Source organism: Platalea leucorodia, assembly GCF_965183815.1.
Source record: "Platalea leucorodia genome assembly, chromosome: Z".
Lineage (NCBI taxonomy): Eukaryota > Metazoa > Chordata > Aves > Pelecaniformes > Threskiornithidae > Platalea > Platalea leucorodia.
In genome coordinates this window covers 71617474-71740122 of record NC_138858.1, presented here as the reverse complement: position 1 = coordinate 71740122, position 122649 = coordinate 71617474, and the positions used below count along the sequence as shown (strand labels likewise).

Below are 122649 nucleotides of genomic sequence, written 5' to 3'. Positions count from 1 at the left end.
AGGGAACATGACCAAAATATCTCATCAGTGTTTAGTAAATAGATTTTCAGTGGTTGTGGTCAGTTAAGATACTGCATTAAAAAAAAAGGTGAATGGGATTTCACTGATGGAAATGAAGCAGAGAGCCTGGTGGCATTCAAATCAACATTTTATAGTAGGTCCCATTGGGTAGATTGCCCTTGGCACAACCACAGCTTTTGATTAATGTCTGTGGTGAATGAGGCAGTCTGTTCACTGAAAGAGAGCTCAACAACGGAGGTACTATTTGCACACAGAGCAGCAGTAGAGGATTACCCACTCTCGTGGTATCTAAATGTTGTGCTAAGAAACAGGATAAAAAGAAACGCCAACCTCTGCCTTATTCACTATGCTGTCCTCAGCTGCTGTGATCAGTGGGTGTCCTGTTGGCTCGTGGGGCCACTGAGGTAGATCCTTAATGAAGGCTAAGTTGTGTGGAAAGATTTGGACTACTTGCAAAAGACAACTTTTTAAACAGAAATAGTATGTGCCTGGTGTGAGATGTGATTTAGCTCCGTGCTCTCACTTTCACTAGGGGTCAGGGTATATGCTTCAAGATGCATTATTCTCTGCCCTCAGAGGCAGGAAAATATGTCAGAGAAACATCCATCCTGACTGTGCCACATCACAAGTGATCTGGTCTGGTCAGGAAGACTTGGAAGAAACTAAGTGGAAGTTTCTTGAATTGTGACTGCTGTTTTTATTCAGAATGTTAACTTTCTGCAGGAAAACTGAGAAATCAAAAAGCAAAGTACTAGTACATACATTTTGGGAAAAAATAGGCAATATCCAGCTTTTCATTGAAAAGTAGTTAAGAACAGTTATTGAGTCATGTTCAGGCATAAAGATAAGTGAGATTTTATGGACAAACATAGCCTACCATTAGGGTGCAGCAAAGGAATTTCTATTGCTTTTCTTTGCATCTTTAATGCTCCTTGAACAAAACAAGCATGTACAGGGAGTATAAAATATGGACTTCTTTTCAAGAAGCACATTCTCTATTGCTTTCTATAATGCGCCAGCTGTTCTTTCTTTACCACTATAATTAAGTGTTTACTTTTGATGCAGCTGTCAAATACTTAATTTCAAAGTGACAGAAGAATGTTCCCATTTTCACACTTTGGAGAAATTATTAGAACTTACATCAGAAGTTCTTCTGACATGAATATGGAAATGGGTAATAACAGGAGAGAAAGCCTGGAAAATGATGAATTTCAGATTGAAAACAAGGTTTTCTATCACCCCCCATACTTTAGAGAGATTAGTGAGATTTATTTCCAGATGCTTCCTTCTCCTCCTCCTCCTCCACCTCCATCTACGTAGAAAGCAGAAAAGAATAGTGAGCCTCAGCTCTTAGTTTTTACACTGAACCTGGCTCTGCTTTCCTCTCAGTTCCAAAAGAAAAAGTTTGGTACAACCTTCTACTATGACTGAATGAGTTGTCCAAGGGTAAAAATGGTATTTTGCAAAAAAGGCTTAAATAAGCACTGAAATTAATGTCAGCAGGTGGATTAAATATGCACATAGATGAATGACACCTAAGTAAAGTGAAATATTCCCCGCTGCTGTTCTTGTATCTTTTATTAGCAATGTAGTAGCTTCTGTTTGTTATTAGAGCAAGACTGTTAACTGCTCCATTTAAGTACAATTATTATCCACAGGGACTCGAGAGAATGTATGTTAATGCAGAGCCTTCGCTAAGGTTATAAGGTATGTCCGGGTGTTTTTTCCCCCTCAGATATTAGCAACCAGGGGTACAGGGAGAAGAACACTCTCTTTTCTGCTTACCGAAGTCTTGTGCTGTTTGACCACTGCTAGTGTGCGGACGCAGTGGGAAAGACAGCTCAGTGCCTCCTGATTTACAGCCCAGGCGCTGTTCCCTTCCCAGAGGCTTACAGTGAGTTTTGCACATTATTTTGCATGTGAAGTCCCGCACTGCAGGGCTAAAGTGTTGTCTGAGCAGTCTATAAAAGTGAAAAGTGACACTATGCCTCGAGTGGTGTAAGCTCCACTAAAAGCTGAGCAGCTACAGCAGCATGGATCTGTCAAGTCAAACTCCAGACTTCGAGCTTTTAGCCAGCACAAAAATAGTTCAATATTTACTGAATGAATTACTCTGAGCCTTTTCCATCATTTATGGCCAGTATATTAACCCTTGCAGAATCTATCCAGAAGTTACCCTGTATTTTTATGATAATAGTATTATTTACTTAGGAATGGTTTCCTACTCATTTTACTAACAGTGCCTGTCTTGAATTTCGACACATTTTCTTTTTGGCCCAGTTTCGTCTTTTTCTAACCTGCCTTTGTTCTCACACCATTCCTTGTGACTTGTTTTCACACTCTTCATTTTGAGGATCATTACATGATGTTTATTTTCTAAACAGTCTTACTGCAATTGACTTCAAAATTATCTTAATTTGACTGCAAATGACCACAGCTGTTCTGACATCATCCTTGTGTTCTATGTAATACCTTCATACTTTATGTCAAACTGCTTTTATGTTATTTCTACCAGTGACAGCTTTAAAACTTCCATCCCAGTTGATTCAAAAGACTGCACAGTGATAGTTAATGCATCCAAGAAATTTAGATTTTATATTAACGCTTCTCTGCAAAGTAGAAATTATTTTGAAATTTGAGGTGTGGCCACCACCTCTGTTTGCAAAAATTATCTCAGTTACACTCAAGTCAGCATAACAATGACAACTGGCTCCACATCTTAACTCACAAAATGCTTCATGGGACTCAGAAGGGCAGAATCAGCAATTGTTTTCCTCTGTCTGGAGCTGCAGAAAGACACATTTAATGAAACATCTAGGCCTCCACCAACCTGGGTTAATACAGGAGACGAGATTACTACCTGGAGACCACTCTGATTTCAGCTTCAGTGCTAAACGTAGGTGACAAAGGTTCTCTCTTCTCCCTGACTTTGGGAGTAACTGATGCTTGAAAATGACTGTTTCTTAAGGGGAAACGGCAGAGGATTTTTCAAGTTTGTATGCTTTTACTCACTTGTGAAAACAGCACATCACTTCAGCTAAATCCACACAATTACACCATTATCGAGTCCAGAATTTTGAATGTGAAGTTGCTCCCACATTGCAGGAAAAATGTAAATGAAAGCAAAGACAGAGTTATTGTTTCTCCTTCCTATTCTTGTAAGAAATGTCCCTGCTATTTAAGTGGAGTAACTCCTGAATTGTAAGCTATAAAAAAGAAATTCACCATCCACTTACTTCTTAGAAGCGAGAGAACTCCCTGGAATAGGCCTTGCGGAAGTGGGTAAAGCAAATTCTGGGTGTCAGGGCAAGTACAAACAATTACTAGTCAGTACAGGGAACAGAAGGGTAGTACTCTAGTGAATGCTCAAGGCTGTACCATTTACCAGTCACCAAATGCACAGCAGCAAGCATGTAGTAGGAAACAGATGCTTCTCAGGTAGGGGTTAGTGACGGTGTGCAAGTTCTTCAGGCTGGTACAGCTGCAAAGTGAAAACAGGTAGCTTAGACTGGCCACATGACATATAGTATAGCAGCCCGGGCTCCAGTGTTTGCTGCTTCTCCCAACTTGCTGCATTAGTTTATTCCCCACCTTCATCCCCTTTCAGCTGTATCAGATGAATAACATATTCTGTCAGAGTCATAGAATCATAGAATCATAGAATCGTCAAGGTTGGAAAAGACCCTTAAGGTCATCGAGTCCAACCGTTAACCTAGCACTGCCAAGCCCATCTATACCATGTCCTCGAGCACCACATCTATCCGTTCTTTAAATACCTCCAGGGATGGAGACTCAACCACTTCCCTGGGCAGCCCGGTCCAATGCTTGACCACCCTTTTGGTGAAGAAGTTTTTCCTAATGTCTAACCTAAAATTCCCCTGGTGCAGCTTGAGGCCATTTCCTCTTGTCCTATCACTTGTTACTTGGGAGAAGAGACCGACCCCCACCTCACTACAGCCTCCTTTCAGGTACTTGTAGAGAGCAATAAGGTGTCCTCTCAGCCTCCTCTTCTCCAGGCTAAACAACCCCAGCTCCCTCAGCTGCTCCTCACAAGACTTGTGCTCCAGACCCTTCACCAGCTTCACTGCCCTTCTCTGGACACGCTCCAGCACCTCGATGTCCTTCTTGTAGTGAGGGACCCAAAACTGAACACAGGACTCGAGGTGCGGCCTCACCAGTGCCGAGTACAGGGGCACGATCACCTCCCTGGTCCTGCTGGCCACACTATTCTTGATACAGGCCAGGATGCCATTGGCCTTCTTGGCCACCTGAGCACGCTGCTGGCTCATGTTCAGACGGCTGTCAACCAACACCCCAAGCTCCTTTTCTGCCAGGCAGCTCTCCAGCCACTCCTCCCCCAGCCTGTAGCGTTGCCTGGGGTTGTTGTGACCCAAGGGCAGGACTCGGCACTGAGCCTTGTTGAATCTCATGCAGTTGGCCCCAGCCCAACGATCCAGCCTGTCCAGGTCCCTCTGCAGGGCCTTCCTACCTAAGGGGAGGAAGGTAGAGTCCTGAGCTCCGTAGGGAGTATTACTGCAACTGCGATGATACAAACTATGAACAGCACGGATCAAGCCTAACTGTGTGCAAGGGTATTGTATGTTGCATATACACCAACAGTTTAAAGAATATTTTGAACGTGGGTTGTTTCAGGGTGAGCATGCCCAAGAATCTAGTCCAGGTTAAAGTCCTCTACACCGTTCCAGCTATGCAGGGAAATACACTGGTAGCCAGCAAAGACTTCTGCATTTACTGCAAGTTACATCATTACTCTCAATAGAGACAGAACTCCCACTTCTATGGTGCACACAGTTTGTCTTTCTGATGCATCAGTACAGCGACTGTAAGATGACAGGAGATAATCGACTTCTGAAAAAATTCTGCAAAAGCGTTATGTAGTCTGGTGGTGAAGGCGCAGTGCTGACAGTCAAGTGACAGCAGTTTTACTTGACTCAGTCTCAATTTATGCTTTGATCTTTGATACATAATCCCATTCTCAACTCCCTTTTCTTCAGTTCATGTCGCAGAGTTGAAGAAGTGCTTTTACTCTGCAAGAGAACTGTATGGTTCCTTGACAGTACACCTGGGTGAATTTCGACTCGGGAGCAAAATCGGGATCTGCACTCCCAAGTCAATGCCCTCTTACTGGTGGTGATTGACACCAAGCCTCCGCTAAACCCCATTTAACCAGTAGATGGCAGAACGGGAATCTTCATTTTGGTACTGAATCTAGACTATGAAGTTCAATTAGCGTTACTGCAATTATATGAATTGAAGACTCATTTAAAGAAGGGCATTTAAGTAAATCAGTGCTAAGACCAGAAGCCGATTATAATATATTTATTAAAATATGCTGACCACATAATTTTCTTTAGAGGATGCATAATCATCTCATTAAAGAAGAGAAGCAGCAGGCCATCACTTATTTAAATAACCAGAACCCACTTTGGTATTTCTAACTGGTCTTCTGTGCTAGATTCTCTCTTTTCAGACTTGTACTACTGTTGCAGAGTGACAGTTCCAACAGCTTAAAACAGCTGGGTGTATATGACTGACAATGAAATCTGCGCATGAACTCCTTTGTGAGCTGCCAAACAAATTTATTTTCCTGTACTCAGGACAAGCTGTAGCCCATCACCTGCAAGTTACCACCTCACCAGTTCCCAAACTCGTTCACCGATGGCTTCCTGGTGTGAAACACTTTTACTGAGTGGTGAATTCGTTTGAAAATATGAATTCATATCATGCTCTGCAAAACATAGTATGTTATGTGATGTACCCTTAGGTGCTGCTTGTGGGGACACAGCACTCCAGAGCAAACCTCATCAGGGGATTTCATTATACTGCCAATAGCCAGGAAAAGCAGGAGGACACATGCAGATAGTGCTGCTGAGGGACACTTCTTTGGGAGGGCAAACAGCTCTCCGTCCCCTAGGCTGACAGCTCTAGTTTATTGTCTTCCCCCCATCCCAATCCTAGCCCAGTTCGAGACTGATTGCAGCAATCCTGTGATTGCTGCAACCTCAGTGACCAGCTGAGCCTTCATGGAGGATTACCACAACACAGAAATCTACTAACTGCTGTAGGTTGAGGCTTTGTAGGCTGTAATGAGCTGAAAGCTGCCCCTTGGGAATCCCAAGTATTTGTAACTTCTTGGTAGGATTAGAATGAGTGAAATAGTTGCGACAGTGAAGTCAGCTAGGGATTGAACAGACATGACCCACTCCCTCGACTTCTAGTACGCTGCTTGGTGAATAACCTTAAAAAACACTCTAGAAGGAATCTGAGGTTAGACCAAGCCTCTTGTAAATGGATCGCTCCAGTAAGACAGAAAGGACAAAGGACTGACACAAGTTCCTCCTCTGCTGTGAAATAATTTAATGAAAAACCCTAAAAAACAGGAAGTCACAAGCACTGGGACACTCATGACTGCAACATGAAAGGCACTGTTGTTCCGATTTGCCTCCATCTTTTTGTGCAAGAACTGAAAGTCATTTCCTTTAACGCTGATTCAGCACAATGCGTGATTGCCCAAGAAAACTGTTGGACGTCCTTGCAATCGGATCTTGAAACCAAGAACCCATTTCAGTAAACATCTTCCTTACAAACAACAGATCCAAGGTAGTACTCACCTCCTACCAGTCTTGGGAGAGAGACAAACCCACAAACTTTTAATCATCTGCTAAATAAGCCATATTATTGTAAACTTAGCCCCGCTGCGAAGAATGACAGCCTCAAATACTCGTGCTGCAAGCGCCAGCCTGTGATAACCTTCAGACAGCATTACCATAAACCCTTGAACGAACAGCCCATCTTCCAATCCCATCGTGGCCTGTGTGTCCTTACATACAACCAGCAGATGCTGCAGCAGTGCTGCCCCTCTTTCTGTGGTAAGACATCTTCCCTCCCACCCCCCCAGCCTCGGGGGCCTCCCCTCCACACAGAACAGAAAATACAAACCTTGCAGATACTCCCTGGGAGAAGTCGGAGCTGGCAAATGGATTTCCCATTTCTGTTGCTGACCTCCTATTTCACTAGTCTTTGCTCTTTGCCCAAGAGATTTTAGGTCAATCAGATTTTGCAGCAATTGCCTTGGTATCTACGTATGAAGGATTTTATTCATGATTCAAAACTCAGTGGCGCACATGGGCCTTGGAAGTCTGTTCTGTTAGACAAAACAACAAAATCACAACCCTTGTTTTTAAAAGGAAGTGACCCCAAGAGTTATTGCAGGACTTTATCTCACCAAGAGGAACATACTGAAATGCTTTTATTAACTAAACATATACAAAAATAAAAAATTCTATCAATTAATGACACATTTAAAACTCTAAGGAAAGCACTAAGAGGTTTTAGAAATTCTCTGACTTCTTATAACACCAGAGTCATCTACTGTGTTGTGGTGTCCTGAAGAAAACGTGGGCCTTCTCCTTCCACTGCCAAACAACAAATATGACTTTGTTCTGAAAATCTCAGTCTTGGGAACCTCTCTGGCAAAAGGTTTGAAAAGAACATTATGAATTAATGTCTAGTTTCATGTCCAAGTTAACCATCTGTTAAAGCAAATCATATGTTCTAAAACCTCATGCAATTCTAAAAAGAGAACTTAGTGCATGTGAATTATTCCATGACATATATATGCTGAACAGAAAACAGGCCAACCTGGAAAAGATTTTGAATGATAACTCAAAAGTACTATATTTTGTAGATGCCAGGACATTTAGAGGTATCAACTCAGAGAATAGTAGGTTAAACTACAGAGGGGCCCTAGAAGTCTTAGCTGTACCAGTAAAATCAGTAGCAGCTATGCCAAAGCCAGGATTTCAGTATTTAGTTACAAAAAAACTCTACACAATGTATCTTGTTTGCTAGACCCTGAGATCCTACCACTGATTTTCTGGGGTCTGCAAATTCCAGCGGGACAGCGTGTAGGCAGGAGGATCTGCCAGCACAGGTCAGTGTGCAGGAATCCAACCCGCAAACAACCAGGAGAGCCATCTTGGGCATTTCCTAGGTTTCATCCTTCTTCCTGAGCACAGCAAAGCACTTTCATTTACACTCTTCACATCAGCTTGCTCATCTGAGACCTGCTCCTCTGCAGCAAAGCCAGCAAGTAGCCCTGTTTGCTCTTAGCCTCTGCTTTCTTTGGGGAAAAAAACAAAACATTACTGGTCTTCTCTTCCTCCAGCTCTGACTCTCAGTGGGTAGCAAGTTTCCTAGCCACTCTCCAGGCCTCCGAGACCTTCTTCAGACTTGTAAGACACATCTGCTCTCTTTCCACACAACCCCCATGTATCTTTAACTCCCCCTTTCCTATCTATCTAATGATTTTCCTAGAATTAGATGCTTTTTAATTTACTTTATTCAGGCCCAAACCACATGCTGTTCTGTCGTGAGCATCCTGGACACTGAAAAACACTTGGCTGTGGGGGTGATGTTAATTAGGTCCTCTAGGACGCCCTGTACTCTGACATTCTTCTTCAATATTGGCGTCACGATATTGATCGTGACCAGTTTATACGTAACAGGCCGTTTTTGCCAACTGGCAGGCCAACAGCTGGGTCAGCGAGCTCTCCCCCCGGCCCCAAGAAGCAACCTGAGGTCCCTCTCCTGTGGCGCTGCCACAAGGAAGCAGTCCCGCGTGTCAGGCCGTATCCCGAGGGAGACCCCTTTTACCATGGTTCCAGGTCCCGGCCGCAGTGAGGGGGCTCTCGGACCCGCTCGGAGCCCTGCTCGGGCAGGGAGCGTGCAGGGGACTCACGGCGCCTGCAAAGCACACCACGGCCCGCGCCCCGCCTTTGGCAGTGCCCGTCCCTGCCATGGCTCGGCCCGCAGCAGCGGCCTGACCTGATCCGGCCTCGGCCCCGGTGCCGCCACCCTGCCCGCCCGGGGGCCACCCCTCCACGCAGCACGGCGCTCCCTCGCCTCGTCCCCCCCGGGGAGAGGCGCTGCCCCAGAAAGGCAGCGGCTCCCTGAGGCGCCAGCCCGGGCCAGGCCTGCGGGCAGGAACGGGAAGCCCGGCCCGCTCCGCGCCCCCGCCGGCTGCCCGCCTGCCCTCCCTGCCCCGCCGGCCGGCCGGCTGCCCTCCCTCGCTTCCCGCCTCCCCGCTCGGGCGGCCGGCCATGGCGGCCGGCCCTCAGGGCGGCGGGGCGGAGCCAGCCCACCCCCTCCCTGCCTGCGCCCGGCGGCCCCTGACGGCCAGCGGCGGCGGTCTGTTCCTCCTCGCTCCCCGGTGAGTGCGGGCCCCGGCCGCCCTGCTTCCCCCCCCGCCCCGCTGGCGGCGGCTCGGGTGCCTTGAAGGCGCTTCCCCCGCCGCGGCGCACCCTTTCCCGGGCGCCGCCGGGCCCCGTCGGCCGCGGGGGAAGGTGGCGGGGGTTGCGGGGCGCCGCTCGGGGGAGAGCTGAGGCGGGTGTGGGCCCGGGCGGAGGGCGGGGATCGGCGGCCAGGCCAGGCCAGGCCAGGCCAGGCCAGGCCAGGCCAGGCTGGCCCGGCGGCGGGGCCCGCCGGCCGCGGCTCCCGGGGTGGAGGCTGGGAGCGAGCGTTGGAGCGGCTGGGTGCTGCGGGGGGAAGGCGGCTCTGGCAGAGCAGCCCTGCGGGCGGCTTGGTGGCACCGTCCCCGGGCAGCAGCGGCAGCAGCAGCGCTGCAAGGCGGCGGGGAGCGGAGCGGAGCGGCCCGGCCGGGCCCCGGCTCTGAAACGCGGTCTGTCCGAGAGCCGGCTTTGAACCTGCTCGCACCAGGCACGGGAGTCCGCTCTTGCAGAGCTGGGAGAGGAGAACAGGTCTAGCGAGAGAAGAGCGGGAATGGAAGAGAAGTTGTGCTGCCCTGTCCTCGTCCAGGCAGAGCTTTTTCGTTAGTTTTCCTACAGGAACAGCCTTGTCTATTGGTATTTCAGTAGGATCGAAATAGTAGAGCATAGTGTGCATAGTGTAGGTAGCAGGCACACGGCAACCCTGCTGTGTTGCAAAAACAACAATAAAACTGCGGCATAAGTAGGTAAGACAGAGAAGGGATGGAAGAAAAGCATTATAAGGCGAAGCCTATATTAAGGTACCGTGACAGGTTTTAATAGTTTTGCGTTTTTGTTTTGGGTGACAAAATAATTTGTTTTGCGTTCGTGGCACAGACAGCAGATGCAGGTGCTCTGTAGCAGTAACAGTCACGGGGGTTGTAGCACAGAGGCAGGTGTTCGCCATGTAGTCTAACCTGGCTGAGGACTGTGGCTGTGGAGAAGCCTGATACCAGAATCTGGATTAGGTGTATCTATAGATTAGTCCCCGTGTATCCATCTGTTCAGCGCATTGCCACGTTTCATAACACCACCACAGTTCCCTCTTATTTTTTAACTGGAGGTTGTACTTTGATACTTGGTTTCCACCTCTAAAGCTGGGGGGGGGAGACGGAGAGGTCTGGACTTTAGTATTCTTTAGTATCAGCAGGAAACTTGGTCTAAAACAGAGGATTCTCTCTCCAAACAATTGGAATTGAATTAATATCTCTGAGCACTCAGTGCTGTTGCTATTGTTCAGACTGGCTCATTATCAATCCACAATACTGAAGTAAAGGAAGACCACCCTAGAGAAATATTAACACTGGAATGTTTATTTAGTATTGCGTTGCTTAAAAGCAATTGTGCTCCATCAGAATGTCCTAATAAACTTCTGGGGATTGTTACTTCTTCAAAGACAGTAAGAGGAATTCAGTGTGCATAGAGTAGGAAGTGCAGCTGACTCTTGTGCCCTCCAGGATCTGTGGTGCGTGTGAGGAGTTATTCGGAAAACTGTCAATACTTTACTCATCCTGGACTTTGTAAGATAGAGGGAATTCCTGGAGAGGTTTTCGGTGTATGAAGGAGTCTGCTTACTTCACAGTGCTTTGCAGAGTATGTCATGCAGACTGCTGCTGCATTGAAGACTGTAGGACTCTCAAACTGCATTTTTTTGTCATCTCACATTTGTAATTTGGCACCTTTCTTTCTCTCTGGTTCCCTTTAGCCAGAGGATAATACACTCCCACTTTGATATTATTCAGTGAAGTTTTTATAGTAATGGTGGAAAAGCTGAAACAATAATTGCAGAAAACCACGGAAGGAACGTTATTAATATTTAAATAGTAAGAATAGCAGCAAATCTCTTTTGCTAGTGTTTTCCAACATAGACTCTCACTGCAGGATTTCACCACATAATAGCTGGAAATTTTCTCCCTACTCAGAGTAATGATCCACTTAAGATCACTGGAAGGTTATGAATTGAAGAGTGGTCCCTTTCCTTCTTTTGAAACAGAGAGAAGGTAGAGAGGAGTCTTAACTTCCAGGAGTCTGCTCTGTTTGTGTGAATAGGAGGTAAGAATTTTTCAGGGTTCTTGCCCTTAGTGCTGCCTTAGGGAGTGGTTAGTTCAGAAGATTTCCTCTAGGTATTTGGCACTTCCTTGCAGGAACTGGGACATCCCACAGTTCTAGGGTCGGGGCTCCAGAAGCTTTTGAAAGAGGGTGTTTAGTTTTGGTTGGGGTTCTTTGGTTGTTTGGTTTTTTGTTTTGTTTTGTTTTGTTTTTTTTCCCCCGTAGCCTTTTTGTGGAAAACTGTTCTGAAAAAGCCAGTTGAATTAAAAACGTTTTGTGGAAATTTAATTTGCCTCCCCAGGGAGCTTGGCTAGTAAACTCTTGTAACAGCTAGTTGGAAGTGGTGAAATCTTATCAGATACACACTTGTTCTGCTTACAGACTGAAGCCATGGGTGTTTGCAAGCTGGATTCATCTACATGAAGGTTGAATAGCTGCTGAGATTGTAGGCAGCAATTTTTCTTGTGAGAAAATTAACTTTCATTATTTCCAGAGCACAAATTCAGGATTTGTCTTGAAATGGCACGAAAAGTTAGGACTTTTTCCCCACCATGCCAGATTTATTTCACAACTGTAGTAATCCTCTCATCAGTTCTTCGTCCTGAAAGGACTCCTTCCACTTACGTATCTTGGATAACTCTGAAAGAGTTCAGATGGCAAGTTGCACAAAAGGAGTTTTAGCGGTGCAGAGACAGCAGTTTACAGAGCTGGTACAACCGTAATGGCGTGAGTAGAAGGCTGATTCACAGTAATCCCATTTTGTTTCCCCTTCCCATGCACCTCTGCAGTGTTCCTTCCCCTCTTCACATGAGCCTTTTGAAATAAACAGACCAATAGTGAGATGTCTTTTAATCCTGCCTGCTGAAATTGAAACCAAATTTCAGACCAAACCTTTGTACACACTTAGAGCGCTCTCTGTATTCCAGACTTCTTGCAGCGCTTCTGTGTTAACTTATCAGTGGGAACGTGTTTCTGTGTGTTATACTGGATTTTATTTTTTTTACTAACGCTGAAAGCTGGTTCTTTGTTAAAACTGGTCCATGCTGCATATTTGTTAAGGAACAGTCTGAGACTGCTAACATAGGGGAAATGAGCAGCAAGTTTGTACAGAGATAGGAAGTAGGTTAAAGTTCAGAATTGCTCTTTCAGGGGAAAAAGAAAAAAATTCAAGGCTTTGTTTTTCAGTGTTCTGTAGCATCTGAATAAGCTTCCCTGTATGCTTGGGCAGAATACTGCTCTTTTGCTGCAGCAAAAAGAAAACTAGTCTCTACTTTTTAACTAGGACACTCTGCTGACACAGCATTCCCTTAGCACTTGTGCCTGCTTTATTAGGATCCGGATTTTGTTAACTGTAAGGCTGCGTTGCATTCCAGAGGCTGTCTGAGGATACTAGATACGTGTGCTTGCCTGGGTCACCAAAAGCTGGCGAGATGTATACGAGAGAAGTGTTTTGACTGTGCCTTAAGCAGTAAGTGAACTAACTGTGTTGAAGTGAGGGAGGAGGTAGCATTTGGCTTTCCAGAGGGATGACTTGAGGGAGTTTAATATCCACATCTTGGAACTGGGCACGCATCTAAACTTCACTTGGAGCTGGAGTTACTTTAAGACCTAAAGGTTTGATTTCACAAGCTTGATCTCTGAACTAAACCTTCGGTTCCTATATGTGCAATACAATGCTGCTAACAAAGTGAAATCATCAGAATGCTTATGACAGCCTGTGAAATATACAGGTTATAGGAATATGCACTTAGTAACCTGCCCAGTGCACTGAAAGTGTAGCACATTACGGCTCTGAATAAATAAATATTTTAGCATTGCAGTCAAAGTTTGAGGCATCAGGATAAAGCAGTAAAGTCTGCAGTCTGGAGTCCTGTTTGTGTTCCAGTGCAGAGTTCCTCTTCAGCGTTATAAAGCTGAAAGGAGCTCCCTGAACCTTTTCTTAGAGAGTGTTTAAAAATAAAACTCCTTTATGTATTACTGCATTTTCTTCCCATGTGCAATAATGGTGTAGTTTATACCAGCAGAATAGTTGCTGAGTCATCAAATTGTTAGTGGATTTGTCTTTAAAGATCTATATGTAAAGATGGACTTCTCTGTGTAACAGAGCAACACAAAGATTCTTTCTTAAATCTCTGTTAGCACTGAAATCTTGTCCCTGACTGGTTACAGTAATGCAGCACTGTATATTTTTTATATAGTGGCCTTATCTGTCACAGGTACAGTAAGTGTTAAATAGTAAGAGCTTCTATTAATCAAAACAAGAAACCTGTATTTATTGCAACAGTAGTTGTAATCATCTGTTCTGTGTGCATCCAAAAGTAATTATAGCTAGATACATTATAAAACAAGACTCTGCTTGTTCTAGTAGCAGTGTTGAACACTGTCCAAATGCTGGGGGCATTTGTGGGGGTTTTTTTGGTTTTTGGTTGTTTTTTTGCCAGGTTTTTTTTTGTTGTGGTGGTGGTGTTTTTTTCCCGGGGTAACAAAAACATTTTTCTTAGGCAACGTGGATATTTGAACTAAATTTTTTTTCTACCACACAAATATCTGTATTCAGTTTTTTTCTAAACTGACTTGAATTATGGAGAGATTTACTCACCAAAGTTTTATTATTGCAGACACCTGACTAATATTGGAGAGGTTGTCTTTCCGTATCAAAAATGCAGACTTCTGGCAGCATGCTTAACATGGATACTTTCCTACCTTGCTAGGTATACACAGAGCATGCTGCAATTCCAATAGGACTGAAGTTCCTACATGCTGGACCTGCTAAGAGATCTTTGTTCATGGCGAAGTGATCTATAACTTAGGTAAACTGGAAGTAGTCCTCAACATTTTTAATTAAAGCCCATTGCTGAGCAGAACGTAAAGCGATGAGAAGAGCTATCTAAGTTGCAGAGACTCATTTTCTGTTGGAGAACTGAGCAATAGCCCTCAGTTTAAGAAGTGCTGTTCAGCTATATATAATTCTAAGTAATGTCAGAAAATGCATGCTCAATATTGTCTTGATGGATTTAGAACTCAGTAGCCCGCTGCTCTGCTGCAGCTCCCCTTATTTCTTTTTTAGTTACTTGCTTTTGCTATTTAGAGATGCTTGTCACATACTTAGCTAAGTACAGATACACACGCATACTTACACACACAATGTCAATCGGTTGAGTGGACAAAACTAGGGGAAATAACTTGGAGGAGTAGGAGAAGGAATGATAATTGCAACGGAAGGTGGTAAGATCAGATTCAACATGGGTGGAAAATGCTGTATTTTCCAAGCAAGGCCATGAGTGTTCCCTATGTCCTCTGCCTTGTCACCGGGCAAGGGCTTTTATCATAGCAGTCCTGCCAGCTCACCTCTCCTTTTGCCAGTTTTCAGCTGGAAGTTTCTTCACAGATTTCCTGCAAGTACCGACAAGTCTGAGCCTTCCCCCTTTTCTTGATGGCTGATAAAATACCGTCTTTACTTTGGCTGACTGTAGCCTTTTCTAGCATTTCTAGCATCTGCTGGAGTGTTCAAATTAAACTGCTCCTTTGCCGAGTGTGTGCTTCCCAGTGGTGGCCGAGAATTTACCCACTCTCCAGGAAAAAGAGCTTTTATTACTTGAAATCTGTTTTAGTCAAGTTATTAGGTGTTTAGCTTTATGAATAGATGCTTAAAATGAACTCTTCCTGTTAATAACTTAGGCACCCTTGCATAGACAACAACTAAGAAACCAAAGATGGAATAAAAAAGGCAGTGGTGGAAACATATTCTCTTTCCCTGAGTGAGATTAATATGTCTGTACTAAAATGCTGAATGACTGTGCCTCTTCTGTTCCTACTTTGTGGCCTGAAGCTTAGACAGAAGTTGTCTCATCCAGAGGCTTTTTTTCTTTTTTTTTCTTTTTTGCAGGTCAAACAAAATAAATCTGTCCCTTTGGTTTGTCGTCAGGCACTTCTGTAATAAATGTGATTATTACTAATTAGGAGGCTTTTGTCAACCCTCATGTCATGTACTACAGAAAGAGCATGATTTACTGTCAACATGTATTTAAGCAGAAAAGTACTCCATGTGCTAAAGTTTTCTCTTATTCTGGGTAGTGAGAGATGAGTGGGCTCCCCTGACATGCCTAAAAAACCTAGAACAATGTTGTTGCTGGTATTGATCTGGTACAACAAATGAAGAGCAGTTATGTTTTAAAAAAATAATTTTTTTTAGCGGTGTGAAAGAGATTGTTGCTTTTCGCCTGATTAGCTGTATCCATTTTCACCTTCAGGCTCTCTGGCAGCTCTAAAGAGAGTAGAATAATGTGTTAAAGTGATGTCTAGAACAGCTCTGTTGGCTTCACATTCTCTCTTAGGTATAGTGGGAAGCTAAACAGCACACCTTTTCCCTCTCTATGGTCTGCAGGAAGAATTTCTGCAAGGGCAAAACTACAGGATATATCAGGATGCTTTCTCAATTCCATTCACTTCAGTAAAATTTCAGCTTGTTGAAATTGTTCCAAGTCACACTGCTGCTTTTACAGAGGTCTGAAGTAGAGTCCAGCACCCACAATCAGTCAAGAACATGCTTTAAATAATGCCTTAATTACTGAACTGAGTCCTTTTCCAGTAGAAGGTGTTGTGATATGACTAGTACTGTGTTTATGTTGGATACTCAGAAAAGTTACATCGACTTAAGATTTGAAATCAACACATGCAACATATGTTTAAATCTCCTGGGAATGTTCTTTTTTTTTAAAAAAAAAAAAAAAGGTTATTTTTAGTTACATACTTTAATCCTTTTTGTGGAGATCCGCATGAGTGTATTTGATTTAGTTGATGGAATTTTAAGAGAAGACAAGGAGGGAAAGAGGAGGGTACAGGCACCTTTTTGCTTCTGTCCCCTTGTGCATATTTTGTATGTAATGATCATCAAATGGTGTGGTCTTCAGGCTGCCACAGAGATCCACACGCACAGTACAGCCAGTAGGCATTTTTGCACTGATCTTTCGTTGCTAGTAAACATCTGAGCTCTCATGGTAAAAGCTGAGTTCACTGATCCGCTCAATACAGATGAAGTGAGGAATGTTGCTGTATGCAGATTTTGCTAGTGCAAATGCCTTGTTCGATTATCGTAATGTAAAACTTGTGTTGCCAGAGAAATTTGAACCCTCCTGTGTCATATCTAGGGATACAGACAGTACCGAACAGCTGTCACAGCCAAGGGCTCATTCTCTGCTCTGAAGGGCAAGTGTTTCATGAACAAAAAACAGCTTCCTTTTTTTATATTTGGAAAGTTATGAACTCGTCCAAATAAATTTGCCCCTCATGGTTAGTATCTTTCTGCACTTCTGCTTCTCTGGGAGAGAGAAAAGCCAGAAATCAGACTTTCTGTGATGGAGCGGATGTGCAGTCTGTGGGCAAGTTCAAGGCATACTCTGATATGAGATGGAGCTAAGGAGCTGCACTGATGTAACAAGGTGAGTGGAGAACAATATTGATAGTTAGGGAATGTAGATTTAAAGATGATCAGCATTAGTATGAGCCGAATTATCAGTGTTCACAGAATTGCATTAGTAGGTGCAGGAAGGGCTAAAATAAAACTATTGTTTGTCTGGTACAATTCATACAAGTCGTGCAGCCCTTTGAGAAGGTTCCAGTAACGAGATTTTGCTCCCTTTTTTTTTTTTTTCCTTTAACTCCCCAGTTGAACCATTTTCATAGATTTCAGTCAACTGAAACCCCTGGACTCTTAGGGCTGTGTCCAGAATTGCACAAGCACTAAAGAACATGCGTCTGGATAATTGGGAGAGGGGGAATAGCTTGGGCCGTTTTCCAAGGCCAGGATGAGCATGGCTTGTGTGGGTGGCTGGTGGCTGTTACCATTAGAAACCTCTTAATCTGTACTTCCTGAGGGTTACTACGTGGAATCTCATTTCAGATGTGACCTCCACGCAAACGGTTTTGAGGTTGTTAGGCAGAAGATCAAGTGCTTTCTTTGGTACGTGTGATCAGCTGTTACCGCGGTCGTGATGCACGGGCCACGGTCACTGCGTCTGACCCTGCGCGCTGCGCCAATCCCAGGCAGGCAGATGTCGGCTCCCCTGCGTGCTAGCCTGTTTGCATATTTACATTTCGGTGCCTGCAAAATGTGAATAAATATTCTGTGCTGCAATCACAAGTTAATCTGTATCTATCGCAGTGATTACTTAAAAAATGTTGGTGTACTCAGTCTGCAGAGTGTTGCTCCCTTGCATCTTTTTGGCAGATCACTAGCTTGAGTTCTGTGCTGTGGCCACTTGGTTTATAATTTACTGTCTGGAAATAGTAGTTGGTATGACTGAGGCTTCTCCGGCTCTGTGAAATTTGCTACAGCAATGCTGCAAGTTGGTATTTTTTCTAGATACTTTACTTCTTTGCAGGGATTTCTAAATGGCTTACAAGGTTGTAACAGAGTTGTTCAGATCAACATGACCAGACAGGTGAAAAGAACATGTGTTTAGGCCTTGATCACCCCACAGTTCGGCATGTTTGTGCAACACACTGATGAAAGCAAGTTTGTACTGAAGTACCTCATACTGTGAACTAAAAAAGCAGTGTTCAGGGAAGAGGGTGATGTCTGGCAAAGAAACGGTAACAAATATGTCTCATAGCATCTTGAATTGCTGCTGTGGTTTGCCAAGACACTGACTTGGATGCGAAATGTTACAGCTGCAATTTATACTTAGATGAGAATATGTGAACTGAGTGCAGTGGACTCATTATGATCATATCAAAGTATCTCCTCCTTTATCTGTCAGGGGATATCCCAGTGTTTTCTGTCTTCAGCTACCCTTAGACTTTCCCGTGAGAAGTGGATATGCATAAAATAAAGTTCTCAGCTGGGAAGGCAGAAAATAAAGCTCAACAGGAGCATAGCTGACAAGGAGAGGAAGGAAGCAGTTTATTTTGATCATGTTGAATCGTAGAAGCACAGAGTTTGCTTAGGAGAGGAATAGCTGAGTAGTTCATGCTGTTTAAAGAAGATGACACCTAAAACTTGATGGGCTTGTGTGCGGGATGGGTATCTGCAAAGCTGGGAAGAGGAATCTCAGAAAAGGACTTGTAGATAGGAATGTGAGAGGTGATATGTTTGGGGGGTGGTGGTGCTAGAAACTTCCATTGCTTTGTTTGACAGAATTCTGGACATTTTTTTCTTTTACAGTATCTTGCTGCTTTACACCCTGGACATTCCTTTGTCACCATTTCCGCTATCTCTCCATCTCAATCGAACCTCGAACTTTGTTGTTGTTTTCAAAATATGTCAAATGTGATTTGTGCTGGAATACTTTAAAAATCCCCTATAAATGTATTCTATGTAATAGTATTCCCTGAACAGTCAGTGAGACTGACAGGTGAGATAAATTAATTCACTCTTTGGCTTTGCGTTAACTGTTTTTACCAAATACTGGGCCTTTTGCATCCATTGGCACCAAACAGTCTCCAAGGCCTGTCAAAGGATGTGCATCTCACACCTTGTTGATTTTTTTGTTTGTTTGTTTGTTTGTTTGAAAAGCTGGGGCAAGGGAAGGTGATGCTACTTGAATGAAGACAGGAACAGTGCTGTGGGAAAACAACAACAGATCTGGAAATCAGGCCTGTGATTATCTCTCTTCTAAAGAAATTTTAATCGTAACTGGGAATGTTGCCAGACACTGGAAGAGAATTGTCCTTACTGTTAAACCGTTAGCTTGCTCCTTGGCATGGGTTGGCCTAAGCCAGTGCTCCCAAAAGAGCCCTGGGCAGAGTTCAGGTCTTAAGAACGTCCTAGGAACTGTTCCTTTAGGCAGTTTGCATGCAGTTAATCTTTTCTGGACACTGAGAGATGTTTCTAGAGTGAATTTAGGCTCCTCTGTGCTAGTTGGCCTTGATATTGGCAATATCTCAGGGTACTTTAACTTGTATAAGTGAACCTTAAAAGTCCTAGGTCTCAATGGAATGCTCTATCCAGTAAACCATTAGGATAGCCACAAAAAAGAAAAGATCTCAAACTAAAATGATGTTTACAATAGAGTCTGCTTTAGGTTTGGTTTTTTTTTTTTGGTGGCGACCCTAACAAATCTTTCTGAAATCAGGAGGGTTCCTTGTGTCAGGGTTTGTAATCTTAGTCTGTCATACGTTCTGGCTCAAGTAAAACTATTATGTTTTCTGGTTGTTGAATTGTTCTTGATTTTGGATGCAAATGCCTGTCTGTTTAGCTTGAGACCAGTGACACCTACTTAAGAAATGGGACCACGTTGTTGCGGTGGTTCGTGGATCACCGAGGCACAAAGGGCTGTCTAGAAGCAGCATAAAGAAGAGACTAGTGCAGACATTGAACTTCCTTTGTAAACCATGTGGCGTATCCATGTTTTTCGCAATGCTCTGATTTTCCTGCAGACCTTTTATCTCTGAGGTCGCGTTACAAGTAGATTTGTAGGGGAAAGGGTGTGACTAACACAGACTGCGCAGTACCTTTTTGTCTGCTATAGACCTTGTATGTGGGACAGATACATTGTGGGACTGCGGGACATGTACTTTGTATGCAGGACGATGTCGTGAAAATAGCTTTGATTTTTGTTTTGTGTTTTAGGGATACTAAGGGTCTTGAATAACCATGAGCAACCCTTTTGTACGGATTGTGGAGCCACTTGACCCTAAACAGCCTCTGAAGAAGTTCTTTAATCTGAGCAAATTGGAAGATGTGAGATACGGTACGTTTACAACATAAGGAAAGCATTTCATTAACATTGGTGAACAGAACCTGAAGAGACATTGCAACATTGGATGATATTTCGTCTCTGGAGAGAACCAAGAATTCAAAAGATAGTTCTTGAAAACAAAATTTTAGCAAAATTTAATTCTGGAAATTTAGAACTACAGAAATACTGGCAAGATCACAGTATTAATTTCTCAACATGCTGTGCACACAGCAGTCTTGTTTTTCTTGAGTGGATGAGGAGGACTAGGTAAAACTAAGAGCACAAGTTTTCTCATATACTGCTGTGCTACTGTGAAAGGCTGGAAAGGGCCTAACGCTGATATGACTGAATCTCCCAGAAAGATTGTTCAGCTTTAGAAAGAGTAGTCGCTAGAAAATTCTTGCTGAGGAGGCTTTTTCTTTAGTTCCTCTGACACCTCCTGGATGTACTTAGGCATCTTCTGTGTGGCACTGCTAAAAATCTTACAATCCATGCCACTTACTTAGAAAACTCATATCTGTAGCTTAGAGCTCTCTGCGTTGGATATTTTTCCTCTTTCAAAAAGGAAACAGGTGATTAAGGAGAATTCAGGAAGCAAGAGGAGGAATGTTTTCTCTGAGCATCAGCAACGCATATCCATTGCAGGCTTAGATAGTGTGTAAATGAGAAATCAATTAATGTCAGACTTGGTGTATGAAAAGCAGAGATGAGTCTTAAGAAACAGACAAATAGATGTATGGTATTACCAGTTGATCCATTACAGGATTCCAAGAGTGATAAACTCCAGATTCTTTAAAGCCAAAAGGATGGAATTCTCACTATCTAGCAGAAAAATGGAATAATTTAGCAACAGAAGGATGGGGCGCAGGGGTGGGGTGGGGGGAGGAGATTTTAAAAAAGCCAAAAAACAACAACAAAAAACCCCCAAACAACTAAAAACCCCAGATGATTCTGAATGACTGTGTCTTGAATAATAGTTGGGTTTTTTTTATGATAGCAGTAATGAGGTCTCACTGTGATTAAGTGACTTTTGTGTCTTGGGGGCCCTGTGTAGAAAGTTGGGACAAACTTGTCAAGAGATTTTTGAATGTAAATGTTCTGAGAGGAAATCAAACAGCTGTTATGACAGTGGACCAGGGGAGGAAGGACAGAGAAACTTTTTTTTTTTTTTTTCTTCACACCCATTGCTTGTAGTAAAGCTGTCAGGACTGCTCTAATAATATTTTGTGTCATCTTCTATAAGTATTTCTATCTTGAAGTAAAAGAAGATTAGCAGATGCACAGTCTTAATGCCGTTCAGTTTCATTGTCCATGTCTGGAGAAGATGAGACTCCTTAGGTCACTAAAGGTATGCTTTCCAACACGTCAGGTAGAAAATTTTGTTTTTCTAGTGGATTTATATGGCACTGTTCAGTGGCTAGAGTGAGAGGAAACTGCAGAGAAACAAGGTGAGCACAGCATGTTTTCAGAGTAGTACTGCTGTGGAGGATGGAAGACCTGTGGAAGAGAGTCCTTTCAGCAAAGATGTCTGTTGTCTCACAGGGACTGAGATAATAAATCTGCTCAAAGAATTGAGTGGAACAGGTCAGTTAGCACTGACCTCCTGACAAAGCTGGAAGCTAGAAAAGGGTGAATGATAATTTGGGATAAAGCCTTGTGAGAATACCGGGACAGCACTCGAGGACCCATCTGCTCCAGGTGTGAAACATTGCACTTGCTGACGTATGTCCTAAGGTAAAAACTGAATTTGTTTCTTGCCTCATACCCATGCAGCACGCCTGCCGTTTTCTATTCGAGTCCTCTTGGAAGCAGCAATCCGTAACTGTGATGAGTTCCTAGTGAAGAAGGGAGATGTTGAGAATATTCTCAACTGGAAAGTGGTGCAACACAAGAATGTTGAAGTGCCGTTTAAGCCTGCAAGAGTTATTCTGCAAGACTTCACGTGAGTGTGATGCTCTCCAAAGCTAGGAAGAGGGGCTCTTGAAAGTGCAGCTGTGCTCAGCTTGGGGTGGAGGGGTGAGCTGAGGGAAAAAATAGCAGTGAAATGTTTGGAAAGACCTTTTTCAGCTTTCCTGGATGTCATGTTACAGACAACACTTGAAGAGGCAAACATTCATGATAAAAGTGTTAAGTGAAGTGCTTCTGGGATGGAGAAATAAATATCTTTATGAAACTCTTCAAAACAGAAGGGAAGAAAATGGGATGGATAAATTGCATCCAAATGAGGGAATGCAGAGTTTAGAGGTTTTGGTGGTGGTGGTTGGGGGTGTGTGTGTCTCTCTCCCCCCCCCCCCCCCCCCCCACCAAGGGCTCTTGCTTTCAATTTTCTACCCTTTTCAATTCTCATTTAAAACCCACATCATTATTTTCTCTTCTGAGTCAATATTATTCCAAATGTATTTTTAAAGACTTCTCTGCTATTGAAAAAATGAATGTCTGCTTTTTCTGAGAAATGCCAGTTGAGATTCCTACCTAATGGACTCTGAAAACTGAGCCTTGTTACTGCAGTGTGGTTAGTCCCCATGTGTCAGCATGTAATAGTCCCTGGTAGATGTGGAAAGTCAATTTTCAGGTGGAACAGTAGCTTCTAACTGTTTTTAATACAGCATTTGACTTGCAAGTCCGCTGTCCTTTGTACCTTTGTCCTCTGCCTTTGTACCTTTGTCCTCTGCCTTTGTAAGAGAGCTTAATTTATCTGTGGTAAGCCCCATGCTGCAAAGCTGTCAGTTGATTTTATTTCTCAGTACAGTGAAGTATCTTAGCTGTCATACATTCTGGTTTGCATTTTCCCAATGGTTGGCCGGGTGCTAGAGACCCAGTAGAGCTCAACTCCTAAAGACATTAGGAAAAATTGGCAAAGCCTCAATTGAAAAATGTGCTGAGTTCCTGGCTATTTTTTACCCACTGTCTGTTAAGATTTTTAAAAGCTGGAGCACAGAGGAAGCCCAACTTTGAAGCAAACCTTGTTCCCTTTGTTACTGCACTTCTTTCTTGCCCCCTACTCTCCTGCCGAGTTTTAAAAATTTGCCCATGAGTCTGCAGAGCAGCTGCATTCATGAAAAGCAAGCTCTTGAACGGGCTCCTGAGTGGGATCTTTTGGAAAAGGCAGCTTTGGCAACTTTCCAGAAGGCATATAATGATTACATTTACATGTCCTGGATTAGAATTATTGTATTTCCTAGATCTGATCATTCTGTAATTATCTCCAGTTCTTCTAAGTCTGTAGATGGATGTTGTGTCTGTTCCTTTTAAATTGTGTAACATTTGGAAGCTGGCAAAATAACTCTTCTGCTGCCATCCTCCCAACCCTGCCCTCCTCCAAACCCACCTAGGTAGCATAACATAGCATTTTCTGTTTTCCTTGGAATATGCATATACTGGGGCAACAAACTGATTCAAACTGCTGAACAACATCAGTTAATCGTGTCAAGGTTAGATAACGTGGACCCTTTTTTCTGTTTGTTTTTGTAAACACTCAGGATTTTCAAAGTAAAATTCTGTGGGAATTACAAAGCCTTTTCTCTTCTTCTTGCATTGTTTCTGATATATTTTAAAATTGTAATAGCTTCCTTATAATCATAGTTGAAAACATGAACTCTCACTGCTTTGGGCTCCTCTTGTAGAAACATGGTGTTCTCAGTGGGTTTCTGAACGATGCCAGATCCTTCCGAGCACACCACAGACAGCTCGCTCTGTCTCAGCAGCTCAGCAGCCAGCAAAATCAGATAGGCTCGTATGCAAGAGGGTTTCCCAAACTGACTGAAAAATGCCATGGTAGTACATACCTCTGTGGAAGCTGAGAATGTATGTGCTAAGAAGCACCAGAAACTTTGTTAAAGTAAATGTGGAAACATGTATGATCTGATAAGTAAGATGGGTGTTGATGTGCCAGAACTTCTGGTTACTACTCCTTGTTTGCTTATGACTGAACTTGGGTTGGAAGTGGAGGGTGGATGAAAGACTCTCACGTTCATTACTTTTGACCCTCTGTATAGTTTACCTACCTCACTTAGGAAGGAAGGCTTAATTTAGGGATTTAAAAATTGTTTTGGATGAATGGGATGTACAAACATTAAGAAAAAGGCCTGTTAACTTTTTTCCGAGTCACTTGGAGTTCAAGGGCTTGCAGGATTGTCACAAGATACGTGAGAAGGCACAAATGTGAATGTTGGCCCGCAGCCTGGAAGTGTGCTGTTTGAATGTCGTTTGTGATATAAGGTCTTTTGTCAGTAGTAAGTACAAGAATTTGTTAGTAAAGATGAATGGTACACCTTATTTATGTCTTTCGTGTTTGCCCAGTGATCTGCCAGGGCAGTTAAATCCACGTCTGAAAAGACCGTTACTCTGCGAAGGTGTTTTGCAGTCATGTCCTTCATAACTTAAGAAATCTAATGCCCTGCTCTGCCAGTTCCGTTTGAAGTGTGGGAAGTACCAAAGAGCCCTGTTTATGGCAAAGATTCTCCTGTGCTTTGCAAAACTTGGAAGATACGGCCCTTGCCTTACAATCAGCTAAATAAGCATAGCAAAGAATCAAAGAAAGGACATTGTCGTTTTCCCCCTCCCCCCTTCTTTTTGAAACAGACTGGGGAGGAGAGAGAGGAACAGAGCAAAAGAAGAGAAACCAGTTCAAGGTCCCAAAGGAATGCTGACTAGGACTAAATTTCCAGATTCCCAGCCAAGCATGTTAAGCTACTTCTGTTACTTGATGAATTTTGGTTTTAGCCTTTCATTCTTAGGGTGCTCAGGATATAGATACAGTTCTGTCCCTTCTGCTCCTCTGACTTTGTCTTCCCAAGGGTACTGTCTCTTCCATAGAGTAGCGATCCCAAGACTCAGGGTAAGGCTGTGGTTTGCCTTGTATAGGACAGTAGGTGTCTGTTCTGCATCTCAGGATCTCGGTTGTGTTTGTTTCGTTGTTTTTTTTGTTTTTTCTTTTCCAAATTGTTTCACCTTGCATATTTCTCTTCTGTTTTAGTGGGGTACCTGCTGTGGTTGACTTTGCTGCAATGCGTGATGCTGTGAAAAAACTTGGTGGGGACCCTGAAAAAATCAATCCTATCTGTCCTGCTGATCTAGTGATAGATCACTCCATCCAGGTTGATTTTAACAGGCGGTAAGGATACAAAATAACTCTTAATGGTAGTAAGGAAGCTGGTAATAACGGTAGTTCCATTGGTGATATTCTTAGCATTTGGACTATAACATCCTAGACTCTAAGAAGTGTTTAAGTTAGACTGTTGTATCAGTTGCTGTGAATTAGATGAGGGAATTTTGTTTTTTCTGTGGTGCATCTCTCAGTAGCACAAGTCTGGACTAAATGTTACTAGAAACAGGCTCGGTCCAGACCTGTGGTGATCATAATTTTCCATAGAATACTGCATTATTATTAGTTGCTCAGAAATAGCTTTTTTCCACATGTACTTTTTTGACCCCGTAGGGCTTTTTGGAAAGGACAAGCGAGAATGTCTCCTTTCTTCCTTATTTATATAAGAATAGACCTGAGCTGCCCTAGCCCAGCCCTGAGGAACTGTTTGCTAGTTCAGTGCCTCCACACAGAAGAGCACAAGGCACTGATTAATATGGCCCCTGTAAATACAGGAAAAAAACATAATGCTATTCAGTCCTTTCAGCATGCTACAAAGAGACGAGCACTCACTAGATCCACAATGAAATATAAGACCTCTGCATGGAGGTCCTTCTGCCCTCCATGGTATCTAAACATGGGCCTGCTGAACTACCCTTCCAAACAGATCCCGCAATTACATATTTCTCAGTGGTTTCCTCGCATCTTCCAAACTGCTGAAGTTTTGTGGTCTGAGGTTACCTTGCCTGCTAAAATACTCTGTGTATTTATTGTCCTCTATAGGAGATAGTTTTGAAGTGGGCCACTGAAGTTACAGTATTGCAAAGAAGAAAATTCCTAGAAGGCAGAAATTAAAGAACATAAAGAGCACTTTCTCAGTGCCAATATTTAGAAGCTTCTTTGGAACAAAAATACTGAATTTCTGAGCAGAAACGTATTGTGAAGCTTGCTTCATAGAAAAATGTTGCCAGAGAGTTTTCAAATATAACTTTTTTCCTACTTTTTTTTTTTTTTTAACTGTAGACTAGTAAGGATACAAATTCTCACTGATGCCATTTCATAGTTGGCAGGGCAGAAAAAGGGCCAAAAAAATTTGACTTAAGTAACTGTCGAAAATCAACTCCCTTTAGCTTTTTTCCTAGAGATGCTGTATCTATTCTTAACATAACACTAAAGAGTTTAGAAACAGATGCAAAATTAGAAATAATCATCTAAAGACTGATCTCTGAGGTAATGGGTGTTCTAGCACTAATCTATTAAACTAGAAACCTAACCTTTTTTCTTTTTAATTTGCATTACATCATTTTTTTTAAGATCTTTGGGAAACAGTGTATTTCTTCGTGAACAAGATATAATTTCATCTTTACCATAGGACAAAATCAATTATTATGATTCTTTTTCTGTTTTATTTTAATAACATTCATTTTATGTCATCATAGTATCCGGGACTTAATTTAGATATTTTTTTGCCAATAATTACCGTTTGTCACAGCCTTATTTTATTTCTATTAGGCTCATGTATATATGGACAGAACATTGGCCAGCCCTACGCTTCAGTTCTTTCAAACTGTTCAGGCCTAAGTTAGGCAGCTGATTCAAGTGAAAAGTTTGTTAGCCCTGTCTGCTTTGAAACGCAGAGGCTTCAGGCAGTGCTGTATTGTCAGTGATAACCCCCTTTTAACTGAAGTTGCAGGGCAGTTATTTTCCTGTTCCCTTTACTGCTTTCCTGATTGCTTCTGATTTAGGTGTTGGAAACTTCACATTGTTCTAACATGTAGTGAAGCTTTTCCCAAGCTACAAGTTTTAGGCCTGCCACATATATAATATGCAGATTATCACTCACATTTGAAACAGACTTCAGGTATTATCTCTTAAGATTTCTTAAATCCTTTTCATTGGTTGCCTGCAGTTCACAGCTGCAGTGAGATTAAAAAGATGCGATTGATCAGCATTAACATTAGCTAATAACTCTTCTTTTTTTTTTTTTTTCCCAACCTTTGGGTATATCTGACCAGACATAAATTTCAGGTAGATACTTCTGTTTCTGACAGCTGATTATTTTCACTTGCAGATCAGACAGCTTGCAAAAGAATCAGGACCTGGAATTTGAAAGGAACAAAGAAAGGTTTGAATTCTTAAAGGTACCGAAAGAACTAATCCTATTTGCATGGAGAAAAGTGCAATGAACAGAAGTTCTTCCAGTGCTCATGTGCATTGAAAATTTTTTACTCCAATTCCTTCTGTTTCAGTGGGGCTCCCAGGCTTTTAAAAACATGAGGATTATTCCACCAGGCTCTGGGATCATCCACCAAGTGAACTTGGAGTACTTGGCAAGAGTGGTGATGGATCAGGACGGCTACTACTATCCAGACAGTGTGGTGGGCACTGACTCACACACCACCATGATAGACGGCTTGGGAGTGCTTGGCTGGGGTATGTGCAGCAGCATATTGTGAATAGTCTGTTGGCTGACTAAGCTGTGTTTCAGACTCTTGATTACTTGACCCTGGCTGCCAGGTTAGCCTGCACCCTGTTGCTCACTCACTCCTGCCAGCAGGATGGGGGAAGAGAATCCAAAGGGCAAATGCAAGGAAAAACTCATGGGTCCAGACAAAGACAGTATAATAAGTGAAGGGGGGGCAGGGGAAAAAAGCAAGTGATGCAATGACAATCAGTCATCACGTCCCACGAGCACGCCAAAGCCCAGCCAGTCCCTGGGCAATGGCTACTTTGGAAAAACTCCTCCCACCCTCCGCCTCCCAGTTTTAATGCTGAGCGTGATGTTATGTGGCATGGAGCATCTCTTTGTTCGATTTGGGTCAGCTGTCCTGGCTGTGTCCCCTCCCAGTGTCTTGCCCACCCCAGCTTACTTGCTGAGGGGCAGAGTGAGGAACAGAAAAGACACTGTATAAGCACTGCTCAGCAGTAGCTAAAACATTGGTGTGGACCACTGGTGTGGTCACAAATCTAAAACGCAGCACTATATGGGCTGCTGTAAAGAAAAGTTATCTCTCCATGCCAGCCAGACACAGTACACAGACTCACCCCAAATTCAAGGAGCCTGATAAGGTCTCTTACAGTTATTTAAGACTTTGTAACTACGCTCCCTGTTCTGATAACAGATGATTTCTGGTGCATGTGTTGTTGGGGTTTTTTTCTTCTCTGCATTTAAATCACAGGGAAGTAGGCAAGGAAAATATTAAATAAGTCTTCTGGAAGCATCTTATCCATTTGGGAAGGCAAGGGAGTTGAAGCATCACTGAACATCCATTTGTTCCTTAGTCACTTAGCTGCTTTCAAAGTGTTGCCTTATCAAAAAGTATTGCAAATGCTCTATCAGATTAGAGATGCTGAAAATTGAATCTGAGTGAATTAAATATGGCCAGAGAGGCCATTGTGAAAAAAAGCACTATGAAGTATGTTCTAATACCAGTAGTCTGCAGAATACTTGTTACAGAAATAAATACAAATAATTCCTTTTTTGCATGTAGTGGCAGACTGCAGTGTTTGAATTATTGACTAAATAAGTAGGTATGAAATGAAAGTATTTGCAATCATCACACACATGGTAGCAAAAATTTCAGTTGAGTTTTTTATCACCATATCACAGGAAGATAGGAGCCCTATTGAAATAGGTATCGTACAAATACGGAAGACATTGTGTTTGTAAACAACCTTTGCTAGATGTTCACAAAGATACTTGTCAAGTTCTGAATACCATATGTGACGGAAGTAGGACGTTGTGGTTTTTCTACCCCACCTATAGTACTGTAGCAATATTGGTTGATTAAGACTTTCTGTCAAGGGTGGAAGAATTCCTGCTGGCTTGGAATACAAATATAAACAAGTTCACTTTATTTAAAACCGTGACATCTTTGGGATAAGAGGTGTCTCTTTTATTCTATATTTGGTTGAACCTTACACATGGAGCCATCATTTAGATGATGTTGCAACACCAACAGCTGCTTGGAAGAGTGTGTCTGTAAACTTAGCCTCATTTTTCTCCAGAATTTGAAAAGTATGGCTGGACATAGTCCATACCATACATGCTCAAAGCACACACTCTTGGATCCAGCATTTCTTGCTAGTGGCTGGTAGCGCTGAACTTGCTTCATGCCTATCTCTGATAGCCCGTCAGTCATGTCGACATACTTGACTTTAAAAATAATTTAACACCTAGTGAAAGGAGTCACATGATTGGATCTGTCACAAAATTATCTTTTTAATTAACACAGGTATATCATTTTGCATAAAATAAATTGGAAATTCTTTTTCAGAACCATTGTTAGATTAAGTGGGAAAAAGGATAGGAGTAGTGGTTTGGCATACATAAGCAACTATTACAGGCAATTTGTTCTAGCTCAGCATTAATTAAGCTAAACAAAAGGTAGAAGGAGATTTGAAAGCAGAAGATAAACATGAGAGGGACTTTCTACAGGCAAAAAGTTATAAAACTGCTGCCTAATGCCAAATTGCTAGTAAACATGGGTTTTTTAGCTTGCATATGGCTATGACATCTTGATACTTTACCTTATTAAATTAGTAAAATGAAGTAGTCACTTGAATTGCATTCCTCTAATACTGAAGGTGTGCTTACACAAAGGTTGCCACCTGCACAGGCCCAAACCCTGTTTCAACTTAATAGATGTAAGGAAGATATTTCTGTCTTAACAAGTAGCTTTTCTGTTAGTATTCTTTAGAACAGTCTATACTCTTGACTCTCATAATCTTTCCTTCCTTCAAAATAACTTTTTGTTTGGTGACCAACAGTCATGGTCTGCATACATCTCACTCACAGCACACCATGTTCAATGCCATGTCAGTCATTCTTTGTTCATGCATTGCATGTTTACGTCATTAAATAAAACTTTACCTCTGTTAGTGTAAAAGCCAGGCATCCTCAGAGTAAGTTACTCTAATATTCTGTCTAATGGCTGAGGAACAAGGATGAAAGTATGAAATGAAAAGAAATTTAAAAGCCCAGCCTTGCAGAAACTGAAGCAAGATGAGGAGTGCCTCTTAGCAGAAGGCTAAGCCCTCTGGCTGTCTGCCTTCTCTCCCCTTTCACACCTTAAATTGAGTAATCATCAGTCAATTGTACTTCGTGGGTTTATTTTTGCAATGTTACTATCTCTGAATAGGTCGATTGTATATTCCTGTTGTGTACAGGTGTTGGTGGCATTGAAGCAGAAGCAGTGATGTTGGGCCAGCCGATCAGCATGGTGCTTCCTGAGGTGGTTGGCTATAAGCTGCTAGGAAACCCTCAGCCACTGGTAACATCCACTGACATTGTGCTCACCATTACCAAGGTAATGAACACGTCTGCTGTTTTTCCATTACTGCTGGAAGCTATGCATGTTCTGTAGGACAGAGCCACTGTACTGCATGCTTAGGAGCCCTGTGTGTGCTTCCATGTAGTCATTTTGGACTTTTTTTTAAGCTTTACCGCTCTGTGTGGGTTGGAATCAGCTGCCCAAGGACAACTGCAAATTTACTAGGCAAATCTGCTTTCCAGAAGCCAGACAAAATAGAACAGAGAGCTTGTATCTCATGGCCTGTTCAAATCCTCATGTGCAGACCTGGTTTGGAACAACAGTACTTGCAAAAGGATCTTGATTCTCTACTGCCTCAAAAGAAACGACATGACTTTCTAAGGCAATGTAAAACCTGAAAACAGACAGTAAGTGCTGCAGTCTGATTTCTTTGGTCTGCAGACGTTGGCTCACATGTTATATGTTCATAATACGTTTATTCACTCTGTGGATTGTGACTGAATTAAGAGTATTACTGGGTCAGCATTAATGTTGTTGGAGGTCGGAAATCTGGTACACATGTTCATCATGGGATGCTGTCTCTAGAGAGAACCTCCAAATGGCGAAAGCCAAGAGGTTTTTATGAGTTCATCCAGGTGTTGCGTGTGTTCAGTCATTTACAGTTTGATTCATGTACTTGTGCAGTTGGTTCTTCCTGTTTTCCCATCTTCCTGGGTTTGCTGGCTACAGACCCCTCGCTGTTCTCCTCTCCTTAGAACATCGTGTTGAGAAAAATACAGTTGTTCTAAGATAGACTCTAGTTTAAATGAGAGGAAGAGCACGTTTAGAAGGAATACATCCCTGTGTTGTACTTTATTATTGAAACTTTACATCTCTGTGTCCTCATCTTTGTGATTTAGTTTACCAAAGCTTCCTGGTTTCAAATGGCTATAGAAACCTTCGAAAAAGGCTTCTCTGAAGTCAAAAGCTGGATTTCATAACGTACATGCTTGGGTCATTTGACACCTAGCAATGACACAGGCACTGTATTTTTACAACAGCACCTTCGCCAAGTTGGAGTCGTGGGTAAATTCGTGGAGTTTTTTGGTCCTGGTGTAGCCCAGCTGTCAATTGCTGACCGAGCCACCATTGCCAATATGTGTCCAGAATATGGAGCAACAGCTGCCTATTTCCCAGTGGATGATATTAGCATTGGGTACCTGATACAAACTGGTGAGTTAAGAAGAGACCACGAGTTAAAGGTGTAATTGAAAGCAAGGACTCCAGGTCCATATGGTGTAGTCAGCAATGGGGTTGAATCAGGTGGAGCCTTCTGAGCTTGAGTGCTTTTTTTATCCATACTTGCTTATTCAGGCTGTTTCTTGCTCTTAGGGTCAATGTTTAGGAAGAGCCAAGTTTTAGACAGTTTCACAGCTAACTGCCTGCTTAGCCCTGCCTGAACCTAGTTTGTCCAGATGCAGAAGCAGGAATCTAAGTTTTTGTTCTGCAAAAGCCACTAAGTCTGCTAAATTGCTTTGTTTCTAGTGAGTCTCTAATATTTGTGCTGAAAGGGTCTTTTAGTGCAATGCACAGTGTGAACAGTGAAATAGTCTGTTAAACATTTTTTCTGTCTTATTCCTCGGTTTCATTTGCATTTTGCTTTTGTTTTTGCTATGTCTGGCTTTTCACCTTAGGCCGTGATAAAGAGAAAGTTATGTGCACAAAAAAGTATCTTGAGGCTGTGGGAATGCTAAGAGATTTCAAGAACTCCTCTCAGGATCCGGACTTCACACAGGTTAGAAACTACTCTCTCTTCTGGCTCCTTGCTTTATGCCCTGCCCTATTTTAATGTGACAATTGTCTGTTTTTCAGAGAAACTAAGAAATAGGCAAGGGACTCCTTATCCTTTGGCTTGGTCCACGAAGCTGTCTTAACTTAGGGCCCAGTGGAATGAGTCAGCTGGCTCTCCAAGTGTGAAAACTTGGGCATAGGTATAGATTGGCTCTCAAATGAGCTCTGGCTGGTGCAGATTCTGCAATTTGATCCATGTAGTTTTGAGAAGTCCAGTCCAGACTCAAACACAGCTATGAAGATAGTGTGGATGTTGTCTGTGTAAGCCTTGTCCCAGTTTTACCCTTCTTCTGTTCAGCAACTTATTTTACTGTGTGAATCACGACACTTAGAAGCTCTGTGTGGTAACTGCAGACCACCTGAGCTGTTTTCTGTGCAAGAAAATCAAGATCTTACTCAGCATCCAGGAAACTCAAGAATATTCCTGGTTTTCTCTACAGTAAGGATTTATCTTGTAACTTACTTCAGGTTTGCATGGTTATTCAAAAACCCTAGTAAATGTGGAAGGATGCAGCACACTATAAAAACAAAGTTGAAACATGGGTGAGGAATAGGAAAATATGATAATCTCTGTTTCATAATAGACTGAATGTTTTCCCCAAGGCGAAGATGAATAGTCTGCTTTGGTTTATGCCAGTACCAGGATTTCTTCACATCATTGTTTTCTGAAGAGGGCCCTGCTGTTAGCATGTGAAAGGACATAATTCTCAAAATCATTTATATTGTTTAGATGCTTTAGTCACACATTGGGTTTTCAATAACTGGGGTACTTTCAAGAGCCATACCTGGGGGCTGGCAGGGTCTAAAAGTAGAACTGTTCCTTTTCTTCTGATCTTTCCCTTCTCATATGTCTTTGATAATTTCTGCAAACAAACATAAGGACTTGCAGACTTAACCTTATTTCAACAGCAGAGGTAAGCATAGCAGTGGTTTAACTGGCTTAAACTTGTCATGCAGTACTGAACTGCTCTCTGTTCCTCTTACTGAATAGGTTGTTGAATTGGATCTCCATACTGTCGTGCCTTGCTGCAGTGGACCAAAAAGACCTCAGGACAAAGTTGCTGTGTCAGATATGAAGAAGGACTTTGAGACTTGTCTGGGAGCCAAGGTAGGGACTAGGAATATTTGGGCATACAAACTAGTGTATGCTTCTACAAGTTGCCCAGTGTTCAGGAACTACATTCCAGGGGTTAACTTGTGTGTTGTTTGCTTACTGAAAAGCAAATGAGGATGTTTGAATGCAGTTTAGAAGATGACATCAACTATGGGTAGTTTAAAATTACTGAAGTAGTAGTTCTTTCTGATTTTAGATCAGTCTTAGGCCTAACGTGGTTTCGACATACACTAGGGATTTCTGAACTCTCCACGATGGGTGGTGTTAGTAGAGTGGACCAAGTAGCTGCTGCACTGAGCTCTGTGCTAACTACCCAGCTCTTCAGCTTTCCCAGCAGGTTATGCCGTGAGCTCCACAGTGTAGTTTTGCATTCAGGACTGACTCTATCCAGCAGGTCCGAACTGCATGACCCCGTGACTCTTTCATGTTGGTGGCAAAGACAGAAAAAAAAAAAAAAAAACTTCTGTCTACATCATCCAGTCAAAAGTGGTCATTGAAAGAAGAGCAAGATTTTAATTTGAATTAATATGCCCAGCCACTTAAATTTCCAAAATCAGTTTGAATCCTTACCTGATATGGTAACTGCCCTTGTTACAGGCAGTACAGAACTCTAGTAATGTAAATCAAGAAACTTAAACGACAGCAATTCCGAATAATTCTTGTTTTGGTACATGTTCCAGACTCCATTAAATGATCTTACGCTTTCCGATCTCTAAGCGTAATTTTTCATGATGTGAACAGTGCCTTCTTGCTCTTTGTTTTTTTTTCAACTGTCAGGCTTTTGCCTCTCAAGTCAGCTCTTAGTATAAGTTTGAGCTCTTTGATATTCATGGCTTAAAAATCTTACGTGTTGCAGCTAAAATCTCAGGACTGGATTGTGTAACAAGACTATATGTGGTCAGGAATCTGGAGCATACGGGAGCAAGAAGCATCTGAGCAATCTGAAGAAGGATATATTCATGTAGGAAGAAAACACAAATACATTTTGCTGCAAAGGCTGTTTCTTTTACCAGAAAACAGAGAATAGGGTAGATGCCAGAAAAATAACTTTTGTCCGCCACTTTGAGTGACCAGAGATGCAAGTCTTCATCACCAGACCTAAAAGTGCAAGCATGGATGTGACTGACAGATGCTTGTCATTCGTGAAATTCCAAGCCAACGCTAATTTCTAGTCAAAATATTTATATTAACCACATCCTTTTGATTCTTACTTTCTCCTCTTACAGCAAGGATTCAAGGGATTCCAAATTGCCCCAGACAGACACAACAGTGTAGTCAAATTTCATTTTGAGGGCTGTGACTTCGAGCTTGGTCATGGTTCAGTAGTGATTGCTGCCATTACAAGTTGTACAAACACCAGTAACCCCTCAGTCATGTTGGGAGCAGGTAAGTTTATTTGCTTAATGTGCATTAGTTTCTCGATGTCTCTGGCTGCGTGTCCTAAAGACAAAGACAACACTGATGTAATTCTACATGCACAGTGCTGCTTTTGTCATTTGGAGTGCTAAAACTGAGCTTAGTCCCTAAGGGTAGCAGAAGCAATTCTGGAAGTAGTAGCTAGAAATGTGGGTTGAAGAAAATGTATTTTTCCTGCACTGTCTTCTCTACAGGGCAAGCTGGAACTCAATTAACCAGCACCTCTGATACTTGTTCAAATGCACAGAAGCTGTTATACAGAGCTGAGAAGAGGCTATTGAAAGTCAGAGCCACAAGAAGAGGGACAGTGAACAACAATCTATGGCTTTAAGTCTGAAGGTGCTCTGATTTGGCAGCAGAGTACAAAACACACACTTAGTTAGAGGTGTATTGAGTTGTTACAGCAAGAGTCCGAGGGCATGTGGGGGATGAGCAGAGGAGGAAAATTGTATTCCCAGGGATTGCCATCTTTCAGAGCCTTGTCATTTACATCTCAGCTGCATCCAAGAAGTGGTCGGAGGTGGGCTTTGTATCCCCCACTTTCTTGCTTGTCACAGTTCAGATACTATAAAACAGTTAGTCTGAGTTGGTTGTGTTAAATTTCAGGTCAGGAGGTTGTTCATTTTTAACCTGGCTAGTCTGGGTAGAAAATTTCTCATTCCAAATGTGTGCTGCTGACAACAAAATAGGAGTGAAGAGAGTCAGCTCAAAGGGTTCAGTCTATACTAGCCCAGTTCAGCCCTCTTTCCCAGGTGCTTGGCTACATGTTCACATATTTTTTTTCTCTCGTCCACAAACACATACATAGATGTCATCTGTCACTGTAAGATGGTCACTGCATTAGGGCTTCCTAGTCTGTCAGACTTTGTAGGATGCAGGCTTATTTTCTACAAAGGTTGGAAGGGATGTTCAATGGGCAGTGCAAGGGCCCTTGACCAGAGAGGCTTACTTGCTGGTTGAAGTCACGTAACTTGTCTCCTTTGTTCCTGTGTGGTGCTGGAAAGATCTTGGCTTGCGGACAGCCTCTGACAACAATCCCTTTGTGTTTAGTTTGTTGATGTATGTCACCTATTCTTGGGCTAGCATCTTTCTTTGGGTGCTCTACAGTACCGGCAGCTCACCTCCTTCCCAGGCACAAAAGGTCTTTTAATTCCTAGTGGTAGGGACAAAGTCCACCTTCAACTAGGATGTGGGGTGGAAAGGGAAGCACAGGAGACACCTGCTTTATTTCTTACCCCTTTGAGAGGAACAGAATTGAACAGTCTCCCAATTCACTTGCCCTTGACAGGACAGCCAAATCAGCATACTTCTTTCCTCAGGTCCATCTTGATCATGATCACAGAAATAAAGCTGTATTTCTTTCTTCCAAGGATCAATAAGTAGGTTTTCTCCAGGCAGACTGGCTTTGCTCTGTCCTATTCCCTTAGTTCTAGGTGGGTGTATCCCTCAGTTTTGCCACTTGCTTGGGGTATAGTTTCCTGAAGTGTTGGCTCCTAGGCTAATGGCATGCATTTTTAATTCTCTGTGGCAGTGAGCATGCTGATCTTTCAGCCTGCTTGGCTTAATAGCAATATGGGTTTGAAGTGTAGAATGCTCTACAGATACAAGTAAAGTTGGTACTTTGAATGTGTTCAGTACTACTTAATGCACAGCAGCCTGAAGAACATAATCCTATGGATCTCAATGTATGCACTCAGATCTAGTGGGTAGTCTTACCTTTGCTGCCCTCCTGTACAGCGGTAGTTATGCTTTCACCTCGACAAGGAAGGAAAAAGTAATTCTGTCAGACTCTGGTAACTGTACACTACAGTGTTGAGAACCTCCAAGATACCCACAAGAAACATAATTTGGCTTTCAGAGCAGGGTTTGAAATGAAAGTAAATAAAACATACAGTGCTCCCACACTAAGTAACCATGCTAAAAGAAATCCAAAATACAAATAGTTGTTTCAAACTACCGCTGTACATCCTGCGCACCAAATGATGTGCAGGGACTGTGTGTCTGTGGGGATAGCGAGTGTGTGCTGTAGTAGCCTCGACAGCCTAATCTGACTTTACAAAGGTGTTGGATTAAGGTTGCTCAGAGCAACTTAAGTTCTGGCATTTCCTTGCCGGTTTTTAGAGTTTGACTTTGCATTCTTCTCTGAACGGGTATTGGCAGGAAAAGAGAATCCAACACTTTCAAACAGGCTGTCAGGCTCTTGGGTCCTACAATGATAATTTGTTCATGGTCACCTTTTCAGAAGTGCCCAAGAGCTCCAGTTTCCAGAGCTTCCTCTGGCAGCTAAGGAGACTCAGCAGTTTCAGGAATAGGACTGCTTTTTTAAATGCACATACCTACCTTTAGGCCTCCAAATCTACACTGATGTGTAGGCCTTCTCACACAACACTTAGAAGTCTCCAGGTCATGTGTAACAGAGCTGTCAAACAGCTGGCAAAAACAAACCCATTTGATGACGTCTTCCTGTTGGAGATCATGTTGGATCAAAGCAGAGCTGGTGTATATTTTCTTATCTAAGTGGATATGTGAGAGGGAGAATGAGGCATGGGAATGTGAAGTTTCGCATAGTTTGCATAGCTGCTGCTTCTTTTATGTCCATCCTGGGAAAGGGCTGGAGGGGGCTTTTTTTCTGAACATTCATTTATGGACAATTCATTTAAAAGGAAGAAATTCAGGAGAAGTATGTTTCTGGTAACACATACGCTCCACTAAAACGTCTCTATGTGTGTTGCAAATCCATGAGTGGTAAAACAGCACTCCTGCAACAAGCTGTAGATTGTGAGACAGCTTGTTTGTGACAAGGGCCAGAGCTGGTGCTCTCATAGCCATCTACTTCTGAGGGTGGCCTGAGTGTGAGTGCATCTTGTTGAATGCAACTTCCAGCAACTTTCCAGCAGAGCAGAAATTGCAGACTGGACCTACAGTTCAACAGAGCACTTGAGCTCTAGCTGGTTATTCTGGGATTGGTGCTGTTGGCTGACTGTACCATTTCATTGTGGGAAATGGAACATTTTCTGTTTTCCAGTTATTTAATGGTACTTCTGTTAACCTGTTGATCCACCAAACTGTCCCACTTCCAGGAAAAACTGCAACTATCCTTTGCATTTTTCAGGATTGCTTGCGAAGAAAGCTGTTGAAGCTGGTTTGACAGTGAAGCCATACATTAAAACTAGCCTGTCCCCAGGAAGCGGGGTTGTCACTTACTATTTGAGGGAGAGTGGAGTTATGAGTTACCTTTCCCAACTAGGGTAAGAGTGCTTTTCTTACTGTTCTGTGGCTGCTTAACTAAAAGCATTGACAACAAGTGATGCAATAGAATAAATATTTCTCTGTAGAGCTTAAGATACGGCATGTACCCTACAGCATGATCCTGCATGAGTTAACACATTGCTGTTGTGCTGGCCAGCTTTGTGCCAACAAGGGAGAAGTCCCGTTGCCTGCTGTAGCTTCTTGAAGATTCATGTTCTTAAGCAGGAAAATGGGTTCTTTTTCAAGAGTAATAGTTTTAAAATAGCATAGATGACACTATATTGTTGTTCGTCTTGTTAGATAACACATTTCCCAGATCTTCATTCTGTGTGCACAGTCACTGCAATAATAAAAACTGAGCATTCTCAAAAATGCTGTTTTCAGCAGCAATTGATTTGTTAAAACAGTACATCTTCTGAAAGTAACCCTCGCCAACTGCTAAGGGGTTAAATGTTTTGCTCCAAAATAGCTTTTTGTTCACTGATGATTTTTGTGCTCTGTCTAGGTTTGATGTGGTGGGTTATGGCTGCATGACATGTATTGGCAATAGTGGACCGCTACCAGAGTCTGTTGTTGAGGCCATTACACAGGTATGCGGCTTTTCCTCTGCAGTTTATTTAGGTAAGCTGTGGTCTGTTGCATGCTGTTCTGAGCTGTGTTACACTGTGCACTGACTCTTCTCAGCTGTGTGCAAAATAAATTCTCTTTTCTGTGGGAATTGCTTTGGGATTGTTTGGAAGGAGACAGTTCTGTGACTGTCCAGTCATTGATGTTGCAGCACGGTGCAGTCCTGCAGACCTGCTGGGTGTGTGGAGTCTGCAAGCACCTCACCTACCTTTGTCTCAAACTTTCTCTTGCAGGGAGACCTCGTAGCCGTGGGTGTGTTGTCTGGCAACAGGAATTTCGAAGGGCGTGTCCATCCCAACACCCGTGCTAACTACCTAGCCTCCCCGCCGCTGGTGATAGCCTATGCAATTGCAGGGACTGTCCGGATTGACTTTGAGAAAGAGCCTTTGGGTAAGACAGTGTCAGGATGCTTCTTTTCACAGCTTGTAAACTAAACTGGTTGGAATTAAGCTCTTCAGAAACAGTTGTCCCAGGGAGATGCTTCAAATGCCTGAGTACCTCTGGGATATAAAGCATGCAATTGTTAAGAAGCAGACCAACAAGGAGTCTGTATGATGAAGAAAGGGGAAAGCCAAGCCTGACCAGTGACATCCCTGACACAGGGACATCTTTTTGGTTATAATCTGGGTGGCAGCCTCTCCTGAGCAACCTGATCTAGTAGACTTTCTTTGAGCGAGATCCTTTCTAACCTAAGTTATTCTGTAAATTAGTCTGGAAGGCCATTGGAAATCACAGAGGAAGGTGTATGTACAGGCATCATCAAGTCTATGAGGCCCTTTTCTGTCACACCCTTGTAGGTGAAATAAACTGTGTCTCATGAGCGTTGACAAGGTTTGAAGGAACATACAGCTAACGGACACCACAATAAACTCTTTCTTTCTCAATGGCAAATTTATGCAACAAACGTAACAATACCATTTTCTACAGGAATAAATGCTTCAGGGAAGCAGATTTTCCTGAAAGACATCTGGCCAACAAGAAATGAGATTCAGGCTGTTGAGCGTCAGTTTGTTATTCCTGGGATGTTCAAGGAGGTCTACCAAAAAATAGAGGTGAGTTAATCCCCTGGGCAGTAGTTTGATTGATGTATTGTGCTATTCTGAAGATGTTAAATAAGCTGATCTTGATAATGAAATGAACCTTTTCCTTCTGTTGGTGTTGCTCCTGTTCTGACAAGTATTCAGATGAGACTTTTTTTTTTTTAAATGGCTTCTGGTTAATTAATTCGTTCTTACAGACAGTTGTGTCCTGAAAATTGCTCCTTAATGATGGTTTTAATGTAACATATAGATGATGTGTTTTAAACAGTCATTCCAGACTGATATTAGAAAGTGAGATATTCCAGCTTCACAGATGTTTGGTTTTTTCAGGTGACATAAAATTCATTTGCATTACTTAATAACATTCACATCAGGAAAAAGCTTGTACTTGGTAATGTCTTCCTGCAAGCCTTTCTCGGGTATTGAAACAAAATATTCTTAAGGTTTACAGGCTAGGAAATCTTCCTAAGATTACTGATAAATACACTTGAGAATTATAAAGGGTTATCTGTGTACATAATACAGGTTATTGTCAGAAAGCTGGATGAGCTGCTCTTCTTTTGTAATGAAGTGAGGGTTTTCCTAACTCTTTTAATAGATAGAATCATTAAAAAAAAAACAACCCCAAACATAATGTATATTGTCATAAGAATTTCCCAAAGTGCTTTAAGAAATACACAAGGCTTTTGCTGAAGTAAAATTCGTAATTTTACCTGGATTCTGAAGTAATTCCGTTGCTTCTGAAAACTTAGAAATCAATGGGACGTTTTTGTGTGTTTTTCAGACAGTAAACAAATCTTGGAATGCCTTAGATGCTCCTTCAGATAAACTATATACTTGGAATCCCAAGTCAACTTACATCAAGTCTCCACCTTTCTTTGATGGTCTGGTACGTGCGTGCTTTCCCTTTGAATCAAGCCAAAGTGTGTAGTGACCTTGAGTAATGTTAAAGGTGAAGGAAAGTCACTTCAAGGGGCCTGGGAGCATCCACCATAGCCTGTTGAGGCCTTGGTTCTCAAATGTTAGAATTACACTGCTGGTATTCATTTTAATACAAAGGCATGAGTCAATCTGAAAATTGTAAGGATTCCCTGTCACTTCAGGGCTTTTGAAAAGGAGACTTTTCCTTTTAAGCCAGAATACTTTTATATAGTCACAAAGCAAGTGAGGGAAAAGGACAGGAAATGAAACCCACAATTCTGCTTGCCTGCATTTTGCACCAAGTAGTTCAGTGTTCAGATTGCTATTTCAGTACTATTTAAGAGAAGGTGCAGATTTCAATGCATGCAGATGTCTAGCAATCCTGGATTGTTGTCTGCATTCATGCATGTACCACAGGAAACCTCAGCTAATTTTTTTGCCCCATCTGTTTTCTTCATGTATGAACTTGCTGACAGACAGCCGGGATGTCATCTTTTGTTCAAGAACATAAACATTTTCAATAGGGTTGATTTTTTTTCTTTCTTCTAACTTGTATAAAAAGGGAGACTTTATTTTGTAATTTGCACTTTTGAGAAACATAAAGGAATTCTGTGTCATATTTTAATGATTTTGTTTGTATTTATGTTGGTTTAGACTTTGGCTCTTCAGACCCCAAAAACAATAGAAGATGCTTATGTCCTGTTGAATTTTGGGGATTCTGTGACAACTGACCACATATCTCCAGCTGGGAATATAGCAAGAAATAGTCCTGCAGCCCGTTATTTGACCAGCAGAGGGTAAGCACTACTTCGTGTTATAAATTGGGAAGAGGAAACAAGCCTCAGTTACTATACCATGTTACAGGCGCACATATCTGCTGTCTGTTCACATACACTTGTATACCTTGACGGATGCCTGGAGAATATATAAAAGAAGACAGAAAAGCATTTCTTTCTCTGCTGTTTCAGCAGCTCTTACCAAGTGTAAGAACTTGCATAGAGTGTACATTACACACTATTACACTGGAGAGCTGAAGACCTTTGTATGGAGAGAGGGGAAGAAGATAACTTTCAGGCTAGTTTTTGCAGTATGTCTATTCATGAAATAAGGGAATCAGGATTTGCCTCCCTATCAAAGCAAAATGCTTGTGGTCCTTAATGCCAGAAATGGGTTTTATACTCACTTCTTCTAGCACGTGCAGCTGTTTCACAGATCTAGGCTATCAGGAGCTACAGAACATCCAGTAGTTTAGGTTTCAGCTCAGCTGCAAAAACTGGCAGAGCTATTGTGGTTGGAGTCCAAACTGCTGTAAAATGTTGGTCTTTTTCTATGGCCAGCCTGTCAGTTCAGTACTCTGGGTTCAACTTAAGGCAAGACTAGGACTTGCTGAGTTGCCCTATTCAGTCTTTACAGATAATACAATACTTCTTATTCTCTGGTTTAGCACTTCCTGTTTTGAGGAACAGCGCTGACATTGTAAAAAAACCAATATTTTCACTAGACCTAATAATTCTGGAGAGGAAATTGATTAAAACAATGTGATCTACTGAAAACTAACTGCTCTGGACTCTTTGGCCCTCTGCTGCCAGTCACTTTGAAAGCTAAATAGTCCTACACACATTACAAAACAGATGTTGTATGTCATAGCTGCTGTTTTGGATGTAGCCCAGTCCAATTTTCTGTCATATTTCAGCACATTTTTTATTTACTGGTTAGGCTGGAGTGTCCCCTCATTCTCATATCTCTGTTTGCAAATTAACTTTTTCATCTGTAGTTCTAACTTGCAGTAGGGGCTGTCTCTGCCTTTTAGATGTTTAGCACAGTGGTGTCTCTACCTCTGTTCTAGATGCTATGGTAATATAAATAACGAGGAGGATTTTCAGTAGGCAGCTAGTAAGAAAAGAATTGTACTGCATCTTCTGACCTAACATGAACAATATCCTTGCATCACTATCAGATACTGTTTTCTAGGGCAAGGGATGAGAATACTACGGAAGCTGCTTTCTGTGATCATGCTGTAGGCAGACTTCTATTTTTTTTTTTCTTTTTTTTTTCCTTTCAAAGAATCTTAGAAGTGTCAGCTAACTGGATGCTACTGTCATGATGGGAACTATGTACATACCTGCCTCAGAAACACCAGTTCATTAATTTCTTTTTTTAAAGCACAGAGTGCTTCAGTCTAAAAACAACACAGTTTCCTTTTTTCCTTTGTTTTCTTTTTGCTTAATAGCTTGACTCCTCGAGAGTTCAATTCTTATGGCTCCCGCAGAGGGAATGATGCTGTCATGGCCAGAGGAACATTTGCAAACATTCGCTTGGTGAACAAATTTATTGATAAACAAGGACCTCAGACTGTCCATTTCCCTTCTGGGGAAACTGTAAGTACACATGCTGCTCTAAACGGAGGCTCATTAACAGTAAAGTAGATTAGTACTGGCTTTCCTACTTACAGCTTAGGTCATTTACTTAAGTGCCCTTTAGGTAAAGTTAATGAGGGGACAGGAGCTGTATTGACCTAGGGAAGCAGGTCACACATACCTATGTAATGTGGTGCGATCAGGCATATTAGTGGAGAGTATAACCACTGTAGAAGCAGTAGTGGAAAGTGCAGGTTTGTGTTGGGAGTGAGATCAGATGAGAAGCCACAAGGCATTATATGCTTAATATCCTTAAACTGCTGCTTGGAGAAAAGTGTGGGCTTCAGCTATTTATGTGGGGACACTTTTTTCCTTGTTTCCCTGGAACTGTGCTTGCACCCCCAGAAAGTGTATAAACTGTTTGGCATTTTCATTCCAGCTAGATGTGTTTGATGCTGCAGAAAGATACAAGCAGGCTGGCCATCCTCTGATTGTGCTGGCTGGGAAGGAATACGGTGCAGGAAGTTCCAGAGACTGGGCAGCTAAAGGACCATTCCTCTTGGTGAGTGACTACAGTAAACTAGAAGGAGGACAGTACTTGAAAGTGCATTCATTTGTCAGGAAGACTAGCTTATGACCAACATCCTGGGTAGCTCATTCTCACTTTTGGTAGCAAGAGCTATTTTGAAATCTCAGCTGCCTCCAAGAGCCACAGTAGAGTTGCAAAAGCTATTTAAGTATTAATAGATCTTGTTCAGACTGGAAGCCTTGACTGATCTTCAGCTAGAAATCCACAAGGGTACACCAGAAAGGCCAGTTTTTTCACTTCTGCTTCCCATAAGCCAGTAAACCGTGGGTCTGCTTCCAGCTGCCTCCTTCAGCTCACTTAGCAGGGACAATAGAACATGTAAGAGAAAAGTAGTATCAGTGAAAATGAAATTTAGCATGGCTTCACCATGCAGACTGCAGGGATGCTTAGCAGTATTCTTACAGGAGCCTAAGAGAAATCCATGTACAGTGAAATACCTGTTTCGTTCTTTGTCTGTCCTGTCCCACCCCATTTACTAGCCCGAACTCTAATTCAAGCTTTCTTGGTGTGAAATTTGTGAAGGCAATAGTGTGTGTATTATTAAACAAAGTTTTAGGAGAGTTGGTGTTTAAGATTACGTTTGTTTAAGTTTTGGGTTTGTTTTTTTATTTTTTTCCCTCGGTGATTTTTTTTGTCTTAACTGTATTAACATTTAAAAATTTAGCAATTAATTAAACTGCATATGTGGGAGGGCAACACTGAATTAGCAAGAGTTATGGAAATGACTAGTGGTGCCCTATGTAAGACACATTAAAGAAGTATGCACGATTCCTGAGAAAGTGTATGTAATTTTTTGACAATCAAACTTCTTTTTAAAATGTTTGAAAGTTAACATATAATCAAGTCCTCCTGGACAGTCTGCTGTCAGACAGACCTGCTGACTCTACCAGCAGCTGGTAAATGAAATGGAGGGGACCACAAACATACCGATTTCCTTCCTCTGAGCACAGAAAGACTACCCTGAACCATGAAGATAACTATACCTGTTTGTGTATTTCTCAGGGTGTCAAGGCTGTGCTTGCTGAAAGCTATGAGAGAATTCATCGAAGCAACCTAGTAGGGATGGGAGTGATTCCTCTGCAGTACTTACCTGGAGAGGATGCAGGGACCTTAGGACTCACTGGACGGGAGCGTTACACGATTATCATTCCTGAAAAACTAAAACCGCAGATGAACGTCCAGATTAAGGTATGAGACACCCAAGGGCTGAATTTTCTGAATGACTGTAATTTCACTCAAAATTAACTGCCTTTTCAAACAGTGTGCTTTCATATGGCAGTAAGCTTCTCTCACTTGAGGAAGGGAGAAGAATTGAGATGGTGAAGGGGATGAAAACAGTCATTGTAATAGGGATTTGCTGTGATAGGATATAAAAGCAGCATGCCCAAACTGTTTTATTTAGCACAAAGCAGTCCTTCATTTTGGATCAGTCTTTCAAAGTCCACTATAAATTTTTCTGTCTCAGTTAAATGTTTGAAGCACAATAGAAAGTGAACTGTAAGTATTAAATAAATTAAACTAATTTATTTAAATGAATTTAAAATTAAAATAATTCATTGACAATTCAACTGACAGAATATTGTACACTGCGGCATTCAAAGTGAAGTCTAAGCATACCCAGCACAAAATCTAGTTAAACTTCAGGCCCTGTATTTGAAAGACTGCTTTTTTTCTAGCTCTGGCTCCAAACCTATGCCCTTTTTTGAAAAATATTAGCATCTACGATAAAAGTTTGGTTTATTTTTGATTGGAACATCTGTAAAACTGACTTATGTAATCTAATGGCATCAAAGTCTGCTTTTTCACTGCAGTTAGCAAAACAATCTACTTTATTGCATGTTCATTTAATGCAGGTGGTCTCCCTGGATTGGTTTTTAACAATAGTTGTTTAGATGTGCCTCATTAACTGCCCTGAAATGGAGAAAGTATAGATCCCAAAGAGCTGGTCAGCTGATCAGTCACAGATTAACATTGTACATTCTTCTGGAAGTACCTGACTAGAGGAGTCTTCAGTAAAACACAATGGTTTTATTCACTTCATGCACTTGTCTTTGTGCTTTTCTGATTCCCAAACCCTAAGCCTCAAAGAAAGCTAATGAAATGAGTATTGCTGTTGTACCTAAGCCAGAAGAATGACTACATAGAACAACATCAAGAATTAGTATAACCACTTGAAAGGATGGTCAGCTTTCATGCCTCTAGGCTTATATCAACAATAAATCTAAATGAGGCAGCAAATGCAATGCAAGGAGACTCCATACTGTGTTTATTATGGTTTGTTTTAAACCATTTTCCTCTTAAGCAGCTGGCTGTAGTCTCGTGTGGAAAAAAATACTGATGTCCAGTGGCTGTTCACTTTAGCTTTCTATCACAATTTCTTAAGATGGCAAAACTGTCATAATAGTCCTTATTTTAACTATGATGTCATGTAACATGTGGAATGTTCTGCTGCTTGAATGACTTTCTTTGACCCCAACAGCTGGATACTGGGAAAACCTTTCATGCCATCATGAGATTTGACACTGACGTGGAGCTCACTTACTTCCACAACGGCGGCATTCTGAACTACATGATCCGTAAAATGGCATCCTAATCAAAAACATTAAGCAAAAACGTCCAGGTACAAGCCTACTGGTGAGCACAGTAAAACTACAGTAATCATAAATTTGAAAGCGTGAACCATAAAGTGAACAGGTTTTCTGTGGATTGTATTAGAAGGCTTGTTTACAATGCTGAATTATTCTGTGTACCAGGACACTGGACACACCCAATTAAAGTAAACAGCATTTATTATTTGTTTCATATGATGGTTGGCTTGACTTACCTTAGAATACAGTGCAAAAGTCATTAAAATACTGCTGGGATCTGTGGAAATGTTGAAGATCATGTGCTGATTTCATATATTTGGTGCATTTAGTTTGACTCTGAAGTTAAGTTCTATGCTCATATCAGTGGTCCAAAAATTAACTGACAGTACAAAAAATAATTTTTACTCCTTCCTGATTACCTGATATTGGCTTGCTTTCTTATTCAGTTGACCAGAATCTGAATCTAATACTGAAATTAATTATTTAGCTGTTTATTAATTTAAAAAAAAATGTGAACTTTGTTGTTTAAAACTTAAGCCTTTGTGGAAAGGTGGACCTATTGGGGATAATATTTCTAATGGATAAAATTAAATTTATTTTCAAGAAGTTTGGTGTTTTTTGTCATGTTATCCTCAGGACCGGGATGCAGAACAAAGCTTTGACTTTAAACTCTTCTCATTGTCCCTGTAGGAGCACAGTCATAAAAGTCTTGACTTCTCATATTTTAATTCTTGCTTCTTTGAATAATCTGCATGAGACAGGATGAATACAAATACTGGCAGTCTTCTGTAACCCAACAGAATACCTCTGATGTACTTCCCTCTGTTTTGTGTCCTCAAGAAGACAATCTCCCACAATTTCAAGATCCTTGTCAGCAATTTTTATGGCAGTTAGCAACCACTGATTACACTAATGAATTCATTGAAGTCAGTGACTGCCCGATCCACAATACCACATCAATCTATTTATGGCGATAGCAAATGTCCTCTTACTCAGAGATAAACAAGGTTATAGTACTAATTCTTACTCTTAACTGTTTTTAGAGGGACTGCCACAACAATTAACATAGTGGAGAAGTTCTTTCAAAGTAATCTCCTAATGTATTTTTAGTGCGGTCATCTCCAGCTGTATCAGGGGGGAAAAAAAAAAAATAGTTCTGAAAGAAGTCAAGAGGCTTAAGGAGGGGGATAGAGATTGCACTGTACCTGCAACAGGCTATTTTTGCTTGATTACAACAAACAGAGCTCTAGCAAATCCAGCAGAGGCCCACTAAGATGTTGCAGGGTCTGGAACGTCTCTCATAAGAGGACAAGCTGAGAGACCCAGGGCCGTTTAGCCCGGTGAAGAGAAGGCTCAGGGACATCTCTGCTGTTTGTGTACAAATATCTGAATGGAGGGCACAAAGAAGATGCAGCCAGGCTCTTTTCAGTGGTGCCTGATGACAGGGCAAGAAGCAGTGGGCACAAACTGAAACCCAGGAGGTTCCCTCTGAACATCAAGAAACACTTTTTTACTGTGAGAGTGACCAAGCACTGACTGGAAGACACTGCCCAGAGAGGCTGTGGTGTCTCCATCCTTGGAGGTGTTGAGATGCTGTCTGGACATGGTCCTGGGCAAACTGCTGTAGGTGACAAGGTGACCTCTAGAGGTCCCTCCCAACCTCAGCTGTTCTGTGATTCTGTGAAACATCTTAACAGACAGCTGTTAATATGGTCACAATCTTGAGCATTATTTGGTAGTAAATACGCGACTTTGGGTTCAATTGGAAAAAAATTTCAGATATTCTCAAAAGCCAAGTAGAGTGCTGGTGTTCTTCCCCATCATCCCATCTCCATGGTGTACGGAAGGTAGGCTTGTTGTATCAAGTTGAACTCTTATTAATGTGTTACCTCATCAACCTTTATCACACTCATTTAGGCTGAACTGCGGAATTGTTTTAGTCTGCAATCCTTGCGTTCAAACAATAGGAAAAACTAAAGCTCCTCAAATCCCTTAACTTCCCAGTAGTTATTACCATAAGCTGTGAAACTTAAGACTCATTATTTTTTATGCTATGTCACAGACGAGTGGTTAGATCATTTAAAGAATCACCATCAAAGATATTTGAAAATAGTGATTTAAATAGAAAGCTACGAAAGTGTGAGTCAACAGAGTTCGACGGCAGGGGTCACACTATTACTTACTAAATGAATGCAATATACGTATAAAGAGAAAGAGAAAATGGAGTTAGAAGAAAATACAAGGAGGAAAAGGGGGCCCTCCCGTTGAGTCACGAGGTTCAGAATGGACCCCCTTGCTTTCTAAAGTCCTTCTCAGAGCGGGCTGGATCCAATCCTAGTCTCAGACTTGGTCAACGGTTTATGTCTAAGGATCGTATATGTCTAGCAGCAGTTTAAGGTTTGTTCACAGTTAAGAGAGAATCACAAGAATTTAGCAATAAGTAATCATTGGTTAATTTAGCACCTACAAGGTGATTAAATAGGGTTTACTGCAATATTTGTATTGATACACACACACCCCACACCTAGAAACTTGTTGTGACTTTAGTGAAATACTCACAATATGCGTATATAAAGGTACCTAGGAAAAATTCCCCTCGAGTTCACTGAAATACATCAAATAATTAACTCAACGGGCGAAGGTCGGGTCTCAAGGAGTGAAAGGTGCCAGAGATCAGCCCAGGTCCTGTTGTCAGGCCTCTATATGTAAAGGTACCTAGTAAAAATTCCCCTCGAGTTCAGTGAAATACTCACATCAAATAATTAACTCAATGGGCAAAGGCTGAGAGTCTCGAGGAGTGAAAGGCGCCGGAGATCAGCCCAGGTCCTGTCGTCAGGCCTATGTTTGCAAACTTACGAGTTCGCAGCTCCGAGAGGCATCGCGCTCAGAGGGAGATGCTGGTGCAGCCCGCTGCGGTCCAGGAGGGCTCAAAGGGTCCCACTTGGCACCGCTGTTTATAGGGTCGTGAGATGACTGACTTTAGGTGTAGTAAATTTCCATCCTATTGTCACAATCTGGGTTGGTGATTACTAAAGTTCTCTAAAATTCCAGTGACGCTGGTGCAGATCCTCCTGAGTTACAACCCAGATAAGAAGATATGCCCCAAGGCTGTCGGGGGCAGCTGATGTAAAATATGTTGGTACAGATGTAAAATACGTTCCAAGGTTGTCAGGGGGCGACTGGCTCCCTGGTACAGACAGTTCTGCTCCCACCTTAGCCCTGTAACAGTTTCTGGTGCGGTCAAGGGACGCTTCGCCGCCAAACTCGTTACAGAAAAGCCCAGTTTTGACAGGAGTTACTGAGACTGTAAAGCAGTTCAGGAAGGGGGCAGGGGTGGGGGAGGACACGACACACACGCACCACCCCATCCGAAGAGTCCCAAAGTAGAGGGCCCTTTCACACAGCAAACTTGTACTCAAGGACTGTGATTTTCCGTGGACTTTTAATTTGAAAGTGCTAAACCAGCCTTTGTCAAAGTCTTTGTTCCTAGTACATTTGGAGGGGAGGCATTTATCCAACCATAAATCATCTTTATCCATTGTTCTGCGTTTCCTTTTTGGATGCAGCTATAAGAACACCAAATTTACTAGATAAAAACTAAGCACAGAGTAAGTTACTGTAGGACTGAGATTCAGGCTTCTGTACAGTGCATACAGCTTTCACAGTAAAAGGCACGGACTGGGGTGGAACATGAAGCAGAGCTTAAAAAGTTGTTTTGCTTTTAACACCACATAACACTATTTAAAAGAACACCGCAAGTCTCACTGACCGGGGTTTAGGTAGTTTAAATAATTTTTGGACTCTGAGTTAGGTTCGTGTTCAAGGTGGTTTGTTTTCTTCAGAGTTCAAGTGTTTCAGACACATAATTCTTCTACATACGTACCTTACTATGCTATCAAATGCATAAAGTGAACTGAAAATATATTTCATCTTGGTTCCAGAAATATTGGAAGATTAAGCTCATTGAAGATACGTAGAATCAGCAAGTGCTTTAAAGTGTACAAGTTTAACACTGTTTCATAACTGCGTCTGTAGCAATTTCTGGTTTTCTGAGAGAAGTCTGGGATCTGGGTACAGAGGAGGGATTTAAACACGCTAATGCCCAGACTTCGTTCCAATTCTAGATCAGCTTTGACAGGAAATCTGCAGAATTAATATTGGTGTCTTGAGAGATTTTGGATGCCAATTCATGAGACAGGACATCAGAGTAAATGCTAATCACTATCTAAATTTAAATTAAGCCTTCACCCATCTTACAGGGCATTGCCTTGTCCACCTTGGGGCTTGATCAGTTAAGCAACACATAGAAAGGTGTCCATTGTGCAACTTCAGCAAGGGCAACTTGATGAACATGCAGTGATAGAAAAAAGCAGTGCTAACATCTTAATCCAGAAGATGCCTCCTCCGAGAGGGCTCTGTGAAGCCTTACTTATTTTCTCAGACTGTTGTAGAAGCATTCTCTATTAATAAAGACAGATTTAAAAGATGCAGCATCTTCCTTACAGAAAAGCTACTGGACTTTTTGTCTTAATTTTCTATATACCAAAATGCTTAGAGCATTAAAAGTAATTTTTAAAAAGCTTTACAAGTAGTTAAAATAGTGCTTAAAGCGTCAATATGCATAAGCCATGTTGTCTGCATGGAGGTACAATCCAACCAGAAGTTACTGGTAACAAAGAAGATTCTGATTCACACAGAAATGCTTGAAGTTGTGGTCTGTCACATAAATTAGATATTTAGTCAGTCATTCAACTTGATTTTGTTTTTTTAAGACCAACTTCTTCATAGCAACAAAGACTAAGACCTAGATGCTTAGGCACATGCTTGTCCATGCTTATATTAAAACTTCTAGTGAAACATTTCATTAGATAGCAAATTTTTTTTAGTGGCCATACCAGCCTTTTTTTAATCTAGCCAGATGCTGATGAGGGGCCCAGCATATGAGACAGCATAAAGAACAATATTTTTTTATACATGGAAATAGAACATCCACCATTTCAGCTTAGTGCAGTAGGGCGATATGTGCATTAAAATGCTGAGTTCAGCTGGCCGTTTCTTCAACATCAAAATTCTTCAAAGAAAAATTAATATTTTTCCATTTCTGAAAATCCATTTGTGTCCCAGTTTCAACGTTCTCTACTACAAAGCTTTTGATTTTGATCACTGGTAGATTATCAAATGTCTTGTACTTCACTGTGATTCCCCAGTCATGCTGGCAATTAGTATTTTGGCAATACATCTTGCCTTTTTTCTCAAAACAGTCAAACTGGATGGGTTTCTGGTGAGGCTTTGTTATATAACGCTCCTTGAATGCGTCTCCTAGGACAGTGTGATGAGATACCTGAAACAACAGATGCCAGAAGCGCCTAATAGTAGCAACACCATTCCTCATTTTTTCATGACATTCCCCTTCCCCTCACAAATACCATTTCCCTGGTAGGGTGCTTCCTGTCATTCAGGAGGCTCACCTTCCAGCCCCCTTGGCTCATCACTCTTTTTTCCCCATTCATTAAATACCAGGTACTAGAAAGGCCCAGGCCTGGGCTTATCAAAACCAAAATAACTATATATCACCAGTCACCAGCTTATACATATTTGAACTTACTTAGCTTCTCTAAAAAACATGCTTGCAGTATTAGAGCCTTGTGTATAAAACTAACAGAGTCATCCAAACACCGGACAACTTGAGAGACCCTGCTTCCCACTCATTTTAACTACATGACCCCCAGCTTTCCATGAGGGGACATGCAATTATTTTGGAGTGGTAGAAAAAGTAACCCTAACAATGTAAAGAGTTACAATTGTTGTTTATAACATATATAATCAAATATTAAAAAATTTAACAACTTAATTTGAAAGCATATGTACAATTTGAGCTGGAGTCTGAACACACTAGTTCTTCCTGGAAATGCAACTTCCATTAAATATATAGGCTGCACTATGACAGAACTCAGTTTGTAGGGATTATTTAAAATATTGTGAGGGGTTATTTGCAGAGTACTAAGCAAAAACTCTCTGAAGAGTTTTCTGAACTCTCAGATCTATTTGCACAGGTATAGGTGCACATATAGCCAGAAGCACAAAAGGGAGTAACAGCGAGAGGTGCGTGTTAGTTATCCCTCGTTATTTGTCAAGGAAACCTAACTAGGTTTTCACAAGGCTGAGCTGTTCCCAGCTCCTCGCCTGTGGACCTTCCCTGTGCAAAGGAGTAGCGAACTCCATCTACGTTCCAAAAACAGCTGGTAAAAACAACAAAAAAAGGATTTTCTTGATTGAAAAGGGAAGTGCCTGAAGGCAAGCACTCTGTAATGCTCAGCTGTGCCATGAAGCCCCTTATCACACCACAACTGTGCTTTTCAGAGCAGCACAAATAGAAGAACCTTCAAAAGAACAAATTTCAGAACTAGAAAGGCTCAAAGTGCCCAGAAAAGGCTCTTTTTCAGGATCACCACTTTCCATGTGTAGAGTATTGGCTTCTTGGACGTACAGAGAAATTCTTCAAGTTCAGAAAGAGTACAATAAAAATGTCCCCATGAGATACATAGAAGCAATGTGACCTACCTAAAGAACGGAAGACAAAGTAATATTGAAGAATTAAAGGGCTCCTCTTGTAAAACCATGGTTTGCCTTGCTTTTCAAAACAGAAAACTGGCCCATAAGCCAAGGAGCTAAACAGTGAGCTGATCTCAGTACTTTGTATGGATAATTTTCAGTCAACAGAAATGGTGGGAGAAATCTCTCAACTGCAGGAAGACTTCCAATCTTATGCTAATTGGGAAAGTAAATATACAGCAGTTACCCTAGTACATTAGGTCATTGAAGATCACATGGTTTTCCACAAAATTTATCAATTTCTAACAGAAGGGGGTTCAGGAAAACTGAACTGATTCCTGTTATATCACATATTTGCACACCTTGGACATCATCAACTACCATTGTAACATGCTACAGAAGTAGTTATTACTGGTCCTGTGGTTTACTGATTTACTCAGAATTTTTTTCTCCTCCACTTCGCATAAAATAACCTACTTTCCATACTGATAAACAATGATGTTAGCTCAATAATGCTGACTTCCCTGGTGCTCATGGACATAGGTTTCCATAGAGAGACATACCTTTATAACTCTGATGTCATCTGTACTGCAGGCATATGCTTTGCATTTTCCACACAGAAGATTTTTTTTCCCTTCCACTACCTTAGGTCTTGTTTCTTTCTTCCTGGAATCTCGTAATACCTTTTCCTTCATTTGCAGGTCATGTATCTTTAAAATTAATAAATAAATAAAAATCATTATGAAATTAAGAAATGCCCCAATGTCTGTCTAAACATGACTAAGGATATGTAACATCTAGGAACCTATTACTTAAAGTCAAACAAACAAAACATGCCTTGTTCTAGCAACTCATACCAAAGAAAGAACATGGTACATGGTACATTTGTCAGGCTAAGAATGCAAGGCTAGAGTAAGACCACGTGATGGACAGCATTTATACTGTCTGTCCCTTCCTCCCCTCTACCCCGCTATGGCCCCTTTGGTGATAATGCTATTAAGTCCTTGTGAAGACTAAGTCAGGTGAGACTCCCTACAGCAGAAGTAGTGCTGCTGCTCTGGGAAGCTTACAGTATGGAAAGGCAGCTTCAGAGACCACAGAAATTGCAGGCAGAGAAAGAGGCAACAGCCACAGCCTGGAGCTGGGAACCTGCAGCTCATGCAGAAACAGAATCCTCTGAGAAGAAGCAGGAGCAGCCAAAACCAAGCCTGGGAGGTGGGAGAAGAAAATTCACAAAGGCTAGAGGGCCTTGGACATTCTTTGTTGCACAGCTCAGTCTCTGAAAGATTGCCTGGAAACATGGGGTGATCTGCAAATCCACAGGGATATGGCAGAACTGTGTACAAAGCCTTTTTATTTGTAGTGGCTGCTACTGGCTTATTCCAGTCTTCTCTGAGAAATTTGTTACAAAGGTCTATGAAGACAGAATCATAGAATCATTTAGGTTGGAAAAGAGCCTTAAGATCATCAAGTCCAACTGTTCACCTAACACTGCCAAGTCCACCACTAAACCATGTCCCTAAGCACCACATCTACACGTCTTTTAAATACCTCCAGGGATGGGGACTCAGCCACTTCCCTGGGCAGCCTGGTCCAGTGCTTCACAGCCCTTTCAGTGAAGAAATTTTTCCTAATATCCAACCTAAACCTCCCCTGGTGCAGCTTGAGGCCGTTTCCTCTTGTCCTGTCACTTGTTACTTGGGAGAAGAGACCGACCCCCACCTCACTACAACCTCCTTTCAGGCAGTTGTAGAGAGCGACAAGGTCTCCCCTCAGCCTCCTCTTCTCCAGACTAAACAACCCCAGCTCCCTCAGCCGCTCCTCATAAGACTTGTGCTCTAGACCCTTCACCAGCTTCACTGCCCTTCTTTGGATGCACTCCAGCACCTCGATGTCCTTCTTGTAATGAGGGGCCCAAAACTGAACACAGCATTCCAGGTGCGGCCTCACCAGTGCTGAGTACAGGGGAATGATCGCTTCCCTGGTCCTGCTGGCCACAGTATTTTTGATGTAAACCAGGATGCCATTGGCCCTCTTGGCCCCCTGGGCACACTGCTGGCTCATGTTCAGGCGGCTGTCAACCAACACCCCAAGCTCCTTTTCTGCCAGGCAGCTCTCCAGCCACTCCTCCCCCAGCCTGTAGCGTTGCATGGGGTTGTTGTGACCCAAGTGCAGGACCGGCACTGAGCCTCGTTGAACCTCATACAGTTGGCCTCAGCCCATTGATCCAGCCTGTCCAGGTCACTCTGTAGGGCCTTCCTACCCTCCAGCAGATCGACACTCCCGTCCAACTTGGTGTCATCTGCAAACTTACTGAGGGTGCACTGAATCCCCTCATCCAGATCATTGATAAAGATATTAAACAGAACTGGCCCCAGTACTGAGCCCTGGGAAACACCACTTATGACTGGCTGCCAATTGGATTTAAGTCTGTATACCACAACTCTTTGGGCCCAGCCATCCAGCCAGTTTTTTACCCAGCAAAGAGTATGCCCATCCAAGCCACGAGCAGCCAGTTTCTCCAGAAGAATGCTGTGCGGAAACAGTGTCAAAGGCCTTACTAAAGTCCAGGTAGACAACATCCACAGCCTTTCCCTCATCCATTAAGCGGGTCACCTTGTCATAGGAGATCAGGTTAGTCAAGCAGGACCTGCCTTTCATAAACCCATGCTGACTGGGCCCGATCCCCTGGTTGTCTCGTACGTGCCGCGTGGTTGGCACTCAGGATGATCTGCTCCACGACCTTCCCCAGCACCTAGGTCAGGCTGACAGGCCTGTAGTTCCCCGGATCCTTCTTCCAGCCCTTCTTGTAGATGGACATCACATCTGCTAACCTCCAGTCAACTGGGACCTCCCTGGTTAGCCAGGACTGCTGATAGATGATGGAGAGTGACTTGGTGAGCACCTCCGCCAGCTCCCTCAGTACCCTTGGGTGGATCCCATGCAGCTCCATAGCCCTGTGTGTGTCTACGTGGTGTAGCAGGTTGCTCAACATTTCCCCTTGGATTATGGGGGCTTCATCCTGCTCCCCATCCCTGTCTTCCAGCTCAGGGGGCTGGTACCCTGAGAACAACTGGTCTGACTATTAAAGACTGAGGCAAAGAAGGCATTTAAGTACCTCAGCCTTTTTCCCATCCTTTGTCACCATGTTTACCCCCTCATGCAATAAAGGATGGAGATTCTCCTTAGCTCTCCTTTTGTTGCTAATGTATTTATAGAAACATTTTTATTGTCTTTTACTGCAGTAGCCAGATTATGTTCCAGCTGGGCTCTGGCCCTTCTAATCTTCTCCCTGCATAACCTCATGACATCCTTGTAGTCCTCCTGAGTTGCCTTCCTCTTCTTCCAAATGTCATAAACTCCTTTTATTCCTGAGTTCCAGCCAAAGCTCTCTGTTCAGCCAGGCCAGTTTTCTCCCCCACTGGCTCGTCTTTCAGCACATGAGTACAGCCTGCTCCTGCGCCTTTTAAGATTTCCTGCTTGAAGAATGTCCAGCCTTCCTGGACTCCTTCACCTTCAGGACTGCCTCCCAAGGGACTCTGTCAACCAGGCTCCTGAACAGGTCAAAGTCTGCCCTCTGGAAGTCCAAGGTAGCAGTTCTGCTGACGTGCCTCCTTACTTCTCTGAGAATTGAAAACTCTATCATTTCACGATTGCTATACTCAAGAGGGCCTCCAACCATCCTATCACTCACCAGCCCTTCTCTGTTCACGAACAACAGGTCCAGCAGGCACCTTCCCTGGTTGGCTCCCTCACCAGCTGTGTCAGGAAGTTATCTTCCGCACACTCCAGGAACCTCATAGACTGTTCCCTCTCCACTGTATTGTATTTCCAGCAGACATTTGGCAAGTTGAAGTCCCCCACGAGAACAAGGACTAGCAATCATAAGACTTCTCCCAGCTACTTACAGAATATTTCATCTGCCTCTTCATCCTGGTTGGGTGGTCTATAACAGACTCCCACCAGGATATCTGCCCTGTTGGCCTTCCCCCTGATTCTCACCCATAAACACTCAACCCTATCATCACCATCATCAAGCTCTGGACAGTCAAAACACTCCCTAATGTACAGGGCCATTGCACCAATTCTCCTTCCTTTCCTATCCCTTCTGAAGAGTTTATACCCATCCATTGCAGCACTCCAGTTATGTAAGTCATTCCACCATGTTTCTGTGACTGCAACTATATCATAGTTTTCCAGCTGCACAATGGCTTCCAACTCCTCCTGTTTGTTGCCCATGCTGCATGCATTGGTATAGATGCAATTCAGTTGGGCTATTGATCCCACCACCTTTTTTTGGGGAGAAGCCTTAATTCCTATGTGACTGCTCTCAGCAGTCCTGTGGTTTCTAACACATCGATAATCCTTGTGTCTTTTCTGCCATGTGGATCTCCTTCACCTACCTCTACTGAGATGGCAGACCAAAGGACCTCGCTAGCACACCGTCCTTCAAATGTTGGCTGCCAACCCCAGGCTTATCTCTAGCAAGCCTGGTTTTATCCCTTTCCCCCTTCAAATCTAGTCTAAAGCTCTTTCAGTGAGTCCTGCTAACTCCTGTGCAAAGGTCCTTTTCCTCCTTTGAGAGAGGTGTACCCCATCTGTCACCAGCAGGCCTGATGTCATGTAGTCTGACCCATGGTCAAAAACCCCAAAATTTTGCCAGTAACACCAGGCTTGGAGCCAGGTGTTGATCTGCTGGCTCTTCCTGTGTCTTCCGTCATCATTCCCTGCAACTGGAAGGATAGAGGAGAACACTACTGGTGCTCCGGATCCCTTAACCAGTCGTCCCAAGGCCCTGAAGTCTCTCTTGATTGCCCTTGGACTTCTTGTTGCAACTTCATTGCTGCCTACCTGAGAAATCAATAATGGATAATAATCTGAAGGCTGTAGCAGGGTGGGAAGTTTTCTCTTCACATCTTTAACCTGTAACCCAGGGAGGCAGCGGACTTCCCTAAGAAGTGGGTCCAGTCATCATATTGGGCCTTCTGCTCCCTGCAGAAGGGAGTCTCCTATGATAATCTCCTATGATTCTTTTCTTTATGGAAGCAGTTTTGATGCAGGGTGTAGGTTGACTTAACTTTGGTGACACCTCCAAGCTAGATGAATCATCGTCCTTGTCATTGTTCAGGTCCACTTGCAGAGTTTCGTACCTATTATGTGAGAGCACCTGGGTAGGTGGGGTGGTCACGGAGGAGATGCGCTTGCTGTGCCAGGCAGGAACCTGCCTGACCAAAAGTCCATCATTGGCTTAGCCCAAGACACCTCTTGCATGTCACCTCAGCACCCAAAGTTCTTGACACTTCTTTCCACCCTCATGATGTTTTCTGATCTCGTAAGTATGCAGCCCACAGCAGGGTTAATGTAAAGCACTGAATGTGTGCTCAGGTGTTCTACTAGGCTTCTTCATCTGCCAGACATTGTTTGAAGCAAAGATCAACAGTACTGTAGGCAGCACAAAAGAAGTCACCCACAGGAAAGCATGTACAAACCCAAATGTCATCCTGTTAATGTCCCAGGCAATGGTTTCTTGAAATCTCCCAGAAACCACTGCTCTGAAATCAACAAGCACTTGGCATGACAACAAAAAACTTTGGAAAAGCACTTGCACTGGCCTGCAGCAAAGATAAAGTGCTTCTGAACATGAATATGGATGGGCATATTACCACCATTTGCATAGTTCCCATCTCCCTGTCCACTATCCCAAGCAGACACAGGAATATTTTTCTTCCAGTGGACAGAATAGTTTATATTAGATTTCTAAGCTGAGAAGTTTATATAAATTCTACCTCAGCTTCTAAGCTTTTTACGGTTACAGTACAGATGACATACTGGAAGCTAGCAGTACACACTATCCCTTCTCTGCTGATCTAGCCTTGGTCTGACACCAAATAATAGAGTGAACACTTTCCTCAGGTTATCACTTGGTCCTAGATAGAGCCCTAGTAGATGAAGGCTTAAATAGATTATGCCCGTAGATTTAAGTATGAAAATTCCAGGGAAGTACAAACCCTTCTTGCAAACGTTGTTTCATCCCAATTCTGTAGCATTTCAATAGCTTCATTCATCATTTCTTCCTTATGACGGTTGTGTTTCTCATTCTCAACCACTTCTGTTTTGCTTGTCACAAGGATGCACTTGCTGTCTTTTGCCCTTCCACGACCTACAGAGCAACACAATTAACCTCTTTAGTTACTCTTAACAAGATGTGCAAAAGCAGGAGCTATGCCATAAAAGAACATCAAGGACTTTTTGTGTGGCTGCTTTTGTTTCCTATGTTCAGATCCAGATAATGCTGCTTCTAAACAGCATTCTCTCAGCTCTTTCTTCTTTGATCACAAACCAGAACAAGATGTCCCCTTCCAGGTATCCTCATGGATATCCCCCAGCCCGTGCTGTACTGCCTACTTCTGCGGCCTGCCTCAGTTAAGCTCAGGCATGCTTGACACTTCAGCTATGGTACAGCACCTTGCTGCCTTCTTGTGGAAACAAAAGCTAGAGGAGAAAAGGTCATCTTAGTCTTACTTACTAGTTTTCTGCCCTGCTAAATGGTGTCTATGGAAAAAAGAGAATCTATCATAAAAAACCTGGGGAACTGGAAATACAGTGCTGGCAAGAAAAGAGACAACAAGAGCAAGTGCCATCTCTTCCACCTGTCTATGCGTACTGCCTGCCTACTTTTTGCTGCTGTGACACAGGCAAACTAAGAACCATAGGGATCTCATACCAGTTTAGAAGTATTTCCGTTAGAAAAAATGTTCACATTTGCTTTTGAGCTCCCATTGCCCGAAAATCATGATTTTATGTGGTTTAAAACTGACACAACCCATTTTCTTTGCATCTTTAATGGCCTGTTAAGAATAGACACTATCCTTTCACCCATAAACGTGAATTCTGGACCAATTATTTCATTATAAGACAAAAATTTAAAAATTACAGGACACAGACTCTGAAAGCAGAGGACTAAGTGCAATGGAGATCACTTCCCATCAAATTATGAAGTTAAGTACTCGAGTGATATGATAAAATATTGCAGATGCACCCTTGAAAGATATAGGCAGTTTTATGACATTTAGGAATGTTAAACAGAAAGCAGTATTTAATGTGGCTCTCCATTCCCCTCTACTGGCTGTATTGTAAAATCACCAAGATTCAAGACTGAAGTCTTGACAGACTTCTTTAGACAAGCCAAGACATAAACAGGTTTTTTTTTGTTTGTTTTTTTTGTTTTTTTTTTGTCTTAAATGTTAGAGGTCTCCACATGTGAAGGCCTCTGGTACCCGTGAGTAGCTGGGTTGGGAATAAACCACTGGGCAGGGGAAGGTCTTCAGAAGCCAAGGCAATACATGAAACTCCATTGCAGCAGCTCTTTGTAAACTGTCACAGTCAGAACGATCTGTGCTATTTCTAACTACAGCTCTTCTAGCCATACTTCTGCTTTTATGTATAATTATCCACTTGAGGGATCAGTCCTCAACAGTTCAATAACCTTGTGCGGCATAGCTAATTTGCATGGCAAAAGAAAAGTCCCACAACATCAAGGACTTGGTTCTGTGAACAAATTTGTCACGTCTGGTGCCATCATTCATCTGACTTCACTCAGGGGCATAGAGGAACAACAGCAAGACAGGCACATTATTACTATCGTATTTCCAAAGCACCATTCAGTAGCACTTTATGTCCATTTTTAGGCCAAAACGTGTTTCTAAAGTAATACCTCTGAAATTCCATACCTCTGACTTGGATCATTTTGGTGACGTTACCGAAGTATTCATAGAGCACAACAAGGTTGCACTCAGAAATATCAATGCCTTCATCAGCAACAGATGTAGCAATTAGCAGCCTGCTGTCTTTGTTGGTTTTGAATGCATCCAGTACACCCTTCTGCATTGGGAGAGTCATACCTACAGTACCGAGAAACTGTGTCAGGAAAAAGTACTGAAGAGTTCCTTGAGCAAGATACCTGCATTTGCTCTTACTTAAGTGATTAGAAGTGATCAAAAGGATCTAGAAAAGTACTTTAAGTTTGCATATCCAGCGGGCTGCATGCTATAGCCACAGAGCAGGAATTGTTGTTCACGTGGCACAAGAATTGTCATCATGGGAAACACCATTTCAGACACAATGCCTAGCTGATCTTTATTAGGCCCATACAGTTTAGTTATTTTAAGCCCAAGCTAACTCTTAACTTACACCATGCATAATTAATTTCAGCTGTAGCTTCCATTCTACCTTAAAATGTCTTTGTGCCACCAAACACAAAATAAGAGAGGGATCTGTAAAAGGAACAGGAAAAATACCACCAGAAGCAATCACAAGAAGCCATGGTAGTGAACAGTTTCTAAACTTCTTTTGAACTAGCAAAAGAATCCTGCAGCAAAGGGTCATTGACAGTGTTACTGCTGCTTTAACCACAGATTCTAGACAGAAAAAGCAAGCATCTCCTTAGGATTGGTTGAAGGTCTCCTAGATATGGAAGAAAGGATAGTGCCAACTTGCATGACCTTCCTCTGTTTAAGAGCACAGAAGATGAAGACAGGAAGAGTAGAACAATTTTAGCAGTGTAGCCACCATAGGTCTAGCAACTGATATTCCTCAGTGCAAACCTGCATACCTGTTTTTTGATCTCTTCTTCCACGACCCATCAACACACCTGGCTTTATGTGGCTAAATAGAGGGTTTGCTTCTATCCACTTCTTCAAAGCCTGGAAAGCAAATCCAGTAATTAGATCCCTGTCCAGATGAAATGCTAGTTTGGGATATATAGGTAGATCCTGCCCATGCTTGCCTAGACAATTCATACTTTGAGAACTAAAAACAGAAAAGAAGGTGGAATTTGTGCTTCAGGAGGGGAACATCTCCTAATAGGTGAGAAAGCAAAGGTCACAGCCACAATGCCAGATCCAACTATGCCACAACTCATTTCCACTTTTCCAGTCCCTGCAACTTAAAGGTGGGCTTGAGAGCAAGCAGCCTTTCACCGCTAAAAAGTATGCCTTTTTCTCTCATAAACCAACAGGTCACTGAATACTACCCCGCTGGGCTCCAAAGGAAATGAGTTGTTATTTACAACTTTCTTACTGCACAGTGAAAATAGCACCTTCAAACTGCTCTTCCTACATAGGAACAAAATTCAGCCAAGCTACAGTAGGCTTATACATCTATAATGGAAAATTGCCAGCAGATGCTTGGTGTTGTTAGTTTCGACTTTAGCCTGCCTTTAATTTTTTTCTGGTTTGCAACTCATCCAGCATGTCTATAGCCAAGGATAATATGGGGGTTGGGACTCTAAGCTGATAAATCTGTTTACAGTAGCCAGAGACTATGATACCTTGCAGTAAATGTTTAAGAGCTACTGAAGCTAATGATTAGCAGCACACTTACTTCAAGCATGAGCTTTTTCTGGGAACAAGGTATTGGAAGGGAGAAAAAAGATCATCCGGCCTAGATCCTTGATCCTAGGCAAGTATAAAACAGACCAGTGCATCAGAAGGGTCCAGAGAATATCTGCTCCCCAAAGTCTTTCCTTTTTCTTGATCAAAACCCCATGCTAGTGCACCGACCTCCTTTGGGCCCATAGGAATCCTCCGGGAAACCTATAAATACCTCCGGATGTGCAGTCAGTAATAGAGCAGAGCTGCTGGTTTATAACACTGCCACATTAAAGCCAAAAACCTTGTAGCACATCTTGTCAAAACTAACTTCAGACCTAAAGTAAAAATCTGATGGCTTAATGATCAACTGTGACATGTAGCAATAAGAAGTGATGAAGGACACCACCCCTGTACTGTAGTTTTCAGAAAAAGAAAAAAAATAACCTCATCCTGTCTCAGAGCATCAGTACTTAGGAAGATACAGAAAGATAAATATTTTCTTAAGAAGATCGAATATATGCATATTTTTCTATTTCCAGATCAAAATGGGAAGGGTAATAAATGAGGCATTTTATTTTCTCACTTCTGATTTTAGGAGCTTTAAAAAGAAACATCTTACAGCTACTAAGGCTCTTGTCTTAGCAAAGAGAAGAGTGCGAGTCTCTGGGTTATAGCGGTATGCTTCATCCAGGATGCAAGCAAGCTCTTCCAGCTTGGGATTCTCATTTGACTCATCTTTTGAAAGGGCAGTCATTTCTGGTTCTTTCTCTGGAAGAAAACAGCAGTGTCTTGAATAATTTACCTTTGTTAATGCAGAAAACAGAATTCTTACCCAAACCTACTTTCAAATCCCACCCACATTCTCTTTAGCATCTGTTTTTATTTTCTATACCATTCTTCCAGATGCAAGCAAAGAAAGCTATTGGTTAAATGCAACAAAATCCCCAGAAAAAAATTCTGAAGCTCCCACATTTTGTAGCAAACTGACAGGAGAACCTCTGTGACATACTGTGCACCAAAAGACAGCAACAAAGCAGTTCTTGCCAAGAGCAGTGATATTTCTTCTTAGGAAACAACTGACACTAGAGGGCAGGCAGCCCAGTGATTTAAAACTGCAGTCAACACTGCAACACACCGGATCACACTGATGCACAGCACACTGCTACTAAATCAGAAGTTAGAGAACAGTGCAACCTCTAACTTTTAATCAGAAGGGTACAAGGGCCACCTGCTTCTCCCCAGAAGTTTGGGATTCGTCCAGGAGCACTAGGCAGGAGGAGGCTAGGCAGTGCACTGAGCAGTGTATATTGCCTTATCTAATGCTGCCAGCATCCATGATTGTAGACCATCCTCCTACTCGTGGGGCACATCCTTAAGGACACCGCTGCCTAATCTCCAAGTCAGGCATGTAAGAACCTATTACAGCATCTAGCTACAATTACTACTATTTCCTTAGCTCTTGCACCAGAAGCTTGAAGTCCCAGAAAGTTCCCCCCGCCTACCCTAACACTACGTTTGCACTCACATGGACACTAGATCTTCCAAAAAGTGCAAAGTTTCTGGAAAAAACAACTGCGCTTACTCTGATGAAAACACTTGGATCATCCTACCATAAGCCCTCTTCTCCTCTGCAACTGTCACAGGTACTGTGTGAAATACCTTGAAATTTGGCTGTCAGTTGCTTCTCTAACTCTGTATATGGTCCATTTTTGACATTTGTGAAAAAGTCAGTTAAGTAGACTAAAGCATCTTCAATGCGGGCATCTTCACTGATGATGAGAGCATCATTGAATTTCTGCTCAGAAAAAGAGACAGACACATTTAAGCCTCATTTTCCATGGGACAGGGGATGAACACAAATTTTATTTAGCTAGATTAAGTATTAAAAATTCGTGTTGTTCTTCTATTTGCATGACAACACAAGCATTACAAAGTCTCCTCTGCACTATACTGTTTTTAGTGAGTGTCTTAAGACACAACTCTTACATGCTATGCTTTAGCCTGTGCCAAATAAAATAATTAGTTTCGAATGCTCCTAGGTGAACATACCTGTATCAGAAGGAACAGGGTGGTTCCACCTCTGTATGGAAGGAAGGAGGATATACACTTACCCGCAGGTGTTCAGTGCAAATGAAAAGGTCTCTACAAATGCTGCTCTCCTTCTCCTTGTCTGCCAGTTGCAACAGCCTGCATTTCTTCTGAGTGCCAACTATCCACTGTTCATATTTCTGTGTTCCAAAATCATTCTTGTTGATTTGAGACATAGTATCTAGTAAAGAAGGAGGAAACAAACATCTGTTCATCTTGACTAACAAATAACCAGAACAGTTAGCTGGAAGATAACACATCTTCCATGAACGTTAGGTCTAAAAAGCCTATGCAGAAGAACACCGTACGACACAATCACAGAATCACTGAGCCTGGAAGGCACCTGTGGAGGTCTTTAGTCCAACCCTCTGCTCCAAGCAAGGTCACCTATAGGCGGTCACTCAGGATCATGTCCAAATGGATTTTGAGTACTTCCAAGGACAGAGACTCCACAACTTCTCTGGGCAACCTGTTCCACTGCTTGACCACCCTTACAGCAAAGAAGTTCCTCCTCCACAAACTATTTCTGTTTCTGCCCTCTGCCTCTTGTCCTGCCTCTGGGAACCATCTGAGAAGAGTCTGGCTCTGTCTTCTTCACTCCCTGTGTTTCAATGTATACCCAGATGTTAGGCTAAAATTAACGCAGTACAATTCAGCTGAGGATCTGTGTACATACACACATCTGCAGAGTCTTTAGCAATAAAATTAGAGCTCACTTATCCTATAAGAAGCCTACGGTATTCAAGATACTGCATGTGCGTTGCTCCTTGAATTACCAGCTATTCAATAGTTAAGTATTCATTTGCTAAATGGTCCATGTACTTAAAGGCATATTATCCAAGGGCCTGTTCTTGAGGCTGAACTAGTCAGTACTTGTTTGTCACATACATACTCTGAGTGCTTCACCAACTTCAGTAATCAGAGGGTCGACAGAAGCAAAGCCAATGACATTCATGCAAGAGGAACTGCGATGCAGAAATAAGCTTCAGAAGTGTTTGCTTAATTTAGCGTGCAGTTTGAAATTGCCACTGTATTTGTTCTTTGTTGCGGTTTCTTGGGTTTTGGGTTGGGTTGTTTTTTTGTTGGGTGGGGTTTTTTTGTTTTGGTGGGTTTTTTTTAAGTCTCCCTTCTTGCCCCAGAATATAGTTCACTCTCCAATATCTGGAAAGTGTGGGGAAAAAAATTCTAGAAAGTATAGAACTTAATGACAAGGGTGCCTTAAGCCTGTTTACCTCAGTTCATATGATTCTATGATTCTATGAACTGAAGTAAACAGGCTTAAGGCACCCTTGTCATTTTGCAAAAGCCAGTCTAAGCACAGACAAAATTCTTTAATTCAGAGCTGGATAGACCAAGGCTGATCCTGAGCATAGGCATCCGTGGGTCTCTGCTTTATACCCCCGGTAACTCTCAAATTTGTTGATAAGAGCCACTTACTGGACACCACTTAGGAACTCTGCAAAAGCAGAAAAGACCAATTGATTTCTGCAGGGCTGCAGCATTAGGTCTTGTGATCATGAGACCCATTCTCTCTTCTCACAACCATGCATCTCCCTCTCTGCAAACCGTCACAGCACTGCAGCTCCCAAAGCTGGAACTCTACAGACAAGTGTTTCCTTTCTTAGGCAGCCATATCCTCTCTCTGGTAGTGTTCATGTCCCACAGATCCTCCTCTGTAAAATTACCTTAAATGCTTTTCAATAGGAAATAATGGAGACCTGGTAAACAGTGGACATCATAGGGGTACCCAGAGGTATGAAGAGGACAAAATGCTGACCAGAAAAGGTGGCCAGGGCACCCCTAGAAATAACTCTGAGCGCAACTCAGAGAGGCCAGAAAAAATATGAGAAGTGTCAGAGCAGCAAGAGTGAAAGTTAACCTTTCATTGAAAGGAAGAAATGACAACATTCAAACACCATAACCAAGATCCTTCTTGTTTTCCTTAACAGAGACAGATTTAGGTATGAAGCATTTGGAGAAATGCTTAAATAAGAACATACAGGTATCTCTTACCAATGAAATCCAGCTCATTGCATTTTCAAAGCAAGCCCTTTGGTAGTTTTGTTTCAGATTCTTTAAACATTCAAAATGATCTGACAGTGTCAAAAGCACACCATCCTTAGCTGCAGGAAACACAGGTTGAAATCCAAGCAAAAATATTTATGATTATCAAACTAATCACGTATAACAGGAAAATAGTTGACTCTTCTACCTGTATTCTCTTATTTAGAAAATATTGGTTAAAGGCAGATAAAAAGGAAGGAGGAGAAAGGAAGTGGAAAAAAGAGTGACTGTTCTAGCAGCCATGAGGATTCACACTGTTGGAATCAAAGACTGAATCCCAGTTACAGGCATATTACAGTATCTTACCCACTGAGTAAACCTTCTTCATCAACGCCTCTGTCTCAGACATCAGACCTTTGATAATGTCTGCAAAGTGATTCTGAACTCGCATCATAACCCATCTGACATCTAAAGACAAGAAACAGAAGTCAGTGGCCTGAGTAAGTAAAGGCAGCAAAGAACAAATTCTTGTCTAAAAGAATGCTACATATGGTGCTCTATGCAATCATAATGATGTTTATTGTTAATGAGCATTACAGTTGCACAGAAAGAAACAGCCCCCAGTCTTCACTGGCAAAACTGCACTGGCTTTTCTGCCTTGCTAAATAAAAAACAGAGATTGTGGAGCTCAGCAAAGAGAAAATTTGCCCAAATGGACACTGCCTTACTGCGGGGCAACAGTGAAGTGCATGCTTAAACTCCTTTTAAGCCAGCAGGAAGCAAAGCTCCAGCTTAGTTTTAAGCTTTTAACTTTACCTGACCAAAGGAGAATTGGATAGCTGCCTTCATTATGGTGCTTTGCACCTCACAGGAAAATAAAAAGGGAGCGCGCTTACGTGTTTCTGGCTTGTTTCTGAATCTCTGCAGCTCCTCTTTGTTCTCTCTGACAGTGGATATGGCCTGGATGTCAAGGTAGGAGCAGAGGGTACAGATGTGCTCTATCGTTTCCTCGATGCTCTTGGCATTACCAACTCCAACAGAAGCAGTTAAACCTACAATCTGAGCGCACACATGAATAGCAGTGGTTGCTCCTTTGTCACAAACGAAAAAAACCCAGGAGACGCTGTTACCAATCACCAAGTTCTCACTGTCTTCAAAAGCAAGGAAACAAAACAGGCAGCTGAAGTAAACATGAGTGCAAGGACTAAATCTTGAAAGCCAAACCTCACCTCCACTCATGCCCTCTCCAAGGCACTTAAGCTTGGAGTATTCAAACTGAAATTAAATTATCCACCCACTGAAACCCATAACCAGCTGTATTTGCCAGTGCTCATTATACACAGAAACAACAAATCCACCCCCAGAATGGTCCTCCACACTCATTCAGAGAGGACGTCTTCTCAGCTGGACCAAAATCTCCTGTCAGTGGAGGCAGTGGCCCCATTTTACTGTTGCAGAAGACAGCAAGAGAGGTAACAAGGATATTACTAAATTCTGGAGCACATGCTTTCTTCCCAACCCAGCAATCCTGTTTTTGCTCTCCAGTAGTCCAGTCTCTGTCATGCTTGATCAGTCCTTCTTGGCAGCTGGAGGGAAGATGTAACATGGGAAAACAGCCTGGAGGTGTTTGAGAAGAGGGAAAAAGTGTTCCAGATGCTACGGTTTCAATTTGCAGCCATTGTTAAATGGGAGTTTGAACTGGATTAACACAAAAGGCAAGACTTCAGGCTTTGCTGACTGCACTGCAAAATACTTTTCTCTAATGTTTCCATCACTTACCTGAGGCAGCTGGTTTTCAGAGGAGTCAAATTTTTGTTCCAGGTATCTGGCCATTAACACATTGTAAGGGTGGTTGCCTGTAGTGTTGTGGCACTCATCAAATATCATCAGAGTGAAGATGGAGAGGGAGCTAAGGAACCCTTCCTTGATGCTGTTCACAAGAATCTGGGGCGTCAGCACAATGATGTCGCTGTCCTGTATAACCTTTTCTACAGAGACATTTGCAACTGTTTCACCACTAATTCCTTGAACAGAATACCTAGGAAGAAGAGGCAAAAGATAGGGTATGAAAAACAATGTCTTGCAGGGAAAAAAAAAGCTAGAAGGATGGACTTTTCAGCAAGCCTGAAGGGTAGTGACTAAGTTCAAAATGTCAAATTGTTGGGGCCAGCAATTTGACCCACAGAAGCTCAGAAAAAAACTGCTGAGCATAAACACCTGGATTTTCAACTCCCATTAACTAAAATATATTAGGTTTGAGGGTGGTGATTTTGTACATTTAAGCTGCATCTGTCAGTTCACATGTAAGCTGTATTTGGAGATCCTGCCCTTCATCCCTTTTTTGTATACATCTGGCAGCACAGGACCGTTTTCTGTCCAGCACCCTCATTTTCCCACAACTATAAGGATTCATATGCGGATCTTCAGTAATCAGTTCCTTCAAAATCAGAAGCTATAGGTTGTCAGTACTCCCCTAAGCAATTTCCAGTCCCATCTGAGAGGTGGACCATCATTTTCTGACTAAATGGTAACTTGCCATTCACACTAGGCATCATCCTTATGTTAACGCCAAACACTCCTTGTCACCAGTAAACCCATTACATTTTGCCCTAGCCACAGCTGACGTAGAGGGCAATTTATTTTCTGTGGAGGAAGCCACCAGGTAGAATTACACTTACCCACTTCCTTCAAAATACTGCCTGAACACATTTCTCTGTTGTTCATACACTGGCACTTTAGTTGCAAGAAAGACAACTTTCGCCTTCTGTCCTGCGGGCATGTTTTGGAAATGGTGTTCACAAATCAGAAGTGCCACAAAAGTTTTTCCAGATCCTTTAAACAAAGAACGTGAATGGTAAAGCACTAGTATGAAAGAGCGTATTTGTAAGCAGGAGCCTGTCTCATCTGGATGCCTTGTAACAACGGGGAGCTGATAAGGGGGCTGTAACACTTCCAGACTGTCTGGAGACAGATTTGAAGACATGCTTGCTGCTTACTCAGGTGGGTAATCATCCCTTTCTCTCTCACAGTCTCAGTCTGCAAAACCATGTGGCAATCACTGGGAAGAAAAATCCATCTGCAGTTTTATTTGAGTTCTTTGAAATCACTGAGTCTGTTTCTGCTCTTAGAGTGTGCTCCCACATCAAATCAGACTATGGTACAGGCACCGGGCACTTTCAGCTTCCATCCTTCCCCGTGCAGCCTTGCTCCTCTCACATTTCTTTTCCTTCAGCTCTCAGGCTCGCTGTGCAGGCCACCCGGAGCTCTTCTGTGTCCCTGACTCTGCTACCCCGCCTGCCTCTCCAGGTCTCAGGGGAGAATCAGGCTAGCAACTTGGAAAACACAGGTGGAGAGAAAGAGCTGATTCATCTCTCTTTTGCTGCTGAACTTCAATCTCCTTAATTCAGTTCTGAGCTACTGCAAAAGCTCCCTGTGCTGTTTTGATGTTGTAGGCATTGCAGTGCAGAAGTCAGGGGAGTCTGGGGGAAAACTCATCCTATTTTTCCTTCAACTTGCAAGCCAAATTTCTTAAAGATCTGCAGAGATCAGCGAGTGATTTTAACTCAAAAATCCACACCAGGGAGTGAGAAAGCAAAGGTCAGAACGTGGAAATCTGAATACAAGGACCGAAGTGCCAAGAGACACGTCTGTCTTGCTCAGTCTCTGTGATGCCCTTGGTCATTAATTTCAGGTTAGATCTGGATCTACTCCTGCAAGGAAGACTGCTTTTAAATAAACACCTGGAAAAGTTTAACTCAACCTTTACCCTTCCCTATCCTTCACAGACCTCTCCACCAAGAGAATTTTTCTAAGAAATATGTATTTTCTTACCTGTGGGGGCACATATCAGTGTGTTTTTCCCATTGATAGCAGGCTGCGCAAGTTCAGTCTGGTAGCTCCGAGCCGTCTTTGGTTCATAAACAGGTGAAGACTGATAGATCCCTTCTAGGAGAGAACCACGTTTTTCTGAACAGTGTTGCAACAGAAATGCATAAAATATATTGTGCCCCATACAGTTGCTATCTAAAATGATACAGGTAGAGTCCTCGCAGTCTACACAAAGCATTCTCTGACAGACAAGCCTTTTAACAGGACACATGCGCCAAACAAGAATTTTGTGCAGGTTTGATGCCATACTTTTGTTACCACTTGACTGTGCTTCCTAAAAGGAACTCATTTCAAGGACTTGGCTGACAGCTCTCACCTCAACTGGTCTTTTTCAACTCAGAAGGAAAACACAAGGGCTTATTTTCCCCAAAATATATGCACAGTATTCCTTTTAGCCTTCTGCTCTACAGACTTTTGAAGTTAATACTCTCTTAAATTGTGGTTTTGTCAGAGTGTTTGTACTTATGGAACAGGAACTAGAAACACTGGTTGAGCAAAATTTGCCATAGGAGAGGTGACAGCCACTGCACAGATCCTCTGCAGCCACATTCAGCTCTCTAAACTGGCTAATATCAGGTCACATATGAATTAGTTGTATCAGAGAAGAGATGCATCAACAACAGTCTGGTGTTTGGAGACCTTTTTGATAATGTGCCAACAGAACAGCTTTGCACTAGAAATGTGGTAAATGAGGGGCAACCCCTAACATGTGCAATGCCCAGCATGAGACCTATTAAACATTAAAACAGAAGACAGCTAAATCAAGTCAGAGATTCGTACTAGTTCCTCAGTACCTTCCTTTGTGGCACACCGCATCTGCATCCTTCAGGAGTCTAAGGATATGGAGAATTCCAGCCACAAACTGTTTTAAGTTGCTAAGTCTTACCTGAAGCTGAACAGAGATTTCCACTGAGATTATCACATTCTGCTTCTTCAGAAAATGTTATCGTGGTTTCAAAGCTGCTCTCAGAGGCATCTGTCATTTCACCATCAACATCTTTGCCATTATCTGTACAGTCACAAAAAAAAAAGGCATGTTATTGATCCTTTCAATTTTAAAATGTTGTATTTGCTGGGATGACAAGGTAAAGGAGTTGGTTGCTAGCATGGAAAGACTACATAAAATGCTGCTGCATCCTGGCTCCCTTTCAAGTAAGACGGATAGCACTGAGAGTCTTAGGTTCACAAGACCCACATACTCAACGCACATTTATCTATCCCTTAAAAATCAAGGGAGATAATAGATTGGGAGGAAAGTTGTATCCTCTGTGTTTAGTGACAAGATCACAGATTTAACATGGACATTAACCACAAGAAATTACACACATTTGACTACAGCAATAAAAGCATTTCAAAACAAGAAATATTGTTTAAGAAGCCACTTAAAAGTAGCACGTCCCAGTTGCTAATTAAAAAAAATTCAAACGATCACTTATGGATTGGGAGAAAGCAAATGCAGATATAAAGAAATACAATCCAGTTTATCTAAAATCACTTCTCTTTCTTAATTATTTTGTAGTGAAATACTGTATTCCACTCTAAATTCTCCCATGCTGCAGGGTACTCATATAGGTATTTTTCAAGTGGAAAAAGGTAAATTCAATGACATAAGCAAAACCTTACTGGGGGAAATTCTGCATTTTTACAACAAATGAACATAGTTATTTGGTAAATGCTGCTTACTGATTTCTCAAAAAAAACAGTATATGATCTGCTCTGTGGATCACAGAAGTGTATCACTTCCTAGAATATCAAATTACTAATATTTTATCAGAAAACATTGCATCTCTCACAACTCAAGCAACTAAAAAGATGGCAAAACGTGAATTACTGTAGAAGGGAGGGAAGAAGATAAACGTTTTGTTAGTTTGGCACCTTCAGAGCCTTGTATGCTGTCAGATTATGTTTACCAAAAAAAGACATCATTCATAACCATATGGGAGGAAAAATACTCAAAAAATAATTTCTGATGGTTTGTAGGGTAGTACCTATATTTCGTTTTATGTAAAGGACATTCTAATTAAAAAAAAGGGGGCTTATTTTTAAACAACAATGAGCAATGCAGTCTGATGGTATCCTTTTAGATTAGCCTTATTCTCCTGAAAAAAAATTACTGTCTGGTACAAGAATAGAAGAGCATCATAAAAACAATCGGCAGTTTACCTTCTCTCATATCCCACAGTTCACTTGCATTGTAATATCCTGCATTATCCAGTGCCAGCTGAAGGCTTTTCGGCCAGTTTTCCTTATCCGATCGACAGAGGCATTCAATGAGTTTAGTTATCCCAGCTGCTTTGCTTCTGTATTCGCTAATCTGCACACACAACAAACAGAAGTTGCTATAGCTTCCGAGTGATCAAAACCACTGTTCTTTGATTAATATTTTGATTTGATTTGTTTTGTTTGATGTTCAGTTGAAAATTGCATTTTCTTCTCACTGAATAAAAGGTTTCCAATAAAATTCAGTCATTTACCTACTACTGCTGCAATTTTGCCAGCCTAGGCGTACATTAAACTTAGCTGGATGGTATCAACAGGTAGCCTATTTGCTTAAATATTCACAAGGTCTGAAACGTCACAGAATTATTCTATGAATTGTCATCTGGCGAGGTCCTTGTAATAATCCATATCTGCCATAAACCTCTGAGGCCAAACTGATTAAAAAACATTCCAGAATAGGAAAATGCAAAAGTACAAAATTTATTGCAGGCCTGATGTTGGGTCAGATGCAACAGCTTTCCAAATGTTACGTATCTCCATAAATAAATACTGCTTAAACAATAAAATAGCTGCAAACAATCCTTCTCAGGAGTCACAAGGAGTGAGAACACCTATCAGCCTCCTTCACACAGCATCAATAACTCATTATTAACCAGTCATACATGATGAGTGATTGGTAATATCACTTGTTATCAGCCATCAATAACAACACTGAGCTAGAACTGGGTAACAGTATAGCAGCTTTGCATCCGAAGTCAATGAAAATGTTGTCAACTTCTGTGACACGCCATTTAGCTAATGACTTCGGAACAGGAGTTTCATTTCACCCTATGGCCATCACTTTGGGTGCTGACAAAACTCAAAGAGCCACACAAAGCTGCTAGGTTTTGCCACAGTTAAGGTAACAGACTATGCCAAATCCCACGACAAGCAGGAATCAATTTAGGTAACATTTAAATGCCACTTTGCCTACTTCCATCTGTATTTTTAGGAGCATTAATGCAGTGTGAATGCTCCAGAAAGGGGTCTATTTCAAAGGCGTAGCAAGGCACCCATTTCACTGCAATGTGGCATCTTCCAGAGCCCCTGAGGTCTCCTCACGGGAGCCTGGACTCCGCAAAGACACACAGCTGAGCACTGTCAACGCCAGAGCCGCCCCATCCTGCTGCCCTGCCTGCAACCCTTTGGCACTCCACCTTACCCACCGAGCCGGAGGAGTGAAGAATGAGGCAAGACGTGCAGGTGCTGCAGACAGCGCTGCTGTGGGAAGCTGCAGCCACACAGCAAAGCCTCCTGTAAGCAGAAGAAAGCAAAGTCCCTCCCCAGGGGACCGTGGCTGGCCATCCTCCTCACTCAGCAGCCTGACGGACGGGCACCAATTCATCCCACAAGTGAGGCAGCCAGCACTTCTCCGCAGCAAAACTAGGCAAATACCAGGATTTTACCATTAACCGTACCTGCAGGATCTCATCACACTCCCTTTCTATCAGGCACGTGTTTATGTAGGGCATGAGCACTACCGGATCAATTTCTAGCATTGTCGCTTCTATCCTCTTCAACAGCTGTCTGTGCAACTCCAGTTTTTCCAGTTTGCTGAAGTCCCAGTTTTCAATTGCTTCTGCCAGTCCAGTGTAGCCTTTGAGAAAAAGTGACAAATTATTACTATGAATGCAATCTCTAGCTAGAATAGGTAGGAACAAGCTGAAAAAAAAAAAACTTTCTCAGCCACACTGGGGAAATTAAAATTATTTTGGCCTGTAACTGACAAAAATCTAGGTGAACCACAAACAATTTTTATAGATTGACTGTTTTCCTTCACAGCACTTGTATGTATAACATGAAAAATCCTGTGCTAAAAGAGCAGTAACACTTGCAAAGAGAAAAAAGAGCTACACAATGTCACAGCTTACATCACCCAAGCAAACACAACGACCCTGTCCTTTGATCCATGCAATCCTTGGATCCCTGCAGGCCATGATACTCTTCCACAGGAACTCCCAGAGCACAGGACACTACTCAGAATCACAAACACCTTTGGTCCCCTTTTCTTTTACTTTCCAGCCCTTTACCTTTTAGTCCTGTCCTTGGCTCCACTCTCCTTCAAAAATCCTTATCATATTGGATTCAAGTCAGTCCCCGACTGACAGCAACCCAGACACCTGCAGCCTAGACAGTCAGCAAACAGCTGAAAATACTGTCCTGGAACAGACAGCGGCAGGGAATCATACTTAGAGGACTTGTGTGATTTGCTATGTAGGCTCCAGAGGTGGACGAAAGCAGGTCAGGGTCCCAGAGGAACTGCGGGCAAATAGAAGGAATTTGCCTAACTTTTTATTTTCTTTTGGAGGAGCAGGAGAAAAGTGTGGATACTCGCCACCACAATGTCTTTAATCTAATTATCACCTGCCTCTGCACCTGCCAAATAGAAGAGTAATGCTATATTCTAATCTCAGGCCCAATTACTAAGTACTTGGGACAGCACTTGGAGTCAGCAGGTTAACCTTTTCGGTTTTCTGCTGAAGATACACCAAACTGAATGCTATCAACATGTTCAAAGGAGACATTTTTGCAATTCAGAAATTAGGACCATCACAGGCTGGTAAAAAGTTGCTCTGGCCCTAGTGTTTGCTTTAAGGGGAGAGTGGGCTACATCCAAGTCATAAGGAATTTTGTAATAATTGCTCACTGAGGTACTGTAACTATCCGTAGTTAGTAGTGAGTAAACAAAACCAAAAGTGGCTTATGGTGTAAGATTTTGGCATTTGAGATATCTAACAAATCACCAGTAAGAATCTATGATAGAACCTACATGTATAGAGGAAAGCTGGCAAATCCTGGTCATTTTACACCTTCACAATCTCTTTTGTCACATTTTGGAAAGGAAATTGTGTTAGGACCTCACACATCAAGCAGTCATAGCTACAGAGGCACAATCATCTCATTTATAAAGTATTAATGGTTACTTCCTTCTTGAAACATAAGACTTTCAAGACTTCTGAATAATTTTTAAAAATCAGTTTCTAATTTAAGACTCCGTCCTTGAATGAAGTTATACCACGCTACCAGTTAACCCTCACACACATCCTGAAACCCATTTAGCTTTCTCTTTCAGAGGATTTAGCTTCCTTTATTTATGTTTGGTGAGAACAATGACTGTCTTGTTTCTTCCCTAAACGCTCTGAGACAGACAAGCCTCCTGTCAACGAGGCTTTATTCTGCATCCCTTCATCTTGTATTGACTTTCTCCATAATCAAAATTGTTCCAGCTGCTTCTCAGATGGGCATTTCTCTGTGTGCCTTCGAAGCGTTTTATTTCCAACCTCTGCCAACCTATTTTTTCCTACCGCGTCTCTGATGTGACAAGACCCGACAGCAGAGGGCCGTGGCTCTGGCAGGGAAAGGGAGAAGCGGAGGAGACCGCGCTTGCGAATGGGCACCCACCTGCTGCAGCCAGGGCGTCCAGGAACCCCCGCAGCCATCCCTCCACCTCCAGCTGCAAGATGGCATCCAGAAACAGCGCGGCGGCCGCCGTCACCCCCTTCTCCTCCTCCTTCCGGACTCTCTCCTTCATCTCTGGCAAAAACCCGAAGCAGGCAAAGAGTGAGGGAGGGGGCCAGACGCGGCGGCGGCAGGCGCCCGCTGCCCCCCGACGCCGGCGGCGGGGGGGACGCGGGCGCGGCGCGGCGCGGCGCCGCGCCGGGGGGTGCAGGCTCCGCCGGCCCCTCACCGTCGGACAGCCAGTCCGTCATGTTGCTGAGGATGTAGACGGGGTTCAGGCACCTCTCGATGTACCGCCTGTAGCACTGCAGGCTCCGCTTCTCCTCCGCGGTCATGGCAACGCCGGCTTCGCACCGCCGGCGGCGGCGGCACCGCTCCCGGTCCCGGTCCCGGCTCCGGCTCCGGCTGCCTGCGGGGTGGCGGGGGCGCGGAGCCCAGCCTCTGCCCTGGCACCAGGAGAGCCGGCGGGGAGCGGGAGGAAGAACCCTTCCCGGGCAGGGGGCGGCCGGGAAAGAGAAACTTCAGGACTGCGGGAGAATCGAAACCGAAAGCGGCCCCGGGGGAGGGGGCCGGGCCGCCGGCGGAGGCACCGCGCTGCTCGCCGCTGGCGTCTGCCCTCAGCAAAAGAGAAAGGGGAAAAAAAAGAAAAAGAAAAAAGAAAAGGAGAAAGAAAAATAGAAAGAAAAAGAAAAAGAAAAAAAGAAAAAGAAAAAGAAGAAAAAGAAAGAGAAAGAGAAAGAGAACGAAAAAAAGGAGGGGAAAAAAGAGAAAGAAAGAGAAAAAGAAAGAAAAAAGAAAAAGAAAAATGAAAAGGAAAAAGAAAAAGAAAGAAAAAGGAAAAAGAAAAAAGAAAAAGAAAAAAGAAAAGGAAAAAGAAAAAGAAAAAAGAAAAAGAAAAAGAAAAAGAAAAAGGAAAAGAAAAAGTCAAGCGTATGCGCACGCACACAGTTGGAAATCCTGTGACCAGCCATTTGCGGCTGTCAGGGTGAGGGAGAGCACAGTGAGGTAACACGAATAAAGGCATCGCTCTACCCCCTCTTCCCTTTTGCCCCCAGAAAACCCTGAACTGGATTTACAGGCTGTATCCTGGTTTTTAAAAGACTGAAAAATAATTTTCAACAGCAAGGCAAGACCCCTACCTGCTCTGAGCAAGTGCTTGCTCAGCTGCTAGCATTGGTAGAGCTTGGGAACGTCAAAATGAGAAGGTCCGTCTGACTGCCCTGTAGCAGGGAAGTGAACATCAAAGGATAAGGCTCACAAAGGGGGCCAGCACGTTGCAGAGCTGAAAGCACCCACAGTTCAGAAGTGCTGCTAAACATGACAACTCCATAAGCAAACCTCTCTCTAACCATTAATGTATGGAGTGGATGCATCCAGCTGTTTGAAGCATAATAAATCTCATATTCAAATAGATGACTAACAGGTACTGGCCGAATACAAGACATCTGCTTTCTAAAGCCATGGCAACACAAGACCAAGTCATGGGCTTGCACTGGAAGGATGGGGGGAGGGGGGAGGCAGAAGGAAGCACTACCATTGCCATCACATTTTCTACTCTGTTCTAATCCACCTTTACTCTAAAGTATTGAATAGTCTTTCTTTTCTTTCTCTTGAGTCTTCTCTTTTGTCTATTCCACCCAGTTCTAAAGGGATTATAGGAAATGAAACATCCCCTGTACCACCATGATGTAGCATCCTTGGCCATCGTCCTCTCAAAGGGCCCTACGATAGGAAAGACTTGCATTTGGATTTTTACTATTAACCCTACGCAGTGAAATGGACCAGGGAAACGTCAGACTCAGCTGAAGGTTATCCACCCCTAGTTCGGGAAATGTCAAACAGCTGGGAGAGGACAGCTTCTATAGCAAGAAAAAAACAGGTGAATAAGCCCTAAATGGTAGCATCAGTCACCTCTCCACTCTTTGCACATCCCTCCTGTGTGTCTCTCCTGTGCTGTGAACAAAGCAGCAGCTCCCAGACCTTGCTGTGCCTGAGCTCAGCTTGCACAGAAAGGCACATCAGCCCTCAATTATAAAAGAACAGAAATAACAGCTAGTGAGTTTAATATTAGAATGAGCAAACTGGTGGGTTACATTTTTCTCCTTGATCATGCCTTGTGCCCTCCAAGGGGAGCCCAGATTTCCTAGAACTGAGAACTCAAACCTTCTCCTCCAAAACTCCCCAAATTATTATTCTCCCTCCAACCACCTGCAGAGCCAATATTTCCAGGCAGTGACCCAGGCCACCCTGCTCCTTAGCTCTGTGCATACCCCCAAGCGCCACATCTACACCTCAGGAGCACATAAATGGTTCAAAATAAATAAATCCTATACACAATTACAGAATTGGTCCAGTAATGAGCCTGGGATTCTGGTTTGACATTATACCTTCCAGCTCCTTATTGGGTATGAAAAGGAAGAACACTGACTTCCTGTTCACCTCTATAAAATAAGAAATGGTTAATTTGCAGCCTAATGATGTGGCAAACAGCCTGCTTTGACTTCTCAGGGATCACTTTTGTTTTTGTTTATCCGGTCTGCTGCAGCAAGAAGATCCCTTAGAGCTTAATTTCCTATGTGTAACAAGGTGGAAGCGTCAGCCTTCAGGCTAGCCACCCAGCTCACCCTGCGGAGTGCAGCTACCAGATGGGCCAGTAACAGACCTAGCAGGGAGCATTTCCTGCTCAGCAGCTGACTTCACAAGTGCCTCTTACAGCTTTCTCTCTACTGCTGACAAGTGATTTTAGCACTCAAACTCCATCGAGCACAGAGAGAGTGTGTTCAGGGACTCAAAAATCAGTGTTGCAGATGAGTAGGAAACACCCTGCCATGCAGAAACCCAGTCCCATGCTTTGCCTGAGAGCAAGAGAGAAACAAGATCCTTGCCCATCGTTTCTCCAGCCTTGCAGATTGATGCACTGCTTTTAAACAAAGCTGGCACAGGGAAAAAGCACCTGTGTATAGGAGGTGGGATGGCACATACTGAGCAGGGTGACTCCAGGCTGGGTCCTGCAGACAGTGTGCACCAGTCCCACCAGGACGGAGATGTGCCTGGTGAGAGCAGGCAGCTCTCCCAGCCTTGTGTCTGCCTTTATGTTTGCAGGGCAGTGGTGCAACAACCTGGGCTGCAGCCTGTTGCACCTCACACTCATGTCCATGGTGGCTGTTTTATGCTGCTCTTGCTCTCGGTGTCTGGGTGCTGCAGCACAAGCGGTGGGTTGTGGTGGCTGGGAGGGTGCTGCATTGTGTCGTGTGAGAGCAAGCCACGGCGCTAGAAATGCCTTAACCTGCTCATGCTGCTGCAAGTCACGGTGCTGAGCAGTTTCTTGGAGATCTTTCTAGGCCAGGCTGTAGGAAAAGTGTTAGTTTTTCCCTCTGAAACTCTTGTGGTGCTTGGAAGGATCCCCAGGTGACCCACCAAATCCTGCTTTAGAGTGCAGTCCAGCAGCTGATGCGGGGGGAATGCTGCTGCTGTGGTCCATGACTCACATTTTTCTGCCACTTTCAGAGCTGAGCATGTGGTTGTGGGCCTCAGCTTTAGATTTTGCAGCTCCAACTTCTTGCACGTTGCCAGCTGCAGATTTTCCCCAGGATCACCACCTGGAGAGTGCCAAGCAATTGTCCACATGGCAGAGAGCAAAGCATCACAGGTGATCTTGAGGCTGATAGCCAGCATTAGCCCAAAAGTTAAATTTCCTTGGAGCACAAGGAAAGAAACTACCAGGTGTCGCAAACAGGTGATGAAAAAGTGTTTGGCCAACCCTAACCTGACCCTGGAGTAGTAAGGCAGTAATGGGAAAAACTACCAGAGAAAAGGTGTGGAAGGTGACTATCGGGGAGCCCAAGGGTGACAAATGACAGAAGATGCTGAAAGGGGGGAAATGCTGATTTCCTGGTGTCGCTGAGCATGGGTGTTGAGTCAGCAAATAAGGGTGCTGAGTCAGCAGTATGGGGGCAAATGAGGAAAACATGAATGGGGCAGGTTGGGGGAAAGTGGGGGAAAGGAAATATCAGGCCAATGACATTTACTGGGTAGACTGCATGTGTAAGGCCAGTTACCGTACGGACCTACAGAGCGCGTATGTACACAATGGTCTTTGGCCCAGCCACAGGTGCCCACTGAGCACATGTTTAACTGCGTATCTGCATCCTGGTCATTCTTAAAACATCAGAAAATTGAGTAAAAACATCGACTGAATCATCTTAGAAAGTTTTCACCAAAAGATCACCCCTCATCCTTAAAGCATACTCAAGCCTTCCATTGCAAATAAATCGTCCCATACTTCAGTAAAAAGAAATAATTTTCAAAAATGCAATTTAACAGGTACTGTTACATAAATTCTTTTCCATAAGCCACTAATGCTTTCCTTTTGCTTGACTGAGTCCTCTGAGCACTTAGAAAATTCCGAACACTTGGTGGAGACACTAACTGGCCAACTGTTAAACAAAATAAGCACTGGTGTTTATGGAAGCTTTTTAAATACTCATACATAGGCATCCACACTTTTTCTTCTACTTGGAACAACAAAAGCAGCTTGAAAGTGCAGTGATTGCTGAATGCTTAACAGCCCTAGGGAGGAGGTAGCTTTGCATCTTCAGTCTCATATGGCTTAAGAGCACAGGACTTAGCTCACACAAATGCTTCCACCAAAGAGAGTGACTTAACATGCCCAAAGCAAAGTATTTGCATGACACATGTTGAAGCGCCCTACCTGAGAGGCATTTTCACTAGTTACAGGGATCTCACCCAAGAGCCTCAGTTCAATGGTATATTATAGAGAAAAAGGAAAAGGCAGCAGACGTAAATCCTTTGTGTCAACCTTGTTTGCTGATAATCACGCTCCCTGACACACGTTTCCGTATGCAATACAAACAGTTGCAACTGGCAACTCCTTAACTTAATCAGGGAAGAAAAATTTCGAGTACCAGTGCAGAAGAAACACCACCTCCCGCTCTGCAGGCGCAATGATCCTCACGAACCAACGTACCCAGTTGCGGTGAACGGGAATGGGCGGGAGATGGCGCTGACTTTCTGCGGGTCTTTCCGAGGTTTGGCCACAGCCTGCGTGCACAACACGAAGCCTATAAAATGCTTTCAAATACTGTACTGGCTCACGTTATTTAATAGGCAAGAAAAAAAGCCTAAAGCAGGCCTCAAAGAACGGCTTCTAACCAAACCCAGTATCATGACTTTTTCAGAAATTGAGATTTCTGCTGAATATCTGCTGCATATCTCCTAGGTGTCAGGAACTGAATATTCTTGCTCAAAACTCCAGTCAGCCCTTATCAGGACTTGTCTGAAGCAGCCACTTTCATGGTTAACCCTTGCCTGACATCTTTTTTCCTCCAGATAGCCCTGAAGTTCCATTGACTCATCAGAGGTGAGGGCCTGCCCCATGATATTTTAGTACCTTGCCTTTTCTCATTGGAATTGATGTCAGAATCAGGCCTGAAATCAGATTAGTTGTGTTTTTTTCCCCCAGCTAGAATTCAGACAGCAAAAAAAACCCTGATGAAACTCAGTAATACATTGTGATTATGGCCAATACAAACCTTCATAAAGGCTGGGAACAAGAATTAAATATTGAATCAGAAAGAAATGCTGGTAACGTTTTCCCTTTGTAAATAAAATATAACAAGTTAGTAGTTATATACAAGAAAACTTGCAACCCAAGACACAGTTCAGTACTAGAAGGGGTTAAGTGAGTTCTGTGAGTCTTTCCCACACTGGGCAAAATGGGGAAAAAAAATCCATCTTGATTTACTAATTTCTAAATCAAATGGTTTTGAATAATGAAGGAATTGGTTCTGTTCAGAAATGGTATATATAAAGGAAGGGATGTATTCTCTGAGTAAAAAGTACTTAAAGTGGCATGAAGGAATTAATTGCTTGGAAATATGACTTAGATAATTTTACACATTTGAAAAAGCTAAAAATCTTAATAGAGAGGCCATACTAGGAGCCCACAGCAGAAATGAGAAATGAAATGCCATCTTCTAAATCAGAAACTTTGAAATATCATTCTGATACTTTCAATTTGACAAGCTAAACAGAATCTGGATCCTGACGTTCAGAAAATACATCTTCACAGCTTTGTGAAATCTCTTGTGATAGACACCCAAATCATGGCAGCCAGCCTTCCTATTGCCTTCTCCAAATCTTCACTCCTGTTCCTCAGCCTTGAGGTTAGCTGTGTCTCCCCTTCTCAGCCCCTCAGATTATTCCTGTAGATTTTTAAAAGACAGCACACCACTGAAAAAGAGAAACTCAGGTTTTCAGTGTCTTTAGTTGGAGTGACAACATTTAAAGAAATACATGAGGTTTTTTAGCTTATCATCAAAACTTAATGAAAATGAGGATTTGAGGAACTGGTGTGAACGAGGTGAACTTAGTTCAACTTAGTGAACACATGTGTGTGAATAAAACTGAAGCAAATGTTGAGAGGAGTCTCTGAAAACTAGCCTGCAAATCAGTCCTGATCTTCCTGAATCATTTGAAGAGAACTGGATGTTAATAGGTGAACTGTTCAGCTTTTTAAAATGAAACTGGCTTGAACTTACTTAAAATCTTTGTGGGTCAGTAATGAAGACGATGACAAAAATATTCCAATATGCAGCTGTGGAACACACGAAAGGAAGAAAGGGCCAGGGAAAAAACCCAACAATACAGAAACAGGTTACAAAAGATCTGAGACAAAAATCTGTTAAAAAAGCACACTAAAACTTGCTGATTTCCGGTGGAAAATAAACTGCACTTTCTTGCTTTCTAATACCTTAGGTAAACTAAGCATTTAAAAATGCCGCTATTCAAAAGACTGTTCATCTCAGATGTTTGAGCTTGGTGGGAGGTAGGAATTTTACAAGTTCTGTGGCCCAGCACTTGCCTGCAGATGCTTATCACTTGTTTAATCATCATACCACAAATGTGCCATCATCATTTGGCTTCCAGCTTTTTGCATCAACATAATACCTGCTCAGGAAAACTCCGGCTTTGCTCTGGCAAAGTCCCTGTCCACTTCAGCGTTGGTGACAACAGCAGCCCCTGCAGAGACTGCCCGGAGTCCTTGTCCATCCTCAGCTGAGGCGGGCAGTCATTCCTCGGGTTTTGCAAATCCAAGGGAAGAAAATACCTGAACAGCAATGGAAATAGGCTGTTGGAAGCAAAAAATTCCTCCTCCGGCTCTGAGTCCTGCCAGCAGAAGATCATTCATATTAACAATGGCAGTTAGAGAAAAGCAGCTCTTTTAAAGCTTGCATTATATGAAAATCATTTTGTTACTGAGTAGTGAAAGAAGAAACCACTTTTCTTTGTTGGAATACAAACACAGGGGAATATGCTTCTTTCGAAGGCTTTTTACATTTCAAATCTCCATAACCAGGGAGCAGCCACTATAGCTGTATGGCAACAGTGCCTGGAATCCTCCTGTGCATTTTCCTGTAAATCACATTTCTGTGAGCTTAGACTTTGCTGATGCATGAGAAGAGGTCTTGACTAAATATTGGAAGCCTGGAAATATTAATGAAGTGGTTAAGAACTAAGGATTTTCCACGTGTCTCATGGTTTTGGAAGCTTCAGGAGACTCGTATGTATTTAGCACTGGTGAATCTTTGGATTAGGTACTAAAACTGTAGAGCAAAGCCAGAGTCCTAGAGAGCACCCTATTCCACATTCCTGTAAGGCAGATAAAAGCAAGAGAAGAAAAGAGATGATCTGTTTGGGATACTAATTCATCTAGGTGAGATGTTTGTGCTTCTAAGGTATGGCAATGCCCTTGGAGTCCATGTCCAGTTGCTCTGTCTCAGTCTCCACGTCCTTTCGTTTGCTTACGTGGTGCAAGCAGTCCACACAGCTCTGTTAAACTGTTTCAGCCTCATGGCGGTTTATTAAGTGACTACTTTAGGGACACCAGAGCCCAAAACACATGTTGATGGTCTGATTTTTGGTTGTCCTCTGTCTTTTGTGATCTTTCACAGAAGAATTTGCTTGGATCACAAGGCCTTTGAAACTTAGCAGCCAATTGCAGATGTCAAACAATAGTGTAAGAAAAAGGCAACCAAACAACGCTACCTCTTAGGTATTACTCTCCTGGTTTCCAGTCACCTGCACCTTGGACTTCTTCACCAGAGGCGGTATCTTTATGTTTTATAGTCTTTAGTATTTTTTTCTTTCATAAACTTGTCTAAAGCTCTTGGAATCCTTACACAGTTTCATCATCCACAACATCTTGTGGCAATCACTTCCACAGACTGACAACATGTTGTGAGAAAAATTGTTTCATTTCCTTTTGAACTCGACACCTTTTGGTTTCACCTCTGTTCCCTTGTTCCCATACACGAGAACATTTTTTTTGTCTTTTCTTTTTTCCATCCTGCTCATGATTTTATAGATTCTTATCATATTCATCCCTTATTGTCTGCTTTTTTGACTGTAGTCTGCTTTTCCCAGGGGAACAATCCCACAAATTTGAGCTTTCATGTTGCCACTCTGAGAACTTGAGCAAATCTTTTTTATTCCTACTTTATCTTTTTGCGATGGGGGGGGGCGATCAGACCTGCCTACAGCATTCAAGAGGCAGGCACACCATGGAGCTGTACAAGGACATAACAAAATTCTCTGTTTTATTCTCTACTCTTTTCCTGCTAATTTCTAAGATCATGGGGTTTTTTAATTTTTTTTCCTAGTGGACACTTAGCTACTGTTTTCACGTTGGTATTTATTAGGCAAGAGATCCTGACATTCCCATCTAGAATTATTCTCTGCTCAAACAAGGGGTCTGAGCAATTCAGCTGCCTCCCTCAAGGCAGCATCGTACACCTTGGCAGCACTGGCAGACTGCTGTAGAGGCTGCTGGGCTGTGCAGATACCCACCTGTGCACAGAAGCAGAGGCTGGCAAGGCTGTCCTTGCTGGGCAGCCCTGGAAATTGGGCATTTTTTAACCCCCACACCCCATGGGAGCAGGGAACGTAGTGTGCCCCCGAGGTTCCCCACGCCCCAGCACTCCCTGCGATGTGATATTTGTCAGGTATCTCTGAGTCACAGTAGGAGGTTGCAATCACAGTTATTGGCAAGGCTGCTCATCCCTGCCCTCATAAATGCAACTGCTGAGAGAGCGAGGCAATGGGATGGGGGCAGGTGTTTTTTGTTAGAGTTAACTAAAATAACGTGACATTAGAAATTCAAACACACACATCAGTCTTTGGTTTGTTTACATTTCATCCTCGTGTCATGATCTAACATTTCACTGGGACCTCAGGAGACAGGCAAGGAAAGTGCACAGAAACAGAGATTCCACGGCAATTTATCATCCTGGTTTTGCTAAAATTGCAAAGAAAACCTGCTGTGAGAAGTTTTATATTTGTTTTTCTTTGAAGACCCTGGCGACTGTTGTTTAGCTTTGTGAGGTAATTATGACTGTGTGCCAACAGAGAGGTGTTCACTGTTGATGTAGTCTTAATCGGAAGGAAAGCAAGGACAGGGGAAAATAAACTTACCCCTTCCCTCAGGCAGTATGCAGCCATCACTAACAACACAAAGGCAAGCACTGGGAGGCAACAGAAACTTCAGGCTCTAGGCACATTTACTGCACCTGACATGGTATTTTTTTTTATTCATTTGTTACTATTTTCTTGTCCTAAGATGGTAAAGTGTGAACTATTTAACATGACTGACAGCTATCATACAAGGATTTGTGTTCTGCATTAGTGGCTTTCTTTGGGGATGCTGCAGAAGCCTGGAGAATTTCTTAAATTGATTTTTTTTTTAAAAAAAGAACATCATTATATTCTGATGACCACTGCAATCAGAGCATTGAAATACTGATTTGTAAAATTTGTATAGTAGCTATATTTTGCCATCCAAATAAAACACATGGACAACTGTCAGCATTAAGAGTGATGAGAAAATGAGCCCAAAGATAAGAATTTTAGGTATATTTATTGAAGTATAGCAAAACACTGTTGTGAATACTCTTAATCAAAATTACATTACTTTTTGATTCAATTTAGTTTAACATACTTCATAACTAAAGAAAATTGAATTTAATGCTGAATGAGAGTCCACACAGAGGTTTAATGTAATCTAGCCAATAGATTTGAAGAGCTTGCTTAAAGTAATTTCTTCTCAGTGCTCCTAGATACTCAGGACCATGTATTTACACTTCCACTGAGTGCAAATAAAGCTGAATCTGCTTAAATCAAATCACTTGTTGATTGTCTTTGTCTTTTAATTTTTCTTGGGCTAGTTATTTATTTATCACTATCTCCTGCCACTCCTCTTCTGTCTCCTGCCTCTTCTTTCTTCAAGCTACACCTACTTTTTTCATTCTGTCTAAATCATAGTGTTTTGCAAATTCCTACGCATCTAAAAAGCTTTCTCTAGGTTAATTGTAGGCCTCATTTTTTTTTCTCAATAAGCACAAGACGTTGTTGAAAATAACCATAATTTCCCAATATTTTATGAACAGTCTGCAATCTATTACTGATTTAATGAGAGAGCATGCTTAGTAATTTTAAGGTTATTGCAGGTTGATGGAGTAGTTGCAGAATGACTTGCTGTTGCATAGCTCTCTGTTAAACGCAGTCTCACTGTACCCACTGCTAATGTTCATGTTCTTGCAGACGCACAGTCATGTAAGTCTTTGCAGGAAGAGGGGATTTGGTTTAAAAATTCTTCCGCTGTTCTAGCTATGACATAGTTTTGTGGTTTCTGTTTTAACGAAGAAGGGGTAAATGAAATAACAAACGTATGAAGCACAACATTTATTTTATGACTTCATGTGCTGTTTGAAGGCAGAGTTCTGGAGGAGGTTGCTTTCAGAAATTTCAGTGGAAACTGGTTGTTCTTATTGCTCCAAACCAGAACCTTTTGGGTAAAATTCCACCTCTTTCAAAGTTAACATGAATCACATTAGCTGAGAGTTTTCCCACTGAATGTAAGTAAGAGAGATGAAGCACAGCACACCCAGGAGCACTCTGTAGCCTCACAGGAGCACCTTGTCTACAGAAGAAGACATCAGACCTGTTTAGCACCTCTTCTTCCTCAGAGAAGTCCAACAGCTTGAGCAGCTTGCTTATTGCAGGCTGGAGCAAAATGTTAGCTGTTTCCTTCTGTTTTGTTAGATAAGAACATCCAGAAGATAAAGATCCGTGATAACAGTGGCGTTGGTGATGTTGCTTCGTGTACTGCTGGCCTTGGGGCCCTGATGAGCAGTCACTTGAGCAGGGCATAATTTCCTACATAGAAAGAACATCCTTATTATTCTTACAGCAAAAGCCAACTATGTGGCTGCAGAGAACAGATGGATGGGGAAACAGCCCAGCTTCTCTTGCCATCTCTTGAATGAATTTCATCATGTCTGTCAATGCTGAAAGACATATGAAATATTCCTAATGCCAAAAGTAATGACATATTTGACCCTTTGCTATGAGCTCCTACAACTTTATGGGTTCTTTTGCCCTGAGTGAATGTCTTGATTTAATATGGGTCCAGTATGGTTAACAAACATACCATATTACACTTCTACCTTAAGCTTTAATAGCATACTTTTAAGAGAATGTGTAGATGATGTTTAGAAGATGATATGGGGATGGAGCACCTCCTCTGTGAGGACAGGCTGAGAGAGTTGAGGTTGTTTAGTCTAGAGAAGAGAAGGCTTCAGGGAGACCTTATTGCAGCCTTCCAGTACTTAAAGGGGCCCTATAGGAAAGATGGGGAGGGACTCTTTATCAGGGAGTATAGTGATAGGAGTTTCATTTAAACTGAAAGAGGAAAGATTTAGGTTAGATATCAGGAAGAAATTCTTTACTGTGAGGGTGGCAAGACACTGGAACAGGTTGTCCAGAGAAGTTGTGGTTGTCCCCTTCCCGGTTCAAGGCCAGGTTGGATGGGGCTTTAAGCAACCTGATCTAGTGGAAGGTATCCCTGCTTATGGCAGAGACTGGAACTAGATCATCTTTAAGGTCCCCTCCAACCCAAACCATTCTATGATTCTATGATGCTATGTTCCAGAGCATAATTGGTTGAATTTATTAATTCCCGTGTATTAGAAATACGTACTTTTTAAAAAAATAAAGAGTCAGCTAGCAAGCATTCAGATGTTGCTGAACAAGGAATAACATGACATTAGCAAACTACAGCAGCACAAGTGCTCCATTATTTAATGTTCAGGTCTCTTTAAATCCATCGGTGACAGTGAATTTACTCCTGTTGTATGTTTCAGAGGTCTTCACATGAAATCTATTGGAAGTTAGGTACCTAAATAGGACCTAATATTGGTCTTAGTAGCTGACTGATTTACAGCTGGCTCTGACTTACAGCTGACTCCGACCTACCTCTATACTAATTTTGCCACAAACTGTAATTCAGTTTTATAGCTGTGAGCAATTCTGCAGATAACACAACGTGGGAGTCCTTATGCTGAACACCTGGCACCTAGGCTCTCTGCCATGCCGTTATCCTTCCTGCTTTGTAAACACAGTCATCTAATTCGGTTACCAGCTCTGCTGAGAAGAGATGGGCCAAATGCTCCGCAGAAGCATCCTTCAGTTTGGTTGCACAAGGGTCAACTGCCAGAATATTGCAAAATTAGGAGGAAGGAGCTGCTTCTGCCTTTGAAACTTGCACTGGTCACTCTGCAGATCAACCCCATTTCCCTTTGGGCTAAGCAGAAATGAAAGATCTAGAAAACAGTCCATCTATTACATTGAGAAGGTATATCCTTTATATAACCCTCAACCTTCATCTAAGATTTGCTGTGACACCGTTATGCGTGAATTAGTCCTAAAGGCCTCTCCCTCCCTTATTCTTTGCAAGCCTTAATTGAACAAGCACATAGTCACAGCAGAAGGTGGAGAACCTGCTGTTTGAAACACTGGCAGACACAAGCAGGAGAAGAAGGAGAGAAGCATTCTTTCACAGTTTGTTTACAAAAATGGGGCAAGGGAAAATATGAAGAATAAAGGAAAGAACTAATTTAGGGATAGTGAGTTCAAGAATGTTTTAATAAAGAAGAACAAATATATAACAATAGATGTAAATCTTGCCTTTGGGCAGGATTACCTTCATGATACCTCCTCCAGTTACATGTGTTCAAGCTTTACTGAAGTAGGAACGTTAAACAGAAAAAAGAACAACCCAAGATACAATATATTCTTCAGAGAACATGATAATATCTGAGAGAAAATTAGCTGTTGCTTTTAAAAACATACTTTTTTTGCCAAACACAATGTATTGTTTGAAAGGTTGTTGATCCTCCTTTTGTGTCCCTATTATTTTCTTCCTTTTACATCCTTTGTTGTCAAAATTTCTCATAAGTCTAAAGCAAATACTCCATATAAGCCAGCACAGTTCACATCTGTCCTCAGCTTCCCCTGAAGCCCAGAAACTCTAGGGACAGCAACACACCCACTTGTGGTATGGATCAAATGGGGAAGCTGCAGCTGATTTTCAGACAACAGCTAAGGACAGGAGTGAAAAGCCAGATGATGAGACAGCCCTAACCCTGGGCAATATGTACAAAACCTCAAGGAAAGGAGCACGAAAGTCATTGTTCCCCATTCTTGCCACATAATAATGCCAGTGAGGTTGGAAAAGCAGGCAGGACAAGAGACAGCGGATGAAGCAGAAAGGATTATAGTGATGATTTCCTCTAAATGACTGAAAACTTGCCTCCTCTTACAAATATCAACTCTATTACACCTGATAGCTTTGACTAATCTAGCCTGCTGTGTAGGAGTAATACTGGGCTCTATGGAAATACACAGTGTATTCTTCCCACCATGATTTTCAGTGTCCAACTTCCCCAGTAATTATCTGTTCCTTCAGATGAAGATTATACAAAGAATAGCCCCCATTTTTATTTATTTTTATTTTTGGTTTGTTTAGGCATGACAGCCTCTTCTCCTCTGTTACAGTTTGATATCAACAGAATATTCAGTAGGGTACAGGTATGCTTTCTAAATTTCTCAGAAAACGTGCACACTGGGGGAAAAGGGTTTTTCAATTTGTTCAGTTTCAGATTAGCACATAAGTAAAATGAGTTTGGAGGCTGAAGCTTAATAGCAAATTTTCTGGAGCTGCTACAAAGTGCAGGTACCTTCAGGTACCAAGTGAGTACCTTCAGGTACCCCCTTGCACTTTGAAGGAATAAAGAGCTGGACTTATTCTGGGGAAAACAAACAAACAAACAAACAAACAAACAAAACAAAAAACCAAATACAACCCCAAACCCAAACCTCTACCATTTTGGTGTGTTTAATATTTGAATTAACATCTACATGTCTTACTTGGGCCACCAGAATACAAGGATGCCAATGTAATTTCCTTTGGTAAAAGTTGAATTATGAGCTGTTCATCTCTGGGCAAGATACAGAGGAAAACGCAGAACACATTTTTCAAAGCTATATAACTGAGTAATGTTTTACCATGTTTTATTTGTCTCTCCAAACAAGTGATGCTAGGTCAGACTCAAACAGATTCAGATTTTTTCTAAACCCGTTGTTTGTTTTAATTACTCCAAGCCATATTTTCTTCTCTATTGCTTTTCAACACTAACTGCTGTAGTGAATTACTGCCAATTTTAGCAGTTGCATTCAAAAAAGAAGAAATGAGCCTGCAACTGACACAGCTCTGTAACAAGAAGAAGGTTGACCATCCATCATCAAGAACTTATTCTGGCCCCCATGCCCTCACTTCAGGGTCCCAAATGGAACAAAGCACCCATATCCCACTGAAGTCCAGTGGGAATAAGGCACCCATCAAAATGCCTTGAAAGTCATCTCTGTAATACCATTTTTATCAGTGAGAGTGAGGTGCTTATTTTGCAAACTGACCTTGTCTAAAAAAAAAAAAAAAAAGAGAGAGAAAAAGAAAAAAGGGAGAGACTGTCATTCAGAAGTAGCACTGTGCCAGGACATGCACTAGGCAAGTAATGCTGGCTCACAAATCACATGTCCCCCGTACCACATCTACTTGAAGTAAACCAGGCTAAAAATTACTCAAACCAAGTGAAACACCCATTAGCTGAAGTGGCTTGTGACAGCAAGCGCCTTCAATGGCTGCTTGGGTACAGTAAGGACACACCATGCTTATATGACCATTATGAAGCAAAACTCTAATTTGCAGTGCCAACCTACCAGCATGGCTAGGTTACCCAGCTACCTACTATTATGTCAGCTGTTTTACAACATGATATAACTGAACAGACCCATCACTGTATGATTTCAAAAGAATATTTTCATCTCATAAGCCCTCACTGCCAAGCTGTTAAGAAACAAGATCAAGAAAATATCTCTGCTTTACTATGCTAACTGTCGAGGGCATCCACATAATTATTGTCTTCATGACCAGCAGTGGGAAAATCTAACATTACTCCAGTCCCACAGCAAACTTTAGTGGCATTAAAATGCTAAAGTTTCTTTTTCTTCTTACGGGTTGCCAGCTGCTGAGATAGTATCCCATTTTGTGTACACTACCTGGACAACATAAATTAGCTTTATGTATACTAAGAGTACTGTTTAGAAATACTGAAGTATGCTTTTGCTCCAAGAAACAGGTTTCATATTATGCCATTGAGAGAAACACAAATCAAAATTTGAACAGATCTTGGCAGCTACCCTTAGCCCTCATGGTAAAGGCAGGGCATTTATACTAAGCAGCACTAAGACGGTTCAGGTCCTTACATGACAAAGTTTCTATGCATTACAGTAAAGAATCAGTAGGGTTGGGTTTTTTCCTCAGTGGCGTCTGAAAAATTCCTGGGCATGCATGTTGAGACAAATGCCTCATTGGGAGGCAATATTACTTTGGTGCTATTGCACCCATGTTTCCAAGAGGCTGACCACCCACATCTCACTTTAACCTCAGCGGGAATTGTAATTATTCCATAAGGTTGATAACTGAGTATTTCTTGAGTATTCAGCCAGATGTAAAATGGCTTGATTTTCATAGATGGAAAAAACATAGAGTTTCCCTGTCCTATTTAGTTTTTAGATCCCAGTCATCTTCACACCACTTTTATATCACCTCCATTTTATAAAAAGGAAACTGAGACGTAATTAATGCCCAGAGATAATTGTCCATATTTTGCACTCTCTGCCATTTCAGTGGCTTCCAATTTTCATTCCTGTGAACAGAGGTAAGGTTACTACCTGTTGGGTTGCCTATGCTGCCACAGGTAGTTTATGGCAGCAGTGGAAGAGCTTTGCTAATTCTCCATCTACCAATTTAACTGTTCTTCCAATATAAGTCAACAAGCAATGCAGTGCACAGCAGTTGTCAAAAAAAATCAAAAGATGAGGCTATGATGTCTAAAATAGTTTGTGAATTATATATCTCTTCTGAGAAAACCATAGTTACTCTTGCTGAAAGTTTGATCTTCCTCTGACTATTCCTTGTTACTTCCGCCTTACTTTTTGTTGAAATAACAGAAGATAAGATAACATTTGATTAACATAGTGCACTTTGTGGTTTGGGGTAAAGGGCCCTGAAAAATTACATTCAGTGATACCTGCCTCTTGCCCATTGACTGTGGAAAAGTCACATCAAGTCTTTTACAAAGACATTGAGTCTTATTTTTGAGACTCCAAGTGAGAATAAACATGCCACCTCTGTTGAAGAAGGCCAGCTTGGAAGGGTTGAGAGTTCCGTTTCAGTTCCACTTCAGGTCTGTATCATCAATTCTCTTTTTTCAAATGAATAGCATTGGTGAAATCAGTGAATGACACAGACATATAGTAGGCATAACAGAACAGTGAATTAGGTTCACAGTCTTGACTTTAGCAGACCAACTAACAAAGTCAACTGAAATTTTAAATGAGGATCTTTTGTGATAAATGTAAAACTATACCTATGTCTTCATCTATGTTCAAAAGTGCAGGCAGAACTGCGAATCAGACACAAGGAAAATATCAGACGCAAGAGTTATCCCAGTTTTTCCAATGATGAGATTACTTTGTAAAACACTGCAAACTAAGAAAAAAACCCTATATATACCAAATTTGTCTTTTGTTTACTTTAGAGGATTGAGTGACTCATCAGCTCCTGGTTTACCTCAAATGATCATTTCTCCTATCTCTACGTCAAAGTTGTAATGAGGAGTAACCACTTTATTTAGAGCAGTTGAGACTGTTTTAAAAAACCAAGATTTTTGGTCTAAGCCTCACCTCATTGGACCTGACAAGAAACAACAAAAGCCAGTCTAGATAGAAGTGAGACAAAAGTTATCTTAGTTTCCTGTAATTGCAGCTTCTTCATATACTAGGTCAAGATGCAGAGTGAGATGATAAGACATAAGCAAAAAGGTGGCTATAGAAGCTGAAGTAACTGCTTGTTCGTTTTTTCACTTTGTCTGCTCTATCCTACAAAAACAGGTGATTGATTGTTATTGCATTTCTGTTTTACATGCTGGCCTAAAAAATGCTATTCATTTTGTCAGGATAGGACATAAATGGAATAGGATTTGGTTGTGGGTTTAGAGGATATCTTTAAGTGAGTGAGTTTTTTGGCATCTCCATGGATAAAATTTGGTCTTGAGAACCCTGTGCTGCAAGCTTTCACTGGGGAGGGGTTGCCCAATTGAGACATGTTTTTCCAGAGCCTCTGGTCAACCTAAAAGAAAGATGTGTGATGTGTTACAAATTTTAATAACAGTTAAATGAACAATAAAAAACCCCGCTGGAAGTAAGGGACTTGTTTTTTAACAATAAGGTCAAATGGAAGAGTTTACCAAGAGAAGAGATGGATTTCTCGTTACTTTAAAGTCTTTAAACAAAGTTGGATGTCTCTCTGAAAAGTCATGTTTGTAGTTTAAATAAAATATATTTGACTTGAAGGGAAAGTAAGTGGTTTGTGTTCTTCATCCTACAGGATGTCAGACCAGATCAGCTTAATGGTCACTTCTGGCCTTTGCCTCAAGAGCGTATATAGTAGCCTTACATTTAATAAAATCATCAGTGAAATGCAAGCCTCTTGGTTATAATTTGGTGTCTGCTTAACAGGAACATTTTCATTTGCAAGCTAAGATGGAGCGGTGCTCCAGCTGACGAGCACCATATGTCTTAGGAAGAACAGAATGAGCCAAGCTCTGAATTTTGGCCAGGAGAGTAAGTTAAATCATTCCTATTTGGGTTTTAAATACCCATATCCCCTCAAGAGTCAATTATGCTGTTTTATGTGTCACCTAATCAATTAAACATTAATCATTTAAGTCCCATGTCAGTGCCTCTGTTTGATCAGATCTGGTCACCACTGGGGAGGGATATGGAACACTATTCCATAGAGAAGATGCTCTTTTCTTAAATACAAGTAGCATTAACATGAAATATAGTGAGACACAGAGTTAAGTATTTCCTCTCAGCCCTGTCCATCAAGCTAAGTGGCAGGCAGCCACATTTTGATTCAACACAGGAACACATCTTTCTTCCAAAGCTAATAAGCCTGCGAATTACTTCTGCTTTCGGGTCACAGGAAAGGGAAAGGAAAGCACATATTTTCTCTTACGGAATCAAGTTATACAGAAATGCTGTTAAAAAAAAGCTTTTAGCAGCATTACACCATTTGTTAATTTGTAACTGAATAAGATGCCACTTAGAGAAGGGAGATTGCTTCAAGGAATGCTTCCTTTCAGTGTTTGCTCAGCACTAATCTGAAAAAAACTCCCACAGTACCAAAAGCCAGACAAAAGATAAATTACATCATTGTTGAGCAGCTTGTTTTTCCAGATGTCCAGCCCACATCTACAGCTCATGGGCACCTACAGTCTAATGCGTACAGTGAAAAGTCCTATAATGTCACCAAGTCAATTTAATATAAAAAACCCCCACAAAGTGTGTTCCTCAAACAAATCATTTTAAAGTTTGAAAAGTGCTCTGAAGTGTAATGGAATGGAAATTCCGGAATGGAATTGCATCAGTAGAGCTGAACAAAATACTCCATCTGTTGCTAACAAAACAAAGCTGTTAAGCATTTCTTTCCACTCACAGATCTGTCTTCTATTTCACCATCAGTGACTTACAAATGATGATTATTCATCACATCTGAAGATAGCGACATGGTCAAAATCTCTACTAAATTTACTTTATTAGTTTTTTTCAAAACTTCTTGCATTTTGAAAAGTAAAGTACTTTACTGCAGGAAAAGGTCTGTGCCTCATTTTGGAAAAAGCAAAAGCAAAGAAGGATTTTATCTTCATTTAGAACAAACCCTGAGAAGCCATATCACTACAACTGAAATTAGTCTTCTCTTTTTTTTTTCTGCCAATTCCCCTTCTGGTTATCCTCACAGCTGGGTCAAGACAAACAAGATCTTGCTTTTTATGTTTGGGATTTGTGGCACTGAGGGATGATATTAGCAAGATGGACGTTGTGTGATCTTCTTGTGAAGTGTGCATCAAATATGAAATGAAAAACTATGAACAGCTCAGACTTCATGGTGTTCTTGTCCCCCAAGACCATTCCTTAGGACAGAAAGATAGTGGTGCGAGCCTTGAGGTGTCTGGAGTTGCTCCGGTCACACAGGTACTGACACAAACAGCATAAAAATTCACAGACTATCTCTAAGGCACTGTGCCTTTTCACAGTAGTAACCTGCTCAGCAGTGCTGATGTGTAATGAAACATGGTTGCTCATTTCGAGGGGCCATAGATGGACTCAGCAGCTTCTGTCAGTGGGAATGCTAATGTAAAAAAGAAGAAAAAGCTTTGCTTAATTTTTCCAGGATTTAGAAGCCGAACTACCTAATTCAGCTCCAGCTCAAGCAGATATTGCATAGCAACTATAGTACCTGTAAAGTTTGCAGTATAGGATAATTTTTTTTAATTAGGATACATAGGATATGTATATAACCTGTTTAGGTTATATCCTAAGTATAGGATAAGTTTTATGAATGTTGTCTTGGTATTTCTCATAAAATAGCTTTATATTTTATATATATATATAAAAATGTAACACCCCAGTTCTTTAAACTCTCATCCTATTTATGATTTCCAGAGATGTCTTTCTCATTGGTTAATGGGTACATATATTTAGATTCACCATGAAGAGAGACACCATAAATTTCAGTATCTCATCCTTTTGTCCAAGAAATTTCAGCCAACAAATTTTAAGGTCAACTGTTAAAAATGTCCTTTCAAAACCTCAAAAAAAAAATCATCCTGCTACCAGGATTCTCCACAAAATGTAAACAGACTTCCTCTTCCATAGGGAAGAAGAATTTACCCTTAGGAATTAGATCTTTAGTCTCTTAGCTACAAATAGATAGTGGCAATGACTAAACCAATTTTTCACATTTAAGATTGTACAAAACTGTTAATTGTGCATCAGCAGGTCTCCGTATTCTGGTGATGAGGAAGCTAATTGTTAGGAAATAGTATCATCCGTGCTGTAGATGGAGAAGTGAGTTTGTGTTTTGTGGAGATAGTCGGCTTGAATGGCCGTGTAAGTAATGACGATATATGAGAGAATTCATTGTGGACCTGATTATGTCTTCCTAGGTCCCCAAACTGCAGAGTTGAGGTATGGCTAAAGCCTTTTGGAAAAGGAATGGCAAGTGTCTTTTTCCTGTTAAAAAGATGGGGGGGGGAAGCTTGATATAAAACGTTATGTTTCGCTTTCTTCCTCTCTAAAGCAACAAAAAAAGAGAAAACCTAGCATTTCCTCATTTTCCTCGTTTTCTGACAGGTTCATTAGGTATTATTTCATCTCTGTTGTAGTGTATTCACACGAGGTTCATACAACTACACTAAGGCATGGATTACTAAAACCATTTGAACAACCATTTATATCCTAAATACTTTTGTACAAATCCACCACAGTCTAGCCAATAAATTACCACTAATTTTTATTTTAAACTAAATATTAGCAAAGGCAAAGACAACACGGAACTTTAAATTCTACACTAGTACACAATGGCATATAGAAAGGTGTGCCTCAATATGCACCAAGGAAGAAAGAAATAATTTTCTGTAAAGGAAATAAAGTTTCTATAACAGTTCTAAACAACCACATATTATTCTTTCTTTACAATGATTTTTTTTTCCCCAAAATGGAACTCAATTTTCTGCATTTGGAACTGGGCAGTGCAAGTAGCTATGTCTACTGGTCATTATTCAAACACGTGCCAGTCTATAAAATAGCTCCACGTGATTTTCAGATCCGTTTTACCTATCTTCAGTTGCAAAAGATCTTTAAAAGAAATGCTTGCACTGTGTGGACTAGAAATATAAACTTGTGCTTGGTTGCCTTAATGATTTATGAGTCCTAAACCACTTCAGCAGAGCGACACACACATCATACATTTTACAAGTGCCATCATTCAGGTCTATATAAATAATCCCTCCTAATGGTAATAGCTTGGAGGCTCTCTGAGTTTATTCATTCTCAGTCAGTTCTTGTCCCAGTCACATCTGCTTGCATAATTATATCTGTTCTGTGAGTATGATAAAGTGCGATGTGCACAGGAACAGCTGTTGTAGCCCCAGGTTGCCCAGGTGTTTGTATAGTTGTATTCTGGTGTATCTGAGTGGAGCCAACTCAAGGTTCCTCGGCAGAGTAGGTCAGACCGAATTTTGTCACCTCTGGGATGAAAACAAAATAAACTATGCTGCCAGAGACTGTCTTACATGTGCGTTAAGTACATTTCATCAAAAAGCACCCAAACCCCCTACATACGAAGAGCACCGCTATTTAATCAATAGAAAACAAATCAGGCTTATTTGGAGGGTTCTTTCATAACGAACTTAATACCTGAAGTGACATCATCATGTCAAAAAAGTGGTATATAAGGTACCTAAAAGAAATCACAGTGGAATAAACTAAGGGTGTCTATCTGAGGAAAAGTTTGGTTTTTTTTTTAAGGTATATTCAATCATCCAGGCAAAGAAATGCTGGGGAGTAGAGGAGCTTGAGTTTCTGCAATTTTTGTATAATGTCATGCTCTTGCCCTCTTCAAATCCTGCCAGGTTTTAAATTCTTGAATTTCAATATTAAAGCCTCTGAATTAAAAAAAACAGGGCAACAGGTTTTTCTGTGCTGCAGATGACTCTATGCATTGAACCAACTAGCTAATATGAAATAACACACTTCTTATATCCACGTCTGCGTACTGCCTAGAGACAGTCTGCACTGAACTGCATATGACTGGCCAGACTGGGGACACCTCTGGGACAGTTTTACTTCAGTGCAAGGGACATATGATGGCAGGTATTGCCCATGCACCACACTCACAGCCACAGGCACCATTTCAAAATTCTCCGTTCTTGTGGTGTTATGTAAAGTATGCAAGAGGGGAGGAGGAGCTACATATTAGAAGAAAACAGAATGATATGTGTAATTTTCTTTACTGATCTGCAGTTAAGATGATGCATGCTACTGTTTATTAAAAAAAAAAAGCCAAAAAATCTCTGAAAACCTAATGCCATACCTTTTCCTCCCATAGGAAATACAGAGTAGAAGACATCATTTACTCCTTCAGAAAAAAACTGGGATAAATTTTATATGGGATATATTTTTCCAAGGAAGGCTGTGCTAGTTCTTGTCTGTGCTGAGCCTGTTTGAAGGCTTACTGACACGCCTCTCCTTGAGTTATGTTATGTTAAACAAGTCGACATGGATTACAAGTTGCAGAACGTGAAATTTGTGGTAGGTGCAAACAATGAGGATGTCATTGCAACTGGGAAACCTGCAGCTATATCTTAGTTTTCTGTAATGTAGTATGAATGGACACTCTGTAGAATCTGGTTTGCTGTTGCTGTTTGTTTGTATGACACCTCCAGAAACTGTACAACCATGTGGCAAGAGACAGATGCTGCTCTGGAGAACTTACATTTTGAATGCACAGAGCAACTGAGATTGGGAAAAAGGCATATGGTGTTGTCAAAGAAGTCCGGAAAGAAGTCACGCAGGCACATTCAGGAAGTAACCACAGGCCTCAAGTCTGAAAAAAAGGCAAAATAAAGTACCAAGAGTTTTCAGGAGTCATTATGTAAGAAGAAATATGAGGTTGGTTTAGCTCAGCATCCTGTCTCCAAAACCACCTAGTACCATTTCCTCAGAAGGCACAAGACCCTCATGTTAGACAGCTCTGTGACTCACCCAGATCTCTAGCTGCTAGAGATTAGACAGATCTGAAGCATAGCATTTACATCTCTTCCAAAATTTGCACCAGCCTTAAATATTGCCGTCTCTGAGAATTTAATTATCCTACAGATGTCCAGTTCTGCACTGAACCCATGAATTTTCTCTCCAGGCTGAAAGCTTCATGAGATTGTCTGCACACAGCTGGCATGAACCTCAAAGCAGTGCTTGCATTTCAGGTCAAATGTTGTTGTCAGACAGATCGATGAAGGTACCACAGTTTAGAATTTGAGATACTTGCAGGTATCTCATCAGACTTTTTCCCAGCTTTACTCTATAGGGTTTTCTTTCATCTGAAACCAAATCCTACCATTTTCATAATGGTGTTTTACATAACTTTCAGTGTAAAATAAAATAGAATTATTCCCCCATATTTCAATCCTATAAGTCAACAGAGAGTTAAGAGAACATGGCCGTATTTTGTCTGGAACTTATTTTTACACTGCTGGAGACAATGAGCACACTCTTGTGTTTTTTCTAAAAGTATTTTAGAAGCAAATGCCTAGAATTACATTTGATAGACCACTACGTCCAAGCTTTATGAAAGACTACAAGAAAGGGTTAAGAACTATAAGATATAATAAGAACTACTGGAAATAAACAGAAATTTTCCTTTGTTAAAAAGAAATTTCATTTACCTTTAAAGAAAAAGAAGTAAATAGCTACACATCAAACATCAGACTCAATCACATGCATTACTTACAGCCACTAACTGCTGCACTTTTTGATCATTATGAAGTCAGCACAGATTTTCCCTTAAACCAGAACTGAAATATTTCACAACTCTTCACACAGGGTATAGTTTAATGTATTCAGTGCCAACAACAGCAAAAATTGCATCCATCAGGGATGGCCACCCCTTTCCAGCCCCTTCCCTATAAGTGCAGCAATAAACACCACATCCACTCTACCACAGTCACATTTTTCTGACTTAGTCCCCAGTTACCCTTCTTTCCTCTATCATATAGCCACTAAGGACCTATTTATCCTCTGTCACAGCCCTGGGTCTTCAGCAAGAGGACCATCTGCCACAATGAATACCTGTGTTTAACTGCTATAGCCGTAACACACAGTTTAAATTTTGCTTCCATAGATATATGTGACAAAATTTACATTTTTGCATGCAAGCAGCCTTGTGGGTTGCATACCAGTCCAGTGTGGCCCTGGATTTTTTTTTCCTCTCCACCAAAACCAAACTATATTAAATATATACAGTATTATGACTACTGAATTGAATATTGAATCGTATGTACTGTATAGTGAATTAAAGGTAATATCTTAAGAACATTTCTGCAATGTGCTGGAAACAGCCTTAAAAAAGGCTTTTTTAAGGAGTGAAATAGTGTAAATAGAAACAGTGCTTCTGTGGTTGATTTATAAATTATCTTCACAGTAATACAACCCCGTATCAATAATGATAATAATAACAAGCAATAGAATTGTAACTCAGTATTACTTGCAGTGGTATCGTCGGGTAGTAATATAATGGTGATATGTTTAATAGCGATTTAAGCTATTATTAGTTTTTCAAAGATGTGTTGCCTAAGCAATAAACTTTTATAGCCAGGATCTTTTTTCTTAGCCCTGTACAAATCCTCCCAGTAATGTAGCCCTGTACAAATCCTCCCAGTAAAAGACACCTCTTTTATGAGTGGCAACTGAAATGAATTCTGAATTGAGGGGAGTTTCAGGGACAGGAAGGAAACAGCAAGAGCAAGTGTGGGGACCATCTCCATCCTTGGAAGGTTTTGAGCCTTGACCGGGTAAAGCCCTGAGCAACCTGGTCCGACCCCTTGGCAGAGCCTGCTCTGGGCAGGGCGTTGGACCGGAGATGTCCCATGGTCCCTGCCAGCCTGAATTGTCCAGTGGTCCTATGACCCTGAAGGGGAGAAATATCGCTCCTCACAGGCAGTTGAACCTGCTCATTCCCCTTCCCACAGGGTAATGCACCCTAATGCTGGTGTTAATATGTGATAAGTGTGCCTTGGGGAATGATTTATAAGGAGGACAAGTAGCAAAGGGAAATGACAATTTATGAGTGTCCCAGATGCCTTTTGCCATTTGCAGTGGGTTGTGTGACTTTTGTGTTGAGCAAGAGGAATTAGAGTTCTGAAAAATTCATCTTTCACATGCTATCAGGTGGATGCATTTGTCAGAATACAAGTACTAATTTCAGTAACTAATGCCCATAACTCACAGTGACTCTCTTGCTATGAAATGATATCCCAGTGTGATGAACAAGGAAGAGGACCACATATTCTCATATATCCACGTCCAAATGAAGTAACCTGGTCTTCTTGTATTCTGCTCACTCACCTCTAACATGACATACTGCTCTTTATTCCAGGACTCAAGACTTCATTTCCATTACTTCACTGGTGCCCTTCATGGAATAACTCCCTTTCTGTTTTCTTGCTATTTGTATATTGTCTACCCAGAAAAAAGATGGTTCTAATTCAGAAAATTGGTCATATTAGTTATTTCAGAGTAAATAAGGAAAAGACTGTTCTTCTAAATCCTATTGGCTTTATTGAGAGAAGACCTCAAGTAGGACTAACTAATCAGCAGATCTGAGAGATATTGTTCTCTAATACCATAGAACACGATGACTGAAAAGGCATCATGAGATCATGCTCAGAAGTAACAGGGAGGTCTCTGAACAGAGCTGACTGCTGCATCTCTCACGGGGAGCGATTTTGTGGCAGGTGGGCAAATACTGCTGCTTCCTTAGGTAGAATATATACTGTCAGTGAATCCTGCTCTATGGCTTGATATCTATACTGCCAGCTTGTGAAAAAGTGATGAGATGACAGCACGTACGTTGCATGTCCTCCTCCATCTGCTGTTCCTCCCCCAGCTCCCTTCCTGAGAGAGAGAGATTTGGGGACCAGCTGCTCTCAGAAAGCGTCCTGTTGAATGCAGGTGTAAGCCAGGAACCACAAGCTGCTAGCTGAAACATTTAACAAGTAGCATTAAAATCAGTTTTAAAATTTGTGTGTCTGACCTCATTTCTATAGTTTCACCATCTGTCTTCAGCTAGGGCAGCTGAAACTTGACTCCAGCTTATGATCAGAGATCTGTACCACAAACCACGGAAACCTCAATTTGCCTCTGGAGAAAGACTAAAGAGTCAGAGCTAGAAAGGGCAGATGTTAAGGAAGGGCTGTTTTCCTCTCTCTGATAGCCTAAAGGGCTATAAAGTTCACCAGGGAGCTTTGCAAAAGCGTTCAGCATGGATTGTCATGCAAACCTGATGCCAGACAGCATGAGCCAGAGCAGCACAGGGATTGCAGCTGCAGGGTGGGCAAGGGGAAGCAAGTCTTCCATGGGTAATTGCATTTCCCTTCTGTAAGTCAAGGGGACATTAACAGGAAAACCCAGGGATTTCAGAGGCCTTCTTTCTATCATAGTGGTCTCTTGCAAAAAGGCTGCTTGCGGGCTGATGCCTCTGTTTTAAGGACTAGACTGGCTCAAAACACAGGCACGGGGCTGTTGAGGAATGAGGGGATCTGGCAGCAGGTAAGGTCCCTGTGGGAGCCAGAGTGCCCTTCTCCCAGCCCTGCTCTTTACATGCATCCCCACCTCGCTCTCCAGGGATCCTCCATTCCTCACAGTGTCCTTGGCTGTTTGCAATGTGCACAGACTCCTGCTTAGGCTTTCCATGCCTAATGCTGATAAAAGTAAAGTACAGAGGAGCAAGCGTTTCTTTTGCACTGAGACCCACCAGCGCTCTTTGATGGTCCTGAGTGCATAATATTATATGTATGGTGAGTAGTTCAGAAACATTAGCTATGAATATCAATACCAAATGAATTAGATCTGTTAAGTCTCCCGTGTTTTTTGTGGAAGACTTGAACTGACTGTATACTCGCCTGAGAATTGCTTTAATAAGTTATGCTGTAACTCCCTCTCGTGATCAAGACTTGTATCAGACCTAAAAGTCAAGTTAACCGCAGCTTTCTGAGCATAGTTTTATTTCTACAGAATGAATCTAAGTTGATCTTTAAAACTGCCCCTTTTTATAAGTTGCTTAATAACTGTCCACTATGCAGAGAATAATCAGTCGAAATGCATTAAGTATAATCATTAAATAGTAATTAATGTCACGTGAGACCAGATGCTAGATTCCATCATGGCAGGAGATGTGTGCTTCAAAATAAGCTGCAACACCTGGGCTAGGTGCACAGCTGCAATATCTAATGTCTCTCTGGCAGCCTCCACTTGCAGGATCCTCACAGGTCTCTGGCTCTAAGCCAAGACTCCAGAACAGCATTTGGACAAACACTGTCATTCTCCTTCCTTAGTGACTCCTCCATTTGATCCCATTGAGCCTCCCCTCAGGTTAACCTGTAAGAGCAGCCAATGGCCTTTGAAAGTGATGTTTGGTGTGATGTTTTATGTTTCATGGGAAAAACATGGTCGCTGTGGCTTAAAATTGTTTTCTCCACCTTAAAAAAAGTTTCTCTTTTATGAAGATTTCTATATCACATCATTCATGAAGGCATAGAAAGGTGCCATGCAAAGCTCTTAGAAGACAATAAAATTATTCTAGAGCTTATTTTCACCCTTGGCAAGGCAAAGGATGAGAAATGGAAGAAAAGATTATTTAAATTACCTTTGCCTGTACTATGTCAGAAACTCAGCACAGTTCATAAGTGCTTTGTAACAGAGAAATGAGCCTTGCTGCCCTCTTTTATCTTTGGCTCCAGGAAACTCTTCAAGGTAATGTCATTTGAAGACCTGAATCTCCTCTAATGCTTCCAGCATTCCCCTGTGAAATTAACATCATTTTTCATTCCAATATATTTTATCTCAACCCCTTTGGGTCCTGATACAGTGAGACACAAACTACTCCTAAACCCAGGAGTTTAACATACAAAAAAACAGAGGGAAGAACACAGGGGCTGACCACTGTCATTAATGTCTGTGGCCTAAGGAGCAGACCCAGTGAGTGCTGCCAGCAGTGTTGTTCAATGCCGCTCACTGAAAGCCCCGGCCCATCTGGGAGCTAAATGTATTTTTCACAAGACTTCTAAAGCTTCTCTGTCAACTGACATGTATGATATTTCAGTCCTGTTTTTCAACAGGTGTCTGGTACTCTACAGTCCTCTCCTCCAAAATACTGTAGAGGCCGTTGGTCCAATGTATTTTTTTAAATCCTGAAAAGTAGTGCAATAGAGTGATAACAGGCATTTATGACTGACAGCAACTGAAGGACCCAAAATCTTCATTATCTCAAATATTTTACTATCTGCTTTTCATTAGAAGGCTCAACCTGGAAAGCAAATCTCTGGGATAATCGTGTGCATTCCCTGCGTTATTCAATGCACACATATCCCATAGGTAGCAAGAAACAATTATATTCAACCAATTAATTTGCATTAAAGAGTTTAAAGGCTTAATTGGCCAAAAAAGCTCCCTCCCATGTGAGGTAATGAATAGAAAATAGTGAGAATGGTCAGCCAAGTCAGACCTCATGGACTTTACCTGTGGCCTGAGGGAAAATGAAACAATAAGTGTATAATGCCTGACTTGCAGATTAGCAACAAAACCAAGCTTCAGACAACACACTGGGGAGGATTTGCTGCTAACCTCCTGGCGAGCTGTAACAGACTTTAGAAAGAGAATGCCCTGTTCACTAGTTTCTCAAAGACAGACATGTATGTTCACACAGTGGGACCTACATCCCAGTCAGTGTCTCTGGCGGGGAGCATCTGCTGAAAAAAGAAATTATTACCACGTCTATCGGCTTCCACCTAGAAAAAGCACATTGGCAGGAACTACCTGCAACATTTCCATGTTACAACCTTCTTTCTTTTTCAATAAGAATTTGAATTAGTGTAAAAATTGTGAAACATTTTCAGTCTAACAACATGAACACATTTAGAAAGTTATATAACTCATCTTACAGTGCAGACTGACAGATGCAAAGAGGAGCAGCATGAACTCTGTGGCTTGATGGGTGCTCAACTTGTTAAGTAAATCCTAATACACAGGCTGTCATATTTTCAACTCGTAGTCTGGTGTGCCTTCTGCACAGTCTTGCTTTCCACATAGGTGCATTTAGGCTAAGTTTCTTGCCTAAGAATCAAGTGTTTTCATGATACTGAAGCCCACCTGCAACCACGGGAATACTTGGTTCCCACAGACACCATAGGTAGGGCTGATGCTGAGCCAACAAACACAGACTTCAGGTGCACTGCAGTGCCACAAACATTACAGTCATGTATAGCCACTCTTTTGTTTGCACCATACCGTTGTTCACAAGATAATCCGGTTGGATTCAGTGGGTAAAACCTGCTGCTATAGAAGTCAGTGGGAGCTCCGCCAGCCCTCTCAAGGGCAGCAACACTTCACACAATGAGACTGTTCATGTCAGTAAGTTTGTCTATGTGTATAAACATAACTGTGCCTGACTGACCCTCCTTTGGGTTCATCTTTGAGTGGATTAATGAAAAATGCTTACACTGAGCAAAGTTCCAGAGGTTCCAGAAAAGTCAAACTGTCTTCTGTTGCTACTAAGTCAAAAAAGAAAGAAATACTGGCAATTATATTATTAACCGCATAATTGCTTTATTATATAGCCCTATTAAAAAAACTGCGTGACACACAACTCTTGGCAGCTAACTATTACATTTATAAAAACTTTAAAGTCAGTAATGGCTTGATTTGATTGCAGAGTTCATGAAAGCGCTTATTGTTTCTCCATTTTCTGACTTGTATCCTGTAGTAAAGTAACTGGATATTTAGAATGCAATGGCTTACAGGAGGGACATAGCTTTGACACACAGCAAGAACAAACTGTACAGCTTCTGTTATGAGAAGCCAGAAGGAAAAAATTGCAGCTGCCAGTGTAGTCAGCTTCTTTCATTATGCAAATGGCAGAAGTATTTTTCACTTCAGTGTGAATGTCAAAAGACTTTTTTTTGTCGGAGATCAAACATCCTCAGTCTGCTGTGAAATACTTAAAACTGGAAGAAAGCTGGTCATATGTCCATAACAGGTTGGACCTTCAATTTTAGTACTAGACCCTAAAGTGTGAAATTCACTACATCATTATTTTCAACTCAGTGATGCATGCACACACATATTTTAGTCTCGGAATATAGTTTTCCTCTTACAGTGGTATGAAAAAAAGAAATCAGTTTATATTACCAACTTTTGCATGAAACTCTTAATTCCAATCCACAGATTATAGTAAGAGGGTTTTTTTCTTAGAATCATAGAATATCTCAAGTTGGAAGGGACCCATAAGGATCATCAAGTCCAACTCCCTGCTCCTTGCAGGACTACCTAAAACTAAACCATATGACTAAGAGCGCCGTCCAGATGGTCCTTGAACTCTGGCAGGCTTGGTGCCATGACGACTTCCCTTAGGACACTGTTCCAGAAACCGACCGCCCTCTCAGTGAAGAACTTCTCCTAATGCCCAATCTGAACTTCCCCTGATGCAGCTTCATTCCATTTCCTCGTGTCCTATCGCTGGTCACCAGAGAGAGGAGATCAGCACCTCCCCCTCCGCTGCCCTCCTTCAGGAAGCTGCAGACTGCGATGCGGGCACCCCTCACCATCTCTTCTTCAAGCTGAACAAACCAAGTGACCTCATCCACTCCTCCTACCTCTTCTTAATTCCTTTTCCTTTAATCCACATACAATGTCCCACTTACCTTTTCCATTCTCTGATTTATGCCTTAGTTGAAACCAGTTCAACCAAACTATGCAATACATTTCACCCCATGGTACATTCAAAACTTCAGCAAACTCAGGTATTGAGAGGAGCTGTTCTGGGAAAGGACAATCTTGTCCTGTTCTTACTGGAAACCATTAGCAGATTTATGGAAAATAAAAATTAATTAGATTATTTAAAATAATAACAGTAGCCATTTAATACAGTTAAGCAGATGCTCATTTATTAACTGATCGTTGGCTAGTGACCCAAATCAGAAACAGAACTTAACTGCATGCTACACTATTCAAATGTGGCTGGTTATTCCTTCAGCCATTATCCTGAGTATCTAACTTTTCCCTTCAATATTTATCACAGGATGCTAACAGGTTTTATTTCCAAAATGCAAGGGAAAAAACTCAATATGTCCAGAGCTGTCGTCAAGTTTTGTGATTTATTCAGAGCCAAGAATTTCTGCAAAAGTGGGAATTGTTGTCTCAGCATCTGTGCTTAAAACACAGTAAAGGTAGTCACACTGAAAAGCACGAATGAGTCAGAGGACTATGCACAGGATGACTCACGTGTGTTCGACAAGTCCTTTAACCTCTGACTACACTCTCAGGCTGCCTTTCCACTGGTGTGACACCACTGACCTCAGTGGACGTACCCCAGACCTGCAACCCAAGCAGCAAGCCAAGGAGCAGTCCCAGGGTCCCTCAGCAATGACCAGCACTGTGGTGTACCACCCTGACAGCGCACGTTGTTATCCTCTGATAAAATTTCTCTCTGTAAGCACAAATGCACTGTTCTCATTAAATGAAGGTACCCAGCAACTTCTCACATTTCCTGAATTCCCACACGTGATCCTACTGCCCAGTCACTAAAAGGTGGCTTACGGAAATACCACAGCATGAAGGCTAACTTCCCTGTGAAAAACAGGGTGCCAGTTTATTAAAACATGTGGAATTTTGTTTTTGCCAACATCGAATTCTACGTGCTAACCCAATTCTGCTTTCTGGTGCGTTTCAGAAGTAACTAATCATTTAATTCATGTTCACAGTTGCCTGCTGGACAGAAATTTGTGATATGTCATGGATTATGGACTTGGAAACTAGGAAACCAATGGTGTCTGCTGGTCTCAGTGGCTCGTACACAACTGATTTTAATGTATCTACTAGGCAAGGTCCTCCTGCCAGAAAACAGGCCAAGAAATCAGCTGTGAGCACGGAAGATCTGAAAGACCTGGGAGGGAAGAGGAGGCAGCAGTTCCCACGCTGTCCTGCTCCCACGGTGCAGGCACTGCCTGCCCACATCTCACCATGGGTGAGGGCCAGGAGCACACCTGCACCGTTTTGGCAAAGACGCTCCCTGAGGATGTGCCTGCCAACGGGTGACGGGCTTCCCTCCACTGGGAATGTGAACTAAACAATGAAACATTTCTAAAATTTTCGTGTTTAAAGTACAACGTTGCTCATACGGACACTGCTGATGTATCAGTATCCCACGCCACTGAAGCAGGGGACTTCTTCAAATGTAATACTTACTTCTAACCACTCTAAAAAATGTCGGAAGTTATTTTCCAGCCAGCATAAATACTTTGAACTTTGAATCCATGACATCATTGCAAGAGCTCTCACTCAGTCACACAAAGACATAACTGTACATGGGAAAATACCCCCTCACTTTGTAATTCTGTAATTACAAGAATTATTAATGTGCTGAGCGGACCTCATTGAGTTTTTAATGGAAAATGAAATTAAGGAGCCAGTTTATTACTCTTCTGAGGAAACACATCTAGAAGAAAATGTTGAAATACAATACATCTGCCCCTTTTGGCTGAGCTTGTGGCTGTAAAAGCTCTTCTGAACAAATTACAAAGCCCAAAGTAGTCAGCTGATGATTTAAAATGTCACAACATCAGGTGATAAAGTAGCGTGGGGAGAAATGGTTTTTGTCAGAGTTAGGGTTGGATCAAGTAGCAATTTATGCATTTGGGCAGCACACCAAGCCATTAGAGCATGCCTGAAAAATGTGCACTGTAGTTCAGAGCAGAACTTCATTGTAAAGCTCAATTCTCATGCAACTCCAGGAAACCAGCAGTTTTGAAGTATGTTTTTCAAAATAAGCTAAGTGATCAAGGAGCCAAAGTCCAGATTTGCAAACTAATATAGAGTCAGATAGGGCACATGTTGAGCTCTCAAAATAGACTTCTGACACTTAGGTCTTAAAACCTCAATCATACATTTTTAAATTTTTTGTGCTCTTAATTCCCTTGACAATTTACTATTAGTGTATTGAGTGTTGTTTTTTATTACTGTGGTTAATCTAAAATCATAAAAGTTATTCTATACAAAAATGTTATTTTACAGAATGACAGAATGGCTGAGGTTGGGAGCACCTCTGGAAACTGCCTAGTCCAGTCCCTTGCTCAAAGCAGGGTCAGCCAGGGCAGGTTGTCCAGGACTGTTTCCACTCAAGTTTTGAATATTTCCAAGGGTGGAGACTCCACAAGCTCTCTGGGAAATCTGCCCCAGTGCTGAATTACCCTTACAGTGAAAAAAAAATTAATTGTGTTTAAGTAAAATTTCCTGTATTTTAGTTCATGTCCATTGCCTCTTGTCTTTTCACTGGGCACTATTGTGCAGAATCTGGCTCTTTACTTACATCTTTAACCAGACATACCTGTAAATATTTTATTTATTTTTCTTGAAATCACACAGAGACACAAAGAGTAAGTTATGGGACATATTTTACAAAACATTACCTTTTCCCAGTTGACTTTTTTCCATTTGAGAACCCACTGTAACGATCTCAGAATGCTTAATATTACTCTCTTATTCACTTCTTTGTTCATCTGCCTTTTGGAAATCCAGACGGTAAGGCCTTTCAGGCCTTTAAACGAGTCACTGCCTTTTGCATGGTTGTATTTAGCGAGACACATGCTCACACACAACTTCTGATCAGCCTTTGATGATTTTTTAGAATATACACCTATCCTCTGTTATTAAGCCACACCTTGATAAGCCAAACCTGCAAAAATATGGACTTAAGAGACAGAAAATTACTGTAAATGCTCTTTGCACTCAACAAAGAAATGGGACTACCTCTGACTCTCTGGAGGAATGTATAACTAGGAACATTTCACTCATTATTTCGGTTTGTCCATGGCTGATAAGCCTGTCTTTGTGGACCTATACAGAACCACCAAGAACAACCTAAGAGTTCAAAAGACAAGTGGCATTAGTTTCAGTAACTTAGGCTTGGGACTGCATTTTCCCAGGGTGTGAGGGGAACATATGGGGAAATTTTCAGCACAGCAGAAGAGACCCATTTCACAAATATACCTAAAGCACTTCTTTGAGCCCCATTACTATGAGAATTGAGAAGCTTACAATTTCAGTGTTAGACAGGGAAGACATTGTCTCCATTCTTCTGAGCAAAGAAGCAAAATAATGTTACAGCTTTTCACTTTCGGTCTCTGTTGGCAAAATGAGGTATTGCAAGTAGTTGCATAAACAATATTCCTTGCATGGATGAAGTTGCCCATTTTTCATGTGTAAGAGTCATCCATATTCTGAATCGTTTATAAAACAAAACCTTATTTTGGAATTGCTCAAATCACAGCCAGTATACCCATATTTAGCAAAACATGACTTTAAAGTCTGTTAAGATATTTTATCAATCAAAAAGCTGGTTCAAATTCTGACCAAAAAAAATTAAACAACACTCAAAGAATTCCTACTTTTTTCAAGCAATTCTAATCACAACATATTGATGCTTAAATAATGCTATTGTGGGTAATTAATTTCTAATGATCAAATTCTCACACTATATTCAAAAGCATGCAAACATAACACCTGCAGGTGTTCTGGTGACTTACAAAATTAAAAAATGGAAAGACTTGGTGATCGATGTTGTATGATGATAAAACCAACTAGAAGTCCAACAAAGTTCTCTTGATTATAAGTTTCCTTGCTTGTCCTACCATTTGGTTTTATTTTGCTTACTATGCTTTTCTGAAGGTCTCTTAAAACTTATTGCAATGTGTAGTAACTCAGACTCACAAGTGCAAGCATCTTTCCCATGTGGTACTCCTAATGAGGTGATCAATGCATGTGAGTACAAAATTTCCAGTATCATAATAATGTCTATAGGCCCCATGAAACAAGCAGAAAAGTAATAGGTAAAAAGAGAGAAACTGTGTGCAGCACTAAAAATTCAAAATTGTTTCCCAGTGAAACCCTCTAACAGCAAGAGTTTTGCACTCAGTTTCCACCAAAAGCATGATCATAACAGGTCAAAAACCAAGCCTCAAACCAGCCTCAAGCAGCCTGGCAACATCTAAGACACACTCCTGCACTTTTTCTGTACTTTTTCCTTTAATAGATCCCCAGCATAAGAGTTTGGCCCAAATGTAACCACCAACTGCAGAAAGAAATGGCAGCCAGCAAACTCTTTTAGGGAACACATGTTAAAAAGGGCTGCTTGCCCCTTTTGACCACAGCACAGACCTTTCTCAATGATGTCTGATGCTCACTTAAATTCAACTTTGATAAAAGCATCAGTGAAGGCCCGCTGAGTTGGCCCACCCCAGAGAATATCCTGAAGACCTTCTTTGGAGCCACTCCTAAAATCATCTGGGTCCAGATTTGCAAACACATAATACCCTATCTCCATGTTTTTCCCATTCCTAAACCCTAAACCTACCCTAAGCTTAACCCACCAAGTAACCTGTTAACTCCAGAAGGGAACATGGTGATTTGTTAAGAGCCATAAAAGGGACATAGTTTCCCTGAGCACATCACATCACCCTCACCAGGACACCTTCCAGACCTTTCTTGCATCTCCCCATGGTCCTCCCTTTCAAAGGAGAAATAGCTCACCCATAGTGGGCTATTTCAGCCCAGGTCTGACCACCGCTCAGTGATCTTAACTAGAAACAGTCCTGATTTAGGGTTGCCTCCACTTTTCAGAGCGCTTTAATAACTCAGACTGTAATCCCAGCCTTACAGTTTACCTATCATGCCTACTCAATTGGGAGAGAGGGCAATAAGGAAACAGCTTTTTGGTAGGAAATGTAAGTGGAGCCTGCTTTTCTCTTCCCTTCACACCTTTCCTCTCCCTAAGGTGGCTGCCAGTCCTTACCAACATCTTAGCATAGTCACCTCCTCCAACAAGACATCAACACCTTCTAATCCCAAGTATGCTATGATCAAATCTTGTTGCTTTCCCAACCTTATTCTGACTCCACCTTCTAAAACTAAAATAAATTACCCACGTTCACACTTTCTATCTTCCCAAAAATCTAACCCTAAGGCTCACCATGTCCTTAACCTTAGAGATATAAACTGGCTGTAGTTACTAACATCAGCAGTGAATGCTGTCAGAGGAAGCAGCTGCAGAGCCTGATAGCCTCCTCTCCTTGCAGCAGCTACTTCATCTCCCCTTGAGGTCCAGAACAATTATCTCATTCAAGTAGCACTTATGGATGGAGTTTAACCCCAGAGCACCAAGAGTGAGGCTGTATGAACATCAGGAGGGTTGGAATCAGCTGGCACCAGCCCCGGCCTCAGCATGGCTCAGCTTTTGAAACTGCCGTGACCACAAGCAGTTTGGGAATTAACCACCCTTTGAAACGCCTGGCACAGGCATGCGAAAGGCGTGCACAGCCACGGTGCATGGGAATGGGAGAGGAAGCCCTCAGCATGCCAGCCAGTGCAAGCCACACATGGGACAAAAACTGAACCAAAGCACACCTGACCTGACTGCCGACTGCTGAGTTTCGTGGGCACTGGAGGCACGACTCTGGCCTCTCGTCCAGAGGTGTCACCCAGCCCCACCACTGCACGGTCAGCAGATGGAGCCCTGCAGTTTACAAGACAACTACAGAAAAGCCCATGAAGATGCTAAAGAAGGTGCAGATGTGCCACATACTCTGCTGGTGATAACAAGCCACTGCTCAGGACCTGCCCGTGCTTTAACCTCTGTCGATCTCTTCCCATTGCTTCCTTCAGGGCTGTGCGGGCAGCAGAGAGAGCTCCCAGATGAAGCAGCCAGACTCACAATGCAGTCCGGGGCTGATCCAGCCTCGGGATAAGAGCTTGCAGGGTGCTGCAGGAGGTGCTCGGGACCATTTGGCAGAGGTGGGGTGAGGTGTTGGCAGCGTAGTAGGCTGCAAGGGGGTGTGAAACAGCATAGCGCTCACAGTACCTTGGCTGCCAGCTCCTGTCTTTCAAATATTAAGAGGCCTTCCAAATCAATCATGAAACTTGAAATGATCCTTTTCTTTTATAGAAATTAACTAAATAGGAAAAAAAAAAGAGATTATGTCCCACTGTCCCTTTTGCAGGAGCTAAGGCTTGAAGAAAACCTCTAAGTACAACATGTCTTGCAAAAATCCTGAAATATTTGGCCACAAGGCAACACCAGTGACAGTTCCAGTGTACGAGCAGACAGTAAAGCCTAACATCAGTAACAAATGCATCCTGTGGTGAGTAATCATGTAAGTGGCAGTCATTTCACCTCAGTTTACGCACCCACTGAATTACTTCATGCCAGCTAAATTGGAAACTTGTCTCCCTGGGGCTCCCCCCTTGTACTCAGAGGAGTTAAGCTTCTCAAGATCACCTGCTGGAAATGCCTGTCTTCCCCAGCTTATTATCTATACGAGGAAATCAGCCAGTTGATTTTACTGGTCCAGGTGGATGCCTTGAGTTACAGGGGACGGATTTTTGCAAGTGTTTAAGACTGAACTGGCTCCTCTTTGAAAGATGCTGCACCTTCAGGAAAGATGCAACAAGAGTGCAAGCTCAGTGTCTGTTCCGCATTTATTCACACTGCAACCTGCATGTCTTCCTGCAATTTTCATGCTGCTTGCTGAACATAAAAAAAAACAAAAAACAAAAAAAAACAAACCACAAAAGCCCAACAGCCTAAGCACTATAAAACCAGAGTGAAAAATTGTTCATATCCAATTTTTTGGACACAGACATGACTGTGGATTTTTCTCTCATAAATGAAGTCATGTATGTTTTTCTCAGGTATGAGCAGAATCAAGACCTAAGTGTGTATTGCCATTAGAGTCTGCATGGTGTGCAGAAAACATTATATTAGAGAGACATTTGTGGACATACAGGTCCCAGTCTGGCAAAGATACATGCATACAAACAATGCCATGAAATTCAAGGAGGCAACTTGCATTAGGAGAGCTGCCCCTTACATGGAGAGTGCTCACTTGATTGGGACCAGAACTGCTAACATCTGTCCTGTTTTCTGGAAATATCATTAACACGCCCTCAAATCAACTGTCCTCCAGTTCTGTGTGGGTGTTCGGGGAAAACAGGAAAGGAGAAACATGTGCGTGCTTAAAATAATTATTACCAGGGACTAACAGAGAAAATTGTTTCACATGTCATTAACCAAGCACAGAAACAGTGAGTGGGGATTAAAACACACAGACACACACACACATACAGACACACACACGTATCACATCACGTCACATCACATCACATCACATCACATCACATCACATCACATCACATCACATCACATCACATCACATCAATCACTCCACTCTTTTAGCTGTTTCTGAGGTTTCCAAGCCGAGACTAGGCTGAGTGGTTTTTCGGGAGGTTTAGGGACACCATCTAGCGTTGGGTTTGGAAAACGCATGGTGTGATCCAGCCCGGTAAACCATTGTCCCACCACGATGGGACAGGTAGAAAGGTGTCAGGAAGAGCTACCGACCCCGTTACTACATTGTTCATCAGGACAAAGTGTAAAGTGAACAACCTGGATGATAATGAATGACACATCCTGGAGCCCATCTTTCGAGGAAACAAGGTGCAATGCAGTGACAACTTTAGTGCTCACCTTTTAGCAAATCAGGCAGCTTACTGTCCAGACTGAAGCCTTTGGTTTAAGGATAAGAGTTTCCACTCTGCTTTATTTATATTACTTAGAAGTAAATAAGCAAGGAAGTTTGTTTTTATAATTTGTAAAGACTAAGCATTAGAACAACGTCAGAATGCATGCATATTTTGCAGCTAAGTCTTGCATGAGCAGTGTATTTCCTATGTGCATTTGTGCATGGAGCAACCACCATTACAGCAAGAGAGAGGCCTTTTTACCGGCTCCAGTCCCCCTCACAGCGGATAACAAGTCTGGTAATATCACTGCTGTCCACTACAGCGGCCTCAGAGGGTGCCGCCACGGAGAGGCAGCCCTGCAGCAGCATTACTGCATTAGCACAGAGGTCTGAGGGTCTAAATGACTCTGTTAGGAAGGGAAATGAGCCAAAGCAGAGAGGCCCCTGCTCCTGCGGCACTTCTGGATAGAGGCCCTTGAGGTAGCTCATTCCAGTGTCTCTCCACAGCCTGGAATGCTATATAGTTTGGTTTCTTAGACATCTCTGTCCCAAGCAGTCTTGAACAAGAACACAGAAAGGCTCAAAGCCACACCATAATTCATGCCCTCTGTGGTTTTATTTCCTTTGTTGGTGGATGTGCATCAGGCCATCTCCCCCAATTTATCCTGCAAAGCAAGTTGCTCATGACCAGGGAATTAAAAAAACTCAAAAGGCCCAAATTAAAAAAGAATTAGTATTATGCATTTTTACATCTTTCCCCAAGAGTCTTGGGACCGTTGCCAGGCACTCTAACACTACACATAGTCTAAAGGCAAGCAATCAAGGAGATAAAGGCTTGGAACAAACCTTTACCAACAGGCATCTCAGGCAGAGGTCAGCCTGGTTTGCTCTGTGTCTACAGAAATCTATACGCAGGATTCAAACACACATACCCAGGGCCAAGGAGACTGTACTGTGCACATAGCAAAAGACAACACCAAGCCAAACAAGAAAGTAAATAACAAATGCACGAACAAGAATTCCCTGTGGCTAAATTAAATAATTAAATAATAAATGAGCATTATTTTAAGCCCCCACATTCCCTAGATACATACAATTAGCTCCTGCATAATTCCACTAACACTTTAGCAAAGAACTTTAATCTTTTCTTATTTAAACATATAGAACTCAGGACTCACACATAAGAGAAAAAAGCTTATCCTATGATTAACTCCATTCAAAGCTGATTTTCTAATGTTAACTTGGCCCATTATTCTCAAAATGTGCCAAAAATTAGTCTTTGAATATTTGCTGCTTTTATTCCTAAATATATAATTGAGTGCTTCTTTTCCATCATTTAACTCAACATATTTCAGGCAGACTGCAGTGAATTCCAACCCTTACGAGGACAGACTTTCATCTAGAAAAGTTGCTGTCTTTCTTTCATTTTCAAATCCCTCACATTTTAAAAAGTTAGGTGTGATTACAGACATGTATGTGTTATACAGAGACAAATGAGTGAGTTTTTGTACAGTTCTCAGATGGATTGCAGTCACCCTTATCCTGCTGGAAAACGGAAAGATAATGGTTATGATCAATTGTATATGAATGCAGGATTTCTTGTTTTTTAACTTGATACCAAAATATATTGAGACTCATTGAAAAAAAGGCCAGGTTTGAAGTTAGCAGGGAGTAAACATAGCATAATACTACGTGCATTCTTACTTTTGGAGATGTGGTAAGTCCCACTCACATCAAACTTGGGTGGGAAATGGACTTCTCCTTTCATCATGATTTCACTTTTGTTCTAAATGCACAAGCAAATAAGTTGTACACCTACATTTTGCCTGAAAGAATTCCCATCCCTACTGGATTGTAAAAACACCGATACATTTATTTATTTAAATATTCATTTACTTTCACTGTAAATAATACCTGTCTCAAAGACAAGGTTGACTAGGTAAATAATTTGAAATCCAGAGACATCATGGACTGGTTAATGGTATGCAAGATATGTTCTGGTAAAGTTTATGCCTATTTGTTTTTCCACCCTAGTATTTCTAAGACAGATGTATTGTCTTTTGGCAATGATTGAAAGTCAACATTTCCAACATTGTTGCTGTTGGAAAACAAACTAGCAATTACCCACTACAGGCGAAAACATCTTCTCTGGGTATGGCATTCTTTCCTACTACGTTTTAGGGAAATGTATGTGTGCATAAATATGTCATTTCTTTTAACGGCTTGGTGAGCTATAGGAGCAGGGCCAGGCACTCCAGATGCATAGGTGGGAGACCTGTGCAGACACAAATCCACACTCTAGCCCAGTGCCCTCAGTTTGGCTTGAAAGATCTATGTTGTTGGATGCTTTGTCCTTAAACAGGCTGATTACGTAGATAGATCTCAAACAGCACACTCAGGCCTATCTCTAATTCATTTGGTTTTAAGACATCTCCGTAACTTTATTCTCTCTCTCCTACTTATCTTGCTAGAAAAAGTACAGTTCTAAAACTACAGATTCACTTTCTTTTGTTCTCCAGTACTCCCTGTTGTATGGTAAACACCAAAGCCTTAAGCTGTGTTTTGGATGCTATTTTAATAAAAGAGTTTGTAAAATATGCTTGTGTTCTTCCCACTTCTATTGTTTCAATAATTCTATTCATGGCCACTCACTTGCTTAAGCTTTTAAGTGCGATGAAGAAGCTAGGCATATCTGTCAGCATGTAAAACACTTTGATCCTTGTTTTTCTGCAGCAGGCTGGGAAATCCCCGTGAATAACAGGAAAGGAAATCTAGGGGTTTCCCTGAAGATCAACAGACTATCTGAGCATCTTCTAAAGTACTGTGCAGCTGGAACACTAACAAGCAAGCTGGGAATAGTATATACCAATAGGAGTGGTTCGGTGTATATGCTTAGGCTAAGCTTTTGCAGGAAATTAGTAATAACTAACACATAGCTCTTCAATTAAGATGATTTCTCTTTTCTTGCTCTCCACCACATCCAAGGAACAAGATAATACGTGAGTGGCTTTCAGCTTTGCATGTGGCAAGCAAGTGGCTGGAACAGAGCTGGACAAAACATTCAAATAAATTGTTACTTCACTGGAAAAAGAAGTAGCATAGGGAGAAAAATTATTCACAAATCATGAGCAAATTTATCAATATGTATCTTTAAAAAAAGCATAGGAAGATTTTTAAAACTTCACAACAATTTCCTTTTCAGCATGCATTCCGTTTGGAAAAGGGCCACATTTGTTCCCCTTTTTCAAAACAGGACACTTTTACTCCTATTTTTGAAAATGCTTTTTTTTTTTTTTTAAATGTGACCTAATTTAAGAAGGGAAAAAAAAAAAAAAAGAATGGAGTTAAATAATCTAGAAATAAGGAACAGGTGTTAGTGAGGAATATGCAAAATATTTGGTTTGAGGGACAACCCAAATAAAGCTGGGGGAGTTCTTGGTTTGTTTTGCAGAAACTTCTGTTTCAGTCAGACTTTAGTTAATTTCTATTTCTTGTTCAGTCAGCAGTTTCTCCCATTCGGTCAGTATGACAAAAATGAATCAATCACCCAGCCCTAACCTGGAATAACCTTTCTAATTACAACTGAAATATTTCGTCACGCCTAAATGCAAGTGATAACTGATTTTGCTGCATCTGCCTGACTTCAAACACCATGAGTTCTGGATGCACTTCAGCTTCCCACTGAAATCCTACAGAGGTGTCACACAGCCTCTGCCACAGCCACGTGCATCTGCATTTCAAGCAAACATTGCCTTTTCCCTTACTGAGCAGGTTAAATGTTGCTAAGTAAGGGGAGGGGATATTGTTGTCTCATACTACTTCGAGGCAGACAGTATCTGATAAGAGCAATAAAAAGACCTATAGGTTACAGACAAGCTGGCAGGAAAACAAGAACAGATGAGAAAGCAAAGTGTGGCATTGTACAAAAGACTATTTGTTATATGGTTACTTGAGGACTTGTGCCAGTAAATACTGCCAATAGCAAAACCAATGTAATGGGTGAAAAAGCGTTCAGTGTGCTTTGCCCAGCTTCACCAACACCAAACACAGGTCAAAGATGGATGACGCAACATTTCAGTCATGAACAGTGTGCAATACCTTGTTTTTCTAGTGCCTCCACCATTTTAATAAAAATGCTCCCTCAAAACAGTGGAAAATAAAGAGTACGTAAGCGGCCAGTTGTAACTCTGTGTCTCAGTCCTGATGCAATTATCATTTTCTTATCCTACATTAAACAGGTTTGGATAAAATGGAGAGTAATTTTTGGAAGAACTATATGCCTTCTTATTCTGTCTGAAGGCCACACTTATCATGTCCCCTTCCCTCTCTGTCCTCGTACATGCCCTTTTGTGCAGTGGCACATGTTCAAGTGTGTTTTGAGAGCAGCTTCTGAATCAGGATCCCCCAGGAAAGTAGACATGCCCCATTTTTGCACTTGAGTGAGGTATGAAATACATGGAAAAGAGCCCCCCTTCACATTAAGGTTGGTCTTGGGCTGCTCAGAGATGCAACGCCTGGTTCCTAATAACTTTCAGGTAAAAATATACAAGAAGCTTGCAGACTTAGGTCTAGAGGACAGGACACAGTATGTAAGTGACATCTAGTTCTTGCTTTAGCTATGAAAATAATTCTTTTGGACCTGGCACCAACTTCCAACTGCAAAGTCTTCCTTCTTTTCTTGAGGGGGCAGGGGTGGGTACTGAAAATGAGGTGACTGTAAAGGCAGAATCAACAGCAAAATTTGAGGTCAAAGAGAGTCAAGAATATTTAAATTTTAATGTTTATTGAACATTTAACTCAGGCTCTCTTTTTATACTGCAAAACTTAGTGCTTCAGGACACAACAAAAAAAGATAAAGTTATACAATTTTAGATCGACATAAGAGAAGACAATCAATGGTTATTAACCTAACACACTGCAGGTAGTTTCCCAGTATTTTGTAATCTTATTTGTTGTACTACCTGCCTCAAAATTTCTTTAATGAATGTATGTTCTTTTCACTTGAGTGTTTCTGTATCTGAATTTCATGGAAGTCATCTATATTTTCCAAGCTTCTAGGGGTTGTGGTCACTAACTCCTAAGTTAGTGATAATATTTTAAACGTGTTAAAATTTATTCAGTCATCTGTTGCACCAATTAAGACAGCATTAATAGAAACACTATGTTAGTGTGAATGTTAGAGGGTGTAGAGGACATTTGAAGGACATATGCCCTGTATTTTTAAGCCAAGTGACTGATCTAATTGGTATCATCCTTATACACCTCACATCCTTCTCATAAATACTTTTCATGTTTGTTATTCACAAGGATTATCTTTCACAAAAATCTACTGCCATTTACCAAGAAGCCCACAATAATTCACTCTCATAGTCGCTGGACTGTATATTCGTTTCTCTGTGACCCATGTACTCTCTCACATAACCTTTTACCTCCCTCTTTACAAGGAAATTGATCTATAATTTCAAGGCATGTACATCCGTATGTGCAGAAATAAGCTTGCCTTGATGTTGTTTTTGGGCCTCCTCAATGTGGAGGAATTCAGGTCTCAGGGTATTGTTATCTTACACTATGCAGTGGGAATTTACAAACCAACCGCAACAGACTCTGATTCATCTTTCTATTGCTGAATTTCACATTCCTCTCTCAAACACCTGAAAAGAACATTCTTAATCATAAAGCAAACTGATTTTCACTCAGACGCCCAGGATAAAAGTGGGAACTTAACTGTTTACTTTCCTTCACAATAATCGTGTTGGCATGGTTTCTTATCTCACACTCAGTTTGCACTTTACTGAATTTCCTTGCTTCCTTTCCATGCTCTTACAGAGTGTACATGGTGCTGCCTTTGCTCGTCTCTCTGGACATCGCATATCTCATGCAGCACTTAACTGCAAGTCCTGCTCTTGCTTTGTCCAATGCACAAAGGAACAGGTTGAAGATGGCTTTTTACTGAGGAAGGCTGGTGCTTTAGGAAGGCTGAAGAAGAGCCTGTAGAAACAATTCTTGTGGTGGAAGGGAGTGATATCTCCTGCTGTGGGAACTGGTCAGACACCTAGGAGGAAGTGTGGAAAAAGGCAGAAAAGGGAATCGATGGACTTGTGAATTTTCTATGTCTAGTGAAGAGAAAGAAGATTTGAAGGTCATGGAGGACAGCTGATCCAAATCTGAGTCAGAGAAATTCATGGCCCTGACTATAGTAGGACTTAGGGTCTAGAGCACAAGTCTTATGAGGAGCGGCTGGGGGAACTGGAGTTGTTTAGCCTGGAGAAGAGGAGGCTCAGGGGAGACCTTATTGCTCTCTACAACTACCTGAAAGGGGGTTGTAGCCAGGTGGAGGTCGATCTCTTCTCCCAAGTAACAAGCGATAGGACAAGAGGAAACAGCCTCAAGCTGCGCCAGGGGAGGTTTAGGTTGGATATTAGGAAAAAACTCTTCACTGAAAGGGTTGTCAGGCACCAGAACAGGCTTTCCAGGGAAGTGGTTGAGTCCCCATCCATGGAGGCGTTTAAAAGACGTGTAGATGTGGTGCTTAGGGACATGGTTTAGTGGTGGACTTGGTATTGCTAGGTTAATGGTTGGACTTGATGATATTAAAGGTCTTTTCCAACCTAAACAATTCCATGATTCTATGACTTTTTATTTTTAACAGAGATCCAAGGGGTTACGAGGGATTCTCAGAGGGCCATGACCAAAGACAGATTAAAGATCACTCTATGGATGAAGCTGAATGGCTATAAGAAAGATATCAGTAAAGTCTGAAAAAATCTTCCATTGGAGTTTTGCTTTGGTTCTTGACAGCAATATCAGATGCTCTCCAGCTAGCAGGTAACAGTAAGAAATGCACAAATTAAATTCATCTTCTACATCCAGAGCTAGCAGTCATGAAGGCCAGAGCAAGTTGCTCTGAAAAAAAGAAAAGAAGCTTTATCAGTGTTTGCTTCCTTGAATTTATGAAATAAAAGTAAGCTTCAGGCAGAAATTTATCTGCAATTCCTGCCTAGTTTAGGAAATATGGAGGGGCAGGTATGTCTGAGGATGGGTCTCTGCTTAGATAGCTCTCTTCTTGATGCCTATCACTTTTAGTGCTCATAAAAGCTATATGGATTATTTTTTATTTGATACCCTATTGAGTTCAAAGTGTAGTGACACTGTTAATACACACGAAAATCAATAAAGAAAATAGAGATCTTAATAAAACAACTTTGTGCTAAGATAGCACCAACCACATTCCATCAGAAGTCTGAGCTACCAGCACAGATAATGAAGTGAAGGGCTAGGTAAAAAAAAAAAACCAACCAACCACCACATATATATATACACATACATATATGCCCTGAAGAATTTCTGCTCTGGTTGAGATTCTTCAAAATTAGTGGGATTTTCTTATTCCTACATGCTGTTAATTCTTAAAAACTTATGAAACTGGGCTTTTATGCAACACTTGCCGGCTGCAAGGCATGTTGTGAAAGGCATCTTTATTGGCAGGGAGAAACTCATTGTGAAGGAAATCCTTCAAATGAAATGGGACTTAGTATGTTATGGGATCACAAAATGGTATACATAAAAGTGAGCATATTGTAACTACCAAGAAAACGTCCTTCTAAACACCTATAAAGACGTCTCCAGAAGCTCTGCATCAGTTGGCATTTGGTACCACTTTTCAACTGCTAACAATAAAACCCTAAATGGTGGGTTGCAACATCTTATTGGCCAACAGAACACCTGTGCAATCATGCCATTCACTGCAGGCACCTTTTGTGCTTTATGTCTTCTTCCTTGTAAAGGAGAGAGTTTCAGGTCAAATCTCATTTCCCCAGTTTCAGCAAGACACTTGATGTCTGTAACTTGCCTTGTAAGGCTTTCCACTAGGAGCAAATTTACAGAACAGAAGCATACCTTCCATGGATATTTCTGAGTGAAATACAAAGTTATAATAATATCAGTCTGGTAGAGGTGGAAACAAAAAAGAACCCCACCAACATATATCAGCTGTTTTGAAGGGACCAGATGCAGAGTAGTTCTCAGTAATCTTTCAGACTGTCAGCAAGGAGGCCAGTTTTGATAAAACATCATGACTTGATCCAATATTTACTGAACCTGAATCAAACATGTCTGGTCACTCAAATCAGCACACAAACGGGTTTTCTAATTCTTCTGAGACATTCTGTTGTTTAATTTCCTACAATGAAACAAGTTCCATGTGGTGAAGAAAACATCAGTTATACTTTCCTCCTAACTTCACT

General features: G+C 41.8%; 2 protein-coding genes across 6 annotated transcripts; one reads left to right on the top strand and one right to left on the bottom strand.

Annotated features, from left to right (window-relative positions):
• Positions 1 to 9113: 9113 nt before the first annotated feature.
• ACO1 (aconitase 1) lies at positions 9114 to 46704 on the top strand. 3 transcript variants are annotated; one of them, XM_082335759.1, is made up of 21 exons: positions 9114 to 9253; positions 19927 to 20047; positions 21809 to 21977; positions 25011 to 25148; positions 27190 to 27259; positions 27368 to 27551; positions 30288 to 30427; positions 31432 to 31603; positions 32065 to 32165; positions 33213 to 33329; positions 34562 to 34721; positions 37864 to 37999; positions 38506 to 38590; positions 38861 to 39017; positions 39555 to 39679; positions 40452 to 40556; positions 41243 to 41385; positions 42819 to 42966; positions 43385 to 43507; positions 44537 to 44722; positions 46014 to 46704. In XM_082335759.1, the coding sequence occupies exons 2-21, from the start codon at positions 19951 to 19953 to the stop codon at positions 46125 to 46127; spliced, it is 2670 nt and encodes an 889-aa protein (XP_082191885.1). In that variant the 5' UTR covers positions 9114 to 9253; positions 19927 to 19950; the 3' UTR covers positions 46128 to 46704. The 3 variants fall into 3 exon arrangements, with proteins under 3 accessions (XP_082191885.1, XP_082191886.1, XP_082191887.1); XM_082335760.1 differs by lacking the exon at positions 9114 to 9253 and adding an exon at positions 18612 to 18709; XM_082335761.1 differs by lacking the exons at positions 9114 to 9253; positions 19927 to 20047; positions 21809 to 21977; positions 25011 to 25148 and having other exon boundaries at positions 27197 to 27243.
• A 1943-nt stretch (positions 46705 to 48647) lies between these two features.
• Positions 48648 to 76313, bottom strand: RIGI (RNA sensor RIG-I). Of its 3 annotated transcripts, none has more exons than XM_082337077.1 (18): positions 75973 to 76313; positions 75687 to 75818; positions 73703 to 73881; positions 72189 to 72339; positions 70912 to 71034; positions 69969 to 70082; positions 68816 to 68969; positions 67917 to 68175; positions 67034 to 67196; positions 66504 to 66605; positions 64157 to 64314; positions 63705 to 63840; positions 62665 to 62813; positions 61286 to 61376; positions 60405 to 60575; positions 58683 to 58834; positions 53238 to 53384; positions 48648 to 51463 (listed from the first exon to the last, which is right to left on the bottom strand). In XM_082337077.1, exons 1-18 carry the CDS (start codon positions 76076 to 76078, stop codon positions 51164 to 51166), a joined length of 2787 nt encoding a protein of 928 aa, XP_082193203.1. In that variant the 5' UTR covers positions 76079 to 76313; the 3' UTR covers positions 48648 to 51163. The 3 variants fall into 3 exon arrangements, with proteins under 3 accessions (XP_082193203.1, XP_082193204.1, XP_082193205.1); XM_082337078.1 differs by having other exon boundaries at positions 69969 to 70079; XM_082337079.1 differs by lacking the exons at positions 48648 to 51463; positions 53238 to 53384 and adding an exon at positions 57389 to 58116.
• Between the last annotated feature and the right edge of the window lie 46336 nt (positions 76314 to 122649).

What these genes read in the sequence shown, in the direction of transcription:
- ACO1 (XM_082335759.1), top strand. Translation starts at nt 19,951, where the DNA reads ATGAGCAACCCTTTTGTACGGATTGTGGAGCCACTTGACCCTAAACAG. An exon ending in ATTGGAAGATGTGAGATACG is followed by an intron (nt 20,048 to 21,808) that starts GTACGTTTACAA and finishes ATACCCATGCAG; the next exon opens with CACGCCTGCCGTTTTCTATT. An exon ending in CTTGGGAGTGCTTGGCTGGG is followed by an intron (nt 27,552 to 30,287) that starts GTATGTGCAGCA and finishes TGTTGTGTACAG; the next exon opens with GTGTTGGTGGCATTGAAGCA.
- RIGI (XM_082337077.1), bottom strand. Translation starts at nt 76,078, where the DNA reads ATGACCGCGGAGGAGAAGCGGAGCCTGCAGTGCTACAGGCGGTACATC. An exon ending in ACTGATATGTGCCCCCACAG is followed by an intron (nt 68,970 to 69,968) that starts GTAAGAAAATAC and finishes CTTTGTTTAAAG; the next exon opens with GATCTGGAAAAACTTTTGTG. An exon ending in AGACAAGAGCCTTAGTAGCT is followed by an intron (nt 61,377 to 62,664) that starts GTAAGATGTTTC and finishes TTTGCTTTCCAG; the next exon opens with GCTTTGAAGAAGTGGATAGA.